The sequence below is a fragment of the Coptis chinensis genome, unplaced genomic scaffold (genome assembly GCF_015680905.1).
Source record: "Coptis chinensis isolate HL-2020 unplaced genomic scaffold, ASM1568090v1 utg157_pilon_pilon, whole genome shotgun sequence".
Lineage (NCBI taxonomy): Eukaryota > Viridiplantae > Streptophyta > Magnoliopsida > Ranunculales > Ranunculaceae > Coptis > Coptis chinensis.
Genome location: NW_028238108.1, coordinates 1 through 102,864, shown reverse-complemented (window position 1 = coordinate 102,864; position 102,864 = coordinate 1). Strand labels below are relative to the sequence as shown.

At 36.9% G+C, this 102,864-nt stretch overlaps 3 protein-coding genes, 2 long non-coding RNA genes and 2 pseudogenes across 37 annotated transcripts; 1 reads left to right on the top strand and 6 right to left on the bottom strand.

The window, feature by feature from the left end:
- Window positions 1-9,497: 9,497 nt before the first annotated feature.
- On the bottom strand, window positions 9,498-29,543 carry LOC147473932 (ABC transporter F family member 3-like). Of its 13 annotated transcripts, none has more exons than XR_015210231.1 (18): window positions 29,118-29,539; window positions 28,806-28,984; window positions 28,518-28,710; window positions 28,098-28,160; window positions 27,297-27,369; window positions 23,341-23,402; window positions 23,164-23,238; window positions 22,656-22,738; window positions 21,287-21,330; window positions 20,932-21,063; window positions 20,056-20,159; window positions 17,155-17,285; window positions 16,431-16,495; window positions 16,107-16,291; window positions 15,890-15,994; window positions 15,483-15,616; window positions 12,557-12,681; window positions 10,279-11,270 (listed from the first exon to the last, which is right to left on the bottom strand). XR_015210231.1 is itself a non-coding variant. In XM_086586852.1 (7 exons), the coding sequence occupies exons 2-7, from the start codon at window positions 28,881-28,883 to the stop codon at window positions 23,225-23,227; spliced, it is 483 nt and encodes a 160-aa protein (XP_086442978.1). In that variant the 5' UTR covers window positions 28,884-28,984; window positions 29,118-29,538; the 3' UTR covers window positions 23,100-23,224. The 13 variants fall into 13 exon arrangements, 1 of the variants encoding a protein (XP_086442978.1); XR_015210229.1 differs by lacking the exon at window positions 21,287-21,330 and adding an exon at window positions 17,414-17,494; XR_015210234.1 differs by lacking the exons at window positions 10,279-11,270; window positions 21,287-21,330 and adding an exon at window positions 9,498-9,981.
- A 2,385-nt stretch (window positions 29,544-31,928) lies between these two features.
- On the top strand, window positions 31,929-32,846 carry LOC147473931 (uncharacterized). Its single transcript, XM_086586860.1, has 2 exons — window positions 31,929-32,577; window positions 32,647-32,846. The coding sequence occupies exons 1-2, from the start codon at window positions 31,929-31,931 to the stop codon at window positions 32,844-32,846; spliced, it is 849 nt and encodes a 282-aa protein (XP_086442986.1).
- A 4,413-nt stretch (window positions 32,847-37,259) lies between these two features.
- LOC147473930 (pentatricopeptide repeat-containing protein At5g25630-like) lies at window positions 37,260-38,419 on the bottom strand (annotated as a pseudogene).
- Window positions 38,420-39,377: 958 nt separating this feature from the next.
- LOC147473929 (uncharacterized) lies at window positions 39,378-43,102 on the bottom strand. Its single transcript, XR_015210240.1, has 5 exons — window positions 42,970-43,102; window positions 42,741-42,859; window positions 40,743-40,937; window positions 40,560-40,612; window positions 39,378-39,560 (listed from the first exon to the last, which is right to left on the bottom strand). It is a non-coding gene; the product is annotated as an uncharacterized LOC147473929 (long non-coding RNA).
- Window positions 43,103-44,436: 1,334 nt separating this feature from the next.
- LOC147473928 (uncharacterized) lies at window positions 44,437-47,725 on the bottom strand. Its single transcript, XR_015210225.1, has 4 exons — window positions 47,382-47,725; window positions 47,260-47,314; window positions 45,254-45,336; window positions 44,437-45,167 (listed from the first exon to the last, which is right to left on the bottom strand). It is a non-coding gene; the product is annotated as an uncharacterized LOC147473928 (long non-coding RNA).
- Window positions 47,726-47,754: 29 nt separating this feature from the next.
- LOC147473926 (uncharacterized) lies at window positions 47,755-59,542 on the bottom strand. Of its 21 annotated transcripts, none has more exons than XR_015210213.1 (13): window positions 58,801-59,542; window positions 58,478-58,528; window positions 58,113-58,373; window positions 57,374-57,480; window positions 57,115-57,201; window positions 56,721-56,824; window positions 54,567-54,633; window positions 54,033-54,130; window positions 51,777-51,868; window positions 50,643-50,719; window positions 49,980-50,050; window positions 49,724-49,889; window positions 47,801-47,819 (listed from the first exon to the last, which is right to left on the bottom strand). XR_015210213.1 is itself a non-coding variant. In XM_086586827.1 (12 exons), the coding sequence occupies exons 3-12, from the start codon at window positions 58,276-58,278 to the stop codon at window positions 49,847-49,849; spliced, it is 912 nt and encodes a 303-aa protein (XP_086442953.1). In that variant the 5' UTR covers window positions 58,279-58,373; window positions 58,478-58,528; window positions 58,801-59,542; the 3' UTR covers window positions 49,332-49,846. The 21 variants fall into 21 exon arrangements, 8 of the variants coding, with proteins under 8 accessions (XP_086442956.1, XP_086442953.1, XP_086442959.1 ...); XR_015210212.1 differs by having other exon boundaries at window positions 47,810-47,824; XR_015210215.1 differs by lacking the exon at window positions 49,980-50,050 and having other exon boundaries at window positions 47,755-47,824; window positions 49,720-49,889.
- On the bottom strand, window positions 55,219-56,602 carry LOC147473927 (phytochrome E pseudogene; annotated as a pseudogene).
- Window positions 59,543-102,864: the final 43,322 nt, after the last annotated feature.

Here is a 102,864-nt window from a genome sequence, read left to right as displayed (position 1 = left end):
GTTTTCGTACTAAGGCCGATGTTATTGAAAGGTTTGCTTGTTTGAGTTTGGAGGAGAAACGAGCTTTGCTGGGGGAGGTAGCTCATTATTTTAAGAGGCGTGGAGGAAAGAAAATCAACCGTAAGAGGCTGGAGCAAAAGGCGAGGGCTCGCAAAGTAGTGGTTGATATTTCTGATTCTAGCTCGGATTCTGTTATAGAGAGGGAGAGTCAAAAGAAAGCACCTATTTTTGGAGGGAAAAGGCTGGAGGGGATGGTGATAGCCGTGCTGGGGAGTCTAGGATGGCTGGAGTGGCTTCTGAAAGCCGTTCTTCATCCAGACGCTCTGAGTTCGGTGACGCAAACCATTTGGCAACCTAACGCTCTGAGTTGGGTGACGCAAGTCGTTTGGCATCCCAACGCTCTGAGATGGGGGACGGAAGACGTTCTGCATCCAACTGCTTATCCTCTGGAGATGTGGGTGCTGGAAGTGCTGGTGGAGAAGGTGATGCCCCCACTTCGTTTCGGAGGCCTATTCTGAAAAGGCGCTCCAAAGTGGTTGAGTCGGAGGGGGCTAAGAGGGCCCGAACTGAGTTTGCTGAACGACCTAGTACTGCTGAGGGTCGTACTTCTTCAGGTCGGGTACCTCTAAAGAGGATGAACTTGATTGATCTGGGTGCTGATGTTGGGGTGGCTGAGGCCCGTGGAAAGAAGAAAGTTAATGATCTTGAGCCTGCTGCTGAACAGTGCAAGGGGTCAGGAAATGCGGACCCAAGTGAGAAGAGTGATGATGACGTTCTGAGCAGGCTCGTCATGTATGAGGACCTTGTTACTTGTCTGAAGAAGTTTGTGAAGAATGGGGATTGCAGCTTCAAGTCTACCTTGGTTGCTGGAAGGCTGTTGGATAACATTGTTCTTGATGGAGATAGTAGGGCTGGCAATGGGTCGGGTAAGAACTGATACCCGATCCGATCCGAACCAATAAAAGCGGGTCTAGGACAGGTAGTTAGCATATTGGATCGGTTCTGGGTCTTGAAAATCAGAACCAGACTCTTATTAGATTGGTTCTAGATTAAGTATGTACCGAACCGTTATGGGCCTGATCCGATTAAATTTTTTAGTCTTATTCTTCCTAATTTTCCTCCACCATATATTTCTATTACCGCAATATTGCAATATTTAAAGTTCCAAAATAAGATATGCAAAATACATATGTAATATTACGATATATTTTTAACATAATAAAAAGATGGTTTCTATCTAAAAGAAAATCCTCCCTTACAAATTTGGATTTCAAATTATTCCTTATGCCTTTTGGATTTGTTACCTTGTGTTTGTGTTTAACGAAAAAAAATTATTTAATATTTATATAACGAAAATTAGGATTCAATTATAAAAAACTCGGTTCACCGGGTTGAAATTGAGCTTATTGGTTAAGAATGGATCTGATCCGGAATCAAAAAAAGTTTTCGGTTCGGTTCTGGTTCTCTAACTAAAATATCCATTCGGGTCGAGTCCGGTTCTGGGTCTGTATTGTTAAAAAATGGATCGGTTTTGGATTTGCATATATCCAGACTGATCCAACCCATTGCCAGCCCTAGGAGATAGGCGTAAACTTGATGGGAAGAGTCTTGATGTGAATCTCAAGGAGATGGAACAGTTGTTGTGCTATGTGAGTGCTCTTCCGTTCTGAGCATGTTTTCTTTGTGCTTTGTCTTTATTGAACCGTTCTGATCTTAATTTGTCATTTGTCAGGTTCTGGCCATGTACAGAAAGTTGAGGGAGCTGGCATCTATCTCTGATATATACAAGAGGGAGTTGGATGCCAGCAAGAAGGCTTATGGCAAGTTGATGGCCGAGCAACAGGTGGAGAGGGCTGAGGTCGCAGGGATGAGGACTCAGGTGCAAGAGCTTGGTGGGAAAGTGACTCTGTTGCAACCTTCTCTTGACTTTGCAAAGCTGGAGGTTCAGCAGTGGGTTGCCGAGTGTAAGAAGGCGCGGGCTGTTGCTGAACGAGCTGAAACTGAGTATAACAACCTGGTTGATTTGGTGGACGATGGTGATACCTACGTTCTAGTAGATGATTATTTGGATCTAGATTGTAGGTATGAGCTCCTGAAGATGTCAGTTGAAAGTGGGGCTGCAACAATGTCTGTTGAAGATACTGGTGCAGATGCTAGTAGACGATCTGACCTGCCATCCGACCTAGATGCTATTCCATCTGTACCTCTAGCTGTTCCTTCTGTTGTTTCTGTCTCGGACGTTTATGAAGTTGTTGTTGATCCGGCTAGTGGCCTAGTAGGTGAAGGGGGTGGACCACTGGAGCCTTTGAATGTGGAGAATCTTCCGTTTGTTAACTTATCTTCTTGTGTTTGTTCTTGGTTGTTTGTGACGTGGGTAAAGTGTTTGAACAATATTTTCTTTTTGTCCGAGTTGATACTGATATTGTATATATATATATATATATATATATGGGGATACTGAGGTCGTTTTCGTGGGATAACCTGGGGCCTCATGTATCTAACCGAAATTGTATGTAAGTAGAAATATTTAAATTACTTACTTGTTGGAATTGGCTTGAAGCATGCATTTGATTGCTTTCGTTGCTTTTGATTTGTTGTTTGATGACCTGTGTTGCATAGTAGTCGTACTGATGAACTGCTTGACTTTGTTAGGTCATCTGATTGTTACAGTCGTAAAGTGTTTGTGTACGACGATATATTTGCGTAGTTGGCACCTAGGCTTCATCTTGTCCCAAGGTGTATGCCCTGAGTCGTTCCTTTTGGGAGAACTTCTGATTGATATAATTAGCCTTTGAGTGGCTATTATATTTGAGTCTAACTTAAACCCTTTGTGAGGTCTTAAGTTGACTTGGGGTCCCTTTGGGGGTCCTCTAGATTGTATTTGTTTGATAATTGGCCTTTGAGTGGCAATTACAGTTGAATCATACTTAACCTTGGTGTTTGTGTTAAGTTGATTTAGGGTCCTTTTGGGGGACCTTGTTTGAATTGATTGATATTTAACCACTGCGTGGTTGTAGTTTAGTCGTTGGAGACTCCGCCTTTGATGTACGACCTGACATTGTGATGCCCTAGGTCGGGTTGCGTGGTGTGAGATGCATTGTACTCATGTAATGCAAAAATGACATTAGTATTTGAAATGTTGATGAAATTTTATTTATATCGACTTATGAGCTGGAGAGAGAGAAAAAAAACTTATTGATAAAATCGCTTTAGGAGAGCTGTATTTCAAGGTTGGGGAAGCAACCGAGCTGAGTTTTGATCCAGTATGCGCCATTTCCAACGACTTTGTCAACAATGTAGGGGCCTTCCCATGTTGGGTCGAGCTTGGCTGGAGCTAGTGTCTTTTTGAGGACTAGGTCTCCAGCTTGAAAAGATCTTGGGACGACCGTCTTGTTGTAAGATCGTTGGATCGTTTGGTGGTACCGAGCTAGGGAAATTGCAGCTGATTCTCTTTGTTCCTCTAGGAGATCCACTTCTTTTGACAAGATGGTGTCATTGTCTCCTGATTCGACGATGTCAGAACGTGTGGTTGTGAGTGTGAGTTCTGATGGTATTACTGCTTCTGTTCCGAAGCAAAGTGTGAAAGGAGACTCATTTGTACTGGCTTTGGCTGTTGTTCTGTATGCCCATAGAATGTTCTCTAGCTGCTCTGGCCATTGGCTTTTCTTGCTTTCCAACTTCTTTTGGAGGTTTTCTTTGATGGCCTTGTTTGTGGCCTTTGCTTGACCATTGCTTTGTCATATCTAGGTGAGAAAATGCTTGAGTGATGCGCCATTTTTGTAGAAAAGCCTTGACTTGTGTACCAACAAATTGGGTTCCGTTGTCCATGACAAGGGTATGGGGTAGACCAAATCTTGTGATGATATTAGTCCACATGAAGTTGATGACATTGACTTCCTTGACTTAGATTAGTGGGATTGCTTCAACCCACTTGGTGAAGTAATCTGTGGCTGCTAGGACGTATTTGAGCCCTGCTCTCTTTTGTGGGATAAATGGTCCCATGATGTCTAGCCCTCACATGTGGAAAGGCCATGGGCTGGCTATGTTGATCAATTCCCTTGCTAGACTTAAGTGGTTGTGGCCAAATGTTTGACATTGGAGCCATTTAAGAACGTACCTTTTTGCCTCTAACATGCCTGACTAATAATACCCTTGGGCTATTGCTTTATGTGCCAGAGATCTTGCGCTTGCATGGTTGCCGCATTCACCTTTGTGGATTTTGTCAAAATGAGCTGGCCTTAGAGTGGCGTTATGCACCTTAGGTGGGCCCCTCCCACGGATTTGCGGAATAATCGTCCGTTGATTACGGTGTATCTGGGAGCTCGAAATTATATGGCACGAGTGTTCTTTGTCTCTGATGGGAGCTCGCCATGTAAGATGTACTTCAAGAATGGGCCTATCTAAGATTGATTGATTTCTTCTTCGGAAGAGGGCTGAAAGCCAGTGAGGCTGTTGACACTTTCTTTTTGGTATGCGGGTCTTTCCAGGATGTCAATGTAGACTGTGGTCGGACATGTTTCTTGTGTCTTTGAGGCTAGGAAAGCCAGACTGTCAACATATCTGTTATCCTCCCTGGGAATGTGCTCCAATGAGAACGTTTTGAACGATCTGATGAGGTCATTAACGACTTGAGCGTACTTTGCCAGGTTTGCTCCATTAGTGACATATTCTTTGGTGATCTGTTTGACGATTAGCTGGGAGTCACTGTAAGCCTTAAGCTTCGGGACTTGTAGCTGCTGTGCCATGTGGAGGCCTGTGATTAATGCTTCAGATATTCGGCCGTTGTTGACGCGTTGCAAAAATCGATCTTGATTGATTTTTGTAGCCGGTTCCTTCCGTGAAGTTAAACAGCCCCAGTTCTACCATCGCCATTGTTGTTGCACGCTCCATCTACGTAGAGGTGCCATGTGTCTGGGGTGGCTTGTTGATGGAGTGAAGTGAGGGGCTCGGGTTCCAAGTTGATGTCCTCGACTGGGAAATCTACCAAGAAATCAGCAACGACCTGACCTTTGCGAGACGTTCTAGGCACGAAGTCGATGTGATGTTCTCCGAGTTCTTCAGCCCATTTGGCCATGCGGGCTGTTTTGTTGTTGGAACTCAATATTTGCTTAATGGGTACTTTGGTGATGACCTTAATGCTGTGGGATTGGAAGTAAGGTCGGAACTTCCGAGCTGAGTAGAGTAATGAAAACATTATTTTCTCCATCGGAGAGTAGTGCTTTTCTGAATCTACCAATGTCTTGCTGGTGAAATAGACCGGCTTTTCGACTCCATCATGTTCGCGAAAAAGAACTGAGCTGATTGCAAAGTCGGTAGTTGCAAGGTACAACCCCAGTGTTTCACCTTATTGTAGTTTGGATAGGACGAGTGGGGTTGATGAATAAGCTTTCAGGTTGTTGAAGGCTTGCTGGCACTCGTCTGTCCATGTGAATGTTGCGCCCTTTTTGAGTATTTGCAGGAATGGCCTGCACTTGTCAGATGTTCTTGAGATGAACATGTTGAAGGCTGAAACTATGCCAGATAATTTGTGGATTTGTTGCTTTGTGGTTGGTTCTAGCATTTCAAGGAGAGCTTGTATTTGTTATGGGTTTGCTTCAATGCGTCTTTGTGAAACGAGGTATCTTAAGAATTTCCTTGAGGCTACTCTGAATACGCATTTGACTGGGTTGAGCTTCATCTTGTTTTGGCGAAGTCGTTCAAAGGCCTCTTGCAGGTGGGAGATGTGATCGCCTGCCTTTTTGCTCTTGACCACCATGTCGTCTATGTAGACTTCCATAGTGTCTCTTAGCAGGTCTTTGAACATTTTGGTGACCAGTCTTTGGTATGTCACACCTGCGTTCTTCAGGCTGAATGGTAGGACGTTATAGCAGAACGTACCATGCTCGGTTATGAAGAACGTCTTTTCTTGGTTGTCCTCTGCAAGCGGTATTTGGTTGTATCCACTGTATGCGTCTATAAATGATAAGAGCTCATGTCCGCAAGTTTGATCTACTAGTATGTCGATCCTTGGTAGGGGAAAGCTGTCCTTTGGGCAGTGCTTGTTGACGTTGGTGAAGTCTATGCAGAGTCGTACCTGACCATTCTTCTTTGGAACGGCTACAATGTTGGCTAGCCAGGTCGGGTACTCGACTTCTCTGATGAATCCCATATTTTTGAGTTTTTCTATCTTTTCGTTGATGGCTTTTTGAAACTTGAGTGCTAGTTTCCTAGGTCGTTGTTTGATAGGCTTGACAGTTGGATCTACATTTAACTTGTGGCAAGCAACCTGAGGGTCGATTCCTGGCATATCGATATATGACCAAGCAAAAACATCTTTATTGAGAGATAGAAATTTGACAAGTTGCTCCTTGAGCTTTGGGTCTAAATCAGCCCCAACATAAACAAATTTTGGGTCATCAGTTGTGGCCAAATTGACTTGTTCAATTGGCTCTATTTGAGCTTGTTTCCCTTTGAGCTTGTCTGTTGCAGTTGTTGGAGGGCTGGATGTTTGAGGATCTTGCTTCTTTGCGAAGTCTTTGTCTTCAACGCCTTGGGGCTTGGGTGAGGTCGTTGTGGTGACATGATTGCACCGGTGAGCTTCTAGTTGGTTGCTTCTGAGCTCCATGATGCCTCTGGGACCGAAAAATCGCAGGACCTGATGTAGGGTTGATGGGATTGCTTGGATCTTGTGAATCCACCGGCAACCTAGAATGGCAGTGTAGGAGGACCTGACATCGATCATACTAAAGCATGTTGAAGTTTTGACCATGTCTTCCTTTTCTCCAATGGAGACTAGTAGGATGACATCTCCAATGGCATCTGTGCGATCTCCATTGAACCCATAGAGCGGTGCATTTGATTCTATCATCACCGAGTCTGGCAGGTGCATGTCCTTGTAAGTTTGATAGAAGAGTATGTCGCACGAGCCGCCTTGGTCGATGAGGACTCTTTTGACTGTCCACCTGTTGATTTTGACGTGCCCTACCAGGGCATCATTGTCTAGATCCTCTTCAGTGAATGAAATTGTTGTTGTTGTTTGAGGGTTGGTGGGCTTGATCACCTTAGCTTTGTGTGAGAGGTGGTAGATTTCTTAAAGCGCTCCTACTCTTTTGCGTTTCTCCCGACCTGAGGTTTCGTCGTTTGAGGTGTCTGTAATCATGTCGATTACTTTCTCCTCATCGTGGTCGGAGGAGTGTTGTCTTCTGTTATGCCTTGACCGACCTGGAAATTTAGATCGTCGTCTTTGGTCGCTCTCCTTCCTTTTGTTGTTGTCGTGTCGTTCTTGTCGCGGCTCCCGCTTTTATGGGCGGTTGGCATCCAGCTTGTGCCTTAGGTCGCTTTTTGGCAGGAACTCTTTCAATTTGCCATCCTCCACTAAGTCTTAGAGGTAGTGCTTGAAGCTCCAACAATCATTGGTGTCATGGTGGTGGAGCTTGTGGAAATGGCAGTATGGATGTTCTGGTATGGCGATGACCTTGTTGATGTTGGGTTTGAAGTATGGTGCTGTATATATCTTCTTCAGGATCTGACTCGGCGTCCTAGACAAGTTGGAGAATGCCCTCTTTGTGTACGAAGGCTTGCTGGAGTTGGATCTCTTGTTGTTGTTGTTGTTGTTGTTGTTGTTGGCTGAATATTGCTTGATTTCCTTGGGGTCTTGCTCATTGCTAACTGCGAGGACCTTTTTGCCTTACTTATTTGGGCCATCCATTCTTCAGATTTTGATATACTTTGTCGACTCGCGGATACGTGTCGCCCCCGAGGTTTTCGCTTGTTGCGCATGAGGGACCCTGCTAGGTCAGAGTCGTCTAAAAGGGCGTTTGTGAACGCAGAAATTGCAAAGCCGTCACTGAGTCCTGATTCTAGCGAGAGGAGGTCCTTCTTAAAATGTCCTAGGAAGACGCGGATCGTTTCGCCATGAGCTTGCTTGAGCTGGAACAAAGAGTCTAGGTCGGCTCGCTTCTTTATGTTGTGGAGTAACTCTGCTGCGAACGTCTCAGCTAGCTTGTCGAAGTTGCTAATCGAATCAGGAGGGAGTGTGTAAAAACAGTCTATTGCTCTGTCCTTCAAACTGGCTGGAAAGATTTTGCACTTCAGGTAGTCGTAGTCCGGATGGCTGTAGAGTGCAAGGATTTGACTGAAGCGAGCTACGTGCTCGCCTGGGCAAAAGCTACCGTCGTACAACGGGAATTTTGGCTGGATGAACTCTAAAGGAGGATGCTTGCCTCTGATTTTTGTGGTGAATGGTGATGCCTTGTACTTTTGTAGCATCTTCTGAGCGATCTGGATCGCGCTGGCTTTTTTGTTTGACTTCTCTAATCTTTGGGAGAAGTCTTCTAAGCGTTGGTTGGTGGTGTTGGTGAGGGCTGCGACGGCGTTGTTCTCCACTGCTTCTGTGGTGCTGTTGTTGGCGTTGGAGGTGGCCTGGTCACGCATCGTTTGATTCTCTTGTTGTAAGGTGGTGAAAGCGTCTTGTAACGTCTTCATTTGTTCTGCCAATATTTGAAGGGATGTATCCATGGTGGCTTTGACCAACTTCGTGGGCTTGAGAAAAGAGTAAGTGTTCTTTTTGTTGTTTTCTCAAGGAAACGAACCGGCAGACGGCGCTAATGTAGATGTTGTGTTTTGATAAAAGGTAAAACGAATAGTTTTACCTACGCATAAATGACGAAACTCAAACGCAAGTAAAACTAAAACTATTTTGTGCTTATATTATCAAAGTTTTCTACACTTTCGATGCTATTGCACTAAGTGGAGTAGAGAATTCGTTCCACTCCTAGTTCTTTAGAATTAGCGTTTACTAAGATTATCAATCTATCCAAAGTTAATGAGAGTAAAACGAAGATTATACTACGATGGCAATTATCCTAACAAGATACGATAATGCAAACTATGGAAATACTAAGGGTTGAATCTAGATAAAGAATTAGGGGAATTTGATTCCACCTTGAATCCAACTTAATAAACTAGCATAGATTGTTGTAATCAAATTCTTACGTTCTTACGATAAGAATTTGTCGTTCTAATCCCTAATCATTTATGACAATCTCTACCAACTAATGACTAGCATGTGAGGAAGTTCAACCCATTTTCATGGCGAATCAACTACCTTCTAGAGTGGCATAGAATCTTACAACTATTTCTACACTACACAATCAAGTTTTCATCAAGGCTTCATCAAACCCCTCTAATAGAGGTTTAGCCTTGATTCATAAAACTATCATTTCTATATGATAACAAGCAAGACATGATATAAAGATTATAAATTTGCTTATTGGAATTAAAATGGAATCTAATAATGCAAGATTGAATTGAAATAGTAATGAGTGATAATTAAATTTATGAATTGAAACTAAAAGATTAATGGAATGAAACTAGATTATGAAGATTAACTAACTTTATTGATCTAATGAAATAAAATAACAATACTGATTCTAAAACTGAATTTAAAACAAGATAATAAAAACTAAATTAATTAATTGAATCTAAATCTAGATCTAGAATTATTCTCTAATGGCTACCTAAAAACTAGCATACTTAAGAGCTAAGTCTTGTGTGTTGAAATGGAGGAGACAAGATCCACATTTTCGTGCATGGGCTGAGGAGCCATGTTTTGGGCCGAAAAATTGAGCACAAAGCGCAATTTCTTCAGTCCACAGAGGCATTTTTAGCTGGATTTAACTTCAACAGACTTTTCGTCCACTTCTGCTACTCTGATTGGGTCAAGGCTTAGACCATTGGAAAGCTCTTTCCAAGCTGGTCGTTTTGACATAAGGTAGGCCCAATTCCGAGGTCTGAGTCCAAAGATACGGTCTTCGAAAGTTCTGCTGACTTTTGTGTGCTGTTTTTGCCCGTGTTGACTTTGACTTTTCAGCTTTAACCGGGCTTTACAAAGGCTTTTTCTCCTTGAATCTTGGCCTTTAATCACAGAACTTCTTAGCAACCAACCCTTGCTCCTTTATCTCACCAAAGTGACACATTTCTGCACATAATTGACTTCAATGCCTGAAATACATAAAAACACGTAATCAGCATTAACTTTTATTTATTACTCCTATAATTGGTCTAAAAGTATTATTGTTAAGGGGTTAAAACTACAGTTTTGGGCTCTTATCATGTTTACTGGACAACGACCTGATGATCTGATTGGTAGGGAATGGTTGCACTCTTCTTGGGATAAAAGTTGCCTACGTATCAAGTTTCTTGGGGTAAACTTGAATAAAGCCTTACGTATAGATGTTTGAGCTGACCTTCCATATTTGCTTTGAACCGTTATGAAGTGTAGATCCACCTTGTGTGCTATCTTGATGATTCGCCATTATTATGCTGTTCCAAAGTTAATGTCTCCTTGATTGTGGCATTGATTGAGTTCCGAGGTTGTGCTAGTGGATTTGCTTCCATAAATGGCTGTAACTGACGCTGTGGATGACCTGGGTGCTGGGTCTTGGTACGATTTGATGGTATAAGACGAGCTGAAGATGGACGACCTGGTATTTGGACACGTGCATTGTAGTGTGGAACGGAGAGTACTTACACACGGAAACAACCTAAAGGAACTCATAGGGAAGCTGTCAGAATTCATATTTAGCATGTTCAATATAATTGGTCACCATCGTTATTGAACATATACTGCCCAGATCGTAATTCAGAACAATCGACCCAGAAAAGGATTTTCTGCACACAATTGACCTGAAGCTCTTGCTATTGAAAAATAATTTATTTCTTTCCTTCCAAGTCTCGACTCAAGTTTCACATACTCTGCAGCAACAAAGATCCTTTATATGGAGGACCTGAACGCCTTACCCTTGTCAATTTTGGGCTTTACATTGTTAATGTCAAACTGGAAGTTGAATAGGTTACCTATCCATCTCCATAACTTCACACAAACCTTGCAACCCCACCAGTAGTCTCAACTGTCTTTGTGCACATGTGGCATCTTGATGCCAGTCTGAGGCACTTATTCAATATCCCTAAATCCACAGAAAGTCGGCAACTTTTCAATGCTAATCATGAAAGCCGGCCTGGAACAAACTTTTTATTTCCACATGGTGTTAGTCCAATATAGATTGGAATAAATTGAGAATATAAAACTGAATTGTTGCAGTAAAAAGTGAGAATTGAAAGAAAGAAAAAGCCAGTAGTTATATATAGACATGACAGAGACCAATCTCCATAACAGTGAACACAATCAGAACGAAGAAATAAAGCCCATTACGTTTCAACGCCATATGCAGGAAAATACTCGAAACTTGTTTCACTCGCGTAGAGGAACATATTTGACACTTCATAGCGCCCTTGCAATTACGGAAAAATTGAAGTTAGCACTTAACAGTAACATAAAAAATGTAATGATGGACCGAATAGTTGCCGAAATGTGATGCTCTCTCTATTCAACCTATTCCTACGACTGTTTTATAGGGATTAGTCTTCTCACCTATTTAGAATTGTTCTGGCCTTCAGGAAATAAATTCAGAAGCTATGTCATTCTAATAAGCAAATGAGGACTAACAACGATGAAACAATAATAAAACCAAATAAACCAAACAGTGAAGTACAAAATCATTCATAGTAGGCGAAGCATCATTAGAATACTAAGTATGATAAAATAAACACACAAAGGAGCTAATTGGTGCAATTCTTTCTTGTTTCGTTCATTGTCTCTTAAAACTATTACTCCGAAGGTCATGCTCTTTTATAGATTAAAGTGACATTTACTTCACATGCTTCACCCGATAACCATATTCTTGAATCAAATGAAATCATACGCATTATGCTTTGCACTGCCCCTAATAAAGATTAATAAAAAGATAAAGAAAAAAAAAACTATCAAACACTCAAATCAAATGAAGTAAATCTGGTAGAAGCTATCAAGTATCAACTATCTACAAAAAGACCTAGCTTAAAGAACTATAATTTCCCAATAGGCAATCATTTATGAGAATAAGTGTGAGAATGAAGTAATGTGGTACATGCCTAATGTTATGTATTTCTTTTTCAGTGTAAAGACGTCTTTAGTGGTTCCAATAGTATAATGATTCCCAAACTGGAGTATCTAAAATCCATATGCACACTGAAAAGTTTTTTTTTTAAATGATTAAAACCTTGGTATTGTACACCATAATCCCATATAACTAAGGCCCGCCATATACATGTGCTTAGATATATAACAAAGAAATGGGTTATGTAGTCAAAAAAATTGTAGGACCACTTAGCCTATAGGCTCACCCCTATCACCTCACAACCTAAGGGTGCCTATGGTTGCCTCGACTGACACTAGACAGGGTAACACCTAGGTACACTTGCACCTTTAACTGCATAGGATATGGCTCAACTACCTCCTATCGAGGGTGCTTGAGGTAAGTTTCCAGCAGAAAATGGCATCAATTGGTGTGCATGCCCCAACCTTATAGGATGAGTGGGAGCATAACAACAATAGAAATATCCTACACTAGGAAAACACAAAAATAACAAACCAACAACCCGTAAACTTATAACTCTGATACAATTAATATATAACCACCCGTAAAATCAAATAAATAGTAGCACATGAGTAGAGGTAACGAAAGAACAAAGAACTTACAGTTGTTTGTTCATTTGTTCCATTTGTTCATCCATTTAGCTAGAAATGCGGTAACTGCGTGAAAGCAATCATACTGCGAGTATACATTATTCTCTAAGAAATAATCTTCTCAACTGCATTTCTTGCTGCAAAACCAACAAAAACTAAATATGTAAAAAATAAATAAATAAATAACTTTAGCAAATAAAATTGCTACAGACAAAATTTTTCTTTACAAATCGGATGAATGGGCTTCCATCATCCTTAATCCATATATGCTATAATTTGCTTATTAAAAAGTGCTTGCTGTAGGCAGAATATAATTTTAAAGCACCAAATAATAAAAATTAAGACCTGCCACACTTTTTCCACACTATTGGACATATAAAAAGCAAATAAAAAAAGCACAGCACAAACAAACTTGTATAATCAAGTTGATGCATCATCTTTGTGGGGTTTTTCTCATGGCCTGGAGAAGTTTTGGTAATAAATAGGAATAAATACAGAAATATGCAACGTACTTAGGTCCTATTAACACTTATATCAACATAGAATTTTTTTTCTACAAACGTATCAATGTACTATGCTCGATTTCACAAAATAACAATCTGTTAGCATCCGTAAGTTAAGTGATGATGTGTCCATTTATTTTCATTTTTTTTTTTTGTATTTTCCACCCGACATAATATTAGGACGTGATGTGGTGAAAATAATACACCTAATATAATGGGTGAGATTGATAACTCTTAAGGCCCAAAAAGAATAAGGACCCAGCCCCCAAAAATGACAAAACCCGACCCATGAAACAAAAGATTATAACCCGGCCCAACAATCTAACCCAAATTCTTATATTAAGCAATGACCGGGTGTACAGGATCACCCTTGCCCTCATATTCTTCCCCAAACATCGAACCAGCAAACCCTAAAATCAAAAAATTTAATTTTAGGGCCGATTGGTGGTACCAACCCTGCCACAAGAACTCATCACCGAGATAATTCCAAGATTCCCCTCGGAATCACTTAATATAATCGCAATGTGTAGGTGTTGTAGTTCCTTTGATATACACCGTTCTCAAACAGTTGAGGCTTCTATAGTAACGTGGCTGATGAGGGCAGACAAGTAAAAAGTCTTTATACTTTGAAGTAAGGTAGCAAAAAATCAGACAAGAAACTTCATCTTGATATAAGCTGATGTGGACCCTTGCTAATTCTCTTACATATCAAAGATCCAAATTTTGCAGCCACATACAGTATAACAAAATTTTGGTGCAAAAGACCATAGTACAAAATATCAGGATATGGGTATTTATCGATACTCAATTTCTCGATGTATCGTAGATATATCCCCCTTTTTGGAGATATTTGATATTATTTCACATGCAAATATCGTAGATATATATAAAATATCGACAAATATCGTAGATATTGTGGATATTTCTTGATATATCATGATACATTATTTATATTTATTTGAAATGTAATAGTAAATATTAAATAAAATTGTTACATACACAAAATATCGCAAAATATCGCAAAATATCACAAATATCATCGATATTTGCAGTCGGATATATCTCTGAACATATCGTGATATTTATATATCTTTCTCTGAAATCTGGATAGATATCGACAAATATTGCGATATATCACGATATTTTGTACTATGTAAAAGAATCATGACGACTAAAAGGCGAGTAATATATGAGACTATTATAGAATAGGATTTGAAACATTCTTTCAGTCCCAATAATATATGTTATGATCATTTACTTGTTTGTATTCTTTCCCAGATAATTCCATGTTGAGAAACGGTATAAGAATTTTATTTGGTAAATAGGTCTATATGTAAATGGGTTCGAAAATGGGTGAAAGAGATGATGAAAATGGGTTATATGGGTCGGGTGAGGTGGTATGCCAAGTGGAAAATACAAATAAAACAAAATTGAAAAAAAAGTGACACATCATCACTTAACTGACGGATGCTAACATATTGATATTTTTGTGAAATCGGGCATAGTACATTGATACTTTGTGAAAAAAAATTCTATGTTGATACAAGTGTTAATAGGACCTAAGTATGCAGGGATGTCCAAACGGGTACCCGACCCGGCCCGAACCCAACTTTTTGGGTTTTGAACGGGTATTGGGTTACCCGAACCCAGATCGGTTTTCAGCAGGTTGGGTTCGGAGCCGGGTATTTTGTTGAGAAGTGTAACCAAACTCTATCGTAACCCTATATTTCGGGTACCCATCGGGCTCGAGTTTGGGTTTCGGAAAGGATAAAACCCGGTATAAATGAAGAAAGAAGACAATAATAAACCTCATTTGAAATATATATATACATTTTATTCCTTCTTCAGCTATCCACCAATCCTTTAAACAAAATAAAACTTCTAATGAACTTGGAAGTAATTTTTACCTATACTCGGATATAATTTTTTCATATGCTTTAAAATAAAATGGACTCGGAAGGAACTATAGATACATGATCACATGCAATTACTGAAAAAATTGGAAATCTCGACATAAATTTTTCCATAATCCAATATATTAAATAACTCATCATTGTAAACATGAATGAGATCATAATCCAAATATTTATCTAACACATTCTTTTATATGAATTTAGTAGTATGCAATTGAAATCGGATTTGGGGTTTGGTTTTGGTCCGGGTTCGGTTTCGGGTTTTTTAGCTCTTTTAACGGGTTTCGGGCTAAATTATCGGATCGGGCTCGGGTCAGTTCATATTTAGAGAGTTTGACCAAACCCTACCCTATGTATTTCGATCTGGGTTCGGGTTCGGGTTTTGTCGGGTTCGAACAGGGTTCGGTGCGGGTTTTTTGTTCGGGTTTTGGGCGGGTTTCGAGCAAGATGGACATCCCTATAAGTACGTTGCATATTTATGTATTTATTCCTAATAAATAAGAAAATAGGCTAAGGAAATACCTATCTCAGTTATGGGGATTTCAACAGTAAGCTTAGTTGCCAATTAGTAACTGCATTAGTTGCACTAAGTTTTTGATCACCCTTTGTTTTTCAAATCACCAAATTGAGCTGGTACGTGCTTAGAAGCAATTTATCTGCAAACACCCAATAGACGACTACATGATCATTAGTCAAAATATTTAAAATCCAGAAAACCACCAGATCAAATCAAATTTGAAACACAATCAGGATTGTTTGAAACAAAACGTAGTCACACGTATTAGTTCACCATAAAATATCACAACATATATTAATTAAGATCCCATAAACTGCACTCATACTTAGATTTTTACCATGATATATTAAATCATGTCCTACATAACACTAATACATAACGGAAAGAAGGAGTTTGAAAGAGGCGATTGTACCAAATTCGAATGCATATGCAACAATATCTCCATATATATATACCTCATCCTATTTTTCTTCAAAGCTCTCTCAGTCTTGAACTTCGTTGCATATCATTAGGGCACCTGATACATAAAATTCGAACCATCAAGATCAGTCAAAGACTAAAGGGGGAATACTTTATCTATTAGATGAGTGAGTCCTCATCCTCATTGTATTTCAGTTCGAGTAAGATACCATAGAAAAGCTCTCACGTTCACTCTGAAAATGTGATCATCAAAAAGCAAATATCTTGCTCTAGCAAAGTATAAACAGCTAGCTTCACCATCACAAAAATAAAAGAGCTCCAAAGTTTGAACGGTTGGCATTGACAAAACAATACTTGAAGTAAAAATAGGCACACATAATGTCATATAGAGGACCTGAAGGGAGAACAATCCATTGGACTCGTCATGCTCAGTAAAAAATTTATCCTAATAGGGAAAAGAAACCAATGTAGATATGAATCAAGAATATGGAGTCATGTTGTCTTGGATTGCGAGAGCAATCCTCTAAGCTAACCTTCAGTGGATGCATCACATCCTCGGCCCTTCTCTGCCTTCGTCCTCCGCTGCTACAACCACCACCTAGTAACAAATTTCTTGTCAGACTTGCAATCCCATAAACAGAATAGATAAAAACATAATCTTTTTTAAATATGTAGCTCAAGCTATAATGTAATAGTCAAGCTCAAATCAGTATGTACCGTTAATTCATGCAGCAATTACTAATCCCAGCAGATCAGTATCAATAGTAACAACATAATACAAAACAATACAATTAGTAAAACTCACTATTATCAAATAAATCATACATAAGCTAAAAAGCCAAAATCTCATATCCATTGCTTATTAACCTATATAAATCACCGGGGAAAAGAAGAGAGAGGTTGAGTTTAATTTACTTAGCTTAAATCCCTAAAACGTTTATTCTAATTCGAAACCTGCCTATTTTATAAGAAGAAAAGAGGTGTGAGACCATAGTTCAGAACGACACATTGATTTTAAGTACTATTCAAATACAAAAACAATAACAAAATTTAGGGCACCACTACATTGTCACGAAGGGAAATAATTTGGAGCTCTGAAATCTTGACAGGTTGTGCATTTTCTTTTTTTGGGAAATTGTATTTCTATGTCGACTATCTTTGTTTTTCCATACATACTCTAGTTTCAGGACACTAAATACTCAAAAATGTGAAGAACCCATGTCCTTTATAATGAAAAAAAGATGAGAAAAGTTTTACCCTAGTGTGGCAGAACCATTTAACAAAATGGGTGAAGGTGGGAGCCGTCCTGGTAATGGTATCTGCAATGACTTGTGAGCAAACATTTGAAGATCGTTGACCAAGCCATTCATTCTTTTATTGTCTGCCACCTAACACATCACAAAAAATTGCACCCAAATTCAGAAAAAAAAAAAAAAAACTATTTGTTCTCAGCATTTTAAGATTAAACACCAACTGAGGGTAATGCATATCATAGGGAAAAATATAGCATACATACGATTTGTCCTATAAAGATTTTGCAGACACTACAGTATTTGTATCCCTTCATCCCGGTTTTCTTCTTGTATTTAAAATAGCTCTGGTTAAACAGGAAATAAAAGTATTAACAGCTAGCAAAGCCAAATCCATATTAAATTAAATTTTATTGAAGATAAATATGACTTATTTGCCTTCATAGCTTCCTTCCAACCACTTTATAGTTTAACATGTAGCTCATATCAATCACCAACTCAATCATTTGAACCATTTAACCAATTAATATACCGTTTGTTTAACGCTAACTTAATGCACGAAATATACCGGTTTGTTTAACGGTAACTTCATGCACGATATAATCAATAGGCACAAATATCTCATGTAGTTCCTTTAGGTTGCACAAATATCTCCGGGAGATGATAATCATGATACATGCAAGAAATCCAAGGAAAATTATAATCAGGTGCAATATTTAGATACTTGTTGATTGATTGTCTTAAAATTGATCAGTCTACAAAACAAAACCAAAAACATAAAAATTAAAGAAGCAATTAGAGCCTACACGCAGGCAACCTCTGTTGCTTTTGGAGATCTTAAACAAAATGGTTTGCCCATAGTGTTGCTGTAAATAGTTAAATGCAAACTCAAACTATAGTCTCAATGCACAACCAACAGGAGTTCTTCATATCGGAGTTGTCATTGTATCCAAACTCCAATTGCTCACAACAGCACAGTGAGCACTACACCTCCATTTACTAATCAAAATATATGACAAAAAAAGGTCTTGGGCAATACGTTGTGGGTAGCGAGATTCCTCAGTTCTAACAGGCAAAAAAAATCATTTAATGACCATGCTAGCTAGGATACTCGGATGTTTGTTTTTCTTCTTTGTTTTTTCTCTCCACTAATCTTCAAGTAAACTTATGCTTGTTAAGATGATATTAACGACTGGTGATATGATATCCTCTCTCTTTTGTGGGTTTAAGTCTCTCATTTTCTTATCACCATATCAAAGAAGATGTGTGCATAGTTTTCTCGCGGAATAAAAAGTAGCCTTCTCTGTTAGTTATTTCTATTAGAGACAATACATTTAATGTCTGATAACCAAAGGATGGAGCATGCAATATTGCCCACTTAGTAAAATTCTCTCATTGGAACAACATAAGTAAATAAATAACGTAAAGTAAAGTGAATCAAAATTACATCAATTAATAAAAACCCCAAACAAAATAATAAGAAAAGTCGTGAGATTTTTTTTTTCAATGCCTAATGAAAGAAAAAGATAAATTTTCATTTCGTACCGACTAAAAGCAACACTCTAGATTGAGGGATTAAGTCACTGATTGATAGGATAATGATAATACCGCTACTACTCCTTTGTCGAGTTTGCTCACTTTTTTTTTTTTTTTTTTTTTTCCCAAATAAATAAATAAATATAAAATATAAAATAAAACAATGAATTCAAAACAGGGGAAGCCGAATTTTTCATTTGCCTGGTGAAATTAAAGGTGTTAACATATATTAGTTGGTCAGAGTTGAAGATACTAAACAGGGGAAATTTAATACAAAATAGAGACAAAAATAAGAGATTAGGAAAAACCAATTATATCTTCTATCATTAGAAAGTTGCAGATGTAGTGCCAATTTCACTATTCGGAGAAACATAATTGGTAAAGTCCAACTTCTACAAATGATAAGCTTGATAATTTAAAATATGATTGATACCTGTTGGTAATAGCCAAATTCTGACATTTTTACTCGAATGGACCACAAAATAAAATGAAATTAAAAGAAGGATAAGATATTATGTTATTTATTTATTTATTTATTTTTTTACAAAAAATATTTCTTATGAGGAAATGTAACAAACCAATTCAAAGTAGAGGATCATATCGTTTACATGTTTGACAACTATTACAAACCCAAAATAAAATTACACCACCAACCCTATATGCCAAATTCATTGACCGACCCTCATGGGATAGGGGACAAAAAAACAACTTGGGTGTCCGCCACAAATATTTGTATGTCACACCTCCGGGCTTTACTCATTCCTCTCGTTCTCTCTTCTCTAACCTTGCAAAAAATTAACAGAAACCTCTCGTCTTCCTCTCTTTCTTTCATTCCCAATTTTGTATAATCAACTACCAAAATCCCCACCCTTTTTTTTTTTTTTTATTCTTCATATTATCTTATTATCGAAAAAAAGAAAATAAAAAAGAAAAAAAATGTCATCTTCTCTTCCTAATTTATTCTTCTTCTTCCTTTTTTCTTATCTTCCTAACATCGGTGCTTAAACTGGAAATATATAAATTTACCAAAACCTTATTGAACTTTACAAAGTTATTAGTTGCTTAATCTATTAAATATGCAACAAAAATACTAATTCAAATCCGTTAGAACCCTATCATTATTCAAATCTTGGAGAAATAAAAATAGGTAGGTGGAGTGCTTATCAAAACTCAATTTGTCACGGAGAAAATCATAATTATTAATTGCTATACATGCTAAAATCATTAATTATTTCACATTGAATCAATTGGGCTTGGTCATAATTACTTCAGTTAGAACCATAAGCAAGCAAATGTATGTCATCTCTTGCACTCATAATTGTGTACATGTATTATAAAAACAAAACAATAAACTAAAGTTTGGGAGAAGTACCTATGTTCATGTCGATTTTGACTATGTGCCAAATGATGTTGTTGAGAGTACAACCAATATTTGGTGCCATTTCACTTAGAAGATGCACCAAATACCCACTCGTCCTGCAATGCCAAAAGAAGCTCATTATACCATACCAATTCAAAAGTCTATACAAAAATCTAAGCTATATGCTTATACATATCGATTTTGAGTGTGATATATTACTTGGAATTGCAAAAGTTAAATTTGGTAGTCTAGTGGGTGAATATGACATGTGGGTATAATGTTTCAACTACATTAGCATGTACATAAGTTCTTGGACTACTATGTGATGTCATCAGTACATACAATTTCTGAGAATTTTAACATATACCACACCAACTCCCTGCTAAAGCTCATCTCATATGATGCATGCTTTCACAGTCCACAGTTTAAAGCAACTTTTAAAATGAATTCATCATAGGCATAAGGGAAAAGTACTTGCTTACAATTCCTAAGTACTTGGTCTCCATTTATACTTGCCCAACTTTAATTGAATTCTCATTTTCACCTTGTTCAAAAAACCTATATGTATAATTGTGTATATCTCGAAAATAAGAACAACTCTCTCTCATTACCAATCTAATTCTGGAGCCATGAAGTGTGTTAGTAACCATAGTAGGTCCTCTATAAGACAACTTTCTGACTCTTATTAATAAGAATATTTTGACAACGCATAGATCTATAGTATCCCATCCACAAATGTCTTGCCTTAGCTAATCAGAAATGTATAGTAAACATCCAATTCTCCTGGAACAGTTTAACTATATATCTCTATAATGCCTCACAAATTTAAAGCAAAACATTATTTCCAAAACAATAAACACGGATTATAAATGAAAAGTAGAGACGTACTGCTTCTCACTTGCGCAGTGGTCAATGCGGGAGAAAGTGCATCTTTATGCTTCTGATGAATTCTCACAATGGCTCATCAATCTTAACATATGCCATATAGAACCTTGATAGGATACCAGGAGGAAATGCTACCTTGAATTGATGGAAAGAAGAGATCTAGGTCATTTTTGTTTTCACATACAATAGAAAATTCACACTTACAATGTAAACTTATTTCGCTTGCCGTTGTTCGTTTAAATTACCTATTGAACAATGGTATGTAGGCCGAGTATTAGTGTACATGTTACAATATGCTTTTACAGATGAGCTTTTAGTTTTATTGAGAGCACTGTTTATTGAAAGACTAAATATGTACCATTTCCAAATAATTCTCCTCAAGCAGAAAAAAAGAATTATTCACTGCATAAAATCAAGTAGCATATTATATGAGTTAATATACCTACAAACAACGATGAAGATGTATATATTGCAGAACACTTTCCAAATACCCATTAATGGATTCATAATTCCCATTGTTCTGAATATCAGGAAGAGCTAATGTAAAACAATGCAAAGCATTTGAATATTGATTAAGAGTCGGTATGACAATGTGCTGAGAGAATCGAACCCATAAGTATTTTTGTACACTTAAAATCCATGAAACTAACCAAAATCCAAACTTGAGAGGTTGAGGTATAGACTGCTACCTGCTTGAGGGAACCCATGAATACATTTAGAACCAAATAGCGACATGAATACAATTATACTTAAATCCAGGTGATTAGAACCTAAAAAGTTCATATTTTAAGTGATGGTAGCACTTCAGAAGTCTCTGTAGTTTCGCAATTGATTGTTGTTTGACTTAGGTGTATTGGTTTCTTAAAGCTCTATTTTGTTTTCCTATTTTTTTTTGGCATTGGTTTTTATAGGGTTAGAAGGTTAGAATGCCGAACAATTGAAAAGATGGAAAAAGGGCGTGGAGCTAGGTTTTTCTTTTGTTTTGGTAAAGGTCGAGAAGGTTCTTTTGATCTTTTTTATGGCTTCTTTCTTTGGTTTTGGTTAGTAGAGGGCGTAGAATTCCTCTTTTTCCTGCTGAACTTTTCTTAAATCATAATTGAGTTTTTACTTCATTCAAAGGGTAGCCTATTTGAATTGGGCTCTGTAATCCTTAATCTTATTTATCTTTCTTCACTTGCATTAGAAGATTGTATTAGTTGTATTTGTATCTATTTACTTAATTTATTTATGATCCGCATATGAAGAGATTTGCCCCATTACCCTGTAAAATCCTGTCTCCTATTTCCTGCTGCAAAACCAAAAAAAAATGTAAGCGGATCTAGTGACCTTAGGGAACATATGCTTCTTACGGGCCTTACTTAACACTTAGGTTGGATTGTGTTCCTTGCAACAGTGCATAAAGCAACTTAATTTTGGTCTTACCTAAGTTGTGATTTAATTTATACAATCAGCAATAAAGTTTTCCCAACAATCGCTAGGATATTTAAATAGAGTGTTAAATAAACACCAATAACAATGGATACCTCAAGAGAATTTTAGACTAAGCTACACTAACAATTGCAGACGCATTAACAATGAGGGAATATGGAACATGTGAACTGCCAAAATTCATATGTTGACGTTAATAAAAGTAAACATGAAGTCAGAAGTGTACTTCCATATAAAGAAAACCCAAACAAAATACACTGACATAAAAAAAAAAAAAAATGAATGGCATAGAAGCATACCTTCAAACACTTGCAGAAGTTGAATATGTTCCTAAGATGCCAAACCCACTGCTAGCTTTGATGAGCTAACTAATTTTGTCATCCTTCAGCCTCCAAAAACTCAGGACCAACACATAACCAATACAATAATAATGTTGAAGCTATAAAAACGACCATATAATTATTTAGCGGGGTGGTCAGGCAAAGGATGTAACAAATGGGCGTCCATGCGAGATAAATAATGGATCTGCAGTCTCGTCTACTACTTCTAACTCATCAGTTGGATCTGGTTCCCAAGAAGTGGAGATGTTGAGTAGGGCACATATTCATTGAACAATCATTATTTTGTTTGATAAACAAAAAGATGATACATTGGCATTTATACTACACAGTGAAAAACATGCCTATTTGTTTCATAGTCGATAATGGAATTGTTCCTGCTCCATGTATACAGATAGAAATCATGCTAAATTACAAAGTAGTAGACATAAAAGATTATGAAATGCACCATTAGGATGGTCAAATTTACCTTGTCAAAGATAGGATACTCAGCTTTGAAGCGAGTGCAAGCAAATTCCACAATCTCCTCATTAGTTCCTGGCTCCTGTGAACCAAATTGATTGCAAGGGAATACCAATATCTTTAACAATCAATTTGGTTAAAATGCACATACAAACAGGAAAAACAAAGAAGATAAAACCCAAACCTTGCTCCTTGTACTTCTCATACACCTTAGCTAGTTCAGTGTAATTCGAGTTCGTCAATCCACTGCAAAAGAAAAAAGAAAAAATATGATCAAGGACAAAAACTAAATACTGTATTAGCTAAACTTAATCAAACTTAGAGGTCCTAATATTCAATTATGAGCATTGGGAAGCAACATTAACAATCAACAAAACCTTTCCCTTGTAAATGCTAAGGTCCACATCATTTCCTCTAGCATCATGCAATCCATTGTACATTAAACTCTCAGTCTAAATGACTTCTGCACTTCCTCTCAAAAAAGCAATGCACTACCGTGTAATGACAAAGAATTGATGCTTTGGGTTTTATATTTCCCTTTACTTCTTAACATTCAACCAACAAATTTGCTGCTAATGTGACACATTATCAACAACCACCACTAAATCTCACAACAAAACCCCACCCAAATGCATAGTTCACCCAAACAACATGGATTCCAAATATTACAAACCATCCTAACAGATAGCTTTTATGTTTAAGTGCTAACATGAGACTTCTTATTCCAATATCTCTTAAATGTAAAAGATAATAGTAACCCAATTATTCCCAGTCCCATATTAAGAACCATTGAAAAAAAATGAAATTTGCCTTTTGAGCATCTCTGGATTTCACATGCGAAGTTATGGTGCCATCACATCAGATAGAAAAACTCTGCGTTCAAATGTTCCCAGGACCACCTGATGAGGGTTAAATTGCATTTTTTTAGTATCAAAGTGTGTTTTTCTTTGAAAGATGAGAAAAGATAGAGAGAGTGGAGAGTGAAACCCTCGTTGGTGGTTTTTGGGAGAATTTTTCGTTTATGAACACCTAAATGTCTATATTGTCCAGTTCAAAAAGTAATTTGTACTTTTGAAGTACTTTCACTTAAGGGTATAAATGGAAAGAGAAAAAATAGAATTAGAGTTGCGTGGCGTAATTTGCAATGTGGGGAGGTTAGAGTAATTTAAGAATAGATTTGGGAGAATTAAGCAAATATAGGGAGGTATCTCTAATTATTATTCCATCCGATTTTTTAGGAGCCAATCATATTGCTCAAGGTTCAAAATGGAGCGATATGGTGAGAAGAGAGAATGTGCGCGAGCTTTTTATATATATATATATATATAGAGGGCTTCTAGAGCACGATGCCGACTATAGATGTGGTGCGTGATCTTCTCACCACACGTAGAAGCTTAAGGTAAAACCGAACATTAGCTAACAAGTTGCCCCAAACAAGGTTAACTAAAATGAAAAATTCAAAAAATAAAAAGAAAGAAAATACACGAAAATTTCCGCTTTAGCGCTAGTTTCGTTTAGTGTTTTTACCCATTCTCAAATCCCTAATTCCAATCATCGAGTGTTATTGCCACATCAACCCACAATCTGCTCGTAAAAGGTACTCTCTCTCTCCTTCTATCTCTTTTTAACACAAATTCTTCATGAATCAGTTGATTTTTTTAGTTTTGTGGCAATTAGTTAAACTTATTGTTTCAGGAGATTTCTTTTAGAAACTATGAGTTTGATTGGGGATTGTTTGGTTTAAGATTTCATTTCGGTTTAAGCATTAGTTGGTTGTTGGGATTGGGGGTTAGTTTATGTTATGTGTGCATAATCTAGAATCATAGGTCTATTGTCTATAGTCCTGTTTAGTCAGTTGGTTAGTTTCCTTCATATTAGGCATTATCTCGTAAGTAGGTTAGTGGTTAGTTATTAAGTAGCTAGTGCTATAAATTGTAGTGTATCTCATCTACTACAAATGGAGATAAGTATATTATTATAGTTTGCACTTGTGTGTGGATTAGGAGGTCAAAGGCTCCTCAATAAGCCTTAATGTTATGTGTTTTTGATAAAATCACTTCTAGATTGTATCAGTTTCCAGTGGATATTTTGTGGTAAATGTTGGGTTGCGCATTGATATAGAAACCCTATATATTTGATTGATTGTTGGACTTTGGTTTTAATAATAGCGAGTCTAGAGTGTGTTGGATGCACCGGTACGCTGGATTCAGGACTCTTGATTCAAGACTTTGTGGGGCAGTACACACGTACCTTTTGCTGATAGGAGGGCCCAGAGATTCGAGAGTACAGGTACAGCCTGCGTACTCTAGATTTTGCATTTTAATAATTGTTGTTTATTTCTTTTTTGGTTAATATTACTCATCATAGTTTTTTGTTTTTCCAAAATCTAGAAACTCTATTAATCTATATTGTTTTCATCAAGAAAAGTAGAAAGGATTAAAAGTTACGTATATATTTTTTTTTTGTTTTTTTTTTTTCTTCTAGTTCTATCATCAGTTCATCACCAAATCACTGTTGAGTATTAGTGAATATAACTCGAACATTACTTCTTCCAGTTCCTCAAATGAGTATGTCAAGTTGTGTATTTACTTTGAAGCAGTCATGATCTAGACCAATTCATAGTCTTATCTAGTTATCTCCTTGTTTTGGCCTTCAGTAGGACAGAACATCGATTTAAACAAGTAGTGATAGCTTAGCATTATCTACTAGAAAAACCGGAAGAATGAGTGAACAAATTGTCAAACAAGTTAACAAAAAAAAAACAAAAAAAAAAAGTTTTCCACTTTAGCGCTACTTTTGTTCTCCCTTCGGTCAAACAGAAAATCCAACCGTTCACTTCAATTTAGATGGCATTCTCTGATCAATTTCACCCTGTGCATAGTAGAAGCTCTATAAAAATATCATCATCTCTTTCTTACTTTTCTTTACACTCTCTTGTCTCAAATCCCTAATTCCAATCATCGAGTTTTAAGAGGGGTTCAGCACGACAGGTATTAGATTTTTCTTATTTCTTATTGGTTTCAAGTTAGTTACTTTTAAATCGACAGACCTAATTTTTTATTTCATTTGTTTTCAGTATTTCAATATAGTATATAGTATTTATCTGGGTTTCTTCTGGAGATCCGTGTATTTGATGTTTATATGCAAATTAATGCCATAATCTCGGTATAAACACAAGTTATAGTATAAATGGATCTGGACACACATTGAGAAGAAAGCAGTATCAATCAAGGTACATGGGTTATTGGATTGCTTGTATGCATAGGTTAAGGCACTAACTATGAGTGAATATAGAAAGAAATGTTTAGGTTTATGGGATGTCAAATTGTCAATTGGAAACCTGTGTACATGCTACATTTGTACTCTCCTCTTGGCCAATGGTAGATGCCTAGACGAAGGGGGATGGAGTCGTGGGATGACATTTCTGACTGAGAAACAATTTTCTCAGATGATTTGTAATTAAAATTAGGAATGTAATGCGTGTTTTAGTAATTGAAATTGTCTCGACAATGTTTGAATTAGCAAACTAACTTTGTACTAAAGGTTGAGTTGTTACGCCTTGATTTTTCAATTACTTTTATTAGCATTTCTAGCATGAGGTTTAGTCAGGAGCATGGAAAGCATGGAAACTAAAGACTTCTATGCTATGCATCTATGATCTAGTCTACTCTTTTTGCAAACAGGGCATAGGCCACCATCAGAGTACAAAGGAATCATGAGATGGTACCGGAGAATAGAAGAAATCATTTGCATGTTCTGACTGCAAGCATCCAATGATTCTCTATCTCTGTTTATTTACATAGAAATCAATCATTATTATTTTACGTTACTTGCATTACCGTTAATTTACTTAAAGCAACTAAATAACCTAAAATCCTACTCACCAAAAGTTGTAAACCTTGCCAAGCCTTAAGGTATGGACGATCCTTTACTCGACCTATCCTACCAAACTCACGTGAGTAAGGTAACTTGACTAAATGGACGACTAACGGACTTTGGACTTTGGACTTCAGACTTTGGACTGTGGACTTTGGACTTAAGTAAACCAAACAAGAAATTACCGTTTATCACTAACCTTTTAGTGCTAGAGGTATAATCTAACGAACTTAACCAAACAAGAAATTACCGTTTATCACTAACCTTTCAATGCTAGAGGTATAATCTAACGAACTTAACCTATTTACAATCTCATTACGCATCACTGCCCAATCACCTGCAAATTCAGAACGTAAGGCCAATTAAATTCATTTGCCTAAATTTCATCTTAATCATATTTGCAACAACAATTAGTTTACATGATTTGAACATGTCATCTTATTGCAACCTGGGACAATCTCAAAGGATACACACTTGATCCTTGCAATACTACTCATAAACATAAACTGGTAATGATAGTAGGATGTGAACTAAGGTACTACTGAACATGCTTCTTGTTTTAAAAATATGTTAACTTAGAAAGCAACAGTTTACTGTTATAATCAAAAGCAACTTGAAAAGAACCATTTATAATTTAACACGATACCTTCTTTTATTACTAAGCATGTGACTACATTCATTGAAGACTCTAGCTTGTTCAGTTCTCATTTATAGAAAATTAAATGGGTGGAGGAAAACCAAAAACTTTAAAATAAAATACGAACCTAAAAACTCAAGTACGTTAATTTTAAAGAATACAAAACCAAGACAGATTGACTTGAGTAGGGAAACAATAAGTGAAAAAGAAAAGACAACAACACTGAAGTTTAGCGATTGAAAATTGAGTCAAGACTTCAGTGAACACACCTTTGTGTCGTGATGAGTGAAGAAGTACAATGTTCTACACAAAAACCCCTAAAGTAACACAGCATTGTCAACAATGTCAAGTTTAGGTGGTGCAATAATAATTAATCTATTAATAGCATACAATACTAGAGAAGAAGTAGAAGAAGGAATCTTCATCACCTTGTAGAAGACATTGGCGGACATATATATTTCTTCTGCCTACTTGTTCTGGCCATTTTACTGCTGAGAGTGGAGAAAACATACTCAGTGAGACAATATGACAAACACTTAGAGCCCCAAATCAAATCAATTCAACATAATCAATAACTATTACTAATGGGAGATAAAGAAGAGAACACATGAAGAAGTTGTTAAAAAAATATTTTTTACTTTAAAATCACTCAGTAGTAGCAGAGAATACCCTAAGGAGTTCGATAATGATTAAAAATCCCAATGGAATCTAGTGGTCAAATAGGAATAGCACAATGGTTCATATTCACCATGACTCAAAAAAGCAACAAAAGTTACTATGGGACATATATATTTTCTAATAAACAATGAATCAATCTTGTTTCTTCATTCAGTATCTAGAATACTAACCATAGTGCCTTCCAAAAGAAAGTGTTATTGCGCCATCTACATTGAGCTCATGACCACCAATTGATACACTGAAGTTCTCCATGTGAATATCTTTGACAGTTGAGCCCTCTACACTGTTGTTGTGATTTACAGACACCACTAGCATCCCTGCTTTAGCTGCTTCCATTTCGGCTACATGCATCAGGTATTCTTGCTGTTTTATACAATAGAATATAGTTAAGTAATTAAGACATAGGAGTTTTTAGTAAACAAATAGCATTTTCCCAAAATGGTTCATAATTAGTTTACCTCTCTTTGACGCTCCTCTTTTCTCTTTCTTCTTTCGAGCTTCAACCTATCACGTTCAGACAAAACAGGACCATCCATCCATCACCTCTTCTTTTTTCTTAGGAGCCTCCTCCTCATCCATTCCGTCAAACATTCGCAACGGTGTTGCCAAACTTCGTACTACAAGTTTAGCCCGAAACCTAAAATTACAGAAACAACATATATAAGGAAATTATACTTAGCAAATATTGCCCTTCGATGAATCAGAAAGACATTGCAAATGGAGCTGGTCTCCGATTTGGAAGAATAGAGCCAGAAGCAAAAATAGATTACCGGGGCGGGGACAAATTCATGAAATTGCAAACCGCCTCGGAAGAGAACAACATGACTGGAAGAGCAACTAACAGAAGTGGAAGAGAAGAATATCTTAACGTTAGCAGAGTTTAGAACAAATGAAGCAAAATAAAAATCTTCAGCAGAGTTACTGCTCCCGATGACTCGCTACGGGGCGGGGCCTTCGTTCGTCTGGGTAGTGGACTTGGTCGACTCATCAGAGAATCTCAAGGGTTGTTTTTAATTTTAGTCGTGGGGTTTTCTTTCTTTTTTGGGAACATTCGTGGGTTTTTTAGGCGGGTTTCCATTCTAAGTGGGAGACATCTATCACAGTTTTTTTCTCCACTTTTCTCGTAATCCCCCTGTCGACGTGGACACACTCACAACACTCTAAAAGGGACTGCTATTGCTAATAAAAAATTATAATTATCTAACCAATTGGAGACGCGATCAAAAATTAAGTCGTTCACTAAATTTCTAAATTGAACTATGACAATTAAATAATAAAATGTGAATATGAAGAAGGAATTAGGGAGATTTGAAATCCACCTTGATTAATCCCTAACACGCTAGTATAGAGTTTATTGCAACCCTAATCTTTATGTTTTCACACAAGGTTCAACATAAATGTTAGGTCTTTTTATCCCTAATTATTCATGGCATCTCTAACAAACTAATAATTAGCATGAGAGGAAGTTGAAACCCATTCTCATGGTGAATGAACTACCCTATAGATTTGAAGCTCTTAAATACAACTATTTTATACTAACATATTAAGTCTTCATCAAAGCTTCAATCATATCCCTCTAATGGAGGTTTAGCTATGGATCATTAGACTATCATTGAATAAATAATAATAATAAGAAGACATAATTAAAATACTACTTGATTAAAAATAACTTGAATTGTATTAATGGTGGTTAGACTAATAAAACATAAAACATATTCTAAAGTTTACACTAGGTTTAGACTTAATTATCCACATCCAATCTCCTCCTACAAACGGGTGCCGTTATATTAAATTATTAGTAACTATGTAGAGCTATGAGATATGAATATTATATTGGCTTTCACTAAATTTTTTATGTGGACGGTTATTTGTCTTTGCCAATTCGGTTGTGTAACTGTTATCCACATGTTCTGCTTTATCATATAATTGCCCCGTTTGTGAAACATAAATAGTGTTTTGCAAGGTCAAACGAATTTCTCATTCTTATATTGGGGAATACTTAGCATGATCTTGGTTTCAAGTCTAACGAATTGTAGGTTGTTTGACACTTTGACTTATTAGGATTAACAACTATCTTAACTTTGCTGATCTTGCTTTATATTAAATTATTATGAAAAATATTAGTAACTATGTAGAGCTATGAGATATGAATATTATATTGCTCACTCATCTAAATTTTATCTAACTTGAAATCCCTACTATCCATAAAAAGAAAAAACCCTCATTTGATAAATCTCTTGGACTTATTTTTGTTGTTTAATAATAGAATTTTGATTGAAGTTATGTGAAAATGTTCAATGAAGCGAAGATGATATTGCCACTATTTTCAATGCAAAACTATACTTGGTGAGACATCCCTACTATGTTTATATCACTATAGCAAAAATACCCCCAAACTTGGTGCTGTTGACAAATATCAGAAATGTATAAAAAAAAAACAAAGAAAACTTATACCATAACTTAGCAATGGAAATTTTTCAAACAATCATGAAGCTGATCAGTTAAAATTTAAGCAATCGTAAACCAATCATGAAGCCATACATAAAACACCGTAAAGTTTCGTAAACAACAAATTGATGTGAAAACACGATATCTATAAACAAAATCCTATAACTTGTTTCGTACATTGCTCGTAAATTTATGCACTTAAACTAAGAATATGTGCTAGCTAGCATCCCACCTTCCTGTCTTGACTGGTAGGCACAATCCCTTGAGTCTAGTTCTAGAGTGAAGGAATTGTTTTCAATGACAATTTATCTTTAGAAATCAGTCCTCTTGAAGCTGTCGAATATAGATAGGAGATGCATTTCAAGTTCAATGCTGGCAGCAAGTGTAAGTGCAATCCCTATGAATATCATTAATCAATATATCTTAGGCCCTTTAGCACTCTATTATGGCGCAATCACTGACTCTTGTTTTGGAGTTCTAGATCCTCTAGTTAATAGTGTTGGTAGCTCTCCTTCTGGTAATGCATTATAGGTTGTCTTCCTTCCACCTCACTCTATCGGCTTGGCTGTTGATGAAATTGAAAACATCCTTTTAGCGCCATCTTTCTTAAGAAAAAACATGTGACTTTCATAGGCTTCTAGGTGGTCTTTTACTGGTGCTCTGCCTGAAAATATGATAATTAAGTTTTTAAGACCCGTGCGATAAAAGTTTGAGACTCCGTTTTGTTAACAACAGTTACTGTTTGTTCCTTACTTGTTAAAGTAAGCAAGTAAACTACCTTCACAGGTAAGGATTGTATGTGCTATGAGTTTCTCTTCCTCAATAATGATCTAAGGTATGTAGAAATTTCTCTTACTCAATAGTGGCTAAGGCAAGAAAGTATGATCTAATAGGATATTCTTAAATATTGTGGAAATATTCTTAGCATAAGTTTAGGAGTTAGTTTGGGAGTTTCCTAAATTAGCTAGGTCATTGTTATTGTATCTATATATATTGAGGTGAATAGAAAGAGTGAGATAAGCCGTTTTCTCTAATATTCTCTAAGTTTAACATGGTATCAGAGCGATTTTCAATCCTGTGAGGGTGGGTATTTTTTTTCAATTTGTTTTTCCTTTTTGTTGTGATACCATATCATGTCTGGTACTAATAAATCTCCAACGACTGTCTCTCGATATGAACCTTTTACCCCTTATTATTTTCATCCATCAGAAGGTACGGGGTCTGTGATTAGTTCTATTTCATTGCAAGGGAATAATTATGATGAGTGGGTACGTTCCCTTCATAATAATTTGCGTGCTAAAAATAAATTAGGGTTTGTCGATGGAACAATTCCTGCACCGGATGCTAATTCTCCGGATTATGGTCAATGGGGAATCGTTAATTCAATGCTTGTGGCTTGGATTTTTAACACTCTTGATGCTTCAATTAGGAAAACTGTCCCTTTTCCTGATCAAGTTAAAGTATTGTGGGATGATCTACGTGATAGATACTCTCTTCGTAATGGTGCTCGTATTCAGGAACTCAAAAATCTGATTGCTGATTGCAAACAATGGGGTAGATCTATTACCGAGTATTATGGTGAATTGTGTACTTTGTGGGAAGAATTGGCGAGTGCCATAAAGTTACCTTCTTGTACGTGTTCCGCTGCTGGTGAGTACCATACTCTTCTAGAAAACGAAAAATTGCATCAGTTTCTAATGGGTCTTGATTCTAAAAAATATCATGACGTTGCTTCTTGTCTATTGATGCTTGATCCTTTGCCTTCACTCTCCTATGCGCATGGTAAGGTGCTCTCTGCAGAGAGACACTAATCTGTGACTGCTGCTCAAGATTCTCGTAATGATGTGGTAGGGTTTGCGATTGATGGTGTGGTGCAAAGTAGGGCGCAGGGTAGTGTTGATGTTCGTCTGTGCTCTCAATATGGCCGCAAAGGTCATGAGAAAGACAAGTGTTTTCAGTTGATTGGGTGGCCCGAGTGGGCTGGTAATGGTGGTCATAGTGGTGGTAGGTCGAGTGGCCGAGGAGGCCGAGGAAATTATGGCCGTGGGTGAGGTGGTTTTGCTGCTGCTATGGACAGTGGTGCTAGTGTGGTAGATCGTGCAAGTGTGCCTACCCTATCTAATGCCCAACTACAGCAATTGGTAGCTGCTTTAACTTCTTCTAAAGTCTCGACTTCGACTCCACAGTTGTATGGTAAGAAAAATCTAGACCAATGGATTATTGATTCCGGTGCAACAAACCATATGTTCGGTAACCTCGATTTATTTTTTGATGTACACGATATTTCTTCGGAACCTATTGGTCTTCCTAATGGTAAACATACTACTGCAACTAAAGAAGGTCGTATTAAACTAAGTGAGCACCTCATTCTGGAAAATGTGTTATATGTTCCTGCTCTAAATTGTAATTTGCTGTCTGTGTCTCAATTTTTAGAAAAACAGAAATTTATATTCCTTTTCACTAACAAGCTATGTACTATTCAGGACCGGAGTTTGAGGAACCTGATTGGAGCAGGGGAGCAGTGTAATGGGGTCTATCTTTTTCTTCCAGTTCGTTGTATTCAAGCAAATCGTTCAACAGTTGTAGACTCAGCTTTGGTGTGGCATAGGCGTTTGGGTCATCCATCTATGAAGGTGGTGCGGTCTTTACCTGGAGTACTCAGTAGTAGTAATTTTACTAAGTTTTCTGATGACGATTGTCAAGTGTGTTTTTTGGCTAAGCAGCCTCGTAACTCTTTTCCATTAAATACGAATAAGGCTTCTGATTTGTTTGATTTGATACATTGCGATGTTTGGGGGCCGTATCGTGTTGCTTCTAGCTATGGTGCTCATTATTTTTTGACCATTGTTGATGATTGTTCTCGAGCTACATGGGTGTATTTGATGGTTGGAAAGTATGAAGTTGGCCAATTGATTAAATTTTTTTGTGCAATGGTCAAAACTCAATTTAATAAGCAGGTTAAGGTGTTACGGAGTGATAATGGGCAAGAATTTTTATGCTTACAAGATTTTTTTGTTCAAATGGGAGTTTTGCATCACACTTCTTGTGTGGATACTCCACAACAAAATGGTCGAGTGGAGCGCAAACATAAACATCTTCTTAATGTTGCTCATGCTTTGCATTTTCAAGCTCAGTTGCCTATTGTTTTTTGGGGTGAATGTGTTTTGACTGCTTGTTATCTTATTAATCGGACACCAGCCCCTGTTTTGGATGGTAAAACCCCTTATGAGATTCTTTTTGGGAGTCCAGCCACTTTTACTGCTTTAAAGGTATTTGGGTGTTTATGTTATGCTGCTAATAGGCCTCGTGTTAAAGATAAATTCGGACCCCGTTCTAGGAGGTGTGTGTTTGTGGGATACCCATTTGGTCAAAAAGGTTGGAGATTGTATGATTTAGATACCCATGAGTATTTTGTTAGTCGAGATGTGAAGTTCGTGGAACATGTTTTTCCTTTTTCCAAACCTGAACCTGCACATAGTTATACTCCTGTACAACTTAAAAAATATTTGTCACCTAATGCTTGGATTGATGCCGTGAGTGAGTTGGGTGGTGTTGAAGACGTGGGTGGTGCTGGAGTAAGTGGTGACGGTGCTGTAGACATGGGTGGTGCTCCGTCAGGGAGTATGGCGTCTATTAGTGCAGGTCCTGGGGGTGCTATGACATATCGTGATGGTTTGATGGCTTCGCCGAGTCCGAGTACGGTGATGGTTGGTGAGGTACCTTGTGACACTACGACATTTTTGCATTTAAGGGGGAGTCTAGAAATTCTTGAAACTGGAGATACTACTGTTCCATTGCCAAATAATGAGGACCTTGGTAGGGTTCATCGGGTTCGTGAACCTTTTACGCGCCTTCGGGGTTTTGTTACCAACACTGTTGTTCGAAAGATAGGCCCCCCTGTATCATCTACTGCTTCTCCTGCTTCGTCTCGTTCCTCAGGTAAACAGTTCAATATAGCTTGTTATGTGGATTATAATAAATTTTCTGTGAGATATAAACATTTTTTAGCAGCAATTACTAAGCGTAAAGAGCCTACTTCCTTCAAAGAAGTAGTTCATGATTCCGGTTGGCATCAGGCTATGAAAGAGGAGATTGATGCTCTTGAAAATAGTGGTACGTGGACTCTGGACGACTTACCTCCTGGTAAGAAGGCGATTGGTAGTGGTTGGGTGTATAAAATTAAATATCACGCAAATGGTGATGTTGAACGCCTTAAGGGACGTCTCGTTGTCTTTGGTAATCGTCAGGTGGCCAGTATTGATTATAATGAAACTTTTGCTCCTGTTGCTAAAATGGGAACAATTTGTCTTTTTCTTGCTGTTGCTGTCACACAAAATTGGGAGTTGCATTAGATGGATGTTTGCAATGCTTTTCTTCATGGGGATTTGGAGGAGGAAGTATATATGCAGCTCCCTCCAGGGTACAGTAGTCCTATTCCAGGGAAGGTGTGCCAGTTACGTAAGTCTTTGTATGGCTTAAGACAGGCGCCTTGACAGTGGTTTGCTAAGTTGTCTGATGCTTTGAGAAAATTTGGGTTCGTACAGTCGTATGCAGATTACTCCTTGTTCAGTTATCAGCGGGGTAATGTCTCCTTGCACGTTCTTGTTTATGTGGATGATTTGATAATTGCCGGTTCCACTCTTGATGTGGTTTTGAGGTTCAAGCAATATTTAAGTTCTTGTTTTCATATGAAGGATCTTGGTGTGTTAAAATATTTTCTGGGTATTGAAGTGGCTCGTGGTAATGAGGGATTATTTCTTTCCCAACGCAAGTATGCTTTGGATATTTTGACGGAAGCAGGTATGTTGGGTTGTAAACCTATTGATACTCCGATAGAGTAGAATCATCATCTTGCGTCTGCGGCAGGTGATCCTTACGAGCATCCGGACCAGTATCGGCGTTTGGTGGGGCGTTTGGTGTATTTATCTGTTACTCGCCTTGAGTTGAGTTATTCTGTTCATACTCTCGCTCAGTTTCTGAGCAACCCGCAGATTGCTCATTAGGATGCTGCTATTCGTGTTTTACGGTATCTGAAAGGACACCCTGGTCAGGGAATTTTATTGCGCCCTAGTGATATGCAGTTGAATGGTTTTTGTGATAGTGATTGGGCGGCTTGTCCCTTGACCCATTGGTCATTGTCTGGTTATTTTGTACTTCTTGGTAGGTCTCCTGTTTCTTGGAAAACCAAGAAACAACATACGGTGTCCCACTTTCGTCTGCGGGAAGCCAGTATCGTGTTATGGCTGTCACAACCTCGCGGAGCTTAAGTTGTTAAAGTCATTGTTACGTTCTCTTGGTGTTCTTCATTCTAAGCCTATGAGGGTTATTTTGTGATAATCGATCGCCGCACATTGTGAAGAACCACATCTTTCATGGCGTCTGAAGCATATTGAGGAAGATTGTCATTTTGTTCGTGATGAGTTGCAAGCTAGGAATATTTCCACAGCATATGTTCCTACTGGTCATCAGGTGGCTGATATTTTGACAAAGGCCCTTGGGCGTCAGCAGTTTGGTTATTTGTTACGCAAGTTGGGCATTTGTGATTTGCATGCTCCAACTTGAAGGGGAGTAATAGGATATTCTTGTATATTGTGGAAATATTGTTAGCATAAGTTTAGGAGTTAGTTTGGGAGTTTCCTAAATTAGCTAGGTCATTGTTATTGTATCTATATATATTGAGGTGAATAGAAAGAGTGAGATAAGCTGTTTTCTCTAATATTCTCTAAGTTTAACATGATCAATGATCTTTTGCTAATCCTAGCATCTTTTTCATCTCTAATCTCATCCATCTTTCAAGAAAAAGTTTCACCTACCTGCTAATAATTAATATAATAAGAAAGTGTTCTCCTTAATTTCACAAAGAATTGAGTGGTTTTTGTAGGCACTTTTTGATAGATGTATTTATATCAATTTTTTTTTTTAAATGTGGGTCGTACACAAATATGGAATTAAGTCATAAACCCATTTGGTAATCTGTAATACGAACTAAATTGACGCATACAGTCCAACTTTATCGCTTAGGTCCATAGTGCATCTTAGACATAACCCATAATAAAGTTGGTTAACCCATTTAATTGTGGTTGAGTTAAATTTTTTTAATGAAAATGTGTCATTGGTCAGAGTATTATTTATTAAGAACTTTTTGTTGATGTATAAACTTGCACTTACTGAATCGTTAAGTTGTGATGGAAGAAAAATCAAAGAATTGGAACGATAAAATTCGTATTAACTGAATTATTATTTATCTGCTACTATTTATCAACGTTGCAAGGTTGTGTGTGCCAGTCGAAATATGTATTTTGTAGTTCATGCTGATCACATTGTAATGTTTACTGTCAGTTTTCTCTTTTAGCATACATTATAACTACTAGCAAAATACACGTGCTCTACACATGAACGATACACAAAACTTAGTTATCAAGAGGAAACAGAAATGAATCTAACAACAACATCTACTGAATTGAACCAGCTTTGTTAAGTAGTTGTAGCCTTTTCTATAACAAATTATATATTTATCTGACAGAATACTTGGTACAGTTGTTGGCCTTTTATCTACCTGGTACATTTCAAATTCATTATAATACATACAAAAAGTATGCCTTTGGCACCCAGGTTGTCACGTTGATACATAATCTATGCTAATTCCTGAGGGTAGTCAGTAGTGGAAGCGAAAATTGCGCTTATGCCTCTGCAGAAACTTCCTGAGAAGATTCCTGCAAGTTATTCATTTGTATGTAGCTACTCAGGCTGTATTGTGAGACTTCAGATCCATCAATTTGTGCCTCTTAACCAACCTTGCAAGTGAAAGCAAGATGCATATACCAGAAATCAAGCTACCCCAATTTCTCTTGAGTCGCTTTTCCCCTTGTTGATCATATCCTCAAGTTCCTTAGCTCGGCTGGTGATACCATTGCTAGCATAAGCTTTGATCATGGTGTCAGAGGTAATTCTGTCGGCTTTACAACCCTCTCTATCATCATTTTCGATGCCTCTTTCATCTCTCTTGAGGCAACCCATTAAGCCCATATGCATCAAGCAGACAATTGAAAAATGTAGTATCTAACGTTACATCTGAGTTCTCAATGAACCTTAATACGCTTCCAATCTTCAATTCTCTGCAGATCCTGCTCCCATATGCCAACGTGATGCAGTTGGGTTTGATTTTCTCACTTCGCATCAACCTGAACAGGTACTCCATCTGCTTCAGATCCCCAGCCCTCCCGAATGCATCTATAACACATTGTAGGTCACAATTGTCCATGAGAAGTAGTACTTCTGCATGTACTCCATCACAGCACTCATTTTCTCATAGCTCCCAGCCTTCCCATAGGAATACAAAAGTATATATATTGAATGTCTTAATGTCAGGACGGATACCGGAGTTCTGGAACTTCTCGTAACAACTCTCCATTGTTTCGATCTGCCCACTGCCACCAAAGGCTCTTAGTGTTGTGTTCATGGTCCATACATCAGGCTCACATTCCCGCTCACGGAGCATCTCCATGAGTGTTGATTCCATCTCCCCATATATTTTAACAAAATAAACAACAAAATCAATACACCGAATCACTTGAACTTTACGAAAGCAAAAAGCTCGAGACTACACAGACTAATACAAAAGATAAAAAAAACAAAGAATCCCGCCGGGATACACTGCACCTTTCGTCCATAGGCATCAATGAGAGTGTTATATGTCACATTGCTAGGCTTAATTCCTTGACCTGCCATATCAGACAACAGAGTTTTCCCTTGATATTATGATAACCACATATCACTTTTACAACTTTCATTTGTATTCCAACCAATGGAAAAAAAAAAAAAAAAATATAGCTTTGGTGAGTATTAGATTCAAAGAAATTAATTATACGAATAATAAACACAATAGTAAACATACTAAATTCATGAAAAAGCAAAAAGGGTTTTTTTTTTTTGCATACTGGAACTACATTTTTCTCATACTCGTATACTCATTCAGTAAAAACAAAAACAAAAACAAAAATCATAATTTGGAAATGAATAGTGGAGTGGAGGTGTGTCTTGTGAAATTTAAAGAGATTTCATGAGCAGTTGGTTCTTAACTGCTTCCACTTCTGACCCAGATTTAACACAAAGCCTATTGGTATTACAATGTTCACCATATTTTTTTGACTAACAAATTCATCTCACGATTTACATATCTGGGAAAGTGGAATTCATAACACAATCAATTTCGAACAATTAAGACTAATTCCAATTCACTAAGACCAAGGTTAAGAGCTAATAAAATTAATTATACATTCAAATCCTATAGCTTAGCCGCTTCCCACAACTGCGTTTCACACCTGTCAAATATATAGCCAGATTTTATAACTTAAAAGCTTGCTTAATCGACAGCTTCCTCAGTTATAAAAGTAATTTCGACCAGTGTATTCCCATCCTCATCTAAAACATCACCTCCTTTGATACTAAAAGTAATATAAGGTCTGTTAAGGATATGCATATAAGCAAGCACACATAGGCTAATCTAGATTCCTCCGCGACAGGCCATACGTGCTAGGACAATTCTAATGAACTGTACTTCTCCACCTTATACTTGACATGATACCAAAGTTGCAACTTAATTATAACAATCATTTAACTTTTTTGCATACAAACAACATAAGTAAAATCTTAATTGTAAAAGCGCATATAACCGATAGATACTGACCGTTCACGCCTTTGAAATTAATTGGAATGATAATACAATGGTTCATTCTGTCTTAGAAAGGATTTGCAATCGAAGACGCCTGAAACACAAACACAAACACCAAAAAACAAAAAAACAAAAAAAAAAGGTTTATCAAGTATATATGCTACAAAAAACTTTGGATCCTAAACTGAAATAAGTATAGTAGCCTATGTTCAAGTAAGTACCCCGTTGGTACATGAATCCATGTAAAAGAATGTTGAAATCCAAACTAATCCCCTAGTAAAAAATAGAGAAATGCAAGCTAATCTTGAAATGCAAGCCAATTCACCCATACTAATTAACAACTCCTAGTATGACAGGACTGATTGACTACCCATTCCAATTGATTAACCAAAAAAACTCTTATTGTGTTAGTAGGTCACATGCATGTTAGTATGGGAATGGAGAAAAAATGACCTTGCGCGGACTATTGTGGATCCAATCATGTGCGAAAAAGAATTCAAAGAACGGTGTACATGGTTTACACCATTTGGTTACGCTAGTATGCATACCACAAGTTGTTTTACGGTGATGCTACAGACAATATTGTGTTCATTTGAAATGACATATAAGGAAGTCAGGATGACTGATAATGCTATTTACTCCTTCCATGTAGTGTGACACATGAAACCTTATTAAAATTTTGATAACGGTGTATAAAAATAGATAGAAAGACATATGAGTGCCAAATTCATAGGACACTACATTATAATACAAAATCCATGGTACTATCCTCAAAATGTAAACCTAATACAACGATTATAGAACAAAAAATATTAAAGTAGAACAAACATAAACATCAAATAAGCATTTAATCAAGCAGTTCGTGATTACCAACATAAATTCCAAAAACTATATACAGAAGGCTACGCAACAATTTGGTGTGTGGAAATTTATTTTTGCCTAAAGTGAACAGTAAAAGTTAAACTGGTGATTACAAAAAAAAAAAAGCTAACGCATTTAACTAACTGAAATGGTCAGTAGTATCTCAACAACATATGTTGAAAGGCCAAAAATTCAATAAAAAAACAGAAATAATTTAGGCAGAAGACCGTACCTTTGCATTTGAAATGAGAAGTTGCAAATTGCACTTGATGAGACAGTAGTAACCTGAAATTAGAACAATCCTTGAAATGAATATTCAAAGTGTAAACCGTAAAAAAGGAAAAATCAAAACATAAATTATATGATTATTTATAACACAATTAAAGTTAACCAGAAAAGAGAATAACTTGCGTACCTTATGGATTTATCATACGGTAAGTAGGGTGATCTCGGTCTTTCATTGTGTAGTGATCCCTACTCTTCCGTATCTTTATCTTTATTAAGTTTGAGTGATTGAGTGACTATAAACTGTAATAGTACCTCATCAAGCGCATGATTTATTTCAAGATTGAACCTTATTTTGTGTCTAGCGTTTGGCTCTCCCAAAAATCTGAAATCAACTCACCAAGGTGAATAATCAGTTGCATTCACGATATAAAAACTAAATAATCATATGGAATATTGAAAAGAGGAGAGCAACCCTTCATTGGTGAGAGCGAAGTTTAAGGTCTTTTCGTTTTTTTTTAACGGCTAATAAATTAAATTGCTTAATTAAATGCATTTATGGTGGCGTACAATTGAAATAATGGCGTGGTTTTGATTTTTTTTATTCACCAGCACATGAAATGACCAATTACTCCTAATTAAAGTACTAACCAATAGTTTCATTTAAGGACAATATGGGTACCATATATTAACAAAAGCAGAAAAAGACCAAGGCATACCACACATTCTTAAAGAGAAAGAAGAAAGTATTTGCAATTTGACAGAAACCATAAACACACACCAATCAATGGTATGCAAAGTACTGGGCACAAATAAAAACACCATTCGATTCATTTGTTGAGCACCTAGCTTCTACTAAAGCCCTTTTCCACCTTATACCATTTTGTTTCTAATTTGACTTAAACAAATAAAGTAGCGATTAAGCAAAAATATATTGAACTATCATTTACCATTAGTAACAACTATGATATGGAAAAGGGAGTAGTAGATACTCTAAACCAAGCCCCAAAGAAAATGAAGACAATGATAGACTATTAGTTTCTCAAAAACCAACTTCGTGTTAGGATCATTTTAAGTATATCGCAGCTGCAAGATTATTGTAAAGGAAAGTTCGTTCATAAATCAATACAAAATATAACTATATCTGGAAATTAACATTATTGCAACACACCATAAAATAGATTTATTGATTTGTAATTGAATAACCCTAGTCTTTTCTAATTGATGCATCATTGAGCTGTGACCGTAGATGCCAAAAGCATAAACAAATTTCACATTACACATTACGCATTGATATAACCAAGAGCATAGACAAATTTCACATTGCACATTGATATGATCAATAACATAGTAAAGGCCAAGTGTTATATATCCTATGTGGTAGACCAAGAAATGGCTTTGAAAGGGCTTTTAGGTGAATCACTCCAAGTGAATTTATAACCTTCCTTGAACTCAAACCACCATCGTCAATCAAATTTTTTGATTACCCAGCATCAATACTCTATTATCTTAAATACCATGTTGCCATTGACACTCTCAGTATAATGAATGATAACTATATCGATGAAAATCGGATAGAAAAAGAATAGAAATAGACAACTACTGAAATACAACCCAAAGGTGGACCAATAAGACTACTGTGAACACCAACCATGGAATTACATATTTACTCTTATCTGAAATTCAATTTTCTGATTGTATTCCGTTTTGGGTATTGTAATATCAAGAAAATGATGAGGAAAAAATTGGGAAAAAAATGTCAATGTAGTGTAAAAAACACAGTTGGTGGAGGAATTATTTAAATAGAAGTAAAATTATAATAAGTTATAATATGTCTTTACAATCAAGATAAAAAGCCCCTTAATATATTACCTGCAATTTCTTTCGAAATAAATAAAAATTTATGTAATGAGTGATAAAGAAATTTATTGTAAGAACGAAAAAAAAAAATGCATAGAAAGACTTCGTTAAACACAATATGATTATATGACATCCTTTATCAATTGCCATTTCAGTCAATAGTCATACCAAGAAAAAAACTTCTGAGAAAAATGCCATGTTTTTAACCCATGTAATGAATAAACCTAGAACATGCACATCAGTTTTATCATTGAGTTACGAACTGCATTGGAACTGAAGAACCAAGAAATAAGAAACCTGATTAATAAGTTATAAAACAACAACTTACCACAAGCGGGAATAGGAGAACCAACATGACCAGATAACGTATCAGCCTCGTCCATTGAGCTTATAACACAGCTAGTTTCAGTCATTCCATATCCTTCAAGAATGCTACAGCCAAAGCATCTGGGAAGCGATTCATAAAGTTAATTATGAAACAACAAATACTCCAAGTGACCAAATGTGGAAAAAATATATTAGATGTATGTATTCTGAGCAAATTTGCATTAACTTACACCCACAAAAAGTCCATGACGTCAGGAGACAAAGGCGCAGAGCCCGAAATCATACATCGGACCCTTCCACCTAACTTTGCCCTTATCTTATTGAATACCAATCTGTCCCACATAGGAGATGGTTTCTTACCTGAAATAAAATGTGTAATAACAACTTAATTAGTTTCAATTTCGGTACGAGATCTTGCCTGAGAGAATACATGTCTAAAGCAATAATATCTTAACAATAAAAAATGTGGGGATGAGTTATCGACAGAAAAGTTCAGAACCAAATAATTATAACATGTATAAGAGCACGGATGTCAAATTGACTGCATGTTTGAAATTTTATGCTGAATTAGTTTATTTTGCAAGAGAAGGAACAAAAAAGAAAATGATACGTCAACATGACCTTTTTAAGTTTAAATCACAAACAGAGAAACAAATAAAATCATACACAAAGCAGCTGACCTCATTAAACCGCAAGACCTTATTGTATTATCATTCCAATTCTCCCTTATTGTATTATCATTCCAATTCTGTTTGCAAAAGAGGGGGAGACGTAAAGTGGAGAATTGAGAGGGCGAAAGAAGTTTGAGGAAGAGGACAAAGAGAGAGAAGAGAAGCCAGAAGTAAATACCTGATTGGGAGAGAGAAGAAGAAGAGACGGTTGGTTTCTTGAATTTAATTTCGGTATAAAAAGTAATTATTTGGCAATTAATGAAGGGTAAGTGGCGAACAATTGAATAGGGGCGTATAGTTGATTTCTGACCTGAATTTACACATACGTCCTTAAGTTACTATATAATTTTAAGGGTATAGATGGTAGTAAATTTTGAAATGACTAAGTAGTCCTTCTTAAAGGCATTGAATAATTGATTTTAATACTTTATCAAGGGTATTTCATGGTATAAAAAAGACTGGTCCAATTTAAATGTCCATGTTAATTATGGTATACTCTACTAATTGAGATTAGTCCAAGTATTTATATGGAGACTCTGTCCTTTGCCAGTTGATTTCTGAGTAATTAAACAGGTGCTATTTTATATCGCTTTTCGAAGCCCAAGAGAAGAGCTTGAATTGGAAAGACTGACTGTGCAAGTAATGCATTCTGATCTGGAGAACGCCCATCTTAAATTGGATTTTAAGAATATGCATTTATCTCTATTAGACCGGTCAGACTCAGAAGGGCCAAAAGTTTATAACGACAATTAATTATGGTGTGCAGTGTGTAATACTACTTAACTGAATTGTCTATGGTAGTGGCAATATGGAAACTTGAAGGATCAAGGGAATAATGGTTCCTTAGAAGTGAAGATTGTCGTTTATAATGGTTATACAGATGGTAAACCCGCTTTATCCAGGAAGGCATCTGGTATGATTGTGCATTTGGAAAACCAAGTAGATAATGGTCAGTGTTACCCCTTGCCGACATCTCTTTTGAAACCTAGTGATGTAGAAAGAGTTAAATCCTACATGGATGACACGGAGTAAGAATCGACCAAGCTCAATAAACTAAGTCACTCTAACATTTACTCAAATAACTTTTTGAATGATTGGGCGCAGAAAACCAATTTTACAAACTACCTTCATCAATCAAGTCTGCCCTTATGACTACAGGTGCTTTGCGCTGCAATAAAACTTTATTTGTTTGTTCTTCATTCAATTCATGTTTGTTCACGTGTGTTTCTTCATTCATTCAATTCATGTGGTTGTTCACTTGTTATAACTCTTGTAAGTACTTATGTTTCTTGGTGTTTGTAGGTTTCCCCCTATATCCAACAACTAACCCAGATGCTGAATTCGGTTATGGTGTTGGAGATATTGATCCTGTAAAGGCTGTGAGATAGGAGTCTCTCAGTATACTTGAAGGAAGGAGACCCCGAAAGATCTTGTCTGGTGCTTCTAGCTCTTCCACACCAAGGGAAAGTTTTTTTAGCCTCGAAATCTCCTATTGAATCGATCTCTTGCATCTAAAGGTTCTTCCCCCGCTCATCCAAAGTCTCTTTTTTGTCGATAGGCACCCATCTTCGTAAAGGCTCTTGCATCTATAGAACCATCTTTCTCACGGACTCGAGCAATCCGGGTTCTCGATCAAGAGGACGGCGAGGCTTAGATTCCATTTTCTTATGTTCAGTTATAAAGGCTCATCTTTCATTGAAAGGAATGCTGGTAAGCCCAAATGCATTCCAATTATGTGAAGCAGTACTGGTGGCTGCCTACATCACCAAGTATATTGCGATTACTACTCCTACAAAGGTTAAAGTACTAAAGAATTAAAGGAATAAACCAAATCAAAGCAGACCTGGTAAGCCTTAAGTGACTAATCTGCCACTTCTTTACACTCATTTCCTACTTTGAACTTCGCCAAATATGGGAAATAATCCCCTTTCCTAGACAGAAAAATATGATTTCATCAATATCAAAAGATCGATTTCTAGAATTCTGCAACTGATTAAGTTGCTTAACCATAAAACTACACAAATACTAAAAGAAGATATCCACCACCCAAAGAACGACAAATCACAGGTTGGACTCAAGAATCATACAATTCGTACAGGATGCAAGTAAACTGTCTCTTTTCACACCAAGAGCTGAGCAGCAGGAAGAACATATACTCGATAGTTTCATCAGATTTCCCATGCAGGGTGGTTATGATAAACAATTCCTTTATATTGTAAAAAGTTATGTGCACTGGAAAATCTTGACCATCCCTGACTATCATGTTCTACTATTCTTTGACGTCCCTCCACACACACAAACACTCCCTAACCTACCTCACTCACCTCTCACAAAAAAAAAAAAAAGTAAATACATAGATGACTATATAATCTGCAGATATATTGTCTTGATGTTCATCATGAATCCCAGTGTGTTCACAAAATACTTTTCAACGGAGCAGCAATCACAGTTCAGTTTATATTGGTCCTCGACCAAGCCTTGTATGACCAACAATTATTGTACATTAGAGTAATACATTTGCTTTGTCTTCTTCTAAACAATGATTACTTTGCACTTCAAAACCCCATCCAGAAATCCAAAGATTACTGGATCTATGCCACCTGAAAAGAAAAAAGTTCTTAAGCAACTATTGAAAAACTTTTGGTTCAATTATACATCGCCTAGTGAAGCATTTCATGGGACTTATAGCCTTAAAATTAATAGAATACTCAATGTATTAACAAATGTCCAATTATCTAGAAAAAATGAAACACTCTGAAACAATCTTTCGAAATGACCTATTTTTTTTTAAGGAGCCTATTTAAAAATGTTATCAATCCAGGTTCTCTAATGAATCCAAAAGTGGCATATAGGACGCTGAGATAAAATACAATATTAAGCTAGGTCAAGGACATGGATAAGATAGATCAATAGAACTTTCTGTTACAATACCCGACTGTTGGATGTTGGCTTTTATAGGATATAACATGCATGAGTATAGGTAGTGGTGCGGGACATTTGCAACTGGACCATCTTCTTCTTGAGTGCTGAACTACTAATCTATGAAGGCACTACTTAAAGTGCTAGCATTTATTGGTTATAGATAGTTTTCTCGCATATATAGACAGTTAGATTTCTAGCCCTCTGTGAATAATATTTTCATTAAAGCTACCTAGGACCTACTCCTGGAAAGAATATGGAATAGGTTGGTTGAGTGGAGGCTTAATGGCCAATTTAAGGCTCAAGGAAGGACATTGAGTTGATGAGTCCCACTCCTTTGTTTTTTTTTAAAAAAAGTCACTCTGATTAACATCTTTCATTTATCATCTTTCATTTCATATTCATAATTCAGTTTCACAGAGAAGACTTTTAGGTAATTTCCTTCTAGATGTGTCCACATTTTTTCTTATCATAGGGGATTTGGGTTTCAGGGTTTAAGCATATATGAGCTTCTTTCCAAGTGACTTTGAAGGGTTAGTAGGAAAGTGGATGCTTGTGGAGGAAAGTCATTATGCTAGACATGGTTGATTGATAGAATGTGATTATACATTGTTATAGAATGTAATTGAATATTTAATATGATAATCAGTCATGGGTGATTTAGGCAATACTCCACCAAATACTTAGACCAAATATAGGGAAAGTGAGATCAAGGGTGAAGGTGTTCCAACTTTCAATCATATAAACACTGAAGTTTGGTCATTAACTCGTTATAGAAGCACCCAGATAGCTCACACATACACATCAACAACAAGAATAATCATTCGAACAAAACAACCAATATCAAAATTGTAACGTAGATATCATCAAACCAACTTAGTGACATGAAACAATTGAAACGATTTTTATTTGAAAGAAGAAATAAAAGACAGTTCCTTGTTATTCCTTGTTCAGTTCGCCCCAGGGTTTAAGGAATACTCCTGTCCTGCAATACGCACGGAGTTAAATTTAGAGTTGGATTTTTCAGGTCTACGTAAACTTCGTTTCCTTACCAAGAGCAGGATTCACTTTAGAGCTATAGGGAAGGGAGGGACTCCATGCCACCCCTCACTGCAAAGTGCAAACAAACCCATACATTACACAAAGGTGTTGACCTAAAGAATAATATAGTACAATATCCGTGGATGTTGTTATCCATGTGACTAAGCAATATCATTGAGTTCAGCCTAACGTTAATATCATGAGTGAAGAAGCATAATAATAAGGGCAATAGATAAATGGCTATTGATGTATACCATTAAGAAACAACAATGATATATATTACAGTCTAATTCAAAAGGCATCTTCATAAATAATTAATTATCATTCAATTCATCATCTCATTATGGACAGATACTTATTACATCTCGAAAGAACAATATATACCTCAGCATCGTCTGCAAGTCCCATGCATTATGTTTCTCAACCTTGCTCATGTCCATTAGTTGTTCCTTTACTTGAGGAGAAAACATTTAAGAGCTTAAAATAGAAAGGGTACCCCAATTCAAATAAAAAAGTTCAAATCAATCAAAAAGCAATCATCCCATAGTTGTATTGATACCAAAAGAAAACAAATTTTGACTGCACTCGCCTTTCAAGTAATCAAATATAAATATAGTCAGACATGAAACCTAAGAAGAAAATAACAAAAAGATATATACCTGGAAACACATCAAGGTATAGATTCAATGCTTAGGCATATGGTTCAACATAGCCTAATGTGTTGAGGTTGAGATTCATGCTTAATATGTGGTTTAGTAGGCCACACACTTTGGGGTTTAGGCTCAAGGCTTAATTAGTTCATGTTGGTTGCCTATGTATTTTAGGTCGTATCGATACCTGATTTGTAGGTGAGCCGTGAGATGAGAAGATCATTCTTAACTTTTAATATTCTGAGAATTACCACCCATCAAAATCTTAGTGACGGTGGCAATTATGAAATAGCTAATTAGATTAATTTTTTGCAACCAATAAAAGGATAAAGTACATGTAAGGATGTAACTCAAAATGGGAAGAACTTTATTTTATTTTAAAACAGGCACTACCCTACTCTTAATTCATGACAACAACAAACCAAAACAACATAAAGGGAGCATTTTTCTCTTCTTTACTTAGTTTTAAGAGGAGATGGTTGCATTTTCTTAGTAGTTTTAAACTTTCATGCAACCATGTCCTATAGAAACTAAGTAACCTGTTCATGTGAGAAACGCATATGGTAACCGTTTCTTACTCTTATGAGTTGCGCATTTCAACCATTTCCTAAACCCTTAATCAATGACATGACAAACACTACAACTTGTAACCTCAAATGAGAGAGGTAGTGACTTAATTAAGGCCTCCAAAACCCTCTTATCACCACACCAAGTACTTAAAATAAAGAAGTGCTAAATATATCAAGATTAATAGTACCCAAAAAATTTGTTTCAGAGATATAATAATGTGACTTCTTCAAGTAGCTCTAGCACACCTGGATGATCAGTTGAAGTAGCACTTTGACTATACTGGTTCGACTAAAATCAATACCTTTTTAGACCTAATTGGATAAGGATTTGCAGTAGTGATCCCCAAATCAATTCATCTAAGAAACACATAGACTATTATAGTAGTATTAGTACATTCCCTGTGTTTAGGTAGCACCAATGGCTATAGAGGCATGCCCAAACTCTCCTTGGAAAGGTAGATTTTTTTAAGAAACCAAGAAACAATTTTCCTAATTCCAACTCCATGCAATTAGCAAACTAATTCATGTTCATTGCCAACCTATTGTAAAAGTTATATATGCCTAATAGAATGTAAAGATGGTGATGCGTAGAGTTCTTTTGAGATGTGGAAAAGAATAGAAGGAACCTTACTTGGGTAGAGGATCTTTAGAATTGCTACAAAACACAGGGAGTGCCCACTGGTATATCGTATAGCAGTCAAATTGATAAATAGCACCGAAAAAGAAATACACTACTAAAAAAAAAAACTCAAATGCACCTAAAAGAACATTGTGTGTAAATGTCATGACACATTGTCGCACTAAAATTGAATTTCTTCCTATATTCTTGTTATATCTACCTCATCCTAATTTCTCGAGCAGCTTAAACTTGACACGACTCACACAAAAATGCATATGCATTTCAAATGCTGTGTTAAGAAAATAGAGGAATATGGTGAGGAGAAAGAAAATGTGCAAGCTTTATATAATGAGGGAAGATAATTTTAAACTTGAGACAACCATCTAGAAACTCATAAAAGAGAAAATATTACATTGATTTCTATAAGTATATTGCATATCTTACTAATCATGTGATACACACCGGAAACAGTAAAAATTGATACGCACAGAAAAAGTGAGGCAAACAATACCAACCATAGTCTTGGTGAAGTGTATAAAAGAGTGCTCCCTCAAAGTATGTTTGTTTGCAAGCTTATTAATTAGACAATTCCTATGCTCCACCATGGTAATTGTGTTGTTCTTCAGCTCTTCTTGTAACTAAGAACTGAAAATAGTGTGGCTCATGTTGCTTAGGGATATTCTGGAGAAGGATCAATCTTTTGTAAATTGTGGATGATCAATATGAATATTTATGATGGTTAAACAAAAAAGAAAAGAAAAGAAAATTTACATTCGACAATACTGTAATATTTCAAAATGTTCATAACTTAGATTCATGATAACCACAACCTGAAAAAGAACCTTTTAAGATGGGAAGTCAAGTCCATGCAAAATATAATCAAAGATAACCACCTCTATCTTTCAGCCCTAATAGGATCAGCTCCCTCGAAGGTACACTTGGGGCTGTGGTTTTGAGACAAATTATCTATCATGCTAACTGTGATTAAACGAATAGAGTATTTCTATCCTTGGGGTCCATACTACATGAAAAAATGTATGCAAGTGTAAGTTTTTCAGAGAAGAATATTTTTAACTGTGCATAAGCACTCAGCAACTCCTACTAGACATATAATTGAGGAAAAGAAATGGTTTTATCAAATAAAGGACAGACCATATAATTGAGGATTATGATTTGAGAAAATACATAATAGAACATATAAAAGCCACAAATTGTTAGATGTATCCTGTCATAAGATGCAGGGTAGAATGGAATTTCAATTTCAACTGAATACGCGGGCGACACATCTGTAAAATGAATCCTTGCTAACATGTCTTCGAAATTCAGAATAAATTTCAGAAATAGAATATTGGACCAAAAATCACATTCTAAACATGAGCATCTCTTATTAAAAGAAATTACATACAGTAATTATAAAAAGAAGTACAAACTCACAATGTTGCCATCCATATGCTCCAAGCAAGATTGCGAGCCTCCTTGGCGCTTCTCTAACATTTGATCCTCATAGCATGCTATGAAGCAAATCCACTATATTTGAAATTTCAATAGCAAAACAGAATACCCATTTACTGTTTAGATATTCAAGAGCTAAGGTAACATATGGGTTTAATATACACCCAACTCCATTGTATGTGAAATTTCAGTGAGAATTCTCAACTCAATCAAAAGAGAATTCCCTCTAATTCGTCAGACTTAAGAAAAAAAAATCTAACTAAGAAAAAGAAGGTAGCATCTGGCAACTCTAAAAAAGAAAAAAGAAAAATCATTCAACAAACTTTCTAGAAACGAATGTAACAAATTGACACGATTTAGAGATTAAACGCTAAGTTCAACGATTGATATGTGAAACTTTCACAAATATTTTATGTTAGCAATTTAAGTGTTGAATTATGAATGAACATTGGGAGTGGTTTTTGCATACAACCTTGGGTAGGTGGACGGTTGATAAAGGTTGAATTGGAGTTGGTACTGAAATGAACCATTTAAAATCATGAAGCTAATATCAATTTATGTTCATTTATATTTATTTGCATATGAAAAGCAAGTGTATTAGATAAAGACTCAACATTCAGTAGTTAAACAATATATTAAAATAAGACATGAATTCATATTTGTTATGAAGGAATAATATAATACATAAATCTTATTTCAGAATTTTTTTCTATTAAACCGAATTGTCTAATGACTATTGATGCTAATACCGTACTATACAAAATTTCTAGTATGTTTATAAAAATGGATTTTCAATTCAAAGTTTAATTCTTCCATGCCTATTATGTGAGTTACTTGCATTTTCAATTCATAGGTTAGTTATTCCATGCCTATTATGTGAGCTACTAGCATTTAAATTCTGATATTATAAAATTGGAAATCATTGTTTGGAAGGATATATATACAAACTTACCTATGTTAGCAAAGATGCAACCCATCGAGGCCATCATCAAGAGATAGATACAAATGGGATTCACAAAGTTATAGTTAACCTCTATTATGTGAGCTACTGGCATTTAAATTCTGATAGTATAAAATTGGAAATCATTGTTTGAAAGGATATATATACAAACTTACCTATGTTAGCAAAGATGCAACCCATCGAGGCCATCATCAAGAGAGAGATACAAATGGGATTCACAAAGTTACAGTTAACGTCTAATAGGTACCTGAAAATTAAGAAAAAAAACACAATTACATAATTTGTTTAATTATTATATGGACTTTATTAAGTTAACCCAATATGTTTTTCACAGAGGATTATTATCTATCTGTCTTATTAGCACCCTATTCGCAGCCGATGGCTTAGGAATTTGAAATAAAAGGTTGGTTAAGTAAATGGAGCTTGTATTAAAGAAACAACTCATTGTAGTTGGTATTGTAGTTGTTAGCTGACAATCTGACATGATAATGGCTTAACCCGGCTTTGCACTTGTTAAAATAAAAGTGTTCTAAATAGAGGACAACAATGAAATATCAAAACATGACATAAATTAGCAAAATTAAGCACATATATTGTTACATACATGACCAGAAGCAAGAACAATTCATCGAACTCATAATGCACAATAAACAAATATTACTAATTTTTCAATACTAAAATGAGTCATGTTATCTCTTAAAATATCTCTTAGACTAGCATTTTCCTTTTCAAAAAAAAATGACAAACAAAAAGCAAAATTGTACTCACTTTTCCTAGAACTTCGTACCATCTTTCCAACAATTTGATAATTGCACTTTGACACATTCGTGATAGATCTAATGCATCAAGGAAATGCATTCTACTCTAGACCCTCAAAGCACCTTAATCCCACTGATCAATTTGAGCTATTCAACAAAGAAGTGTCATTAGACATGGAGTACTTACTCTTAGTTTAAGCACTACGCACAACATAAGGAATGTACGAAGAATCACGGTTTCTAAAAAGCAGTATACCACAGATTGCTCTTATCAAACAATCAAATGGCTTACAACGTAACAATCAGAAATCATGGATAATCCTTCATACTAATGCATCATAATAGTTATATATAAGAATCAAGAAACTCTAAAAGCTCGACTTTTATATATGTAATCAATTATATAAAATACTGTCATAGAATTATCAAACTCTGCCTAAATCCAGGGTACAAACAGTGTAAGAATGTCGTACTAAAAAACCTACTAAGAACATCTTACTAAAAGACTTACAATCCTGCCGTTATTCCAAATTTCCATTATTGCGCCTTGAAGAAATTTTAAGATACTAAAAAGTTAAATGACATGGGCATCCTTGACACAGCTTAATTTCCTTTCTTTAAACATTACAAATTAGTAAAATATGACCTTATTTTTTTATTATTCACAATTCCCTGGGGACTCTCTCTTTACTTGTAGTTCGTAATAACAATTCAAAGAGAATGAAGAAACCTTGATTCGATTTTAAGATACTACTTGTAAAATATGTAGTATACCTTATATTAGTACTTAGGCTAGATGCATCAACAATCTAAGAGAATAAACTACATTCTATAGTTATAGAACATACCGGAGGACTAATGGTGAGAAGTGTCCCTGTAACTTGAGCAAACAGAACTGACATTTATCCAATAGCCTCAACAACCCCCAACAACATATGAAACATAGGATCTCTTCCTCAAATTGTGATGAATATTTGGGGTTTGATGATGGGTTTTTTAGGTTTTTGCACGGGTTTGTTTTGACATTTTTGGGAAGAACCGATCATTCAAACCCCCTTTTTTTAGAAGTGACGAAGGTTTTGATGGGGAAGAAATGTTTTTTTTATGCGACGAATTATTTTTTCTTTTGGGTTTAAGTTTTTAACTTTTTGAGGTTTACGTAAAATTCCATTTTTCTCTCCTCTTTTTTCGTAATCCCCTTACTGACGTGGATAGCCTCAGATCATACATTTTAATGGAATTAATAATAATCTCCAATCAAGATTTTCATAGAAAGAGAAATGCACAATAACCCAATGTGTAGACAGAATAAGTTCACTGAAAGCATTAATTGAAAAAATAGCATAGGATCTATTGACAACTATGTGTGACCTCGGATATTAACAATAACAAAAAAGACAATAAACATTAGCAGCTTGCGACATCTAGGAACACGCTTGTATACATGTCTAGCATTTAGGTACAATAATCACTTATATTTTTCTTTTTGACAGCTTTTGGAAATCCTAATTATACATCAACAATTAATGATACAACAATAGCATCAGTTCCATATGCAAACTCATATGAATCAGTCAACACATATACTTATAAAATTCAATCTAGCTACAAAGAAAAATAAAATAAAAGATATTTAAATTCACCAAAGCATACCTTGTACGACATTTGCATCTTTTTTCTCTCTCGACGAAAGAGAGAACATGGAATATGACTTGCCAATGACTCCAACCTCCTAACAAAGCACTGAAAGTCTACAAATAAACGAGCTGGTTAGTGCAGAGCGCTTGAGTAGCTAATACAAAGGCGGACAACTATGGCAAGCCGACATACTCCATTGAGTTCTAAGATACCAATTACATTTGGTGTCGTGTGTGGTGTGCAAAACTTAATCTGCTCATCATCCTCAAAACAATTATTAGTGTGACCATTACTAATTCCTTCCCAAGACCCTTCTAAGCGTAAAGTTGTAAAATTCAACCTCCAACAATACTTATCAATAAACAAATTCTCGTGCATCATAGTTGCTGATTGGGGGTGTCGACTATATATCATCAGACATCAATGGGGTATTCCAATATTGTTTAGTGTCCAATAAAACAATATAATCTATAGACACAATTATCAGTAAACTACACAAATCAAAAGAACAATGCAAACCCAAAGAGTAAAAAAATTAAAATATTGTACCTTGAATAGGTTCAGCTGCTTCGGAGGCAATAGCAAAGGGCCAACTTGAAGTGTAGAACAATCACCCCTAGAGGAGGAAACTGAGTCATTAGAGTGGTGAGGAACAACAACAGGGCAGAGACACGAACAATCAACACGATGGTTACTGATTTATAGTAATGGTGGACACCCTCATAGATGAGGAAAAGATTGTATAAAGATGACGAATGCAGAAAGTATTAAAACTTCAAACAGTAAATATTTGTTGAATTTAAACGACTTGAGCGTAAACTTCTTTGTGGCTGATCGCGATGAAAGAATGCAACTTCTGTAAAACTGATTGTGCCTGGATGTGATGATATAACTCATAATCACGCTGAAAGTTAGCGCACCAACGCATCGTGGTGTCTGTGGCTCTGTGATAATATAAAACCAAGTTTATTCAGAATTTAAACATTTTACAGATGTGAGAAACAGGTTGAGCAATTCTACTAACATGTACACACAAAAACAGAAGTGTAACCACGCAAGCAAGTGGATGCAGATACACAAAAAAAAGAAAGAAATCATCTATCCTAAAAAAGTGAGCAAGCCATTCAGTCAAGAGCAATCATGCAATTTACTATGAAGATTAAACTTAGTATCAACATACTGGCATACCGCATCAACAGAAGCCTCTGCAAGACCTCTGATCGTATGTTCATAACCAAAGAAGATTCAATGAGACAGAGATATACTTGTTCAGGAGCTATTACATGGGAGAAGAATTTCACTCATGTCTCCACCTTGAACAACGTTCTACTCCAGGATGATGTGGAATTGTGCAAAAATCAAAGGACGTTGAGTTTCTGTCGATAATGGTAGAACTACCATTGCAAGGAGTTGAGCCTTATAACTGATTTTGGAAGAATGAGAGATGTGGAAAAAGAAGAGAGATGTGTATTTTGGATAGCCACATTTATCGTATCAAAGTTTTTTTTTTAAAGCGTGGGGTTTTTTAGGTTTAGCTAGCTTTGATCACTTTTCACAGTTTTTTTCTCCACCTTTCTCGTAATTCCCTTGGTGACATGGAAAGGCTGAGAGAGCTTTAAAAGGGACTACTGACTCGATGAATCATTCCAGTTGACACCTACTACCATAACCAATGAAGCAATAGAACCCATGTTTGACATATATTTTGTGTGGCAACCATGTGGATCCCGAAGAATTGAATTGACCAAGCACACCAGCTGCTTCAGTTCTTCACTTTGGATGTTACCAACAGAATCCACTCGACAATCACAAATCATCCTAACACAATTCTGCTTGAGGTACATCCGTTGCTGGATAATGTAACCTCAAGTAAGGTTCCAAATCAGACCAGCTCCTTATCTCCAACAACACCTCACCATGCTCGTCCTCATGAAATTTATAAACCATAACCCTGTCATACCCAGTAAGCTCATGAACTTTTTCCACCACCATATCACACAACACACCAATATCTCCCCCAGGGAGTGATTGTAGCCTAGAAATCGCCCTCCACGGCCGAAGTTCGCAAGAATATACATCCCAAGCAATTGTAAATGCAGGGTCACCAGAACGCGTTGGCTCCAAGTCTACCACAATACCCACATCAATCCTATGTAGTATAGCATAAAACGGTCTTTGGGTATTCCTAGAATGAACCCAAATCGGGTTTACCAGCAAAATCTCCCTCGAAGCAGCTGCCCTCGCCAACGAGGCCCCAAACGCGGGAGTAAACAGTAACCAGACATCAAGACTAAGTAAAGAGTCACTAAAAACTTGAGTATCAAGACCCAACAAATAAATGGTATTCTCACTATAAGCAATAACAGTTAAAGAATGTTCTTGAACAGCAAGCATACAACCAAAACTCCAAAAGGTTGAATAGAACCACCCCTTTGTATTCTATATAGGTAAGCAGTTATTTGTTGTTCAAAAACAAAGTTTTGTGCAGATTTAACTGACTCTGAGTAGTGAAAAGACTTACGATTCTCCCCGACCGCTCGAAGGCAAAAGAGATGTGCATCTACATTAATTATGTGTTTATACATAATTCAGAAATCCATTAAATATCTTATTCTAACGATTCATTCAGAAATATCCATTAAATATCTTATTCAGAAATTCATTTAACGATTCATTCAGAAAAGTAATTTGACGTCTTCTCACCTGAAGTGTTCTACTCCAGGATGATGTAGAATTGTGCAGAAATCGAAAGACGTTGAGTTTCCGCCGATAATGGTAGAACTACCATTGCAAGGAGTTGAGCAAATCTAGCTGACACGCGTAAAAGAAATGAAACGTGTTTTAGTAAACTACAGAAGTTCTGATAGCAAAACTTAAGAGAACCTCGTAAGATTCAACTGAACAAATGTTAAGAGACAACATGAAACATTTTTTAGTAACAACAATGCTATCATGGACCATCTATTGGTTCTAACTTCTGAGTACCAAGCTTTTTTTAAGCTATTGATAAGATAATTTAATTATATTGATACAAAAAAGTCGACGTAATCTACAACAGAAATTGTTAACTTCGCTCGAGTTATCACAATCAACTAACCTTGACAGACTTATGATCATGTATTTTAAAGTTGAGTGCCGCCTTGGTAGATGGAACGATTTCATTCATAGTTATGGTTGTTGATACCTGCGAGTATGCGTAGTTAGTAACCTAAGCAATTAATGATTGTGATCTTATACCACACGAAAAACACGTGGCAAAGTCCAAACAATAGCATGAGCATGCAGAAATTGACAAACAAAGACATACAAAAATTATAAAAAAGATTTGGCAATTCTATTGAGAAATCTCAACTTACATTCGAACAGGTATCAACTTTAACATCCACTGTCGTACCACTGCTCTTGTATTGCATGCTAATATCACCGACAAAAATTTGATCCCTCACCGAACCAGCAGCAGTGACTAACTGCCACCAAATAAATACTTTGTACTTGGTAAAATGACTAACTAATATAGAACCTCTGAAGATTTATGAGGATAATGAAAGTCTTTGATTAGATTAAGAAACTTAAACAATAGAGTTTCTAAATTTTATTCCTTTCATCATTAAGAAACTTACAGATTGAAGAGTGAGTTTGGAGTAGAGATAATTTGGTGGGGTTCTTTACCGGAGTTGAATCCGGTAAGTGTGGGGGAGAAGAAAGGGTTTTGGATGGGGAAGAAAGGGTTTCTTTTAGTGTTTATGACGATGTTTTTTGGGTTTAGGTGTTTGACTTTTTGGGGTCTGTGTAAAATTCAATTTTTCTCTCCTCTTTTTTCGTAATCCCCCTCGTGACGTGGATAGCCTCAGAGAGCTCGAAAAAGGACTGTTATTATATATTATGGCCACTATTATGAAGTTAATTCCAAGTAGATTAATCTTTATGGGATGAGAGAGGAGGAAAGATGATGTGATGGGTTTTGGGAAGTGGTCTGGTGGGCTATAGAATAGTGTTTGTTTGGGTTTTCTACGTGAAGAAGAAAGTCGGGTTTTGTGGAGTCGAGTTAAACTCCTAAACTTACTAATAGAATGTGAAAAACACCAAAATATTTACATGTTATGCACAAAACAACTGCACCAAGGAGTTCCCACCCTATCGTGCCATTATTCTTGAAAAAGATGTATATGAAGTGCGGCGATATGAACTTGAAGACGGTTGGATAGTATTTGATAACATTGTATACACCAATTGAGGCAGTTGATGTGAACCAAAGTAGCATGATGGGAGAGAATGAGAAGCCAACCTTGCTCGTTCCAAAACTTTGGAATAAGAATAGAACAATAAGAACTACAACTGCTATAATGACCAAGTGATCTGCACATCCAATGTTATTACATTATGTTAATTCCACAATTAACCACACAACAGTCATTACAGGAACAACGACCAAAACAGATATAATCACGTCAAAAGCTTACTTTGAGTAATCTTATTAGATCTTGATTGGATTCCTTGAACAGCAGAAACGACTACAATTGGTAGTTAATCAAGTCAGTAAGTAATACTTACATATATAATATATTCAAATAATGATCAATCAGTTCAAATGTAGGTATGTATTTATGCTTATATCACAAATCAAACATATTTATATTTATTTTCTTCCATTAAAGCTAAGACAGTTTAGATGCATTACAAAATAATTTACCTGAAATGGCATGAGTTAGAGCACAGGTGTGAAAAAAAAAATAAAAAAAATAATAATAATAAAAATTATAAAAAAAAAAAAAAAAAACCTTACAAATCAATGGTGGTGCAACTCTTGACACTTCGGGATGATTAGGTTGATTGAGATCACAACCAAAAAGTGCTCCATGGTTGTCCACAAAGTAGAATTGATAGCCATAGTAAATAACGTCATTAATAAGTGTGTATGTTGAGTCTACGTTTGTCCAAACTTTGTCACCAGGATTGAAGAAGGCTATGCGATTAAACCCATCGTACCATGGATTGCCATTATAGCATAATTGAGATTAGATGTTAGGTTTGCAGAGACAACTGCTTTTCACATATATTCGTAGCCCCAAATTCCATGGTTTTCATCATGGAATTCAAAAGCTGTTAAAGGGGGAAGCTGGATCTCATTATCAATCGACACAAATAGGTTCAAGAGGCGAACCTCGTAATTCTCCAAAACAGTTACCAGCCATCCATAACTAAAACCCTGGCATAACCTGTTGTGCGGCACTGGTACTTGGAAATCTAAGACTCTTTTCCTGGAGAAATCATTCATCATCAATGAGAGTTCCTTCTTCGTCTCAGTGAGAGCTTTTCGATTTTTTTTTCAACCGATCATTCAAAACCAAAGAAAACCCTTTATAATTGGATCATCAAGCTTTCCAAGGAAAGTGGAGAAACGATTGAAAAGTAGGGGTGGGTTTTTTTGTGAAGAATAGAGGAATTTGTTTTGTTGGGGTTGTGTTTTGTTCGCGGTGAAAGTTTTATTTCCGCTTTAGTCTCCGATTTTGTCGAAACAACCATGGCTACTTAATACCCCTGCATACTTAGGGTACTTAAAATTTGCCGACGTGGACACCCTCATAGCGCAGCAAAAGGGACTGCTATTATATATACTAGCTTTCAAACCCATCCTATGAACGGGTGCCGTTATATTAAATTATTCTTAAACATATTAGCAGTTATATTAATATATGAATATTATATTAATCACTTTCCATAAAAAGAAATAACATGTACACCCTCGATACAACCTTTCGACATCCTTTTGTTGTTTAATAATAGAAGTTTGATTGAAGATTTGTGAGAATGCCCAGTGAGGGGAAGATCATAGTGAAGCTACTTGAATAGCAAAACATTCCCATTCATACGAAAAGAGATATGATATATCATTTTAAAAGAAAAATCATACATGTTGAGACATTCCCACTACATATAACTATGTTTCGAGATTAGTTGAATGCATTTGCATTCAGTTTCTGATTTTCCGTTAATTAATTTTTGTGGTTAGTTCAATGCAGTTGCATCTGGCTTTCGATTTTCCATTAATTATTTTTTGAGATTATTCAATGCAGTTGCATCCAGTTTCCAATTTCTTATTAATTATTCTTTGAGCTAGGTGATAAGAGCCCAAAATTGTAGTTTTAACCCCCTAACAATCATACTTTTAGACCAATTATGCGAGTAATAAATAAGAGTTAATGCTGATTACGTACTTTTATGTATTTCAGGCATTGAAGTCAATTATGTGCAGAAATGTGCCACTTTGGTAAGATAAAGGAGCAAGGGTTGGTTGCTAAGAAGTTCTGTGATTAAATGCCAAGATTCAAGGAGACAAAACCTTTGTAAATCCCAATCAAAAGCTGAAAAGTCAACGCGGGCAAAAACAATGCACAAGTTAACAGAACTTCTGAAGACCATATATTTGGACTCAGGCCTCAGAATTGGGCTTACCTTATGTCAAAACGACCGGCTTGGGAAGAGTTTTCCAATGGTCCAATCCTTGAACCAATCAGAGGAGAAGAAGTGGACGAAAAGTCTGTTGAAGTCAAAGCCAGTTGAAACGGGCTTTGTGGACTGAAGAAATTGGGCTTTGGGCTCGATTTTCCGGCCCAAAACATGGCTCCTCATCCAATGCACGAAAATGTGGATCTGGTCTCCTCCATTTCCACACACAAGACTTAGCTCTTAAGCATTAGATAGATTAGGTAGCAAGTAGCCATTAAAACTTAGTTTTAGATCTAGTTTTCAATTGATTAATTAGTTGTTATTCTTGTTTTAATTTTAGTATTGAATGATTGTTATTTAGTTGTTAGATCAATAAAATATTTAGTTCTTGATAATCTAGTTTTGTTTTCCATTAATTATTAGCTTCAATTCTTAGATTTACTTATTTGTCATTATTAGTTTAAATCAATTATTGCATGAGTAGTTTCCATTTGAGTTTAAATAAGCAAAGTTTCAATCTTTTTATCATGACTTGTTTAATTGCATATGGAAATGATATGATGATGATTCTAGGCTAAACCTCCATTAGAGGGGGTTGAAGAAGCCTTGATGAAGCTTGATTTGTGTTAGCATAGAGTAGTCGTAATTTCCATTCCATTCTAGAAACGATTAGTTCACCATGAGAATGGGTTTGATCGTTCACATGCTAGATGTTAGTTGGTAGAGATTACCATGAACAACTAGGGATTAGGAAGAACCAATTGTTCTGCGAAAGCAGTTCAGGATTACGACGATTCATCGTTAGTAAATTAAGTCGAGTTAAGGTGGAATCAATCGCTCCTAATTCCTTATCATAGATTCAACCCGTAGCATTTCGTAGTTGAATCCCATTATCTTGTTAGTATAAATTGCATCGTAGTATAATTCGTAAAACTCTCATTGACTTTAGTAGGATTAGTAAAACTAGAAAACAACGAATGCTAAAGAACTAGGAGTGGAGCGAATCTTCTATTCTAACTCTATTTCAATAGTATCGAGAGTAGAAATCTTTGATAAGTAATCGAGTCAAGTTTAGTTTTAGTTTAACTGGCGTTTAGAGTTTCATAGCTTTATTTATTAGTAAAACTAGCAATTTTTATCTTTTATCAAATGGCGCCGTTGCCATCTTAGTTCCCTTTAGCATTGTTTTCGTAGTATAATTAGTCTTCCTAAAGTCTCATTACACCCACCCACCCTTGTTTGATTCTAACTGTGGTTGTCCGTTTCAGAATGGAAATTTTCCGAGCAAATTTACGGGGTGTGACCGACCCCCAGGCAGGCAAACTTGGGTAGCGACCAGCCCTCAAATCACCGGAGAGAGGCGCCCTACGAAGGTATATATAGAAGCGCCCGGCTCCCCTTAACCGCTGGAGCAAAAATTTCTCGAAGCCCGCGCCCACCAAAGGAGAAAACGAGCGCACCACGCCCTGAAGGACCTGGACCTCTGATTATCCTGAGCGCGACCCGCGCCACTGCTGGATTTGCCCGATTTCCACAAGTTTGTTTCAAACTTCCATTTCTTCAAGATTTTCAGTGTTCTAACTTGTTATATACACTAAGCACGCGTAAACAGGACGCTATTTACAAGCGAAACAAGGAGGCATTCAGGTACTCTTTTCTTCCATTCCTCGCATATTCTGTTAGAGGTATATTCTAGTATATCAGGATTGTTTGGAGTGTTGTCGTGTTAGTTAAGATTGGTCTTAGCCTTGCATGAGATTAAGGTCAGGTCGAAGAAAAACACCTAACGTAATCAACCGGCAACGTCAACAAACACGCCTTTCTAGTATACCACCCACTACACCTCTACCTAATATACCACACACACCACCTGAAATAATGGCTGAAGATAGAGAGTCTCCTCTCTCTGACTTTTACAAAGCCTTGAACGATAGCCCAAAATCTTGCATCGTTCTAGCAGACCCAGTGGGGGATTTCTGAATCCCCCCAAATATATTTAATTTGTTACCCGTTTTTCATGGTTTAGACCATGAAAAACCTTATCAACACATGCGTAGGATTGAACAAGTCCTTACAACATTCCACCATCCTACGGTGGGTGCTGAACAAATTAAACTAAGGGTATTTCCCTTCCCTTTAGCCAATAAGGCGGTGTCTTGGTTAACTGCCCAAGCGCCTAATTCTGTGGACTCGTGGGCCAAACTTGTTTAATTATTTATGGAAGATTTTTACCCACCCCTGAAGACAGATGAAATGCTTTCCAAGATTCATTTCTTTCGACAGAATTCTCATGAATCATTTTTAGAGGCTTGGAATCGTTTCACCGATCTTCTTATAGAGTGTCCACACCATAACCTAGCGAAAGACACGTTAGTGCGTGCCTTTTTCAAAGGACTTCTACACCACCATAAAGAAGTCCTTGACATAATGAATAAGGGTAGTTTCCTAAGTAAAGGAGCCTCCGAGGCTTATAAATTTTTAGAAGATCAAACTAAGCGTAATAACAACTGGGGGGGGGGGGGGGTGTAGTGACGATATCTCCCGTTCCGCTAGTTCCTCTACAACAGTTAAGGCCGCCGGTATGTTTGAGATGAAACCCGATCCTGAACTAAAAAATTTAATCGAATCTCTCACTAAAAAGGTCGAGGCTATTTCTGTTCAATAAAAGCCTATCCCAGTCATGAATGTTAACTCCAATCCATGTAATTTCTGTTTGAGTCCTGAACATCCCGACTCTTATTGTCCTCTAGCTTACGAGCAACAAACATCACAACAAGATAACGTTTGCTCAATTAATAGTTATCCTATTCCTAACGCCCCTTGGAGACAATATCCCAACTTCAGTTGGAGAAATAATCAACAAGTAACACCTCCAGGGTTTAATAATCAAAATGTTAGGCAAGCAAACAATTATAACCAAGTTCCACCACGACAAGGACAAGGTCAGGGTAATTATAATAATTATAACAATAATAATTATAATGCAAATTGAGGTATCGTTCCGATTAATAATAATAACTATCAAAACCCACCCATTAATAATCAACGTGACATAGTTCCTGTCACACAACCTGTAATAAATACCACTCCACAACCGAATCATGTAATCCCAACAACATATTTTACAAGCCACCCAACTTTCCTTACAGCAGTTAGCACAAGAGAAAGTACAACCCAAAGGTGTGTTTCCAGGTCAAGCAATAACTAACCTTAAAACAACAAACACAGCCTTTGAGGCGAACGGTAATACTAGTATGGAAAATACAAATGTAGGTGAGCTAAATGCTATCACCACTCTCCGTTCTGGGAGAGTGGTTGATAACAACGTAACTATGCCTATAGTTACCCCACCAGTTGTCCCTACACCGGAGATTGTACTAGATACCGAGATGGAAACTGAAAAGCCTACCCCTGTAGAGGTACTAGTTAAACCACAACCTAAGAAACAGAAAGCAAAGGTTAGACATCCAGTTGATCCATACGCTAAATATAGAGAGAAACCACCGTTTCCTCAGAAATTAGCTATGTTAAACAGGGATACAAACTTTGACGAGATTAGGGAAGTATTCAAGAATCTAACGATTAACCTATCCTTTCTCGAAGCAATTAAAAAATTACCTCACTACGCTAAGTTTCTTAAAGAGTTGTGCACTACTAGGCGTAAGACTAATATTCCTAAAGACGCCTTTCTAACTGAACAATTTCCAACTTTAATAGAACATAATGGAATTGTTAAGTACAAGGACCCTGATCGTCCTACTATACAATGCACCTTAGGAGATTCTCACACGACCACCGCTTTATTAGACCTGGGGGCAAGTGTTAACTTACTCCCGTATTATTTATACAAACAAATAGGTCTACAAGAGATGCAACCGACTCAAATGACGTTGCAATTAGCGGATAGGTCTATTAAATATCCTAAGGGTGTGGTGGAAAACGTGCTTGTTAAGGTTCAAGATTTCTACTATCCTGCTAATTTTGTTATCCTCGATACAGAAGTCGTTAACGACTCTGTTCCGATCATCTTAGGGCGTCCATTCTTGGCAACTGCCAATGCGCTTATAAATTGCCATGATGGTTCGATGTCCTTGTCTTTTGGCCATCTTTCTGTTGAGGTAAATATTTTTAAAATAATGAAATAGTTACCAGATTTGTCTATAGATGGGGAGGTTAGCATGATCGAGAGCTTAGCTCAAGATTATTTTAATAACACGTTTCCAGAAAACCATATGCATAAATTCCTTTCTTTTGGAAGTTCAGATTTTGTCGATGACTCCTACTTAGAGGAAGTCAACACCATCTTTGAGTCTACACCTATCGTAGACCCTTTTGTTGCTCCATCTACTGAGTTTGAAGACTTGCTGCCTAAGCAAATATTCATTACTCAAGATGAGGACCCTCCAGAAGCATTTATCGACATTCCAACCACCCCGGTACTGAAACCTCTTCCTCCTGAGTTAAAATATATTCAACTTGATCCGGATGGTAGTCATCCAGTTATTATATCTTCTCTGTTATCTAAGGATGAAGAGACACGTTTGATCAGGGTGATTAGGGAACATCATTCTGCAATTGGGTGGTCCCTAGCCGACATTAAGGGAATTGACCCTAATGTGTGCACTCATCATATCCATTTAGAGGATAACACAAAGACTTCTCACGAACCTCAGCGTCGCTTGAACCCTGCCATGAAAGAAGTGGTCAGGGATGAAGTCTTACGGTTACTCGATGCGGGTATCATATACCCAATCTCTGATAGCGAATGGGTCAGTCCCATTCATGTAGTTCCTAAGAAATCAGGGATTACCATGGAACGTAATGCCAAGGGTGAATATGTTGCCATGCATGGTCCTATAAAATGGAGGATCTGTATTGATTATAGACGTTTAAATGCCATGACACGAAAGAATCATTTTCCCTTATCCTTTATAGATCAGATGCTAGAACGTCTAGCTGGTCATGCTTTTTACTATTTTTTGGATGGCTATTCTGGCTATTTTCAAATTATTATTGAAATTGATGACCAAGAAAAGACTACCTTTACATGTCCTTTTGGAACATACGCCTATAAACGAATGTCTTTTGGCCTTTGTAATGTTCCTGGTACCTTCCAGCGGTGTATGCTTCATATATTTAGTGACATGGTAGAGCGTTTCATGGAACTATTCATGGGTGATTTTTATATCTATGGAGACTCTTTCACTGACTGCTTGTCAAACCTATCTAAGGTTTTGACACGGTGTGAAGAGAAGAGCCTGGTTTTAAATTGGGAAAAATGTCATTTCATGGTGAAAAAGGGCATAGTACTAGGTCACATTGTATCTAGTGATGGCATAGAAGTTGATAAGGCCAAACTAGATAAGATAGTGACTCTACCTATACCACGGACAGTCCGTGATATTAGAGCCTTTCTAGGCCATGCAGGTTTTTATTGGTGCTTTATCAAAGATTTTTCTAAAATAGCTAGGCCTTTAACTAATCTGCTTTTAAAGGAGGCCATCTTTGATTTTAATTTTAACTGTAAACAGGCTTTTGAAACTTTAAAAGCCGCCTTAACTTCTGCACCCATTATACAGCCTCCCGATTGGTCTAAACCTTCGAACTCATGTGTGATGCTAGTGACTATGCGGTTAGTCTTTGTCTTGGGACGAGAAACTAGATAATAAGTCCACTGTTATTTATTATGCTAGTAAAACTTTAAACGATGCTCAAAGGAATTATACAACTACTGAAAAAGAATTCTTAGCCGTCGTTTATGCTTTAGATAAGTTTGGTCCTTATTTGGTTGGTTCTAAGACTCTAGTTTACACGGACCATGTAGCCCTTAGGTACCTTCTCGCAAAGAAGGATGCTAAGCAGAGGTTAATTCGATGGATTCTTCTCTTGCAAGAGTTCACATTAGAAATAAAGGACAAAAGAGGGGTAAAAAACGTAGTTGCCGACCACTTATCTAGACTTACAAATGACGATGATAGTGATTCTGAGTCCATATCAGACTCTTTTCCTGATGAGCATCTGTATGCTATTTTTTCTGCGCCATGGTATGCTGACATTGTGAATTATTTAGCGTCTGATGTTATTCCTTATGATTGGTCAAGAAATGAACGTAAGAAGTTCTTGGCAGAGTTAAGCTTTATACCTTTGGGATGAGCCCTACCTTTTTAAGTATTGTGCGGATCAGATTATTAAATCGTTGTATTCCCGATTGGGAATATAATGAGGGAGTTCTCATTCTGCCATGATAAAGAGTGTGGTGGCCATTTCAGTGGTATGAAAACAGCTGCTAAAATTCTACAATGTGGGTTTTATTAGCCTACTCTTTTTAAAGATGCCCAAGTGCATTATAAGACGTGTGTTCGTTGCCAACAACTTGGGCGAATCACGAAACATAATATGATGCCATTAAATCCAATCATGGTGGTAGAAATTTTTGACATATGGGGCATTGATTTCATGGGTCCTTTTCCAGTTTCCCACAGTTTTATATATATTTTAGTTGTCGTGGACCTCGTGTCTAAATAGATAGAGGCTATGGCTTGCCGTAGCAATGACCATAAGACAGTTGTGTTTTTTGTTAAAGAGTATATTTTCTGTTGATTTGGCATTTCCAAAGCCATCATTAGTGATGGTGGAACACATTTTTACAATAGAGTTGTTGCACCTCTCGTGAAAAGGTATGGAGTTACACATAAGGTAGCAACTCCGTATCATCCACAAACTAGCAGACAAGTAGAAGTTTCTAATAGGGAAATCAAAAAGATCTTAGAAACAACTGTAAATCCTGATAAGAAAGACTGGTCAAAATATCTATCTGATGCCTTATGGGCATATAGGACTGCTTTCAAAACTCCTATAGGTATGTTTCCCTTTAGACTTGTATTTGGGAAACCTTGTCATTTGCCCGTTGAATTGGAGCACCGTGCTATGTGGGCTATAAGAAGCCTTAACTTCAATTTTGATGAGGCGGGTGTCAAGCGCAAGTTGCAATTGAATGAGTTTGAAGAAATTCGTAGCGATTCTTATGATCTCGCGAAGGATTATAAAGCTAACATGAAACATGTTCATGATAAGCAATTCTTGCGCAAAGAGTTTGTGGTAGGTCAAAAAGTCTTGCTTTACAACTCCCGTCTATATATTTTTCCAGGGAAATTAAAAACCCGTTGGTCTGGTCCTTTTCTGGTTACTGAAATCACCCCTCACGGGGCAATCACCTTGGTAAATCCTAAGGACAACAGTACCTTTCAAGTCAATGGCCAACGGTTGAAACATTTTTACGAGCTATTGTCCCCTAATGTAGAGGAAGTCCTTTTACAGGACCCTGTCTATGAGGACTGACCTTTTTTCATTGGTGTACTTTCTTTCATTTCCATATATTGGTAAGTGCACCATTTAGATAACCGGGCCCTCCTTATGGAGTGTGTGGCTGTAAGTACCGGATCCTAAGTCCACGTTTAACATAATTCACGTTTTCCACTCTTGCATGTTTTCTCGGTTTTTGAGTCATGTTCCTCTATGGTGTGAATTATGCATTTATTGCTTTCTTATTTTTCTTATATTAAATCTTATTTACAAAAAATAAAAAAAATTGTTAAAATCATAAACATAGTAAGTTAAGAAGTCTCGGGAATCTGACTTTAAAAGACCCACTTTTAAAAATAAATTTTCTAAACTCTGTTGTCAAAACTTTGTTTGGGGGTGGGGTGTTCGTTTGTCCGTCCTGGATTGTTCAACTTTCCATTTGTGTTGTTTAGGCCGTTTAATCGTATTCCGATTCGGGTTGACATTATCTATGAAATTAGATTTTATTCGTTCGCATAACTTACGTTATACACGCACTTTGAGGCGTTTTCTATCTTCTTATATGTCACCAAAGGTCGGAATAGAGTGTTTTATGGATCATTGGATTGGAAAGTCTCTTCTGATCATTTCTATACCTCATTCGCAAATATCGGACCAGTAACAAAGCGACAATTTTAGTTTGAAGTTATGCGAAATATCGAAAAAAAATGAAAAATCAAATTAGGCTTGGGCCCAATCTCGCGCGCACGTGTAATGCACGTGCGTCTCCATCTTCAACATAACAGTTGCGATTTCACCTTCCAAAACCGCCATTAACAACCATTAAGCTTAAAAACCTAACCTAATAATAATAATAAAAAAAAAAACCTAACTACACCCACGCCAAACATTTAAATCAATCCCAATTCCTCTCCAAATCATTCCCCCACCAATTCCCACCACCAAAACATTAGAAAAAACCAAAAAAATTTGAGAAATTTGAACTACCGCGCCACCACCGCGCCACCACCACTGTTTGGTTAGTGAGGTTGTCTCAAACTCCATCCCCACATTCCATTTAAACCCCCAAATTGTTCCAAAGTCTCAATGGCTCAAAGACGAAGGATTTTGCCAGAACAAGCGTTTACGGCCGACCGCTTCGCGTCATTTTACAGTGATGAGATGATTAGGAGGGATTGAAGTAGGTTGTGGTACTCGACTGAGGATTTTTATCACTCAGATTTGGTGGAGGAATTCTATTGGAAGAGAGAGTCGGATGGGAATCGAGTTTTTGTTAAAGTGGCCGGGAAGAGAGGTTGTTGGCTGAGATTTTGGAGATTCCGCCTAGACGCCATCTCGATGCCACATTGTAGGAATCCTAATTTACTGGGATCAAGACCTTGATGAATGCGACTGTTGTGGAAGGGAACAATAATGTGAGCTTGCATTGTGTTCGCTAATCGTCGCTGAGAACCAACCAGCTGGCTGTAGCTCAGTGGATTGGTAGGAATGTCATGAGAAAAGAGAAGGTAAGTGACATCAGTTTAAACTGTCTTCACGTTATGTGGATACTCCAGGAGCAGAAGGATGAATTCTGTATTCTAGAGTTTTTTATTGATATGATTAGGGGAGTTGGGAAGAGTATTGCACCTCTCCCCATTTTGATAACGAAGATCATGATGCAATTAAGAGCAACTCCGAAAATTGAGCGTACTATGGTTAAGATGCATACGAATGTCGTAGCATATACAGACTATGTTTAGAAGGTTTGGTCGTTGGCAGAAGACAGGGTGTAAGAAGAGACTGACTCGGAGGATGAGGAGGACACGACATGTTTTGATGTCGGTGCCTTGGAGAGGTGTAGGTCGGATGCAGAACGCATGACGGTGATTCATCGTGGCATGCGTTCTCTCAATACTATTTACGAAGACCTTCGGACTCGACAAGCAACCATCTATAGTAACTTCAAGACTCGTGCCCAGTGCAAGGATGAGCGTTGGAAGGAGATGGAGGTTGAGATGGAAGCACAGCGCAAGTTTCGAGAAGATATGCTTGGATGCAACCTACCCCAGGGGGGTTCTTCTACTGAGGAGTAGTCTGTGAGGCACGAGCTTCGTCGCCGCAGGACGGATGGCTCTGGCCCATCGAGAGCTCAGGAGCCATCTCCTTCTCAGGTGCCTTCCACTACCAGCAGCGAGTGGTTTAGGGATCTTATGAGTTGATTTGTTTTATTGTATTTGTTTTTTTATTTAGTTCGGATGTTAAATTTTTTAATTCCTTAGTTAAATTTGAATTTGGTCGTTAAATGTTGTTTGAATTTCTATTTTAATAGAATGTGGTTATTTTCAAATTGTGCGTTGTTTTTTATCATTAATCCCACATTCCTGAATTGTTTGGGGGTGGTATTCTTTAATCTAGCATGATTTGTTATATGATCATCCATTTTAGAAGTTGTGGTGGAGTGAAGGTTGAGAATATTGCCATAATTGGCATGCCTATGATTAGATGTGGTGGTAGGATGAAATCTAAGAGAGTTTAGAAGTTACTATTTTAAATTCAGTATAAAAGATATTAGGGTTGTTATAGAATCAAGAATATGGTTTGTTTCCATTTCCGATTTTGGAAATTTCTGTTTCCGGCAATTGCCTTAAAACGATTTGGAAACTTCCTGATTCATTTTGGAAACTCAACCCTATATAAACTTCATTCATTCTCCACACAACACTCACATCTCTCACATTCATCTCTCACTTTTCACTCCCAAGTTTCCCTTATTTTTCCTTCTCGCGACTTCCAGCGTTACATAACACCTCGGGCCTTTTGCACCCCCCAATGGAGCCACATTGCGTTCTAGACATTGCCAAAGAAAGCTTTTGTAGGAACCGTTATTTCATAATGAATATTCCTACAAACTGCGAACACCACACGCAGCGGAATTAATGGGTGTCCACGATTTGTGATTGGAAACATACCTTTTCAAATCGGCTAAGATGTAATCTCTGAGAATCCAAGCTATGAATCTGAATCAACAATCAACCCCTTGATCTTCTGTTGTATTCCTTTAGAATAGATTGGACGTTGTGTGGACAACGATCTACCAATCCCCTTCTTTCTCACAAAGCTAGATCCAATTTTTGGATCTATCTTTCCTTGCCTCTTTTTCTAATCCAGTGAATAGTGATTTCGGCCAAGAGAAAGAGTATTCTATTTATAGGCTACAACAGGGACCATGAGGAGAAATTAGGGTTGGGCCTCCTGACGGGCCGCCTAGAACACACGGCCCAAGTCCGTCAACAAATGGCTTATTCCACTAAAGGCCATTGTTGCACTACCACCCTAATCCCAAATTACATGTCAGCGTTTATGGGCTCCATATTATATGCTCGTTGATCTCCCCGTGTTTAAGATATCGAATGCCCGTTGATTAAGTCAAGTTACTGACAACTACATTAATCAACTTCTTATGTCCTTGAGTAGTACCACTCAACCTCATTGTCATGTCGGAATAAATCCACCTGCAGGGTTTACATGACAATCTTTTTGAGCTCCTCAAGGGGACATCATCAACCTGACTTCCTGCGGGTCACGGATTCCTTCTATAATCAACAGCACACCTTACATACAATGTTATTACCCAATCCATCGAGTTTGTTGATTCACAAATGAATCTCACTCATTGATGATTTCAAGCAATGCACAATGCACGTAAGTGCCCGTTATTATATCTGGATTAAGAGGACAAGCATCCATAATAACAGAGGTGTTTGTTCTCTTATATAGTCAGTATAAAGAGAAACAACCTCACTTGGTCCTGTTCAATACACACAAAGTGTACTAGTGTAATCCTATAGTCAAGATAGACTAATACCAGATTATACTACAACCGTACCAATGGTTTGTCCAAATCCATTTAGGTTGTGAACGATTACTTATACTTTATAAAGGTAATCGATGATATGATCTTCTGTGTGTTCACACCATATCATCTACAACATAAAGTATTAGACACATGCATATAACTAATAACATATATAATATGCATAACATTTGCCCATATGATTCTCATTCAAAATATAAAGAATTAGAGTTATTACAAAAGTAATGCTTTTAGTATATAACCCTATCGCCTTTATCCCGAAGCGACCAGCTACTCTATCAACGCCATACCTGAGAAGCGACTGCCCAAAACACTGGAATTCCATATTTTCACCAGAGCTTGCCCCGCCCCCTACCCAGGCATAGGTTGAGCGCGACCCGCCCCCAAAACACTGTAAGTCTAAAAATTATCGAGGCGACGCACCCCTCCACAAGCTTAGGCGAAGCGCGCAGCGCTCGACCCGTTGAGCACGAAAAAATCCAAATTTTTTGTGGGTTGTTCCAGGATCGTTGCAGCTGTTCCAGAGAGTAGTTTTGAGGTGACAACTCCAAAAGTCATACCTGAGCAATCATTCGAAGGCTTGATGGAAAGCGACTCTTATGGACATTGGTTCCGCAATAGGATCTTGCAGTTAGGATGGTGCCATCTACTGGTAAGTGATGACGATTTATATTCACCTCTGCTAACTGCTTATTTCTACGACCATGCCAATTTCTATTATAGCCAAGATGGAGAACAAAAATTCTCCATCATAATTGATGACACGCCACTAGATTTCTGTAAGTCTTTGGTAGCGTTAGTTTCGGGATTGCCTTTGCCTGACCCCATGCACACGTGGGGATATATGACTGATAATGCCTACCTCTATGACTATGCATACTTTCATGCGTATTATGGGGGAGGAGTATTTCGAGTAATTGACCAAGGGCGATATAGTATAGCCCTTGGTAGCCTATCCCTGAATGTAGGCACAACCATGTTATTCATATTGATGAATATTTTAGGGGAGTGGCAGTTTACCTCTGCAAATAGTACCGTGGGTGACATTTTCCTTGCTTTAGCTGAGGGCCGTCACCGCTATGACATTCCCCGAGTATTAGTGTCTAGTCTTAAGAGAGCCCACAACATGAGGCATAAGTATCTTCTTATGCCTGTTTTGGTTAGCCGCATCATGCGTGGCTATTTACCTGAATTCTGTACCCAGTTCACGGATTGGAAAAGGGTTGAAGTCATGAGACCCACCAATTGGGTGGTTCGCTCATTTTGAGTTATGACTTGGCCGGGATGGTAGGTGCAACCTCATTTGGTTGCTCCTTACACCCCATCCGACATAGTAACATTCGACAGGTTAGCACGTGTTGATGACACTCGGCGTCAAGCTTGGCAAGTTATCATGGCATGGCAGGACGCGAAGGAACCTAAACTTTTCAAAGCTGATAATGAGGAGGAAGAGTAAGTGGGAGTACAGGTAAGTTTTTAGTTTTAGTTAGTGTCTGTTTATGTCCCAAGCAATTTATTTCTTATTAACCCCATAACGGGTGGAACTCCTATAGAGTTGCGTCAGTTTTATTTTCTATATTAGTATGTTATAACCTTATTTTGCAGATGTTCCAGAATTTCACGCGTTTCAATGGTATTTTCCTACCCTCTTTATTTAGAATACTTTGAGGACAAAGCATGTTTCTTGTTTGGGGGGGGGGGGCATAGAAACACGTGTAATTAAGGCATCTGTTAGGATATAGATATGTATAATACACACTTGTTTTCTAGTTAAAATTTTAAAAATTTCAAAAAAATTTAAAAATACAAATAAAAAGTATATTATACACTTAGGAATATTGATATTGTTTTCTTTCTCTATGCTCTTCATAATCTAGAAGTCTCACGTAGCTTTTGCATTAGAATAATCTTTGGAAACTTAGGTTAATATGTAGGTAATAATCTTTGCATCTATCTATAAATATATTACATGAGTATCTATGATTGTTGGCAGTAAGTTTCTGAAATCTAGGCTAGAGTACTTATTCTACAAATCCTGTGAGAATATAGCCTAAAGCCTTATATGAGCGAAACACTTGAGAAATGACACAAGGGAGAAGTAAAATCCGGATAGAGAAATCACACGTCCACTTGCTTGATCACTATACCATATCCTAAGCGAGAATTTAGGCCCTCTTTGGATCGATATAGCCAGAAATTCAAACCATATGAAATTATTTTCCGCTAGTCCCCCTTCTGAACCTTTCTTTAGCCTTTCATAAATCACAAATCCTTTAACCTGTTACAAAAACAAAATAAAAATAAATAAATCAGCCTACTTCAGGAGTTGTTAAGATCAATTGTGTTGGGAGCTCTCTCGGGAATCCAGGCCGAGGGGGTGTGGGACTAATTTTCAGAAACCATCAGAGCCACCTGCTCGGAGTTCTCGCACAAGGACTGGGGATAGTTACTAACTATGAAGCGGAGTGTCAAGCACTAACTTTGGCAGTGGAGGGTGCGGCAGCAAGGAACTGGACAAGAGTTTGGCTAGAAACAGATTCACAGGCAGTGGCACTAGCCTTCACTCATGACCATATACCCTGGGCCCTGAAATCGAGGTGGGTGAGAGCTACCTCGGCGCTTTCTTCATATAGGATATCGCATGCATGGATGGAAACCAACTTCAGCGCAGATGCCGCGGCAAAGCACGGAGCCACTTTAGAAAAGGACGAATTTGTATGGAGAGTGGAAAGACCACCTTTTGTCACAAAACTGGAAAACCAGGATCAGTTATACTTTAGATTTCCTTAGAGTGTAGCACGATACCCCTTTTGTTCCTTATGGTGGAAACTCTATAATGTAACTATGTTATTATAATAATATATCCACATTTGCTTGCAAAAAAAATAAAAAATCAACCTACCCATTCTTTGAATCAGTCTGAGAATAGAGATGAATAATAGGGAAGAGAAAGACCTTTGAAATAAAAAATTGTTAGTAGCTTCAAATAAGAAAGAAAGTTTCCATCCAAATAAAAAAAAATAATAAACAAATAAAATAAAATAAAGAGTTAGAACTCCAAAAAAAAGAATCAAGGGATTCAAAAGCCAAAGAAAAAGAAAAAAAAATATATGGCTAAGGATGGAAACCAAGTGTAGAAGCAAAAATAAAGAACAAGGTTTTCTCTAGTTACATAATACGAAGACTCTATTATCTTAGACTTGTCCTTTTTTAATATCCATTTCCTTCTTTCTTAAACCATCTCCTAATCCCCGCAGCACCTAATAAAGACCTCTAGCTCAATTAGGAATAGGTTAGTGTGATAGTAAGTGGCAGATATGTTTGATCAACTCCGGCTTCCTTGTGTGTCATTGAGTTTGTAAGGTGAAGTGTGCCCACTGCACACTGGAGTAGTGAAACTTGAGCGGAAAAATCAGAGTGATTTTTGTCTTGACATTTATGTGAGGACCTACTTAAGGACGCTATTATGAGTTTTCAGAAATGGACCTGCTAGGCATTTCATAGTATTACTCATTGTATATATGTTTATTCGTAGATGATTGATTATTATACATATATTAGCTTAGGTTTTGACTTGATTATTCCATATTCATTGCTAGTGAGATGTATAGATAATTTGGAGCATGAATAAGGAAACAATAGTTTTATTTCTTAGTCGTTGTGGTATAGATGAAGTTTGTGAGTACCTTCACTGGAAAACTCTCACGAGGCTATAACTCGTCCACTAGGGAATTCCTAGTGGTTTAAGGCCTTGTTGCATATGGTCAATGCAATCGCACTCAGCGAAATGAGAGTAGTTAGAACTCTATTTTTGGTCATTTATTCGAATTTCTCATATTTTCTTGAGGACAAGCAAAATGCTGTTTGGGGGTGGTTTGATAAGAGCCCAAAACTGTAGTTTTAACCCCCTAACAATCATACTTTTAGACCAATTATGCGAGTAATAAATAAGAGTTAATGCTGATTATGTGCTTTTATGTATTTCAGGCATTGAAGTCAATTATGTGCAGAAATGTGCCACTTTGGTGAAATAAAGGAGCAAGGGTTGGTTGTTAAGAAGTTATGTGATTAAAGGCCAAGATTCAATGAGACAAAGCCTTTGTAAAGCCCGGTCAAAAGCTGAAAAGTCAACGCGGGCAGAAACAGTGCACAAGTCAGCAGAACTTTCGAAGACCATATCTTTGGACTCAGGTCACAGAATTGGGCCTACCTTATGTCCAAACGACCGGATCGGGAAAAGCTTTACAATGGTCTAAGCCTTGACCTAATAAGAGGAACAGAAGTGGATGAAAAGTCTATTGAAGTCAAAGCCAGCTGAAACAGGTTATGTGGACTGAAGAAATTGGGCTTTGAGCTAGATTTTCCGGCCCAAAACATGGCTCCTCATCCCATGCACGAAAATGTGGATCTGGTCTCCTCCATTTCCACACACAAGACTTAGCTCTTAAGCATTAGATAAATTAGGTAGCAAATAGCCATTAAAGCTTAGTTCTAGATCTAGTTTTCAATTAATTAATTAGTTGTTATTCTTGTTTTAATTTCAGTATTGAATGATTGTTATTTAGTTGTTAGATCAATAAAATATTTAGTTCTTGATAATCTAGTTTTGTTTTCCATTAATTATTAGCTTTAATTCTTAGATTTACTTATTTGTCATTATTAGTTTAAATCAATTATTGCATGAGTAGTTTCCATTTGAGTTTAAATAAGCAAAGTTTCAATCTTTTTATCATGACTTGTTTAATTGCATATGGAAATGATATGATGATGATTCTAGGCTAAACCTCCATTAGAGGGGGTTGAAGAAGCCTTGATGAAGCTTGATTGCATTAGCGTAGAGTAGTCGTAATTTTCATTCCATTCTAGAAACGATTAGTTCACCATGAGAATGGGTTTGATCGTTCACATGCTAGATGTTAGTTGGTAGAGATTACCATGAACAACTAGGGATTAGAAAGAACCAATTGTTCTGCGAAAGCAGTTCAATTCGGATTATGACGATTCGTTGTCAGTAAATTAAGTCGAGTTAAGGTGGAATCAATCCCCCCTAATTCCTTATCATAGATTCAACCCGTAGCATTTTGTAGTTGAATCCCATTATCTTATTAGTATAAATTGCATCGTAGTATAATTCGTAAAACTCTCATTGACTTTAGTAGGATTAGTAAAACTAGAAAACAACGAATGCTAAAGAACTAGGAGTGGAACGAATCTTCTATTCCAACTCTATTTCAATAGTATCGAGAGTAGAAATCTTTGATAAGTAATCGAGCATCGAGTTCAGTTTTAGTTTTACTAGCGTTTAGAGTTTCATCGCTTTATTTATTAGTAAAACTATCAATTTTTATCTTTTATCACTAGGTTAGTTTAATGAAATTGCACCCAGTTTTCAATTTCCCATTAATTATTCTTTGAGCTTAGTTCATTGCATTTGCATTAATTTTTCGATTTCCCGTTAATTATTTTATATGATTAGTTCAATGCAGTTGCATCCATCTTCCAATTTCCCATTAATTATCCTTTGCGCTTAGTTCAATGTAGTTGCATCCAATTTCCGATTTCCCGTTAATTATTCTTTGAGGTTAGTTTAATGAAATTGCATCCAGTTTCTGATTTCACGTTAATTGTTTTTTAAGGTTAGTTCATTGCATTTGCATCCAGTTTTCAATTTCTCGTTAATTATTCTATGAGGTTAGTTCGATCAATTTGCATCCAGCTTCCGATTTCCCGTTAATTATTCTTTGAGGTTAGTTCAATGCATTTGTATCCACTTTTCGATTTCCTGTTAATTTTTCTTTATGGTTAGTTCAATGTTGTTGTATCCAATTTCCAATTTTCCGTTAATTATTCTTTGAAGTTAGTTCCAAGCAATTGTGTTCAATATTTGATTTCCCGTTAACTATTTTTTGAGGTTAGTTCAATGCATTTGCATCTAGTTTTTGATTTCTCATTAATTATTATTTGAGGTTTGTTGGATGCAGTTGCATCCAATTGCATCCAGTTTTCGATTTCTCGTTAATTATTCTTTGAGGTTAGTTCAATGCAGTTACATCCAGTTTCCGATTTCCCGTTAACTATTCTATGAGGTTATAATTTTCTAAGGTTAGTTCAATTAGGGGTGTTCATGGGTCGGTTATAGTTCGGTCCTTATCGGTTTCGGTTCTATTTTTAAAGGTTCCTAACTTCCTACCGGGTTTGGTTCTTTCATATTTTTTTTCTTGTATTTAGAAAACTCGGACCCATACACATTAATTAAGTTGATTCCGGTTTGGGTTTCGGTTGTTTATCAAGTTATACATTAGTATTATTATTTTTAATTATGTAATCGATATAAAAGTTGGTTTTTAGTGTGACAACTCGATATTTTTGTCATCTCATAAAAAGTAATGGTCCTAAATTCAATAGTCTTTGAAAGTTATCTAAAAACTTTATATACATCTAATAAATTGTACTTACACGTATATTTTAAATCGAACTCGTGTACATTATGCTATACATACACGCATCATATATAAATATATAGCACACTAAATTTTAATGTACATCTAGAGTTAGTTAGCATTGCACGTATTCAATCATTATCTTATTCGTGTAATATATCAAGCATGTACATGTTTATCAGTTAATATATCCGATGTATTAGTTAATTCATAGTATACATGTATGTAGACGTTGACATTATTATTAACATTTATAAAGCACATGTTTAACGTAATATTATAAAACATGCATTTAATAACACACATTATATTTAGTAGACTTTTATACATCTAACAAACAAAAACTCTATATTATAATGTTTGGGTGTGCCTTTGTTTAGTGTAATATAATACTAAAGTAACTAAACTATATATATCAAAATCATAATAATCGGTTCCGGTTTTCGGTTCGGGTACCCATTGATTTTTTACTATTCAGTTCAAACGGTTTCGGTTCTTGAGAACCCACTTTTAATGGGTCTAACATTTTAAGACCCAGAAATGCTATAAACGATTCTGATTTCGGTTCAATTTCGGGTAATTGGGTACCCATGCACACCCCTAAGTTCAATGCACTTGCATCCTTTTTCCGATTTCCCGTTAATTATTCTTTGTGGTTCCGATTTCCGGCTAATTAATTTTTGTGGTTAGTTCAATGCATTTGCGTCTAATTTCCGATTTCCTATTAATTATTTTTTAAGGTTAGTTCAATGCATTTGCATTCATTTTCTGATTTCTCATTAATTATTTTTTGTAGTTAGTTCAATGCAGTTACATCCAGTTTTTTTTATTTCACGTTAATTATTCTTTAAGGTTAGTTCAATGCAGTTGCATCCAGTTTACGATTTCCCGTTAATCATTCTTTGAGGTCAGTTAAGTGAAATTGCATCCATTCAGTTTTTTATTTCCCTTTTATTATTCTATGAGGTATCCATTTTTCGTTAATTATTCTTTGAAGTTAATTCATCAATACAGTTGCATCTAGTTTTTGATTTCCCGTTAATTATCTAAGATAGTGTGTAATACCAACTTCTAATGATCATTTTGTAGTGTCTTTGCAAACACGACACAAAAGAAAATTATACATGATTCACTGTATGGGATCAACAAAGATACTCCAGTTTCTGATTTAAATTACTAATACTACTATACATTCTCATCTGATTCATGTGCAAGTACATTGTCAGGTACGTAGCATGGTTGCCCCTGCTTTAATGCCGAACAATTCACTTTACCAAGCCCACACGCCCAATCTAATAGTGCCTACAACATCTTGGGGAGTTGGGGTTAGAACCATCCTTACCAGTGCAAAACTTTTGGTTTGTAGTGTCATTCATTCGCCAATAGTTGCCCAGATCCAGTGCATTGGAAATGAAAGCATCGACTACTCACTTTTGTGATCCATACTATGCTGTTACTGGCACATACAACTATATCCCCAAAGAAAATGACATTGAGCAAAATAATCCGTTTTGTTAAACATCAAGTATCCTATTACTAACTGTTCCAAGCAAGATATTTGTCAAATTATTGGGCCAATCTCTGTTTTTTTTCTCTATCAATTATTGGGTCAATCTCAACCTTTATAGAGTTGAAAATCAAAGCACATAATATTTACAATGAATCAACGTGAAAAGCCTCAACTATTTAATTATTAGATATAAGCTCTCATTCAATGCTAGAAACCCTCTTAAATAAAGGATATGGTAGTTTCTACACCAAATTAAGGTGGGTAGCATTGAAAATGTTTTGCTGTATTAGCTTCATACCTAGCAGAACGTGAATGAAATAACATTAGGACAAAAGTTACTTATACTTGATAGACTTCTACGTTAGTTAAGAATGGGACTATACTTGTTGCATGTAATATTTTTGCCTCCATCGCAACTGCCCTTCCATTTTTCGGTGGAGGACCAAAGCCTTCATCGTTAAAGCTCTCTACTTTTGGCCAGATTCCGGTGTCCATGACGCCCACTATGATGTTGCTCTCGTAGCCACTCTAATATAGCATGTAAGATGCTATGCTTTAATTATTAAAATCGAAGTTAAGTACTATACTAATTGTCAAGCTTTTTCCTCTCTCTAGCAGTGAGTTTGGCTACAAATCCATTGAAACTTCTTTTGTAGCTATGAACCAAGGAATCTGAAAGCGAACTGGGAACTAAAAAAAAAACTATAAAAAAAATAATCACAGGTGCTTAAATCGGGATACAAAAAAGTAGAGAAATCTCCAAGTAACGTGAAGAATTAATTAACTAATACACAATAATTGTACCTGTTCTCAAGAACTTGTTCCATAATGGTCTGGTGGTGTGTTAGAGGTGAATATGTGCTCTTAGTGAGAGCTCCCATATACACAATGTAAACCTTCATGAAAACAAAATTAGAATTTTCATCATACATTCATACTCTATCTTAAAGTATTCTTATAAACATTTAAACACTCATGTACACGATATCCCCTACAAAGGAAGCAATTAAAAGAAATAAAAAATTAGACCTGTCACAGAAACACCCTAATTGCACACGGATAAGTTGTTCTTACTCCCTATCCAACACATAGAACCAACAACACCTAATTACGAAGTTACTCAACTCAAGTGGGCTCTTCTTTGAACCCAATTTTTCCAAAACCTATCACACAATTGAGAAAAGAAATATAAAGTAAGTACTATCAACAATGACACTTCCTACAATTACATAACTCGCTTAACAGGCCTCCACAACTGGTACCACTGCTAACATAGCTCCTGATGCTTCAACCGCTTGTGGTTCAGGAGTTGGCTGTAAAAACTTGGTGTAATGAAATTCGATCTGAAGTCGATGATGAAGAGGTGTGGAGTCCATCATCCCTTTCTTGATATCAACTTAACCTACAATTCTCTAATTGGGATAGCAGCCAGAATTTTTTTGATATACTCCTTGCATGATTCCTTACCTCAACATACTACCTCTTCTTCCCCCCTCCATTTTTCCCAATTCCTCTGGCTTGGCCACTGGCTGCATTGTTACTGATGTTTCTTTTAGGTTGTTGGTCCGTTGGACCTGCTCATTGTTAGTAGTATACTAAAAAACAATGCTTTGAGTATAAGTAGGAGATTGATAGGGTTATATACTAAAAGCATTACTTTTGTATTAACTCTAATTCTTTATATTTTGAATGAGAATCATATGGGCAAATGTTATGTATATTATATAGATTCTGCCAAAGTATTTTGAAAGTGATACATACAATTGGTATCAGAGCATGTAGATTTGTTGGTAGATGTAGAACTGTTCTAACATGGTTTTGCAGGCATCTAGACCAACTGTTATGGTCAGAATGATTTCTGGAAAGAAATGGATCGATTTTGATTTTATGAAAAATGATCGGTTTTACAGTTTTTGTTTATTGGTGGATGTAATTTGAATCACGGTATGTATCGTGTTGTTGTTTTTCATCCATGATGTAATCTTATGTAAGATCAAAAGATCAAAAAGATCAAAAGTTGGATTGGTTCAGATCCGAAACTGAGTTCTTTTTGGTGGAGCGCGGGTCACGTTGATGCGTCTGGAAGTCGTCATAGGCATGAGCGCAGGTCGCGCTGATGCGCCTGGAAGTCGTCATAGGCATGAGCGCATCACGCGCCTTGTACAGGCATAAAAGGAGCGCGGGTCGCGCCCTTAACACCAGAAAGAGAGAAATGTATTTTTCTCTGTGAGGTGAAATCTGTTTGCTGTTCGGGGGTCAATGAAGTGATTTCGTGAGGTTTCCAGTGAAGGAAACATGCCACGATTTCTAAAAAAAAATCGGGGTCGAACCCCGCCAGACTATGCGAAGGCAACTAAAAAAGTTCAGCGAATAGGATGGAGCAATGAATATGGCCATAACAGTTAGGAATTTATTTTCCATTTTATTGTTCATATTTGCTTATTCTATATGCATGTTTTTATTTGTGGATGTTTGTTAAAAACTAAGCCCACATGAATAATAGATAACATGAACATAGGCCTGACTAGTAAACAGAAAGATCCTCAGTTCTAAATAACTAAGTGGGAGCGGGAATTTTGTTTCGTATAAATCCCACAGTCTCCATTACTGGTTTGTTGGTAATGTAATTATACTTGCGCGTCGATTTTAGTGCCTTCCTCCATATTGGATGAGTCTAATTACGGATTACCAGAACAAACTTCTAAAGGACAACTATATGAAATTATTAATGAATGGATTCACTTCTCCATCTGAAGGGATTCATTACAAATAATGGACTTAGTGTTGAGTAATGGTATACACTTAGATGCAAGTAATGGTATCCTCCCCATCGGAGTCACTACTATTATTTGTTGGACCAAAGAAAGGTCAACATTTTCGTTTTACTTGTCTAGATGGCATATGTCCACTCTAACGAGTGGTGTTCTGTTAAGTTGACGAGAAATAGAACTAATAGGAAAAACCTCTCTACACGAATGTAGATATGGCAAACGTCCACACTATCGTGGCTTACTACTTCTCGGTGTGTAGGGTGCTAATGGGTTAATTAATTAATTTTTTAAGTTAACTCCAAAAGTATTTCCACGAATGTAGAATGGTAAATGTCCACACTATCGTGGTTTACTACTTATCGGTGTGTAGGGTGCTGATGGGTTGATTAATTAATTAATTTTTGTTATTAACTCAAAAAGTTTTTGCCCTACATAATAGTTATTTTATGTGATTCTCAGGTTTTTAAAATGGTTGCTTTCAACCCACTAGCAACTATTCTTAAGGAAAACAAACTTCTTGGCCCTAATTACATAGACTAGAAATGCAACTTGAATATCGTGTTGACTGCTGAAGAGTACAAATATGTACTCAATGAGGAATGCCCACCTAAGCCTAAAGATGATGCTGGAGAAGAGGAGAAAGGTACATATAAGAAGTGGATCAAGGTAGATGAGATGTCGCGGTGTTACGTTCTGGCATCTATGTCGTCGTGTCTTTGCAACATCAGACATCGAGGCCATGACCATGGCTTATGATATGATGATCAATCTCAAGGAACTCTTGGACACCGAATAGGGTTGCTAGGCAACCGCCATGAAAAACTTGATGACCACAACTATGACCGAAGGGACTCTCGTGAAGGGATAATATACTCAGGATGATGGCTTATCTGAATGAGTTGGAGATCCTTGGAGCTGATATCGATGCAGAAACGCAGGTTGATATCATTCTCATGACGCTGCCTGAGAGATTTGAACCGTTCCGCCTTAACTACAACATGAACAAAAGGTTGTATTCTTTGGCGGAACTTATGATGTAACGGTCGGCCACCGGAGTCTCTTTAAGCAGAGTTATGTTCAGGTTTATGCTACTGAGAAGGTTTCTACTTCTACGCCTAATGGCAGTAAGAAGAAGAATAATGTTTAGAAGCATAGGAATATGGAAAAGAAGGGCATGGGACCTCAAGGAGCTGTGAAAAAGCCTAAGGGCAAGTGCTTCAAGTGCAAGCAGTCAGGACACTGGAAGCCAGATTGTCCTCTTCTCAACCAAGAGAATAATGAAGGTATGTCTCATGCACTAGTCATTTAACATGTTTAGCGGTGTTATCTACTAATACATGGTGTGTAGATATGGAAGCCACTACCCATGTCTGCATTTCATTGCAGAGGTTCCAGGAAACCAGAAAACTTAGTGCTGGAGAGATTACCATATCTTTGGGGGATGCTACAATAATAATAGCTGTTGCAGTGGGAGATGTTTGTTTATCTTTTGGTAGAAATAAGACTGGTGTTAAAAAATTGTCTTTATGTGCCTAATTTTATAAAGAACTTGATTTCAGTTTCTATGTTAATTAAGGATGGGTATCCTGTTTCTTTTAAATGACAAGATCGTCATTAAGAAAAATAAACATTTTATCTGTTCTGGTGCATTAGAAGGCAATTTATACATCATTAATCTTATTCCACCCACAGTGCATTAAATTATTACCCCGAGTAGTATTATTCTAGAAGTATTGAGAGGAGAGAAATTAAACTACTTCAGTACCAACTGTACAAGAACTGGAATCACAACGTGTTACTAATAACGTACAAGAACAAGAGGTGCTTCGTCGTAGTGGGAGGGTTATTAGACAAACTAATAGGTGGATTGGTTTGGGAATGTCTTCAGACATAACCACTGATAACCAAGATCCTGATCCCTGGACCTACAATGAAGCACTCCAAGATAGAGATGTAGAATCTTGGCAAAAGGCAATGAATTCTGAGATGGAATCTATGGATTCTAATCAGGTCTGGGAGCTTGTAGAGCCACCCAATGGTGTAAAACCCATTGGATGCAAGTGGGTCTATAAAATGGATATCAAGACAGCTTTCCTTAATGGAAGTCTTGAGGAAACCATCTACATGAAGCAATCAGAAGGATTCATTGAAAAAGGTCAAGAACATCTTGTTTGTACATGAAATTTGATGGAAACATAGTGGTATTTCTTGTGCTTTATGTAGATGACATCTTACTCATTGGAAATAATGTGAAAGTGTTGTTAGACATAAGGGTATGGTTATCAATGCAATTTGATATGAAGGACTTGGGAGAAGTGGGTCACGTCCTTAGGATCAAAATTATAAGAGATCGCAAGAAAAGGATGTTGTGCTTATCTCAGGCTACCTATATTGATATTGTGTTGACTCGTTTTAACATGCAAAACTCCAAGAAAGGTTTCTTGCCTTTCAGGTATGGAGTTCCTCTATCAAAGGATATGTGTCCCAAGACACCAAAAGAGATAGAGGACATGAAAGAGGTTCCTTATGCGTCGGCTGTAGGAAGCTTAATGTACGCCATGTTATGCACGAGGCCAGACATCTGCTTTGTCGTTGGCATGGTTAGCAGATATCAGAAGAACACAGGACAAGGGCACTGGACTGCGGTAAAACATATTCTGAAGTACTTGAAAAGGACTAAGGATTATATGTTAGTATTCCATGCAGATAGTTTGGCTCCCTTAGGGTATACAGATTATGATTTTCAGTCAGATAGGGACAAGAGTAAGTCTACCTCAGGTTGTGTGTTTACCTTGGGAGGTGGAGCCATAGTATGGAGGAGTGTCAAGCAGAAATGCGTGTCTGACTCCACCATGGAAGCTGAATATGTGGCAACCACTAAGGCAGCCAAAGAGTCAGTTTGGCTCCGGAACTTCTTGTAAGCAAGTAAACATATTAAGCGCAAGTACCACCTGATACGATAAATCGTAAAAAGAGGAGATGTTAATGTTACCAAGATAGCATCAGAAGACAACCTAGCTGACCCCTTTACAAAGAGCTTAACGGCTAAGTCTTTTGATAGGCTTGTTGAGGGGATGGGAATCAGATGCTTGGCAGCATAACTTTAAGTATAAGTGGGAGATTTGTTAGTAGCATAGCTTTAAGTATAAGTGGGAGATTTGTTAGTAGTATACTAAAAAGCAATGCTTTGAGTATAAGTGGGAGATTGATAGGGTTATATACTAAAAGCATTACTTTTGTATTAACTCTAATTATTTATATTTTGAATGAGAATCATATGGGCAAATGTTATGCATATTATATATATGTTATTAGTTATATGCATGCGTCTAATACTTTATGTTGTAGATGATATGGTGTGTGGTGACACACAGAAGATCATATCATTAGTACCTTATAAAGTATAAGTAAACGTTCACAACCTAAATGGATTTGGACAAACCATTGGTACGGTTGTAGTATAATCTGGTATTTGTCTATCTTGACTACATGATTACACTAGTACACTTTGTGTGTATTGAACAGGACCAAGTGAGGTTGTTTCTCTTTATACTGACTATATAAGAGAACAAACACCAATGTTATTATGGATGTTTGTCCTCTTAATCCGGATATAATAACGGGCACTTACGTGCATTGTACATTGCTTTAAATCATCAATAAGTGAGATTCTTTTGTGAATCAACAAACTCAATGGATTAGGTAATGACATTGTATGTAAGGTGTGCTGTTGATTATAGAAGGAATCCGTGACCCGCAGGAAGTCGGGTTGATGATGTCCCCTTGAGGAGCTCATAAGGATTTTCATGTAAACCCTGCAGGTGGATTTAATCTGACATGACAATGAGGTTGAGTGGTACTACTCAAGGACATAAGAAGTTGATTAATGTAGTTGTCAATAACTTGACTTAATCAACGGGAATTTAATATCTTAAACACAGGGAGATCAACAAGCATATAATATGGAGCCCATAAACGTAACACGTAATTTGGGATTAGGGTGGTAGTGCAACAATGGCCTTTAGTGGAATAAGCCATTTGTTGACGGGACTTAAACGTGTCCGGCTTAACATGGGAAGCCCAAGCCCGTCAGGAGACCTAACCCTGATTTCTCCTCATGGTCCCTGTTGTAGCCTATAAATAGAAACCCTCTTTCTCTGGCCGTTACTACTGATTGATTGCTCAAGAAAAGTGAGATCCAAATTCGGTTCTAACTTTGTGAGTGAGAGAGGCCAAGAGAGAAAGAAGAGGCTGGAAGATCGTTGCCCACACAACGTCCATTTTAAGGATAGGAATACAACAGAAGATCAAGAGGTTGCTGATTTCGTAGATCTTGGATTCTCAAAGATATCACAGCTGATCTAAAGGTATATGTTTCTAACCAAACCATGAACACCTTTATTCCACTACGCAAGGTGTTTCGCGATTCGTAGTCATTCGATGCAACCATAACGGTTCCTACAAAAGTATTAGATGCATATCACCACACACCATAACACCATATCATCTACAAAAGTAGTTAAGGTACTGATGATATGATCTTCTGTGTGTCACCATACACCATATCATCTACAACATAAAGTATTAGACGCATGCATATAACTAATAACATATATATATATATATAATATGTATAGTATTTGCCCATATGATTCTCATTCAAAATATAAAGAATTAAAGTTAATACAAAAATAATGTTTTTAGTATATAACCCTTTCACTCATTCCTCCCCTTTGTAATTGCTACAGTCTTCTGATCTGCAGCAGTTTTCCCTTCTAACAATTGTGTTTCACTGGGTAGTCTACAGATGGTTGTCTCCCTATCGAATTTGAGGATGTAAGCCTAGTCGCACCGTGTCAATAAAAAAGGAAAACCCAAATGGCTTATTAGGGAGGAGTGGAGGACAGAGCAAAGTGTTACCTTGCGATCATTAGCAAAGGCAGAACAATAGAAGATGTTTAAGAAGGAGATTAGAATAAAATAGTTAATGTTAACTCTCTTGATTGACTACAAATCTCTTTAATATCAATAAATAGTGGTTGAAATGGCGAATGTACCTTCTGAATTTCTCGGTAGCAAGCATTATCGACGATAGCTATGAGAAGTAAAGCAGTTTGTTGTAGACACAACTCCAGCCTTGCATTGCCATAGGAAAACTCTCCACTCATAAGGCAAGTTGACCTTCCAAATTCTTGAGTTGTCTCTAGCAGCATTCTTTCGAAGAGCCTAATAATAATTGGTATCCAAGTTCCAAACTAATGAGGGCCATCACACAAACAAACAGAAATATGAAATCAGATATTCAATAAGTCTGATATGGGTTTCGAAAGAATGAGCATGATAATCAGGTACTCCTCTTCATGGTTTAATATTTGAAAACCATCAGAGACAAATGTGGAATGTGGTCTGTGATAAAAGGCAAATAAATACTTAATTTACTAATAGTGCAATTAGAAAAAAAAAATCACTCTTAAAACATGAAAATTTCAAAACAAACCTGTGATCAAAATTTCAATTTTGTTCTACGAAAGAATTCTATTAATTAGAACCCCATCACAAATTAAAGTGAAGTAAAGCATAAGAAAGAGCTTAATTAACACTGAATCACAACATCACTCTATATTAGAAATGAATTCAGACTGCAACACTAACAAAAACAAAAAGTTAGATGAGTTGCCTTTAAATATATATCAGCTGCTTTGTAGAGTCCATCATCAATAACTCGGGCATAGTCAAGCAAGATTTCAATGATAGCAATGAATTTCCGTAGATCTAGATATGGATCAGGTGCAATTTCCGCTAGATAAGCATTAATGAGCCGTCCAACCTTCAGGACTGAGCCATGACTTGGAGAACCAAGACCTTCAAATTCATACCCAAAATGTGATGCTTCTTTAGATTCTTCATCGTCGATTTGTTGCAAAAGAAACCAAGTGTTAAGAAATCCTTCCTTTTGTAATTGTAATAAGTGGGACGAAAGTATCAATGAAGTAGCTTAAGGCTAACAAAAATATAGTAAACAACGCATGTGAAAGAAAATAAGCATTATATTAGATTAATAGAACACCTGAATCTAAGAACATACAAAACAATCAAGTTAGAAAATCAATTAAACGTACCCAATTGGGTTGAAAAACGCAGTACCGATTGCTTTAACTTTAAGATACATTAAACATCAACTTATGCACCGAAAATTCGGGGAAACCGACTCCCACAAAATTTAAGAAATATCAAATATGAATTATGTTGTGTGCCTAAACTTCAATTTTAAGAAAATAAATCCATATGAGCATATTACTCAACTATTATGGTACATGATCATGGAACTTTTTTGTTTCCCTCAAATATCAATATTATCATGTAGGCTTCCATCATTTTACTTTAAGTATGCATTTGAAGAATGGTAGTCTGAACGGCATAAATATTCCAACATAGACATATGTACACAATAAAATTAGTGCGACCAAAAAATTTAGAAGTACAGTTTCAAGATTTGAATATATAGTCCAACAACTTCACAAAACACAACCTAACTCAGTTATATCGTATTAGATTTGCGAGGTTTACTTATTATTATATAAAAAAAATCAGCAAAAGATACCCTAAAAAATAAGAAAACCTCATTTAGTCTGTTAACTCACCTTCTGTTGAAGAATCTCCTATTTGTGTTTCCATGTAAGAATCTCCTATTTCTGGCAGCGCCACTGACACTCCCTGATAAATTTATCAACTCCAAGATACCATCGGCATGCAAACTACTAACACACAAACCTTAAACATGTACAAAGTAATTCATTCCCACTTGAGTACACTACTAAGACCAAGAATCCCATTCAAAATTGAAACAACGACCATGCAGATTATGCAAATATAACCAAATAACCAACCATGAAAGTAAGTTTGGATTACTTCAACTTCTAAAGATATTATGGATAGAATCATTGATGTCTACACATGCATGAATTGGTTTAGAAATGCTCTTAGGAAATTAAGAGTGAAGAATAAAAAATAACAACCACATATTGAAACAAATAAAAACAATATAGAATATGGGGGAAAAAAACACTTGGTTATCAGATCCATCAATAAGTAACTACACTTACATTTTTAGGATGCACTAAAATCTTATTATTATGTCAAAAGAATTAAGTTTATCCATTAGCATGGATGGGGCATGCTAATAACTACAGAAAAAGGAAATATAAGTCTTGAACACATTATATAAAATACAGCTAGTAGATGAGGATTAGGTGAGTGAAAATAGTTACTTGAAAAAATTTATTGATCAAGAATTGCTCATATGAAAGAGAAGTTCAAAAATCCGGAACTATAAATGTAAGGTTTAAAGCTTTAGATCCATTTACTAACGTTCTTATGGAACATACTAAAATATGTGGATAGTATATAGATAGTGACGACTAAAATAAATAACTTAACCTTCTCCCTAGATGAGGAAGTAGACTGAGTTGATAAACAGTTAGGGTTGGTATATACACGTAAAATGTATGGTTTGTCAATCTCGGATGTCATAGTCAAACGTACTAATGTTAGACCTGCATTACCTTCTCCCTTAACACTCCAAACCTTATGGTAAAAACAAATCAAAATAACAAATTTTTACGACTATATATATGTGGACAGAATATAGATAGTGATGACTAAAATAAATAACTGAACCTTTTCCCTAGATGAGGAAATGGACTGAGTTGCATACTACTTGTAGTGTGAACCGAGTGTACTGAAGCATATATACTTTTCGCATAGGGAACTCATATCCATTACACGACAATCCCAAAACATAATTTTAAAGTCAATGGAACTTGATCGATATTCAATGCCAAAAACTTGACAATAATTTCCTCATGATACAGTCATTAGAGAGGATCGTACCTAGGAATTAAGAAATGTGCAATGGAAATATGACCATCTACGTCTTTGTGAACAAAATACTATATATAACCACATAAATGTATAGGTTAGAGTCCAAAACAAAATGAAAATTGAAGTAGAATGAAAAGAAAAACCTTGCAAGATTGCCAACTTAGTAGTTATGTTGGAAAGAGATTAACATCGGCAAAAGTCTTTGATATGCAGCTTGATCCCCTGGGTGCAAAACATAAAAATAAAACATGCATAACGAAATTAGGTGAGTTCAAAGGATATACCACTTTAATGGTAGAACGCAGTTACAGGACCTAGATCCTACATGCATTTGCACAGTAAAAAAATTTCTTGAAACAATCATAAAAAATAAATCTAATAATAACATCTAATAGTGCGTAGTTAACTACGCCATTACTCATAAAAAGGCCAAGTTGACTACGTCTAAATAAGATGTAGTTATTTGCCACTACCAAGATCAGTTCTCATTTATAAGCATAAGATAGTTGGGTAGAACACACCATTAGACCTTTTGAAAGTACCCTCACTAAGCTCAAAGTAAAAAACTACACATTGAAAGGAATTGGGTTATATGCTAAAGTAGAATAAAGCAGAGCATACCATATGTTATATTAAACAATTGTGTCCACATACCAATTACAGTGGTCACAATGTCCTAACCTTGTCATTTGCTCATTACACCATTACCTGGATGAAAATCAGAACAAAAAGAAATGAATAATAAATCTAAGCTAAGGAACATCAAGCACGTAAAAATTCAAAAGTGTGATTCTTTATAACAAAATTAATCAACAAAAGGACAAAGATTGGAAAATTTAGTTTACGCAAATACCAAACTCAAGGTTAAATAAACATGATATATCCTCTAATTTAATGTTTAAACATGGCTTCTCACAGAAAAAAATTGTAGCAAACCATAGCCTGATTTTAGGGTACCTTTCACCATATATGCGAACAACTTAACATATAGGAAATGCATTGGAAGCATTGCTAACTCATCACCATTGATGTTGAATATGTGAGATCAATAAGAAGTAATCCCCCTGTTTGTGGTTGCAAACTGTAATTGTTGGGAAGCTTCAAAGCTTTCACAGGTGATATCGAGCTGGTTGCATTCATATGTCACTACAAAGAGTTGCCCCTCAGAGTTCTCAATCATCTTTAGACACCCATGAATCATTTGAGGAAACCATTGAGTTGCTATTAATTTCCTAGACCTGCCATCATATCAGTGAGCTTAAAGAAAACACTTGCATATATACCGGAGTTGCAAAAGAAAAAGTGCACATTCAAAGCATGCTATGTAAAAGCTCATGGTTGAAGTGTTGTTGCTTAATTCTCAACCCCATAAGCTTGGTACCAAAATAATAGTAAGAAGAATTTAAATCATATGTGAAGGCCCAAAATCTTCAAAGTGGCATTTTTTCTTCTTTATCTGTTGGCGCTTATCCTTTATCATTCCTATTTCCAAGAGCTTCATTCCCCCATTTTTCAAAGTACGTGGTGGCATGCTATGAAAGACCTATAAAACAAAGTTATCTCCCATGCCATGTGTCCTTTTCTTTTAATCTGCTTTCACCAAATTAGATCATAAGTCTCTTCTGGAAGTCCCCCACCAAGGAATCAAATGTTAAAGTAGACAATTACATGCTTCACATTTAGTACAACTTTTCAATATTATGCACTGAATCATTGAATGGAGGCAATACTATATCCTTAACCAAATATTATAAGTACTTAAGTAGTTCCTACAAAATTTCAAGACTAAATTTAGAACACTTTGCTCAAATTAGAATATCCACCTCCTATTTTCCCTTTCCCATTGCTTTCCACCGCATCAATCAACAACATAACCTCAATATCAGACTTGGTGCAACACCTACGCTTATCAACCACATTAACCCTCTTCAATTCAATAGCTTGAAGTAAAATGCATTTCATTTGTGCTAAATGTTTATAACTAAACCTCCTAAAACAAAATATATAATCACAATCAAAATCAAAATTTTATCTATTCCTTTCGAAAATTACAAAAAACCCAACTAAAATACCTGTCTGATAATGATCCAACACCCGGGCAAATGTTAGTGAAGTTCCTCATATCAATGTGCCCTTCAGCTTTAACAGCCAATACGTCAATTGCTTATCATCAAAGAATTTAGCTAGTAACTCAAACCTGTAAAGAAAATAAAACAAAGCCCAAATACGTCAACATGAGATAAGACACGCAGGGTATTAAAGAGACGAAGATGCTTCCATTAATTTTGCAATCACAAAGAAAATGAGTGTGCGTATAGATTGATGCCAAGCACTTAATAATAATACAAAAATACCTCGAGATGTTGAGTAGCTTTCGTTGTTAAACCAACAGTTGCAGCAGCTAGTCCCTGTTAATCCTCCCTATAAATAAAATGAGGAGGTGGAGAGTAATAATAATAAGTTTAAGTTGTAATATATTATTCATCAAAATTGTGATAGAGAAAAGCCTTAATAGTCGGAATTCAAAGAGAGAGAACCACAAATCAAATTAGATTAATCTTCATGGAAGGAAGGGGAAGGGAGGAAAAATGACGGGTCTTGGAAAGAGGTACGGTGGTTTATTAGATAGTGTTTTGTTTGCGAAAATTAGTAATATTATATTCCTTTTTTCTCATGATTTTTTGTCAAAATGGGCATCTTTTTTTTTCCTACATTGTCATGAGTAAAATTTGACGTGGACGCTTGAGAGAGCTCAGAAGGGGCTTGCTATTATATGTATATATATTAAAAAGATTACATGTTTTAGGTTCAAGAGATGGGCGCCTATTTGAAAATGAATTACACATTAAAAAGATGTCACAATTAAGTTGCCCAAACTATTACAAACCTAAACGATATTTATCATCCTGAAATAATAGTCTGGAGGATGATTTTTTGTTTAGTGAACATACCATCAAAAATACAAAACTAAAACGACATTTTCTCATAGAGTTATGGTTCATTTCCTCACTCTTAATAGCAAGCTAGGTCAACAACAACAAAAAATCTTAATAAGAAAAACTTGTAACCAAAGAAAGTAGAAAAATTTCTTGTGCACACCTTTAAGCTAATACACCCTTGTCAGTATATATGATCCTTATAATTAAAATTGATAAAAGTCGTCAATCTACAATACACACTTTAAGATACCCATTTCAGTTTATTAAGTAAAATAATAATGAAATTTACAACAAATGAACCTACATATTGTACAAAAAAAAAAGTAAATTATGTGCCTGTTATCTACCTGATGCCTTACTGTGGCGCTTCATGGTATAATCTGAAGAACAATTGAAGGATAGGAACTTACCTTAGGTGTTAAGGTAGTACGTGTTGCAAAGACTATCTCGTATAGTTGCAATCCCATTAACCCCCGTTCAGATTTCGAGAGACCTAGATTGCATGTCTAGAATTTTCATGTCGTGGGTGTTCAGCTTATTTGTTTTTGAATCTGAGATTGAACCCATTGAAATTATTATTATCCCTATTTAAATAAATATAATTCTATGACAAACTTAATAATTCCTCAAACATAGTGAAAAAGATAAACACAATTCAATGTTTTGTGAGGAAATTTTTCATACCTGAACTCGGGTATCGAGGTTTGCAACTTATTAGGCTGATGATCGTGATGAAAATCAGATTTATATAGAAGTGACGAATGTTTTGGATGGAGAAGAAAGGTTTCCATAATAATCAGGAGTACCTATCATGTACATGGGATTCCTATTGCATTCTCCTTGGGCAACCCACTCTGGACAACTATCTTTTTCATCGATTGCATTGTCATTTGTCGATTTCAATGAGATCTTAGTTTACATCCAATAGCCCTTAGGTAGAAGTATTTAGTGGGACACCACTTCTCACCCTGAAGAACAGGGCATCTAGCATTTGAGCTGTTTTCATCCGATGTTGTGTTGGGTTGCACATTAAAGAAGAGAAGAGCATTCACTAGAAGTGGTTTGATGGTCTATCCTTACACACTCAGACCATGTATCTTCCTTCGGTTGGCAGCTTTTAGATTGACAGCAGAATGTACAGATTGTGCCATTCAGAAATTAGAATTGGAATAATAGCCAATAAGTAAATAGAAGTAGTGTTGAGGAATATCTTTCCAATCACATACCTCTGATTTACGGAAGAGAGTCTCACCACCATGAGATACATTTGATAGATACAACACTACTGTTGCCATCAATGACTCGTCAAATCCGAGTCTAGCTTTATCGCCGTAGTAATCAAGATGCTCTCTAGTATCTTCATGAACATAATGCATAATTTGCATAGGCTCACTATTCTCTGTAAAGTATACGAACATCTTTTCATATGTACATGTACATGATCAAAGGCAACAACGATATAACAAAATGAAATTGAGGCCTAGAATCTGAAGAGACTGCTAGAAGCACAATACCTTTAGGAAGAAAAGTCCACCCAGAAATACGGTCCTCAATCCTCGCTACAATATCATCCTTGACAACAGAATAAAATTAAACAGTCTATCAATTAAAAATGTGATCTTGAAACGCAAAGAGTGTATAAGAACTTGATAATCAAGAAGCAAACACTACGTTTAAAAACACAAAACCAATGGAAATATAAGTTCGAACGAATAAGATGTCAAATTGTCTTATACCATAGCAATTGGTTGTTTCTCTTTAATTTGTTCGTCTATTTTTCAGTATAAGAAGACAAAGTATATTTTTTAGTATTGATTAAAAATGACTAAATAAAGGACCAATCGGCCTAACACATAGGAGGGAAGATACCAAAATGAAGGTCAATCAAAGAATCACTAATTGACTATAGTCCAAGTGAAGTTCTTACAGATAGATATTCATTTGATTACTTCGTGCAAGAGGTGAAAAGCTAAATACAGGTAAGCAAGTTCAATTCTCTTGGAATCCAAAGTAGAATTTCAGAATCTAAGATATGAATCCACTATAACAGATACTACATCGTAATAGGCGATTAAGACATGACATACCTAGAACTTTTGAAGCGATTGAGGCGTTGGCGGGATCGATCTGAGCATTCCGGTGATCAAGTCCTTGGCGGATGCAGATATGTGATCCCAAGGATCGAGATGGAAATTGCAAATTAGCACCCCCGACAGAATCGAAAATCCTCAACTTAGTCTTCCCCAAAATGGTGGCATCGAGAGAAGAATGTAAAGAAAACCCCAAAGACTCTAGACATCAAAGGCTTGGTTGTAGCCCCGACTAATACCTCGGGGGCTATATAAAATGGACTTCCAACTATCCCCTGTAGACTTTGCCCTGTTCATAAAAAAACCAAATTGTTTACACCCCCACTACGCCCATTATAAGTTTGGGTTGATTCTATTCCCCAGCTTGCCAAGTCTTCTTCAAATCCTGCTTCCTCTCTGTTTAAATCTTTCTCTTCCATCTTTTTGGTAGAATCCGATTGTTCAGTGGTATTAGAATGATAGGCGAGCTCAGTATTGAAAGAGAATTCAAAGAAAAGAGGAATCCGGCCTGATCACAGATATAACGGTCACCTTAAGTTTAGGCAAGGGAGAAAGACGGAAGAAAGGGATATGTTCGATCTCTATCAGAAGGGAGATAGGTTATGCGATCCTATGAAGGGTTTCATGCCAAAAGTTTGTCTTAAGCTTAAGGGAGAACTACTAACTGGGACCAAAACTAATGGACTTATGAGAAGATCTGTGTACCTGGCTGTGGGCAACAGAGGAGGTGGAAGCCAGGATGAATAGGCAATTACTCCTTTAGTAGTGAGGAGCTAGAATGGATAGATAAACCTGGCAGTCTGGTCAGATAAACTCCAGAGCCTTGATTCAAGGTGCGGTAGTAATTCTAAGTGTTCAACACAAACCACAGTAATCAACACAGACCACAGTAGTATATATCAACATAGAGCATTCAGAGCTCGAGATGCTGCTTTCAAGGTGTGGTAGTCTGAGAAAGAATCAATAATACCAACACTAATACTAATGGTTTAGACTACAAATAGTTGAGCGTTTGAATATTGAAGCATTAGAAAATACCTTACAGAGTTACATGAAATAGTGGTATGATCTCTTTGTCCGGTCGCTATTCATGTGGGTTTCTCCGTTTCCAAAAAGAGTTTATTTCCTAAAAGATACGAATAGATTTCTCCGTTTCCAAAAAGAGTTTAATTCCTAAAAGAGGTAAGTACCTAAGATGTACGAAAACTTCTTATTTAGTTATCCCAATTTTTTGAACCCTGGGTACTTAAGATTTGCTTACGTGGACACCTTTAGAGAGCTTTAAAAGGGACTGCTATTATATATATATATATATATATATATATATATATATATATATTGTGCATAATAAGATATAAAGATAAAGAAGTGCATAATAAGAGTCTGTTGTGGTGGAGATGCAAGTGCAAGTGCAAAAGGGGATTTTGTGACGTCATGTTAAAATTTCACTCCTTAGGTTCTTATAAGAACAAAACTAAGAGGACGGATGATCCTACAAGCAGCAAATGCTTGTAGCTGATGATCCCATCAGCTTAAAAGAAGAAAAAAAATCCATCAAGTATGATACAGAATAACAGATAGTAAAACTAAGGTTTGCCTCAAAAATACGAGCAAGACGATTCGGTTACATGGTATGTGACAATGAAAACCAATGAACAATTTTCTACACCCATAACCTGGCATACTTGAAGTAAAATGAATTTAACGAATATAAAGTAAGGAAAATCAAACAAAGAATTCAATAATGAAAAACCAAACACCCAACGAAATAATCATCCAACAAAACAATGACAAAAAATCAATCATACTCATAAATTAACAAAAATATTACAAAGAAATTTATTAGAACCAGAAACACTGCGGGAATTATTAGAACCTCAATTTCTGTAGATAAACACTAAAAAAAGGTAAATAAATTATGCTAGGGGATAAGAGAGAATGGAGTATATATGAAATAGAATAAACCATTACCAAAGATTCGAGTTTGAAGTAATAGTATCTGAGGAATCATATGCTCAAGCCGTATATTAACACTCCCAACTCTAAAAAAGTTCGCATAGCATGTGGCGTACCATTTCCCACCTGCTAGACTCATTTCACAAATTAAGGTACTAATGGAAGGAATTCAAGATTTACTTATTTTGGATTCGGCATAGGCTAAAACTAATATTACTACAGTAATAATGGTGGTATTGTATCGTGTTTTTTATAACCTCTCTTATGTTAAGGTTGCACAAGAATTCCAGTGAACAAAATATGTACCTTCTCAGAGATAATCAAAGTTGCTTTAATTATAAGGTCTCTTATTAATTATTATGGTGATGGACTTCAGAATCTTGTGTTGTTGGTCATCAAATTATATATAGCTCCGTGTTTAGCTATTGAAAAGGTTGCTCATGGAGCCAGGCATGGAAGCATAGAATTATATTTCACAAATAATCATAGTTTTCAGTTTTGTGATTTAGTAATGTATCAGAATTGAACTACATAAGGTGGTGTGTTTCATATTACTAACCCGGGAAGACAAGGCGTCCATGACTAGTAATTAATCATTCAACGATCTATGCGAAAAGTATGTTTATAGATTGGGATGGTACGAGCAGTAACTTAGCGGTTCGAAATAGACCACGCAGTTGACCTTACTCGCAATAAACAACGGTGAGAGGCTGAGAATTCATTTGTTATATCAAAATTTCGTTAAAAGTTGGTGATTTTGGTTTAACCATTTAGAATGTGGAAAGCAGGAGCCTAGCTAATAGTCATTGTAAGTGGTAACTAAAAATTGGAAAATAAGTAAGAAAAGTTGAATAGGATAATATATATTGGGTAAAGAGTGTCATGCATTCTTATGAACCTAAGTTGTACGCCTTACCGTGCTTTTTGGGTCGTTCTTCCAATCACTGTCTATAAGACCATAACTAGTGTAAGTACCCTCTGTTCTACACTACAGAGCACGTGTCCACATGGCAGGATGTCTTACTTCAGCTCGTCCCACAACATCAGATCGTACCAACGACCCAACACCCAAATCGTCACCAGCAGCAGTTACAGCCATTCATGGAAAGATATCAACTAGCACAATCTTGGAGCTCAACCAACGCCACAATCAAGGAAACATTAACTTTGTAACAGCACATTAATGGTGAATCATCAAGATAGCACACAAGGTGGATCTGCAATCCATAGCGGTTCAAGCACACATCTATAAATAGAGAGAGATGAACTACGTAAGGCTTGATTCAAGTTGACCCCGAGAAACTTGATACGTAGGCAACTCTTATCCCAAGAAGAGTGCATCCATTCCCTATCCAACAAATCATCAGGTCATAGTCCCACATAAACCAACATCTACATTAGCACCGTCTGCCGGTTCGTTTCCTTAAGAAAAGAGCAATAACTCTTTCCTCAAGCCCACGAAGCTGGTCAGAAAAACCACAATGGATCCCAACCTACAAGTGTTGGCAGACCAGATGAATACACTCCAAGAAGCCTTCGTCGCTTTACAGCAAGAAAACCAGACAATGCGAGAGTAGGCCAACTCCAACATCAACAATGGCACCACAGAAGCCGGAGAGCACAACACTGTTGCAACCCTCACCAACACCACCAATCAGCGTTTAGAAGACTTTGCCCAAAAATTAGAGAAGTCAAACGAGAGAGCCAGCGCGATCCAGATCGCTCAGAAGATGCTATAAATATACAAAGCATCACCATTCATCCAAGATATCAGAGACAGACAACCTCCTTCAGAGTTCATCCAACCAAAGTTCCCGTTGTACGACGGTACCTCCTGCCCAGGCGAGCATGTAGCTCGCTTCAGCCAAATCCTAGCACTCTACAGCCATCCTAACTACGACTAACTGAAGTGCAAACTTTTTCCAGCCAGTTTAAAAGACGGAGCAATAGACTGGTTTTACATACTCCCTCCCGATTCGATCAACAACTTCGATAGCCTTGCTGAGACGTTCATAGCAAAGTTCGTCCACAACAGAAAGAAGCGCACCGACCTGGACTCCTTGTTTCAGCTCAAGCAAGCTCATGGCGAAATGATCCGAGCCTTCCTAGGACGTTATAAGAAGGACCTCCTCTCGCTGGAATCAGGACTCAGTGACGGTTTTGCAATTTATGCATTCACAATCGCCCTCTTAGATGACTCACCTAGCCTAGCGGGGGTCCCTCATGCGCCAACAAGCGGACACCTCAAGGCCGACTGTATCCGCGAGTCGACCAAATTACATCAAATACGAAGAGTGGATGGCCAATAAAAGCAAAAGAGGTCCTCGCAGTTAGCAACGAGCCAGACCCCAAGGAAAGCAAGCAATATTCAGCCAACAACAACAACAAAAGATCCAGCTCCAGCAAACCTCATACACGAAGAGAGAATTCTCCAACTTCTCCAGGACGCCAAGTCAAATCCTGAAGAAAATATATATAGCACCATACTTCAAACCAAACATCAACAAGGTGATAGCCATACCAGAACGTCCATACTGCCATTTCCACAAACTCCACCACCACGACACCAATGATTGCTAGAGCCTCAAGCACTACCTCCAAGACCTAGTGGAGGAAGGCAAATTAAAAGAGTTCCTGCTAGAAAACGAACTGCGGCACAAACTGGATGCCAAACGCCATAGAAGCGGGGAGCGCTGACAATGAAGCGACACTTGCCAACAACGAAAAAGCGAAGCGAAGCGGATCAACTTCGACGATCTAAGTCTCGTGTCGGTCAAGGCACAACAGAGACAAAGACTCCTCCGACCCACAATGAGGACAAAGTAATCAACATGATTACGAGACACCTCAAAACGATGAAACCTCAGGTCGGGAGAAGCGCAGAAGAGGGGAGCAATCCAAGAAATCTACCACCTCTCACACAAAGCCGAGATGATCAACCCTACCGACCCTAAGACGACAACAACAATTTCATTCACAGAAAATGATCTAGACAAGGTGTGCCTACCTCACAATGATGCCCTGGTAGTGCATGTCAAAATCAACGGTTGGACAGTCAAAAGAGTCTTCATCGATCCAGGGAGCTCATGCGACATACTTTTCTATCAAACATACAAAGACATGCACCTACTAGATTCGGTGATGATAGGTCCAATGCACCGCTTTATGGGTTCAACGGAGATCGTACAGATGCCATCGGAGACGTAATCATACTAGTCTCCATTGGCGAAAAAGGAGGACATACTCAAAACTTCAACATGCTTCAGTGTCATCGATGTCAGGTCGTCCTACACTGCCATTCTACTATGCCGTTAGATTCACAAAATCCAAGCAATTCCATCAACCCTACACTAGGTCCTACAATTTTCCGGTTCCAGAGGCATCATGGAGCTCAGAGGCAATCAACTGGAAGCTCACCGATGCAATCAGGTCAGCACTACGACCTCACCTAAGCCTCAGGTCGTAGAAGCCAAGGACGTCCTAAAGAGGCAGGATCCTCAAACATCCAGCCCTCCAGCAACGGCATCAGAAAAGCTCAAAGGAAAACAAGCTCAAATAGAACTAGGAGAAAAAGTCAATTTGGGCACAACTGATGACCCAAAATTTGTTTATGTAGGGGCTGACTTAGACCCCAAGTTCAAGAAGCATCTTGTCAAATTTCTATCTCTCAATAAAGATGTTTTTGCTTGGTCGTACATCGATATGCCAGGAATCGACCCTTAGGTCGTTTGCCACAAGTTAAATGTAGATCCAACCGCCAAGCCTATCAAACAACGACCTAGGAAACTAGCACTCAAGTTTCAAAAAGCCATCAATGAAGAGATAGAAAAGCTCAAAAATGTCTGATTCATTAGAGAAGTCGAGTACCCGACCTGGCTTGCCAACATAGTAGTCGTTCCAAAGAAAAATGGTCAGGTACGACTCTACATAGATTTCACCAACGTTAACAAGCACTGCCCAAAAGACAGCTTCCCCTTACCAAGAATCGACATACTGGTAGATCAAACTTGCGGCCATGAGCTCTTGTCATTCATGGACGCATATAGTGGGTACAACCAAATACCTCTTGCAGAAGGGGATCAGGAAAAGACGTCCTTCATAACCGAGCAAGGTACGTTATGTTACAACGTCCTACCATTCGGCTTGAAGAACGCAGGAGCGACTTACCAAAGACTGGTCACCAAAATGTTCAAAGACTTGCTAGGAGACACTATGAAAGTCTACATAGACGACATGGTGGTCAAAAGTGAAAAGGTAGGCGATCACATCTCCCACCTACAAGAGGCCTTTGAACGACTTTGCCAAAACAAGATGAAGCTCAACCCAGCCAAATGTGTATTTGGAGTAGCCCCAGGGAAATTCTTAGGTTACCTCGTTTCACAAAGACACATTGAAGCAAACCCATAACATATACGAGCTCTTCTTGAAATGCCAGAACCAACGACAAAGCAATAAATCCACAAGTTATCTGGCATGGTTTCAGCCCTAAACAGGTTCATCTCAAGAGCATCTGACAAATGCAGACCATTCCTGCAAATACTCAAAAAGGGAGCAACTTTCACTTGGACAGACGAGTGCCATAAAGCCTTCACCGACCTAAAAGCTTATTTATCAACTCCACCCGTCATGTCCAAACCAGAAGAGGAAGAAACACTAGGGCTGTACCATGCAACTACTGACTTCGCAATCAGGTCAGTTCTCTTTCGTGAGCATGATGGAGTCGAAAAGCCGGTCTACTTCATCAGCAAGACGTTGGCAGATGTAGAAAAGCACTATTCCCCAATGGAGAAAATAATGCTTTCTTTACTCTACTCAGCTCGAAAGTTCTGACCTTACTTCCAATCTCACAACATCAAGGTCACAGATGTACCCATAAAACATGTATTGAGTTCCAACAACAAAACAGCCCGCATAGCCAAATGGGCTGAAGAACTCAGAGAACATCACATCGAGTTTGTTCCCAGAACGTCTCGCAAAGGTCAAGTCGTTGCTGACTTCTTGGTAGATTTCCCGGTCGAAGACATCAACTGGGAACCTGAGCCCTTCACTTCACTTCATCAACCAACCACCCTAGACACATGGCACCTCCACGTAGATGGAACATGCAATAACAGTGGTAATGGACTGGGGGCTGTGATAACTTCACCAGAAGGAGCCCAGCTACAAAAATTAATCAAAATCAATTTCGTAACGTCCAACAACGAAGTGGAATACGAAGCATTGATCATAGGCCTCCGCATGGCACAACAACTACAAGTCTCAAAGCTTAAAGCTTACAACGACTCCCAGCTAATCGTCAAGCAGATCACCAAAGAATATGTCACGAACGGAGCAAACTTGGCAAAGTATGCTCAAGTCGTCTATGACATCATCAGCTCGTTCAAAATATTCTCCCTGGAACATATTCCTCGAGAGGACAATAGACATGCAGACAGCTTGGCTTTCCTAGCCTCCAAAACACAAGAAGCATGTCCGACCACAGTCTACATTGACATTTTGGAACGACCTGCATACCAGAAAGAAAGTATCAACAGCCTCACAGATTTCCAGCCCTCATCCGAAGAAGAGATCAATCAATCTTGGATTGGCCCATTCCTCAAGTTCATCTTACATGGTGAGATCCGGCGAAACAAAGCATGCTTTGTGCAATACAAT

Coding starts and splice junctions, on each gene's coding strand:
- LOC147473932 (XM_086586852.1), bottom strand. CDS start 28,883: ATGGATGGTCCTGTTTTGTCTGAACGTGATAGGTTGAAGCTCGAAAGA. Junction 27,370..28,097: donor CCGCCAATGTCTTCTACAAG/GTGATGAAGATT, acceptor CTGAATTTGCAG/GTGATTGGGCAGTGATGCGT. Junction 23,403..27,296: donor TATACCTCTAGCATTGAAAG/GTTAGTGATAAA, acceptor TTTCTTTTGCAG/TGGATTGACGAACTCGAATT.
- LOC147473931 (XM_086586860.1), top strand. CDS start 31,929: ATGTCTGGTACTAATAAATCTCCAACGACTGTCTCTCGATATGAACCT. Junction 32,578..32,646: donor TTCACTCTCCTATGCGCATG/GTAAGGTGCTCT, acceptor ATGATGTGGTAG/GGTTTGCGATTGATGGTGTG.
- LOC147473926 (XM_086586827.1), bottom strand. CDS start 58,278: ATGCTACTTTGGTTCACATCAACTGCCTCAATTGGTGTATACAATGTT. Junction 51,869..54,032: donor AGATGCAAATGTCGTACAAG/GTATGCTTTGGT, acceptor CTTAATTTTCAG/GTACCTATTAGACGTTAACT. Junction 49,890..49,979: donor ATATTACAGTATTGTCGAAT/GTAAATTTTCTT, acceptor ATCCTTCTCCAG/AATATCCCTAAGCAACATGA.